The sequence below is a fragment of the Pseudorca crassidens genome, chromosome 8, assembly GCF_039906515.1.
Source record: "Pseudorca crassidens isolate mPseCra1 chromosome 8, mPseCra1.hap1, whole genome shotgun sequence".
NCBI classification, from domain to species: Eukaryota; Metazoa; Chordata; class Mammalia; order Artiodactyla; family Delphinidae; genus Pseudorca; species Pseudorca crassidens.
In genome coordinates this window covers 95566908-95705682 of record NC_090303.1, presented here as the reverse complement: position 1 = coordinate 95705682, position 138775 = coordinate 95566908, and the positions used below count along the sequence as shown (strand labels likewise).

Below are 138775 nucleotides of genomic sequence, written 5' to 3'. Positions count from 1 at the left end.
TATTAAAAAAAAAAAAGAAGAAGTCATACATACGCACAAGTCTTGGAAACACTAAGAAAAGGCTCCCTTTCCCTTCTAGTGGCTGCTCAGGCTGCCTAAAATTTCACTGGCAGGCTCCATACTGGAGTTCAAGGAGTCTCCACTTAAAAAGTGAGTTTCCCGAATGTGTTAACATCAAATCTGTTAGCCATTAACACTTTAGTTTCAATGTGCTTAGAAAACCAAAATTAATCATTTCCCAAGAAGCCTCTGAGGAAATGAGAGAGAGTAGATACGTCATAACGAGAAGAAGGGAAAGACAGAGAATGGAAATAGGCAGATCAGATCCAGAGTGGACATCACAATAAGAGCCAGAGGAAGCAAGAGTTGGTGGGACGATAAGAGGAGCTAAGAATAAAGCTCAGAACAAGCCCCCAGGGAGGGACTATTGTCTGTGGGATGAACCACTTCCTATAATAATGCTTAAGGTAATAACAACCACCTGTTAGAGCATCACCTTGCCATTTATAAAGTGATTTCACACGTTACATTTTGCCTCCACTGCCCACCATGCAAAGGGACACTGGTTCAGATCAGCCAACCCAGGCTCAGGTAGCCACTAAGAAAGATCCAACTAAAGTGGGTTGTAAAAGGCAGGAATGCCTGTGAACGTGAAAACAGACCAAAAAGGGGAACAACGAAAAGAGAGAGGAGGGTATAAGAAAGCAGAGGTAAAGGTGGTGAAGCAAGGAAGATCCCGGAGTCAGGGTCCTCCCCCATGACCACTCACAGATAACAGCCTTGCTTCCCACTTCACACAGTCTCACTCAAGATTCCAAAGGTGAGAGGTCTATATGCAAAAGATTTAAAATAAATAAAACCAAGGTTAACTATTTACAGTGGAGACCTCAGGAGAAAGAGCTTATGCCGCTTGCTTGAAGAGCTGCTTTATTTTTCTCAAAAGGTTATCGAAGAGCAGATAATCCAATCTGACCAATGGTTTTGCAACAAAGCTTCAGTGATGTGATTTAGTTCTTTGCCGGTTTTCTCTGGCTTCTCAAAGACAGCAGCAATGCGTGGTTTCTGCAGGTTTCACAACATTTTGGCTCTTCTCAGAATCCTTCGGTGAAAAGCCAGCTTCATGATGTCATCAAGAAGCAAGTTGAGGCCATGGTACACACGCCCTGTTGTGGTCATATGTAACCAAGTGTTCCCTGTGTGTTCACAGGCAACTTTCATGTGACTTGCACAGTCATCAAAACATATGCTTTCCCAGAAACAGTCTTTCCCAAGACTTCCTTTTCTACAGTTAACAGCTCTACAAAGTGCATGTTTTCTCCCATTTTGATACTCTTCTATAAAAAAGTTGAAAGAGTACCGTTCCTCAGGTACCTGTTCATCCGTCTCTCAGCGCTCCACTAGACCTGTCTTAGAGAGGTCCCATGTCCCTGATAAATGGAATATTGCCTGCCATAACAGTAAACAAAGGATGTCACAGTCATCAGCAGTTGCAGCTCACTAGGCTGTGCTGGTGATCCCTGAGGGGACTCAGGAAGGAAAGAATACCTGCTATCTAGCAGCCATCAAACTGCAGCCATTCCCCATGGTGAGCCCTGAGGAAACTCAGGATATGAAAACACAGGATACTGGCCCCAGATAGCTGAGGTGCATTTCAAAGGAATGATTTCAGTGAGCCCAGACTCCTGCATCTTCCCATACACAGAAAAGCGCTAAATTCCTTAACTTGGGATATCTGGTTTTCTTTCATTAATAATAATTTTTGACTTTCAGACTACCTGCCCTTTGTTGCAAAGTTCCTATATATCCTAGCTCCCCCCCTGCCTCCTTGGAGCAGTTCTCTCAGGGTTCCTTGAGATGCTGCCTCCTGGGCTTGAAGACCTAAAAATTCCCTCCAAATAAAACATAACCCTCAACCTTTAGGCTGTGAATAGCTTTAGTCAACATCCCATTCATCATCTGCCTCCAAAAGAGGCCACAGGCAGAGCAACCCTTTGAGCTGTTGCTAAGAGCCCTTTCAATACACAAAAGCAATCAAAAATACCAGGTGATTCTCACAAGAGTTTGGGTCGTGTTTCTCCTTTCTAAAGGTGTCTCATACTTGCAAATGAAACATACAAAATCCTTTTCTGTAGCACAATTGGCAATATTTTTTTAAGATGATGCCTGAGTCTTCTATGAAATGATGCTAGTGTCAAACACATAACAGATTCCAAGTGTATAATTCCAAAAAGATCTATTTGTACTCCCTTCATTTTGGTGCTCTACACTTGTAAAGGAGGTTTTTGGTTTCTGTTCATTAGTTTGCTTCTTTGTCTTGTTTTATTTTTTCTTATTACGTTCAAAAACTCACTGAGTCATCTTAAAAACATGTGAAAATACACATTTTATTTGGCAAGGTTTGTAAATCTTGGTGTCCATTCCCCACTGGACCTTTGAGTGACCTGCAGTGTGCAAATACTTCCACATTCTTCCATGGTTTCATCAGGTAACTGATGGTCTGTGCCACAGAAAGGTGGAGAAGGAAGGAAATAACAACGTTTTTAATGGAGAGACTGTACATAAATATGAAGCTAAATCATGCACAGTTTCGATGATGCTCATACAGAATGAGTTCTAAATAATATTTTGGCCCTACAGACTTCCTCTCACTCTTCTATTTAAGTAAATAATTTTGGATAAAACATTGGATCTGATAGCAATCCAAAATAAAACAGCATTTTAGCTCTCTAAAATTAAATTGGGAATTTCCAACATCCTCAATTATCAAAATGTATAAGCAAGTTAAACATTTTTTAATATTCAGGTAAATTTATACAGTTTCTTTTCAAATAAAAATAGCATTTTTATGATGATAAGGTTAGCCTGCAAGGAGGTCCAGATTCCAATTTTATTTCAAATCAAAATTTTTTTGAATAGTTCTTTCTCTGTCTTGCACCATTTAAACAAATTGGAAGCAATACAATTAATCTCTTAAAGAATAAATCAATGCTCCTTCCATACTGCCATAAAGTTCACTCTAATATCTACTGGAGAGAGAAATCACGTTCAACAACTTCTAAATCTGTGCTTTAGAAGCCATGCCTTCCAGGGGCTCCTTCTAGTAGTGAAGGGGCAAAGGAAAACTGAGAAAGTAGAACCACAGCTTCTCATCTTCTCTTCACACAAAGCAGCTCTGTTTATATCTACTTTCTAGACTAAGCTTCTGCATAAGATCTAAGTTAAAGACAGAACTCCACTGAAAAAACAAATTTGAAACTACTGTCCTAGATCAAAAGTTATCAAGAGGGAAAAAGACAGGTTGAGTCAATGCATCTTCTTTCACTCCCTTCCAAAACTCTTCTAAATAGACTGTAAAGGAATTTTTTAAAAATTATTTTCAAGGCACCAATTCACAATGACAGCACAAACATTTGGGAGACTGGAAAGTATGTAGATGGAAGAGTGATAAAAACAGAGCAGAGCTGAGGAGACTGAACTCTGTGCAGGCAGAAGGAAAAATCAAAAAATAACCTTTTACTCAGGATTTGTGGTACCAGGTACCATCAAAGAAAAAATGGTAAAAATTAACAAAAAGTCAGTTTAAGGTTCAGATTCCCAGATCACTTCTCCCCTTTTGCATAACTGAGCAACCACTCCTGCCTACCCCAGGAAAAGACTGGAGGTGTATCCTCTGGAGAGGGTTAAACAGGATCTCTGAGCTGGGTGCATATTAAATCCATCTGAGGCAAAGGTATATTGAAAACAGTGAAATTAGGTGGACAAACGCTTTCCCCTCACTTGGAGTCCAGAACATTGGCACCCAGGCCTTCACCCTCCAGGCAGGAGGTAAGAATAGCCTTTTTCCAAGAATTTGAACTTTCCCAGAGGAAGATATCAGAGAGTCCTCAAACAACTGGCCCAGTCAATCACTCTACAGTGAAGCCTATGTTCAACAAGTCCCATTCATGAGCTTGGTTTCCAACCAGCCTTCCCATCCCTCACTCAACAGAGCAGACAACAAGGAGTTTGGGACATCTGAGAAAAGATGGAAGATAAAACCAAAACAAAGAAGTAAAATAGCTACTTGGAGGAAAAAACAAAGGAAGATAAAGAAATCTTCCCCCCACCCCCCAATATCAATATTCCCAGAGAATTAAGAGAAAATGACAAAACTATATAAAGTAAGAGAATGTTGTTTAAAAGCAACACTCAAAAATTTCAAAAGGGGAGCTCTTTGTAAATAAAAGCACATCTGAAATTTAAAACTCAGTAGAAGAGTTGGAAGATAAAATTTATGAAGTCTCTCAGAAAATACAGCCAAAAAAAAAAAATGTACTGAAGAAACAGAGAACACCAGCCCACAATATCCAACACCCAAGTAACAGAAATTCTAAAAAGAGAGATATAATAAACAGAGGGCAGAAAAGCATCAACAAAATAAATGAAGAAAATTCCCAGAACTAAAGGATATGGATTTTCATATTAAAAGGATCTACCAAGTATCTGGCACATCATCATAAAATTTCAGAATACTGAGCATAAAGAGACCATCCTACAAGCTTCTACAGAGGGAAAAGAGGGAGGATACCAAATTCAAAATATTAGAAATTGAGTGGTTCTAGTCTTCTTGAAAGTAATTCTGGAAGCTAAAAGGCAATGTAACAATTATCTCTAAACTAGGTCCTCTATCTGGATACTCAAGTGCAAGGTGGAAATAAAGAATATTCAGACAAGCCAAGCCAAGTCTCAATAAGAGACTTTCTATATACTTTACTTTCCATACACTTCTATGTACTTTACTTTCTATACACTTTCTCTGGGAACTACCCCTCCAAAGCTGGCGAGTACACCATGATAAAGGAAGACACAGGGCACAGACAATACAAGATCCAAGAGAGACGCAAACAAGTCACTAGGATGACTGACAAGGCAGATCTCTAAATGAAGGCAGGTACACCAAGCATGGGGACACGTCCATTTAGAAGCAGGACAAGAGGCTCCAGGAGAGACTTTCTCAGACAAATAAAATCTTTGAATACCTGATGAGACCAAAATTGTTGAGAAAGATTTAAACCACTGATAAAGAGCTTGAGGGACTTCCCTGGTGGTCCAGTGGTTAAGAATCCGGAAGTTCACAGATTTCCTCTTAAACTCAGTGGGCAAGAGAAGGAGTTAAAAAAGAGCATAGCCAAGATATGGGAGCAACCAAGGTACGCATCAAAGGATGAATAAAGAAGATGTGATATATATAATGGGATATTTCTCCACCATTAAAAAGAATGTTGCCGTCTGCAACAACATGGATGGGCCTACAGGGCATTATGCTAAGTGAAATAACTCAGTCAGAGAAAGACAAATATTGTATGATTTCACTTGTATATAAAATCTAAAAACAAATGAACAAACATAACAAAACAGAAACAAAGTCATAGATACAGAGAACAAACAGGTGATTGCCAGGGGAAGCGGGGCAGGGCGGGGAGGACAGGTGAGGAAGATTAAGAGGTACAAACTTCCAATTACAAAATAAATGAGTCACAGGTATGAAATGTACAGTGTGGGGAATATAGTCAATAATTATATATTATCTTTGTGTGGTGACACATGGTAACTAGACTTATCATGGTGATCATTGTGAAATGTATAGAAATACTGAATCACTATGTTGTGTACCAGGAACTAACTGTTATAAGTCAATTATACTTCAAAAACAAACTCATAGAAAAAGAGATAGGATTTGTAGTTACCAGAAGCAGTCAAAAGGTACAAAGTTCCACTTATAAGATAAACAAGTGCTAGGGATGTAAAGTACAACACAATAAATACAATTAACACTGTGGTATGTTATATAGGAAAGTTGAGAGCAAATCCTAAGAGTTCTCATCACAAGGAAAAAATTTTTTTCTATTTCTTTAATTTTGTATCTATATGAAATGATGGATGTTTACTAAACTACCTGTGATAACCATTTCATGACATATGTATGTCTAGTCATTATGCTATATACCCTAAACTTATATAGTGCTGTGCATCAATTGTATCTCAATAAACCGGGAAGAAAAAAAAAAGCATTCCCAACTTTCCAGCTCCTCCTGACAATCCCGATAGAAAACTCCCATCATTTTGTCTGCATCTCCAGAAATGAAGGAAATAGAGGGATTTCAGTTGGCTGCAGTGGTAGTTCCAACTGGGTAAACATAGGGAAGGATGGCAGAATGGTGGCAGGAACACTGGGTGAGTGTGGAACCAGTAGGGAATGGGCACTGGCCTCCCAGGCAGGTAGGCTGGCGGAGTAGTTAGTTTTTGTCCATCAGACCGTGGCAATAAAAGTAAGAGGAAAAGGAATCCCCTGGCAGTCCAGTGGTTAGGAAGTTTGGGACATCTGAGAAAAGATGGAAAAGATGCGCTTTCATTGCCAAGGGCATGGGTTCAATCCCTGGTCTGGGAACTAAGATCCTGCAAGCCATGCGGGCAGAAAAAAAAAAAAGTAAGAGGCGAGAAATAATTTTTAAAATCACAAGTTATTAAGTAGAAAGTTCTAGGAAAGAAATACAATCTCAAATTGAACCATCATTCACTGAAAACCTAATTTGTGGCTGGCATTAAGCTAAGCACGTTTGCATATAGCATTTTCTCATCTAATCTTATTTAACGATGCCATATGTGCTCCAGATTTTACTCTTTATTATTAGATACACTGTCTATGCCTTTGTTTTTGTTCTGCAGGAAAATATCAAGAAGCTCCTGCAACTCTGCCTTTACCCTTGATGGAAAACCAGGAAGCCACGTGGCTTGACAGGGTTTTCCATTGCCCAGTGGGGCCAGAAGAAACCAGCTCTACCTAACCTGCGATTTTTCAGTGTCTGAATCTCAAATTTCTGAACCAAGATGGCTGTTTGGAATAACTAACAAGTGTTTTGTCATCTCCCTGTTTCTCCTCTTCCCCATAATATTTCTTATTTACCACCAGGTGGCAATGAATAAATATGCCCACGCAGGCAAACATTAGGGAGAATCTAAGAAAATATGACATTCCAAAGCAATTTACAAAAATAAATGCTCATCTTAACATTCTACAAGTTTAAATTAGCTTAGAGCCAGTTTGTTGTAAAGGGCATATAACTAAGTTTCAGAAGACTTGGACTTGGTTTTATTTCTGTCATTTTCTCAACATGTAACCTAGGACTAAATCTCCTCTTTTTCAACCTCGGTGTGTACAACTTAACAATAAAAACTTGGCAAGTTTGTGAACTGTCACCAAGCAATATATATATATAAATATTTTGTCCATTGCTGAGGCCTGTATATTAGTCATTTAGCAAAACAGGCACAACCCACAAAAGATGGTACCAACAAAGCAAAAGAAGCAAACTCAAGTTTTCTGTCTATTGTTTTCCTTTTCTGAAGGGAAACTTATTCCCACAACATTCCTGCTCCAATACCTTTCCTCATTTAAAAACCAAAATGCCTTTTGTGTCTTACTGATGAATAACTCTCAAATCTTGTAACAGCTTCTTTGTAAAGTTCTGAAATTCTGTTTCTTTCTCTCAGAACACTCAGTAGCACCTGCTTCATCCAACGCTTTCTAAAGGGGTCTCTCTTGTGGAATGGGCATCAAAGACTCAGACTAAATGTCCTCAAAGTTCTCTGACAGCCTGAGAGTCCCTGTTTCTGACTCCTCTCTTTCCCAGTCACTGTGGGAGAACTTTTTACCTCTTTCTTTTTCATCAGTCTCTCTGGGAAAATGTCCAACTTCACCATCTCTCCAATGCCTTAAAGCTACTCATAATTTTCAATATGCACAATTAAGATACCTCATTAATCCAAAAATCAGTCTAATAACAATTCTAATTATTTTGCCCTGTTCTGAACCTGATATGTGGGAAGAGTGGGGTGAGCTCTTGGAAATCATGAATGTGCCACCTCCATTAGAAGGACAGGTAAGAGCAGCTGACCCAGAGCACGGCTGCCTGCCTGGAGATGGAGGGGAGACCATGGCTCTGAATTTTCCCAGTGAACCAGAAGCAGCTCTGATCCAGGTCTGGGAGCTAACTGGGAAAGAGAAAAAAGTGGAACAGAAAGAGCCGTCCTCCAGAGAGGTCATACTTCACACCCCAGCCAACCTGTGAGGACAACTCAGTTGAAATCGCTTGGGGATCTATCTTGCCCCCAAGACCTGTTCTGACATGCATGTAAAAAGGCAAATATAAAGATAGTCTTTGCTACTTTGTTTATAATAGCAAAAAATCTAGAGAAAAAAATAAAAGCATAAATGTCCTCATTAAATCATTAGTTCTCAGTGCCACCCCCCAAGAGATACCTAGGAAATTTATGCAGGTGTTGATTGTCATGATCTTTGGGGTTACCACTGGTATTTATTGGTTGGTAGCCATGATGTATCTCATGCAAGGAAGAATTTTCCCCATCCAGCAAGGACTCTTGGTGTCCTGCCACATTACTGTTGGTGAAAAACATCTAAGCCAAGAACTTAACTCCACTATATATAAACACAAAGCAAATTTTGCACAGTTTTAATATATGTTGATTTCTAAGAATAGAACCACCAAATAAACTGGGGCACATTGGAACTTTGTTTAGTTTGAATCTTTACCACGAGTTGTTCATCATCTCAGAAAAATCATGCAGTCCATGGCAATGTCATCCAGGGTATTTAATTCAGCAACAAATCACACCCAGATCTGTCTGCATTTGGGAATGTAGCACTCACTTGAGTCTATATTGGTACAAGCATCTGTCTACTTGATGATGTCATCTGCTGCAGTGTGCCCAAGTCATTTATATATCAAAGTACATGTTAATTTATTATAAATGTTTTTTCTTTATATTCTTATATTACAATTAGAACATTATATTGATTTTTAATCATATTTTAAGTAACTTGTATTGTTTATGAATTTCATTTCAGGACAGTATGGGGGTATTCTCCGATGTTTTTATAACAAAGAGTCATTGGTCCAGACAGAGTATCTTGAATAAAATATGATACATTATATTATGGAAAACTCCGCAACACTTAGAGGAATTAGCTAAATCTGCATATATTGATATGGAAAAATCGTTAAGACAGATAGTTGAGTGAAGAAAGGTGTTTCAGAGACATTGATACGGTATATGTACAGCTAATACCAATTAAACAAAAATACATGCACACAAAACCACACTATGTATGATGACACGTATATACAGAGAAAAACTACATGGAGGAAACATCTGAAAGTCTGTAAAATAAACTTATATTTTATTCAGCCACGGGGATGGAATCAGGAATGGCAGTCAAAGTGGACTCCCACTTTATTTGTAATGCTTGAATGTGCACAGAGAATATATGCAGGTGTTCATTACATAATTAAAAACTGCTAAAATGAAAATTTTGAAAAGAATTGCTGGGGAAAAAAGCTAAGCTTGAGTTCTCACAGTTGTCACTCCCTATTCTTGGCTTGAACCTCAGGGAGGCCGTCTGCACAAGCAGCCTGGGTATAGCGAGGCCACTGCCCCTGGAGCCAGCTCTCCTGCGGGAGGAACTTCACCGGCGCCAGGCAACCCGAAGGCTCTCTGAGCCCCACCTGCAGTCCCCCAGCAACAGTCAGCCACGTCTGGATTCCTGCATCCTGCACAGGAGACTGGAATAGAAAACACTTTGACCCGGGTCTCCACTGAGCCCAGGTGGAGCCCTCCACTGAGCGTGACACCCTGGGAAATGGGCTTTCCAATTCAAAGGTCTGCCACTCCAGGGAACAGCCCTGCATTTTCACCATCAGCCGTAAAGGCGGCCCTTACGTAAGCCTCCTTGCTTTGGGGCTTTACACGCAGGAGAGGAGGGCCAATTTCATGCAGCCGTCAAGACGGGACTGCGCCAAACTGGGCTTCCTCCCTCTGTTTCAGACCAAGACTCAGTGAAGCATCAGGATACCCCAGTCCCATAACAGGAAGGAGACAGGAGCATCAGAGAAGGGTTACAGTGAACCCCTGGGCCTTCTGCCATCACCATAGGATCAAGGGCTCAATGTACTCTGAGAAAGAAAGTGGGTACCTGATCCCACAGTGCCATGTGACTAAGTCGTAATGATTCGTGGTTATGGTCAGCACGAAGGGCCCCCTCTCTGAAGTTCACTGGGCTTACTGTCCATATTAAATACAACAGAAAACTTGGAACTCACCTTTTGGAAAGGCAGCTATAGCAGTAGAAGAGTACATTTAGACAGCCTAGTTTGGAGGAAGACGTTCTAAACATAACAGATCCATCTACATGCATGGTAACAGTCATTTCCCCAAGTCCCAGCAGCCTGGAGGACAGGTGACGCATCACAGTGGCACTAGGCTCCGTGTGCCCCAGCCTGCTCTGAGGATCTCCACACCCGGCCCCCCGGGCCTCCACACCCCCACACAGCTGTGCAGGGCTCTGCTCCCACGGCTGTCAGGCTCCCCACTGTTGCTGTCCATCCAGTCGCTGCTCTGCCTGCCCATGTCCTCACGTCACCACCACGCCCTGCGGTTCCCAGAGGAATGTTCCTGCCTCAGAGGAACATGCTCTTTCCTTCAACCTTCAACCTTAGACACACCTTAGACAGATAGGTCAGGACCAGAACACCTGAGAAAACTTCCCTGATGGCAAGACCCGAGTGCTATGAGAGGTCACACACCTTCACTCTCTCCAAACCCCAATGGGAGTTCCCTGCCTTCCAGGCATCCAGTTAGGTGACATTCTTTACTGCTTTATTTTTTACCCTCAAGTCCCCAGAACCTAGCCATCACTAACAAACTCTTCACAGACATAAGATTCCTGGTGTCTACACAGGCAAGCATTAAATGTGATTTAGAGTGTGAGTTCTGGCGTCAGGCCCACTAGGTTTGAAGGTCACCTTTACCATCACTTAGCTTGAGCTAGTTAACTTCCTGGATTTCAGCTTCGTCATCTATAAATGAGCGCACCACACATGTTTCTTCCAAACGTTAAATGGCAATATACGCGAAGTGCCCAGCACAGTCCTGGTTCACATAAGACTCCAAAAGAGCATCAATGCTCTGTCCCGGGGCCACCTGGAAAGAGTGCAGATGAAACCCCCACTACAACTTCCCGACGCAGAGATGCACATTTTAGAGAACTGTATTCTGATGTATATACTATCTCCTTTCTTTAGCACTGTTTTCTTATCTCATAATGCTTCTGTGGAGAGTGGGAATTCTAAAATTATGCTGGATTGTGACTTTGTTTGGGGGACTTCTGAATAAAGAATATTCATAGGATTGTAGCTCTTAGTACCCAGGGGCCTTCAGAGATGATGTGGTCCTGCCCCTGACTTCAGGTAAGATCTTATTAGCCCCAGTGGAAGCCAAGAGAGCTCAAGAGACCTGGCTAGGGTCTCACAGTAAAGGATGAGGGATCAAAGGCAGAAAGAAGTTAGAATCAATCCAATAAAATTAGGATATTTGGTCACTTCCATTGTATGTGAGTGTCCATGGTTCTTGGTGTCAAACCCTCAACTTCCTAAGAACCAAGGGCATTTCTGTACAAAAACTATGCTTGTTCACTGCTGTCCCCAAAGGCCAGTTACAATTAGATGCTTCCTCCAGACTTTGCTATAAAAGGAACAATAATTATGACAATATTAGGTTAATGCCATTTTTCTATTTTCCTACTGGTTTTCTTTCCAGTTCTGAGAATTGCAAAATGACAGCGAGGGATGTATTTCAAGCTGGAAAAGTGACAAAGGAAGAGGGAACAGAAACAAACCCTCACCAGGAAATAAAAGACAAGTAAAGGGGCTTCTCTGGTGGCGCAGTGGTTAAGAATCTGCCTGCCACTGCAAGGGATACGGGTTCGAGCCCTGGTCCGGGAAGATCCCACATGCCGCGGAGCAACTAAGCCCATGCGCCACAACTACTGAACCTGCGCTCTAGAGCCCGCGAGCCGCAACTACTGAAGCCCGCGTGCCTAGAGCCTGTGCTCCGCAACAAAAGAAGCCACCGCAATGAGAAGCCCGCACACCACGAAGCCCACGCACCGCAACGAAGAGTAGCCCCCGTTCGCCGCAACTAGAGAAAGCCCGCGCGCAGCAAAGAAGACCCAACGCAGCCAAAAATAAAAACAAATTTTTTTAAAAAAACACAAGTAAAGAACAAAGTAAGCTTTGGTGCCTCTCGGGACAAATCCCCGCTCGGGGCAGAAGACCCGGCCCACGGGGAGGATGCTGAAGACCCGGCCCGACGGAGCGAGCTGGAGGGCAAAGGGGCGGCAAAGAGTGACCTTCATTTTCAATCCAGCTGGGCTGCTGGGAGACAGAAGCAAAACCTCCGCCGCAGAGCAGCAGCAGGAACAGGACACATTAGACAGAGAACATATCATCGTGTGCTTGGAATTTCCACTCGCTTCATTCTCCTACCAGGCGCCCAGCAACACGGCAAACAAGACTGGCCTGCTCACGGGTAGGTGTCCTCGGCACCGGCACCCGCTCCTCCCAAGAAAACCGAGGTCTGACTCCAGAGCCCCACAGCATGACTTCGTTTGGACAGAGCCTCTCTGGGGAGGCAGAGGCGGCGGCTACATCCCCCATCACACCTCACTGCACAGCGTCACAAATGTCCCCTTGAAGTATCTGGGCCGTTTTTAACCAATGTTCTGCCCCAGAAGTGTCACGTTAAGCTCATTTACTATTTCCTGGCAATAAAAATAAAATCTGGGTAATAAAATAAAGCCTCACCTTTTTTTTTTTTCCTTTGTGCTTGGTCGGGTTTCACTTGCTCACAGGGGACTACGTGCTGAGGCCTCGCACCCAGCCCTGCGGAATGACTGCCGCCGGCACCTCGCCTCAGGCGGGCGTGTGCAGAAGTGAGGCGAACGACACTGCATCCAAGATGGCGCCCGGGGCCGTGTGCAGAGAGGCTGCACGTGACGGTGCCATCCAAGATGGCGCCCGGGGCCGTGTGCAGAGAGGCTGCACGTGACGGTGTCATCCAAGATGGCGACCGGGGGCCGTGTGTAGAGAGGCTGCATGTGACGGTGTCATCCAAGATGGCGGCCGGGGGCCGTGTGTAGAGAGGCTGCACGTGACGGTGTCATCCAAGATGGCGGCCGGGGACGTGTGCAGAGAGGCTGCGCCTGGAGCTGATATCTGGAGCCGTGAGCATCAGTGCTGCGCTGGAAGGGGGAGAAGTCTGTCCCGTCCCCTCTCCTCCCCGCTGAGGACATCCCTATAAAGCAGCCCCACCCACGGCCTAGGTGGGGAACACTGTGCTCTAAAGCAGAGCTTGCATCTCTCCATTTTTTGACCAGATAATAAAGCTTTCCTTTGTTTCTGAACCAAACTTGGTCTCATTCTATGGGCTCGAGCGACACCAGGCAGGAGGACCCTTGTTGGGTCCTGACTCGAAAGGGTCAGTAACAGAAGGCACCTGCTGCACGTCCGCCAACTCTCTTGTTCTCTCTCGAGCCACCTTCTTCCAAGGCCTCTCTGGTTCTCTGCCTCTCCGTCGCCACCACCAATCCCGTTTCTCAGTTTCCCCAGCCCGCACGCCCCACTCAGCCAAACAAAATCCTCATTAATGATTCTGATTCCAACTACGGTCCTGTTCCCAATTCCTATGTTTTTTGCCACAGCACCAAACAATTCCTCAACACTGGCTGAGCATCCTACAATTCAACAGAATTCTGACATTATCTACCCCAGGTTAAGGGCTCATTCCCACCAGACTGCCCCCACTTCCAACACCAACAGCAAGTCTATAGATCAGAGGCTCCCATGACCCCCTCCTCGGGTTGGATTAATCTGCTAGAGCGGCTCACAGAACTCAGGAAAACAGTTTACTTATTAGATTACTGTTTTATTATAAAAGGATATAATTCAGGAACTGCCAGATGGAAGAGATGCACGAGGTAAGGCAGGGGGATGGAGGATGAAGCTTCCTCTCCAGGCACCAGTCTCCCAGAATCTTCATGTGTTCACCAACTCAGGAGCGCTCCAGATGCTGTCCTTTTGGGGTTTTACGGAGACTTCATTATGTAGTCATGATTGGTTACATTGCGGCCCATTAGTGATTGATGGAGCCCCTCTCTTCTCCCAAGAGATTGGGGTGGGACTGAAAGTTCCAACCCTCTAATCACATGATAGGTTCTCCTGGCAACCAGGCCCCCTATCCTTAGGCTACTGAGGGGCTTTCCACAAGTTGCCTCATTAACATAAAAAAAGACACTTTTTATCATTCTCATCAGAAGAAATTCCAAGAGTTTTAGGTGCTGGTCAGAAACAGGGACAAAGACCAAATATATATTTATTAAATTACAATATCACATTGATTCATCACCATTATCTCTAAAGCATTTAACCCAGGGGGAGGGGGAGGAGAAGAGCAGACATTCATTCCAGAACACCTACTTCCACAATGAGATATGTCTTTTAAAAATCAAAAATATGGGACTTCCCTGGTGGTGCAGTGGTTAAGAATCTGCCTGCCAATGCAGGGAACTCGGGTTTGAGCCCTGGTCCGGGAAGATCCCACATGCCGCAGGGCAACTAAGCCCGTGCACCACAACTACTGAGCCTGTGCTCTAGAGGCCGCGAGCCACAAGTACTGAAGCCCACGTGCTGCAAATACTGAAGCCCGCACCCCTAGAGCCCGTGCTCGGCAACAAGAGAAGCCACCACAGTGAGCAGCCCGCGCACCGCAACGAAGAGTAGCCCCCGCTCGCCACAACTAGAGAAAGCCCACGCACAGCAACGAAGACACAACACAGCCAAAAATAAATAAATAAATATATACATATATATATATTTTTTAATTCAAAAATATGCCTCGGGCTTCCCTGGTGGCGCAGTGGTTGAGAGTCCGCCTGCCGATGCAGGGGACACGGGTTCGTGCCCTGGTCCGGGAAGATCCCACATGCCGCGGAGCGGCTGGGCCCGTGAGCCATGGCCGCTGAGCCTGTGCGTCCGGAGTCTGTGCCCCGCAACGGGAGAGGCCGCAACAGTGAGAGGCCCGCGTACCGCAAAAAAAAAAAAAAAAAAAAAAAAAAAAAAAAAAAGAAGGGAAGGAAGGAGGAGTGGGAGAAAGAAAGAAAAAGAAAAGAAACAGTGCTGCCACCTTTGCTTAGTCGGTGCTCTGTCCAGATGATGGGCAGCTTGTCAACAAGAAGGCTTAAGCAGAGTGAAGCCTCTCTCTCTAGCTTGTATCAAGAGACACTTTCAAATAATGGTCATTCTTTTTTCCCAGCCAGCACCTCCTAGACGATTTGGTTTCTGCTTTTCTGTCTGTGTCTAGAACTGAAGCCAGAAGGTAAGGCAAACCCTTCATCATACCACTATGAGCCCCTCCGTCTCTTCCTTTCCCCCCAGGGTCTTACCTTCCCTCCTCTCAGAGGCTGTCATTACTGGGATGACACCGACAAGCTAAGAGAGCTACTTTCTAGCCTAAAGCCTACCCATTATCATTATCATAATAATTAGAATTTTTAAAAAATCACTGTCACCTTCACATCATGCTGATGAATATCCCCAGGACATTCTAAAATTTTATAAACAGTAATTATCTGCTGATAGCATACCTGGAATTTGAGGATACAGATGCAGCTACCCACTTTCCTCACCAGGTGGCGCTCACACTTTATGACCTGTGGCCTGGGTACCTTCTAAACCCAGGGCTGTATTTGGAGAAGTGTACATTAACGTTTTAACAAAGGTGGTTGGTATCTACCGTTCAAACATGTATGTTTCTGTGTGTATACATTTATAACAGTAATCTCCTAACTAGAACTTGCTGGAAGAAGTTATAGATTGTCCTATTCGAATCCCTTTATTAAAAACTTCAGGGTTTCCCTGGTGGCGCAGTGGTTGAGAGTCTGCCTGCCGATACAGGGGACACGGGTTCGTGCGCCGGTCCTCGAAGATCGCACGTGCCGCGGAGCGGCTGGGCCCGTGAGCCATGGCCGCTGAGCCTGCGCGTCCGGAGCCTGTGCTCCGTAACGGGAGGGGCCACAATGGTGAGAAACTTCTTCAAAGCAAAATTTAAAAGGAATCAAATTTATGCTCAATTAAATAGGCCCCATACTTATCTAATACTTCTTTTATAAGACAACAATAACTATTGCCTTCAGACCATAGGACCAGTAAATGAAAACTGTAAGTGTGGGTTATAACCAGCTACATCTCAGCCCTCTCTAGAGGTTAGTTCCCCAGAACTCCCAGCCTAGACTAGCAATAAAATTGGAAGCTTTACAAATAATCTTGGTTAACCAAAGCTGATGGTTTATTTCGACCTTCTCTTCTCTCATACTAGCTAAACTAAAAATGACTTGGAAACATAGCCACTTTACCTCTTTCGCTTCTCTTCCATCGGTCTAATCCGCAAACTTTTTTTTTTTTTTTTTTTTGCGGTACGCGGGCCTCTCACGGTTGTGGCCTCTCCCGTTGCGGAGTACAGGCTCCGGAAGCACAGGCTCAGCAGCCATGGCTCACGGGCCCAGCCGCTCCGCGGCATGTGGGATCCTCCCGGACCGGGGCACGAACCCGCGTCCCCTGCATCAGCAGGCAGACTCTCAACCACTGCGCCACCAGGGAAGCCCCCGCAAACGTTTTTTGATGAGGACAAAGCTATCTCTCTTCACCCAAGGAATTCTGGTTTAACAGTTGTCTCAACTTGTTCTTATTAAATTTCTGACATGCCTCAGTTCACTGAGACTCATTTGTTCTCTTCCTTCTTTTCCTCCCTCCTACCTGCCCAAGCATTTATGCAGCGTATTAATTTCTCAGGTCAGCAAAAGCAAACAGGTTAAGGTAGAAACACAACAATTTCTCATGAGACACACACAAATATCAGTATAAGGAATTCTGAGTCTTCATGTGACTGACCCTTCCACAATTTCATGTCACTGCTCCAGAAACCAAAGGAAATAACAGGATGGTTGTGAATTGGTTTTATTTTTACTTTTGAGTGAGATCAGTTAAGAATGGGAATGAGGAAGGTGTGGTCAAGCTTGTACCTAAATGCGTGCTTGGATGTAATGCATAACCCCAAGAGAATTCCCATTTCACCCCCTTTGTCTCTCCCATCAGCACCAGAAACAATCTGACTTCCTTCTCTGTGTCTGCTACTACCCATTCTTCAACTCAAGTTTCCACTTCTCTGTGGCCCGTGCTGCAATGCAATGGAGGCTTACAGCTTCTCTGCCACCTTCTTGCCTCTAAGACAAACAGAATGCTTTGGAGGATGTTAATATTGCAAAGAGAGACAGGATTTTTTTAAGTGCAGGGAGAATTGCAATATGACCTGACAGTGTTAGAGTGGTTTTATTCCCATAGTGCCTCACAGTCTAAGTGGCTCCAGAGCGATTTCTCCCAGCTCTTTCTTTACTCTTCTCTTGCTTCTTCTTGAGATCTGAACTTCCACATAACATCCCTTTTAATTCAGGGGCTGATGCTACTCAGACTCCGCCATCCTTCAGCAGACTTTTCCTTTGATTCTCCCAAATCTGTCTTGCAAATAACACTGTGTAGGAGGACACGAAAATGAAAAGGAAGTGGCATTAAGTTATGTGGGCTACCAGGAATATCTGTTTGCACACTTGATCATGTTTATACTCTCATTTACCGTGAGGTAGGTGTTTAGGACCAACATCATTCTCACCATTTCCCCCATTTTGTAGATGAGGAAGCTGAGGCTCAGGAAAATTAGATGATTTGCCCAAGCTCGCACGGCTATGAAGTGACAATATTAGAGCTTTCTAATAGCCAGCTTTGCTCCTAACATCTCAGAGAAAACTTCAAACTGCCTTTATCTCAAAACAGTCCTACTTCTGGTATGAAGAGTTGCAGCTACTTAAACATCAGGTGTTTTCCTCTTGGCAAAGTGACAAGGAAGAGGGGAGGCACATGGTGGGGGGGAGGGAGGTAACCAGGTCGGCAGCATTGCTCACAGGCCACCTCTGCACGTATTTAATTAAGGAGCCATGGGGCTAGCAAAAAGTCTCCTTAAAAAACGGACATACCGGGCTTCCCTGGTGGCGCAGTGGTTGAGAGTCCACCTGCTGATGCAAGGGACGCCGGTTCGTGCCCCGATCCGGGAAGATCCCACATGCCGCGGAGCGGCTGGGCCCGTGAGCCACGGCCGCTGAGCCTGTGTGTCCGGAGCCTGTGCTCCGCAGCGGGAGAGGTCACAACCGTGAGAGGCCCGCGTACCGGAAAAAAAAAAAAAAAAACCGGACATACCTTCTGGGCAGGTTAAGCAGCTTTCAGAGACATCCAGACAAGCCCGATCAACTTCGGGGGGTGCCCAGTAGATAATTCAAGGGCAGTACTTTAACCACCAATCAAGAGGTCTTTAAAAATAAGGTGTTCTTTATACAATGGAATACCACACAGTGATAGGAATGAATCAGTACACAACTACGTGAATAAATCTCACAAACAGCAGAGGAAATGAAAGAACTCAGACACCAAAGAACACATATCAGGTGATTCCATTTTATGAAGCTGGAAAAAGGCAAACCTAATCCATGGTGTTTTAAGGGGTGGCGTGGGGAGTAGGGGGGTAATAAAATAAAATGTAGGTGTCCCTTACCTTCTTTGCTTCTGGAAACCCTGAGTAGAGGCCACGGGCCCCCGAGTCAGACAGACCTGGGATCAAATCCTAGTTCTGCAACTGAGTGATTTTAAACAAGTAACTTAAATCCCTGTGCCTCAGGTTTTTGCATCTATAAAACGGGACTAATAATACCTTCCTCAAAGGGTTGGTGTGAGAAGTAAATGAAATAATGTATGTGAAATGCCATGGCAGCGTGCGTAGGTGCTGTAATTAATGGTAACGATGAAGATCCTGCCCCTGTCACCTGATGGTAAAGCAGGATCAGAGAACAGATGGGTAAGAGCACAGACAGAAGGAAAGGGATCAAAGATGTGCAGAATCCACTCGAACGCCACATGGACAGTGCTGTTTCTTCTCTTCCCACTGCCCACACAGTCTCCTGGATAGGGCTGCCCGCAAGTGCAGGCCAGCCGGATGCAGCCAAAAGAAAGCTGCTTTGGTCCCATCCATGCTGGCCCTTGCTAGGGACCTGATACTAATCTGATAAACCGAATTGTATTGATGCTCTCATAGTGGTCGCTGGCAGCTCACTGGGTTACCCTCCTGGTTAAGCTGCATGTTATCCAGCGACTTATGGATGTACAAGGCCCTGACCTAGGCTGGGTGGATCTCATCTTATGCCAGGTCAGCAAGGAACCAGGTGTGATGGGGTGCAGTGGACAATTTCAACAGGGTAGTACTAAGGTTGGTGCTGCAGGAGAGGAGCCAGAGCCCAGAAGCTCCAGGATGTAGGGATGTGCAGGCTTCCCTTCCTGACTACAGAATGAGAACAGAGCCAGAGAACTTGGGTTCCCTCCACCTGAGAGGGGAGACAGCTGTCCCTCTGGGAAGGCCTATCAGCTAAAAGATCTATGGCTCCTGGGAGAATAGAGCTGGGGAAAACTCTTTGATTTGCATTTTGTATTGTCAACTGACATCCAAGGGCATCCCTACAGGAGAAGCAAACCGCAGTCGCCCACAACGTAGATGGACTTGGGGGCGTCACGCTGAAGGGGGAAAGCCAGACTCAGGAGACTGCATGAAGTTCTGAACCAGGCAAAACAGAAAGCCTGGGGCCAGAGGTGGGATTGACAGCAAAGGGCACGAACGTTTTTGGGTGGTGACAGTGTTCTGTTACTTCACTGAGCCAGTGGTTACCAGGGTGTATGCATTTGTCAGAACCCACTGAACTGTACACCTGGGATGGGTGCGATTTATGCAAATTATCCCACAATAAAGTTGCCTTTTTTTAAAATACATTTATTTATTTATTTATGGCTGTGTTGGGTCTTCGTTGATGCACGCGGGCTCTAGGCACGCGGGCTTCAGTAGTTGTGGCATGTGGGCTCAATAGTTGTGGCACGCAGGCTTCAGTAGTTGTGGCGCATGGGCTTTGTTGCTCTGTGGCATGTGGGATCTTCCCGGACCAGGGATCAAACCCGTGTCCCCCGCATTGGCAGGCAGATATTTAACCACTGTGCCACCAGGGAAGTCTCTAAAGTTGCTTTTAAAAGAAAAAAAAAATTGATATCTTAGTCCTCGTGGTTGTTCCACTCTGGGAGTAACTGGGGAAGCCTGTAGGAGAAGGTCAGGAAAGTCCTGGCCTCTATCATTCTTCCAGCACATTAATGTTTGCTGTTTGTTCAGTACCTTACAGTTAGCAAAGCACTTTCTCCTCTTTTGACCGTCACACTCTCCCTATGAGGTGGGCGTGATGATTAACCCCATTTTGTAGCTAGGGAAACAGAGACACACACATGCTAAAAGGGCTGGCCTACGTCTTCTAACTCCATATCCCAACATCTTTCCTGGAAATGGCCTCGGAGATCACCTAGCTCCAAGAAAACTAAGGTTCAGAGAGTGGAAATAACTCTACAAAGCTGCACTCTTCGTTAAGGAGAGAGGCCAAAATTGAAGGCGTGCCCCCTCCTACAACAAAGGGAATGAGGAATTGTCCAGTTGGGCTCATCCTGAATACAGGTGGCCCTTTCCTTCCCCTTCTGCAACACTTCCAGACCCAGCACAAAGAGACAGACGGAAAACAAGAGCCAGGCTCCTCTGGGCTCCACCTCTCCCTGCATGGGGCTGCCCCCGCCCTACCCCCTTGAGTCCCAAGGGTCTTGTTACTGTAACGAAGCACAGCACCGAGCCCATGCATTACCTCACCACAGTCTGGCTTATTTCCTAGCACGATTGTCCAGAGCTTGCTCCATTTCCCCCCTCTGTTGGCTGGGCACCCTTAGCCCATTCCTCCCTGCTGAAATCACAAAGCTCTGCCCCAAGTGAGCCTGCAGGAGCCTCCCCCTCCTTCCCGAAGTCCTTTACTTTAGAAAGAGGCCCATGGGGCAGAGCCTGAGTATCCTACCGCCCCTCTGTATATACATTCTAAAAGCATGCGTGTGTGTTGGGCGGGGGGAGAGGGGGTTAGAGCGAGACATATATGATGGTGTGTCCATAGGGGAAAACATCCTGGGTGAATCACGATAGACGATTGATGGTGTGTAACTTTGGGGACAGGAATTGGAGGGTGGGAGGAGGGAGGATTCTACTTTCCATTTTGTTTCTTTGCTGTTCAATGTGAATTTTCCAACTAATGTACTTGGATTACATTTATTTATTTATGCCAGTGAGGCTAGTCTGGGCCGGGAAACTATGAGCCATTTTCTTCTTATACTTATCTGTATATAAAAAAAGAAACACGAGAAGGATTAATTTTTGAAAATAAAATAAGCACCTAAAACGCATCACCTCCCTTCCTCCAGGGTGACCAAAACATGCAACAATTTAAATGATAGAAAAACTATGAATAATTCACCCAAATGAGATGGAGCCAGAGAGGGCTGTAGGAAGGAGAGGCCCCAGGAGTGGAGCTGGCCGCCGTTCCTCAGTGGACGACCACTCCCCTTGGAGCCACTGTCACCCCTGATTTGCACCTCTGCTGGGGTCCTCTCCTACCTGTCATTTTAGCCATCTGTGTGCTTGCCTTACGCCCTGGCCCCCGACACTCCTCAGACAACAATTCGTTTAGGGCCAAGACTGTCGTACTCTTCTCTGAAGCTTTCAAAGCTTGCTGCACGCAGGGTAGAAACTGAAGAAACATGTATCGAATATACTGGAAGCCAGTCTCCAACAGGTGGGAGGGCCGTGGGGTCTACACCACTAGCTTCTCTACCACTCGCGCTCGGAAGCCCTCACCCGTTTCTCATGTTGCTTCGTAAAGGGCATGGTAACGTTCAAACTCCTTAACATGTTTACCGAGACCTTCCCTGCCCCGGCCCACACCTGTCTTTCTGCCTGGTTCCCAAGACAATCCTGAGCCCCAGCAGTCAAACTGGGCCCTTCACTCCCGGAGGCCCCTTGAGGCTCCCTGGCTTCAGGCCCTTGCTCGCGTGCTGCCCAATGTCTACCACCGAAACCCGGCTCACACAGTCTACTCCCTGGAGACTCAGTGTGCGCCCGGCTGGGCCTGCTTCCTCTGCCAACAAACCTCGCCTTGCATTATGGTCATCCAAGCCTCCCCGACGGGAGCATCAAGATGTGTCTCTTACCCGGCCTTCCCCTGAGTCTATTACAGTGCTGGGCCCTGAAGAAAGGGAGAGGGAGGAATACAAATTCGAGGTGGAATTAGGCGAAAGGCTGGATCGAGACAGGGTTGGGTTTAGGGTTAGAATTAGCACTGGGTGAGTCAGTTCCCGATCCCACCCACTAGGCGGCGCCCGCAGTCTCATTCCGGTCAAGACGCCTCCACTTTTTGAAGTTTATTACCTGTTTTACAGGTTTCCTTCCTGCCCTACTGTCCCTTTAAGAAGGTGATCCAGGTGAGGCCTGGACTCCGCCCCGGGCTCTGGCCCCGCCCCCCGCCCCTGTCCGGCCGGCCCCGCTCGCCCAGTCCTCGCACCCAGGCCCAGCCGTCCAGGCCTCGGTCCCAGGTCCCGACCCCGTGCCATGGAGCGGCGCTGGCCCCTGGGGCTCGGGCTGCTGCTGCTTCTCTGCGCCCCGGCGCCCCCGGGGGCGCGCGCCATGGAAGGTACCGACCCCCGCCCCGCCCCTCCCCCTCCTCCTGGAGTCGGCATTCCTGAGGAGGCCCTCTCCAAGAGCCCCTCTCCAGCGCTCTTGTTTTGCCCGGCTGCCAGGCGATCGACTGGCCAGGCCAGTCTTTGGTCTTTAACCCCAAACAGCTGCTTTCCCGGGTCAGTCACCCCCGCCCCTGCTGGCCAGCAGTTTTCTCCTGGGGGTGGGGAGTGAGTTTCTGGCGGAAGCAGCGTCCAGACCTCCTACCCCAGCAATGGTGAGGACCCCTCATTTCCAGGCAGCCCCGGCCTCAGGCGCCCAACCCAGAGATCTGAACCCTCTGAAGTCAGAAATGGAAGTCGCTTTATGCCAACCTAGGCTGGGGGACAGAGGGACCTGCCGCTGGGGGATGGGCTAGGACTCGGGAGGCAGGGGCTCCGGAAGGCAGGGGTCAAGCCTTCCATGTGGACACTTGCATGCTCTCTGACCCTACTACCCCCGCTTCCTGGACTCTCCGCTGTGTCTCTACCCCCGGTCCACACCCCCAATCAGGGGCAAGGCAGGCCCTTTGCCAGGGGGAGGGAGCCCCTGCACCCAGGACCCCCTTCCCAAGTCCCCTGTCCACACCCAGCCCACTCATGACCCCCAGAGGCTGAGCTCCTCTCTCGCCCATCCGCCCTTCCAGTTCTGCGGCTGATGGGTCCCCCAGGCTGCACCAGCCTCGCCGAGTGAGAGGCTGCCCGTCCTCTCTGGGGCTGCTCTTCCTAACGCTTCCTGCGTTGACTTTGGTCAAAGGTCCAGCGCTCCAACCCTTGCCCCACTCTGCTTTCCTCCCTTCACACTCGGGAGAAAGACAGACTAATCATCGTAGCCCTTCACTCCTCCTTCCTGGGCCGGTTTCCTCCCCTAAATCTCAGGAACTCACAGCTGTTAACGGGATGCTGAAGGCTTGGGGCTGGGGGGGCCCAGGAAGAGGAATGTGGGTTGCACGTGTGCGGGGGGCCTTCTCCCCCAGAGATGACAGGCTCCCTTTCTCTCCACCTTCAGTCACGCTGATGGATACTAGCAAGGCACAGGGAGAGCTGGGCTGGCTGCTGGATCCCCCAGAGGATGGGGTAAGTGTCAGGGGAGGGAAGGACCTAGGGTGGCTCAAGGCTGAAGGCCAGTGTGAAATGGGGCGGTGAGGTGGGTGGAGGAACGTAGAAAAGAGCAGGAAAAACTGGAAGTGTCTCCTCTGGGAGGGGGAGGGGAGGGGAGGTGAATCAGAGCCTCCTGAATGTGTGGAGCCTTGGGGGGGGGGGGGTCAGGCTTCACCCCCTGGGGACCGATTCAAAGCCTGGCTCCTCCTCTCCCTGTCCCAGCGAGGGAGGGCTGAATACTTGTGAGGACCTGGGGGAAGATGAGAGTGACAACTCCTGGGAAGAGAATGGACCATCCCTGGGATGGTTGAGAGCTGAGACCCAAGCATAGAAGAGTGTCCTCAATCTGGGGTCCGTCCATCCCAGTGGAGTTGCATAGACAGGTTTCAGGGGGTCTGGGAGCCCCATAAAAGAGTATTCGAAGTTGTGTGGCTGTATGTGGACTTTTTTTTTTTTTTTCTGGAGAAGAGAGCCAGAGTTTTCATCAAATTCTTCAAAGGGTCTTTGACTCTCCCTGAGTTAAAAGCTGCCCCATTAGAGGTCCCTCAGCCCTTGACACCTCCCCCGCCTTCCCCAGCCCAGGCACACCATGCGTTTCAAGCCCCTTCCCTCCTTGGATATTCCGAAGACCCAGTGAGCAGAGGTAGGATCTTGTGAGTCCCATAGAGCACCTTTCTGTCACTCAGCAGAGCTGGCCCTGGAAACACCGGAGCCTCCGCAGGTGCTGCAGCCTCCAGGATTCTGGCCTTAGGCCTCTTCCCTCTGGTCCTAGACCCTGTCCTCTGGGGGTTCCCTTTTCTCTTTCCTACTCCAGGAGGAATCCAGCCTGTATTTCTGGGGTTGGAGTTACTTGCTTTCTTTCCCTCAGAGTCCCAGGGCCCTGGCTCCACTCTCGGCTCTCCCATGGAGTGGCCTGTCATTAGAATGAATAGACTAAACCATAATGTATCCCACAGGAGGGGCTGCTCAGAAAATCCTGGATTAGGCCAGCTCTGACAGGCACCTCGTCTCATAAAGCAGCTGATCACTCCACAGTGAGGGCTGCAGGTCCGTCTGCTGGCTCCCGCAGGCCTCCCCTGCCACCCCACCCACATAGCTCTTCCCTAATTGGGCTGCAGTGGAAGCAAGGCCCCTTTTGCAGCTCAGGCTCAACAGCTTTGTACTAGGAAGGCGAGGAGACAGCAGCAGTCACATTCCCACTGTCTGCCTTGTCCCCCCCTCCCCCTCCCCATCTTTTCAAAACACACACACACACACACACACACACACATTCAGATTCACGCTCCCCAGAATGTATCTATGTAGCAACCAGAGCCGTAAGTGAAAGGATCCTTGTTGCTGATCCTGAGCAGCTGCTTCTCCCCCATCTGTCACTGCTGGAACTGGGGGAGGCGAGTCATAGCTGGGAACATCTGCTGCCCCTGGTCCAGCTGCAGCCCTGGTGGTCTAGCTAATGAGCTGCGCATGAAACCCCCACCACCTTTCCACCTGACCTTCACCCCAAGCCTTCCATTCCGGCTTCCCCATCCCAGCTTCTTCCTAAGAAGAGGCTCTAGGTGCCTTCTATCACTGCAGCCTGGACACCCCTTGTCTGATCTTTGAACTTCCTAACGTAGTACAAAAATACGTGCCTCACAGCAACATATACTTCTGCCCCTGCCCCCATGCCACCCCAGACTTTAGTTAAGGGTGCTTTTTCTCGCCTTTTCCCAAAGCTGCGAGTAGCAATGAAAACCCTTGGGAAAGCGAACTTTCTATGGGCCTCAGTCTCTTCTTTATAAAATAAGGGGGTTGCAACCAAAATATCAATGGAATATTTTATAGAATTTGAGAGCTTCTTAAGTTCATCTGGCAGAGAATATACTTAAGAATGTCTGAGAATTCTTTTGAAAAAAGAAGAAGAATGAAATAGGAAACTTGTCCTACCAGATATCAGAACGTACCATACAGTACATCAATTATAATTAAAACATTTGGCATTGCACGAGAATATTCAGGTCAATGGAACAGAATAGAAAGTCCCCAAACAAATCCGCATATTAGAGATTTTAGTATGTGATAACACTGGAATTGCAAATCAATGTGGAAAGTATAGAGTAGTCAATAAACTGACAATTTGGTGTCCATAATTTTTTTTTTAAAAAAGGAAGAAGGTAAAGTTATATCTTCACACTCTACAGACAACAAAATTAATTCTAGGAAGATTAAAGTCTAAACCTAAAAACCAAACCTAAAAGAATGTTAGGAGAAATATAGAAGATCTTTATAAGTTTGGGATGGGAGAGCTTCCCAAGCAAAATACACAACACAAAAAGGAAAGAAGATAAATGGTATTATGTAAAAATTTTTAAAGTATGTCAACATCACAGACATCATTAGCAAAATTAAATGGCATGACGGAGAAAATATATGAAATATGCATTTCGAGCAAATGATTAATGTCTATAATGTAAAAAAAAAAAACGATCCAAATGAACACTCAGAAGATAGCAGTAGAATATCAGGCAAAGTTATAAATACATAACTGCATAAAAATACAAATAGATAATGAACAAAAGAGAAACGCACAACCTCCTCCTCAAAGAAAGGTACATTAAAATGGCCAGAAGCTGTTCTGTCCATAAGATTGCCAAAAGTAAAAAGCTCATTAATATCCCCTGTTGATGAGGTTTTGAGAAAATGCGCCCTCCTGCATTGTGAAAGTGTAAATTGATAAAGCCTTTGTGGAGGACAGTCTGGCAGTATCTTCTGATAAAATTTGTACTATATTTACCCTTTGATACAGCAGGTCTATAGAAATCGTACAGGAATCTACATGTTTACTTAAAAAGTAAACAATCACTAGAAGTTACTTAAATGTCCAACAATAGATGAATGATTAAATTAATTATGGTACATCCGTACAGTGGGATACTAGTTTATGGATTGCTAAAAAAATTAGGTAGAGCCATATACTCTTGTGGACATCTTTCAAAGACTTTTTATTCGTTAAAAAAAAAAAAAGTTATAGAAGAACACGTATATTTTTTAAAATTATGTTAAAAACACACGCACACGAAAAAATATTCAAATGTTTCTCTAGAGGCACTGAAAATGATCTGGAAAGTTTTACTCCAAGTTGTTAAGAATGGGTGGATGGATGGGAGGACTTTCACTTCTTGTTATATGTAAGTTTTTGTTCTTTGACTTTTTGTAATAAGCACATAGAGGCATAATGATTAAGAGCATAAACTCTGGAACTTAGAGTGTCTGGGTGCACCTCCCAGCTCCTCCTCTTAATAGCTGGTGCCTTGGGCAATGTGTCCTTTAACCTCACTGTGACTCAGTTTCCTCATCGAAAGTGCTTAGAATAGTGACTGGCCCATGGTAAGCGCTACGTTAGTGCTGACCGTTATTATTATTAAGATTAAATGTAAAAGAAGTTAAGGATGGTCTGGATGGTATCTAGGGGTCCAACCAACTCTTTCCGTTGTTGATTTTTAAAATTTTTTTATTTATTTTTATTTATTTATTTATTTTTTGCGGTACGTGGGCCTCTCACTGTTGTGGCCTCTCCCGTTGCGGAGCACAGGCTCCGGACGCGCAGGCTCAGCGGCCATGGCTCACGGGCCCAGCCGCTCCGCGGCACGTGGGATCCTCCCAGACCAGGGCACGAACGCGCGTCCCCTGCAACGGCAGGCGGACTCTCAACCACTGCGCCACCAGGGAAGCCCCCGTTGTTGCTTTTGATAGTGGCTGTAACTGGAAGGAATTTTGTAGAGAGTGAGATTCCCTCCTACAGAAGAGTTTTATGCTTGTTCTCACCCTCCAAAGGTCACAGGCCTTAATATTAAACGCAGTCTCCTCGTCTCTGAACAAATAGGCAGAAAGTTTTTGTGCATGAGCTTTTGCTACAAAAATCTGCCTTTGGGGTACCTGACAGCCCTGCTGAGGGTAAAAATGGTGTTCATATTCTTGCAGTTGGAGGGGCTCATTGAAGGGTCCAGAGCTGGCCAGGGTTGTCAAGCGGGTGTTGTCTTGCCCATGCTATATCCGAAGAAATCTCCGACCCTAAACATTTAACCGACTATCCTGGGGCCGTGGGGTGGGGAGAGGGCAGGGCAAGTAGCGTGAACGTGGGCATCTCTGACACCAGCTTCCTCGCCATCCATTCTAGAAATTGAGCATTTGGGAAACAGGTGATGATGGCTTGGAGGCTGACGCTCGTTTTCCTCTCACAGTGGAGTGAGGTGCAGCAGATACTGAACGGGACACCACTGTACATGTACCAGGACTGCCCAGTGCAAGAAAGCAGAGACACTGACCACTGGCTTCGCTCCAATTGGATCTACCGGGGGGAGGAGGCCTCGCGTGTCCACGTGGAGCTGCAGTTCACTGTGCGGGACTGCAAGAGTTTCCCCGGGGAAGCTGAGCCTCTGGGCTGCAAAGAGACCTTCAACCTCCTGTACATGGAGAGTGACCAGGATGTGGGCATTCAGCTCCGGCGGCCCCTGTTCCAGAAGGTGCTTCTACCCCTCGGGGCCATTTCAGCCCTGACACTGATCCTTGCCCCACTCCCTTCCATGACCCCACTCCACTCAGAAAAAGAGAAGGTGGCAGAAACAGGAAGAGAGCGTAGGTGTGGAATAGTGGAAAGAATGTGGGACTAGAAACCAGAAGGTCTGGATTTGAGCACCTTTTCAGCTGCGTCCTGACATGGGGTGTGTCACTTAACCTCTCTGGGCTGTTTTTCCTTGTCTTAAAGGAGTGATAATAATATTTTATTATTAACAGTATGACTGTCAGCCTCATCTACTCCAGAGGCTTTTACAAGCATCCACTGAGATAAGAGCAGGGCATGGTGGAGGCAGGGGAGAGGTATTTGGACTTTTCCCGTCCATGCTCACTACATTCGTGTGTGACACACGCCCATAAGTATCCCTAGAGTTGTGTAGGAAGACAGTTCTCTGCAGGCTACTTTTTAATCCCTTCCCTCTCTTTCCTACTCAAGAAAACATACTGGAATGCAAAAGAGAAGGGAACATATTATTATAGGACGGACTCTTATTTTTTTCCAAAGAGCAGCTGTTGTGAAGTTTGTTATTAGTCATAAATGAATGATGACACACTTTATAACTGATCACCTCGTTGGCACTGAGGTTGGGAACACCTTTGAAGAGTGGAAATTATCTGGGCTGTAGCATCCCACAGCTGGGCTCCAATCCCAGCCCCACCATGTAGTAGCTGTATCGTCTTGTTCGAGGTCTTCAACTTCTCTTAGCCTTAGTTTCTTTATCTGTCAAATGAGGAAGGTGATGCATCCCACCTTGTAGGATTATTGCACGGACTCGACAGTGTAATGCACGTAAAAATGCTTGGCTCGGTAACTCCCGTGTAATCAGCCCTCTGTTTATGCCCGTGTAAACTGCAAAGTATTAAGCAAACAGTCGTTTCTGTTACGTGGGAAGGAAGCACGACTCTGCCATTTTCCCTCTTCCCCACCCTTCTTCCCAGGTAACCACAGTGGCTGCAGACCAGAGCTTCACCATTCGAGACCTTGCGTCTGGAGCCGTGAAACTGAACGTGGAGCGCTGCTCCTTGGGCCACCTGACCCGCCGAGGCCTCTACCTCGCTTTCCACAACCCGGGTGCCTGTGTGGCCCTGGTGTCTGTCCGGGTCTTCTACCAGCGCTGCCCTGAGACTGTGCACGGCTTGGCCCAATTCCCCGACACTCTCCCTGGACCAGGCGGGTTGGCCGAAGTGGCAGGGACCTGCTTGCCCCACGCCCACGTCACCCCTGGACCCTCGGGTGTACCCCGCATGCACTGCAGCCCCGACGGCCAGTGGTTGGTGCCAGTGGGGCGGTGCCACTGTGAGCCTGGCTACGAGGAAGGCGGCAGCGGCGGTGTCGAGGGCTGCCTCGGTAAGGAGACTCAAGAGGTGGTAAGAACTTGGAGGGACCACTCGGGGGAGGGTCTACCGGGTGCCAAGGGAAGGAAGGAAGCCGACGCTCCATCTCAGTTTTTTTGTTTTTTTTTTTTTGCGGTACGTGGGCCTCTCACTGTTGTGACCTCTCCCGTTGCGGAGCACAGGCTCCGGACGCGCAGGCGCAGCGGCCATGGCTCACGGGCCCAGCCGCTCCGCGGCATGTGGGATCTTCCTGGACCGGGGCACGAACCCGTGTCCCCTGCATTGGCAGGCGGACTCTCAACCACTGTGCCACCAGGGAAGCCCATCTCAGTGATTTTTAAACGGAGTGTCCCAAGGCCCTAGGGAGACACACGCGGGGGTGTTCCCAGCACAAGCGATTTGCGGGAGGGGTGTGATTCTCCCAGTAAAACACTGGACAACCTTGGCTCTGTGTCATTCTCTCTCCAGCCTGCCCGAAAGGCTCCTACAGGGCGGACGTGGACACACCCAGTTGTCTCAAGTGCCCCCAACACAGCACATCCGAGTCTGAAGGGGCCACCGTGTGCACCTGCGAGAGCGGGCACTACCGCGTTCCTGGGGAGGGCCCCGCCAAAGCATGCACGCGTGAGTCCGGGGCCGGGACCTGGCCGCCCGTGACGAGGTGCAGGACCTTGGCTAAACCTGTGTTGGGGTCCGAACTTTCCAGAGCTTATCAGATATCGGGGACCATCCAAGGTGCCGGCCACTTAAAGGCCCCAAACACGCACCACTGCTCTCCCTGGAGGAACGCAGAGATGCGGTTAAGCTACCTTTTCCCCACTAGGAATCGAATCTCCGGGCAAAGGCCGCGGAGGACTTGGAGAATCGGGGTTGGGAGAAGGCTAGGGGCCAGCAGCTCCGGTGAGGGCCGTGCTGCTTCCTACTGATGGCCTGTCTTCTCCCACAGGCCCCCCCTCAGTCCCCCGAAACCTGAGCTTCTCTATTTCGGGGACTCAGCTCTCCCTGCGCTGGGAGCCCCCAGTAGACCTGGGGGGACGCGAGGATGTCAGATACGATGTGGAGTGTTCTCAGTGTCGGGAAGCAGCGCCGGACGGGGAGCCCTGCCAGCCCTGCGGGGAAAGCGTGCGCTTCTCCCCGGGGCCCAGCGGGCTCACCACGGCCGCCGTGTGCGTGGATGGCCTCGAGCCCGACGCCAACTACACCTTTAACGTTGAAGCCCAGAACGGAGTGTCGGAGCTGGGTACCTCCAAGCCTGCCAGCGCCTCACTCAGCATCAGCATGGGGCGTGCAGGTGAGGGGTCTGGGGGGCCAGCAGGGCCTGGAGGAGGCCGGAGGGCATAGGACCCCAGGGACACACTGACCAGCAGGAAGCAACGAGAGGCTTCTTAAGTGATTTCCTCCCTCTGGACTCGTAGTGACCCTGTCAGGCTTGTCCCTGAGGCTGGTGAAGAAGGCGCCACGGCAGCTGGAGCTGACCTGGGCGGCGTCCCGGCCTCGCAGCCCCGGGGGGAACCTCAGCTACGAGCTGCACGTGCTGAACCAGGTGAGCTCACGGCGGAGCACCTCCAGCGTTCTTCTCCTGGGGCGCCGGATGGGAGAAAGCTGCCCGCAGTGAACCCTGTGGCTTTCTCAGGACAGAGCCCTCTGAGGAGCCCTACCCCGATCACTCTGGAGCCCTACCCCGATCACTCCGGAGCCCTACCCCGATCACTCCGGAGCCCTACCCCGATCACGCCGCAGCCCACCCCGATCACTCCGCAACCCACCCCGATCACTCCGCAGCCCACCCCGATCACTCCGCAGCCCACCCCTCCCACGTGTTCCCAGGGCTGCCCTTCTCCTCCACCGGGTCTGGTTTGGCACGGCCCAGGTAACACGAGTCCCCATCCACAGGATGAAGAACGGTACCAGATGGTTCTAGAGCCCCGGGTCTTGCTGACTGAACTGCAGCCGGACACCACGTACACCGTCAGAGTCCGGATGCTGACCCCTCTGGGCCCTGGCCCCTTCTCCCCTGACCATGAGTTTCGGACCAGCCCACCAGGTGGGTGGGTTACTCTGTGTTCTGTCGCAAACACACATGCGACTGTCATCCCCCTGAGGTTTCTCAGACCCTGTTCCAGTCAGTGATCTTCCTTCCTCGTCCACGCACACACACACGCACACACACGCACACGCACACGCACACACAGGCACGCAGGCACACACACACGTAGACGCTGCCTGGGCGGATGGCCCCGTGCGGAGTCACACCACACCTCCTCCCCAGACGCACATTCTGATGCCTATACCGCCAGCCAGCATCCTGTCCCATCTCCTAACCCCTCAGGTTAGTGTCCATTGACAGACAGAGCAGGTTGGTGCTCCCTGGGTGGGGCCCTTTCCACGGGCTCTCTCACCCACGCTCACACCCATCTCCCCGGTTGGGGAATGCACACCCAAAGCCACCGAGAGACCGCCTCACACACACACACACACACACCGTGTGCCCTGCCAGCCTCCATCATCCCTGGGGGCTCTGAGCACCCCCAGACTTCTTCACCCCACGTGCCTATAGTTTCCAGGGTCGTGACTGGAGGAGAGATCGTGGCCATCATCTTTGGGCTGCTGCTGGGTGTAGCTCTGCTTCTCGGAATGCTTGTCTTCCGTTCCAGGTGCTGTTCCTGTGCCCCCCACCCACCCCCCCACTTCCACCACCCTGGGTCCCTTTGCCCTGGCAGAAGCTGCTGAATGCCGCCCAGCAGCCCTCCCACCCCCTGGTACCAAAGTGTCCCCGCACCACCCGCTCCCCACCCCCTGCCGTTTCTGGGGAAATCTCAGCTGCAGCACGTCTGGGCCCCGGAGGTGGTCCTGGGCCCCTGAAGAACCTGGTCCCCAACCCTCACAGGAAAGCTCAGTGGCGACGGCACCAGAGGCGGCAGAGGCAGCGCGATTGTGTCGCTGATGGGGACAGAGGTGAGCCAGGAGCACCTGTGTGTGCACACGTGTGTGTGTTGGGAGGCGCCACTGGGACGGGACCAAGGGCCCCACATTTGCTAGGACAACTCTGGGGGCACAGGTGGGCTCTCTCGTCCCCAGGGCTCTTGTGTTTTGCTACTTAATTAACTTTGGTTAATTAACCTCGTACTGACAGTCCCCCGGAGGCTCTGTGCAATCGCCCGTTAGCTGTTGGTGCCACTGCACCGGCACCCGGGCTCCGGGCAAACCTTCCTCATCCTCCCTGGCTGGGTCTGTGGGCTGAGGCTGGCTGGGAGGGTGACTGCCCGCAGGCTCCCTGAAGCCCTCCCAGGCATGTGGGCTTCCTGGTCACCTCATTAGGTGCCCCACAAAAGGGGGAGTCTAGGGGCCGTCCAAGTAACAGAGCGGGAGCGAGGCTTGTCTGGAATGTGAACGAGCTGTGAGTGACTGAGCTGTGAGTGACCGGAGGGAGTGACCGGAGGAGTACGGTGAGCAGCGGGGGGAGGGAGGCGAGGAATTAGGGTCAATGAGCCATGGGACGATTGGGTAACTTGAGGCCGTGAACACGCTTTCGGGTCTGGGTTCCGGGCCCCAGCTCTGGGCCCTGGATGGTGAGGACACACGAGCTTTGCATGTAGACGGCAGGAGGAATGGCTGCGCTATGCAGACGTCGTTGCTGAGGATAGAGACTGTCTTTCACTTCAGCCAGGACAGGACTCCTCGGGGAACAGAAGAATGAGCACCGGGGTCTGCCGGCCCCTCCCTCTCCCTCCCCCCAGTACTCCTGAGCCCTGGAGTTGGGCTGAGCCCTCTCTGTTCTCCCCGCAGAGGACAAGCTGTGGCTGAAGCCTTACGTGGACCTCCAGGCATATGAGGACCCTGCCCAGGGAGCCCTGGACTTCACCCAGGAGCTCAACCCGGCCTGGCTGGTTGTGGACACCGTCATAGGGGAAGGTGAGCCCTGTGGTCCCCTCTGCCTGTGTGGCAGCACAGAGCGGCCAGCAGGCCCCTTCCTTCCGGCCCTTCCCAGTGGACCCCAGCCGGCCTCTCCTCTGGCCCAAGAGCTCCCAGATGAGTTTCCTCCCTGCTCTACCCTGTGTCCTGCAACCACTGTGTTCATGTTTTAACCCCCTTATCAGGTGTCCTGGAGCAGCTCCCGCCTCCTGCACCATCTGCTTTTGTGGTTATGGAATTTCTGATAAAGAGCGTTAAACACATCATCTTTGTCAGGAGGGGGGGTCGCTGTGCCCAGGCTCAGGCTGTTCTCAGATGGTTCCCAAACATGGGAGGGACTCAGAGCCTTCCTAGCCCCACATTCCACCCCACCAGGGGCCCAGTGTCCTTGGGCTGCCCCGATCCCTTGGGTCACCAGGGAAAATGGATCTGAACAGAGAACAAAGCTCAGCAGTGTCTTTGCCGATTGTGTGGCCAAGTGACCGGAGGAGCTTGCGGAAGAGAGGCGGCAGTGGTCAGCCTCCCCGGCCACTTGTGTACTGGCCCTGACCAGCCTGCCCTTCGTGAACAGAACCCAGCCCCACTGCATGACCCCCACTCACCCAGCACCTCCTGAGTATCAGGGCTCTGCTAACTGGGGAGACAGTGCCGAACAGTTTGCAAAGCTGCACTCCTGTTCCAGACTCCCGGCCCCTGGCCCTGGGAAGTACAGCCAAGCCCTTGTCTCAGGGAGGAAGGTACACCATGTTTCTGATCCTCTGGTCCAGAGAAGAAAAGGGAACTGGAGGACTGGAGATATCGCTGCCTGTCCCCCTGGGGAGCCTGACCATGCATCTGGCCATGACCCTGTTTTCTTTCCACCCAGGAGAGTTTGGGGAAGTATATCGAGGGTTCCTGAGAACGCCCAGCCAGGGTGCCAAGACTGTGGCCATTAAGACCTTGAAAGACACATCTCCCGACGGCCAGTGGTGGAACTTCCTTCGAGAGGCAACTATCATGGGCCAGTTCAACCACCCGCACATTCTGCACCTGGAAGGCGTTGTCACAAAGAGTACGAGGAGGGGTGGTGTCCAAGAGCGTGCCGGGAGGGAGTGGTAGAGGAGGGGTGAGGCCACCGGAAGTGGAGGGAGATGTGCTGTCAGAGGCAGGAAGTGTGGTTCTGGGTGGAGACGGGGTGGAGGCCGCCGTGTGATATGTGCTTTGTGTCTCAGGAAAGCCCATCATGATCATCACGGAGTTTATGCAGAACGGAGCCCTGGATGCCTTCCTGAGGGTAAGGAGGGCGGAGGACCAGCTTGGAAGGGGGATGAGCCACGGAGCCCTGGGCATTGGCTCTGGGTCCAGGAAGAGGAGACCCAGCCCATCCCCTCACTTGCCCACTCCCTGCTGCAGGAACGGGAGGACCAGCTGGTCCCTGGGCAGCTGGTGGCCATGCTGCAGGGCATAGCATCTGGCATGAACTACCTCAGTGACCACAGTTATGTCCACCGGGACCTGGCCGCCAGGAACATCTTGGTGAGTCAGAACCTGTGCTGCAAGGTGTCTGACTTTGGCCTGACCCGCCTCCTGGACAACTTTGACGGCACCTATGAAACCCAGGTTAGAGCCTTGTACTAATCACATACACACTCACACACACTCACACACACACACACACACACACACACACACTTACATGCCGTACATACAGTCAGTATGTGCACAGCACACGATGCATGCTCATGTGGACACAATAACTTCCCATGCCCTTCTGTGCCCCGAAACACATCAGCCTTCTGCCCCACGTGCCCTGTTAGGGAGGGAAGATCCCCATCCGTTGGACAGCCCCCGAAGCCATTGCCCACCGGATCTTCACCGCGGCCAGCGACGTGTGGAGCTTTGGAATCGTTATGTGGGAGGTGCTCAGCTTTGGGGACAAGCCCTACGGGGAGATGAGCAATCAGGAGGTGAGCCCAGGTGTTTCCCTCCCCAAATCCTCCACGGCCCTTTCCTGCCAATGGCCTCATTTCTTCTTTCTGACCCACAGTCTGTCTGCATTCCTATCCACTTTCGTCCCCTTCACCTCATGCCCTGTTGTCTTGACTATGGCCATCCTGGTCAGGGGGTCTAGAGGCTCCACTACGATGATCTCGTGTGAACAGAGCTTCCTCGTGGCCTGCTGGGTTAGCTTCTAACCCTCTTCCTCGCTGCAGGTAATGAAGAGCATTGAGGATGGGTACCGGCTGCCCCCGCCCGTGGACTGCCCTGCCCGCCTCTATGAACTCATGAAGGACTGCTGGGCCCATGACTGTGCCCATCGGCCCCCCTTCCACCAGCTGAAGGCACAGCTGGAGCATCTGCATGCCAACCCCCACTCCCTGCGAACCATTGCCAACTTCGATCCCAGGTAACCACCCCGGGGAGGGCAGATCTAGGAGAACGGAAATGGACATTTGGCCACATCCACCGAGCGCTGGGCCTGTGGAGCTCCCAACAGAGTCAGGCATAGGAGGCAGCCCCAAATCTGCACCTTTGGGAAGACAGCGCTCTGCTGGAGGAGACGCGGCGTCTCGCCCTCCATAGCTCTGGTTTGATGGAAGATGGGAAGCAAACACGCTAAGATGCAAAGTACATATAAGAGCTACCAACCTGATACCCGCTCCAGTGAGCTTGGCCACTTAGAATGGGGTGGGGAAGACAGAGAAACCAACAGGAGGCAGACGGGGGGTGCGCGTCGTGACTGAGAAAGGGCAACCTTGTGGGATCTGGGAAGGCGCCCAGATCCCGTAGCCATCAAGGGTTGGGGAACTGAGGGCATGCCAATTGCAAATAGCGCAGGGTGCAGAGAAGTCTGGACTTTATCCTGAGCCTAGAGAACTACTGACCAATGTTTTAAAACTGTCCATGGGAGGGACATGATCATTGTGTTTTACCAAAAACATTGCCAGAATATGGAGAATCAACTGTTTGCGGGGGGGGGGGGGGTAAGATGGGAGAGACGGGCAAGGCTTCAAATGCTTTATCGGGTAAAGCAGCCCTGGCGTGCTGGCCTCTGTATCAAACCACCATATATAACCTTGTTTCTGGGAGAAAATGTGCTCTGAGTTCCAACTTTTGGAACTATCTTTTGGAGCACAACTCCCTTATACACTGGAGACCGCATGTGCTAATCTTTCTGGAATGCTGGATATTTTCCCCCAGCAGATTTACTTTACTAATGGTTTCTGGCTCTGGCTGGCTTTAGGACAGGAACACTCATTGTATTGTCGGTGTCAGAGTGCAAGAATAACAGCCAGGGTTGGAGGTGGCGAGCAGGGGGCTGCTCCCAGAACTCGGGGGGCCACCCTGAAAAAAGCCGAGACCACGCTGGCCTTCCAGGGCCTCTGCTCACCTCGTCTCCCTGCTTCCTCTCAGCTGGGATAGTCGATACTTCATGTCTTTACTGGCCCCCATCGGTTGCCCAAAGCTGGCCACTGCAGTGCACGTGGGCTGGTGGTACCTTCCGTTTGGACCTGCGAGGCTGCCGCTTGCCCCAGGTCTGTCAGCGCAGCGGGACTGTCAGCCTGCCCGTTGCTGTTGCCAGGAAACCGGCCAGGAAGTGGGTTCACTGACAATGGCCGGGCTAATCCACAAAGTCTAGATAATCTCTGTGCTCAGACAGCCAACTTGAATGCTGCCTGCAGATGCACAGAGGCAGAGCCCCGGGTTCAGGAAAGCCCTGCATCCCCCTGCATGGGACTGAGGCAGCCCATGTCCCACAGGGTGACCCTTCGCTTGCCCAGCTTGAGTGGCTCAGATGGGATCCCCTACCGGAGCGTGGCTGAATGGCTGGAGTCCATCCGAATGAAACGCTACATCCTGCACTTCCACTCCGCCGGGCTGGACACCATGCAGTGTGTGCTGGATCTGACGGCCGAGTGAGGACCCTGGGGGCCCGGGCGGGGGACGCCTGCTGGGGCTTGAGGCCCAAGACTCACCGATTCCCCCTCCTTGCCCACAGGGACCTGGCGCAGATGGGGATCACACAGCCCGCACACCAGAAGCGCATTCTCTGCAGTATTCAGGGGTTCAAGGACTGAGCCTTCCCCTCACCCACCCTGTCCTCAGGGAGCACGGAGGGACCCTCGACCTGTAGGACTTTGGTGCCGCTGCTGTCCACCCTTCCCTGAGGAACTGCCTCTGGAGCCAGGAAGCCTATTGTTTTAAAAAGGCTGGGGTGGGGGGGCGGGTAGAAGTAAAAAGATAATTGTGGGAGCTGGGGGAGGGTTTAATATATATTATATACATATACATATATATTTTTGTAAATAAACAGAAGCTGAATTTTCAACTTTACCCCAGGGTTTTTATCCCTCTCTCTCCTCCATCTCACCCTCAAGGGCTGTAGGCACAAAAGAGTCAACTGCTAAGAATTCTGGAAAACACCTTTTATTTGTAGCTGTAGCCACAACCTGGCAGCACAGGGGTGGGTGGGAACGTCCAGGCTGGTGAGCCCAGCCCAGCCTCCCAGCAGGTCAGGGCGTTTCCTGGCCCTCAGCAAGCAGAGTAAGAAGCTGCTGGAGGGCCAGCTGAGGGCATCGGTGCAGCAGTGAAAGCAGCAGCGCTCAGTCTGGTGCCCCCTCAGGTGGGGTACCTAGACGATGGTGGGTGGTCCCTGCAGGATCGGGGAGGACTGGACCCCAGGGCTGGGACTCTGCAGCCCTAGGCCATGTTGGGTGGGGCCCTGGATCAGGGCACAAGGGATACTAGGGTGGGGTCCGGCATGGAGGGAGGGGCTCGACATCAAAAATTAATTGTGGGGAGGGTGAAGGGGGGAGGTGTTCTCATTGTGGGTGGTCTGCTAATGGGGAATGGATTTGCAGTCAAGAAGGGAGCCAGTCCTCACTCAGGTCTGGGCTCTGGTGGTGTGGCATTTCCGGCAGAGCACGTGGCCATCCAAGGGGAAGCAGCCGTTGTCGTCCGCCTCGATGGACAGTGGCTTCCCACAGTCCTGGGAGAAGGAAAAAGAGTGCACTGGCGGGGAGGCCCCCTAAGCACCCCACCTCCCCTCTTTAAATTAGGAAGGCCGGATGCTTCATGGCTCAGCCATGCCCTCGTTGTCTGTGTCCCCCAGATCACAGCCGCCTCCACTCCTATCCCCGCCTCCATCACCACACTTTCACTGTTGTCCCCTAGGACTCTCCCCAGGAGGACGGGCAGTGGGTAGAGCCGCTTCCGAGGCGCCCGCCCCAATAAAGGATGTGCGGCCTCTCCCACCTGTCTCACCTCTATTCTGACTCTCCTTTAACCTCACTGAGACCCCCAGCCCTACCAAAACAAAACAACACGCTTCCCTCCCATCGGTCTGTCCCCTTTCTTAGTTTATCAGCAACTCAGTGACCTCACAGAGGACCCACACCCTGCAGTCCTGGAGTGACAGGGAAGCATCTCTGCTGGGCGGGCGTGGATGCCGTCTCTGTCCACCCTCAAAACTGCAGCACTGATTTACTCCAGGGCCCGGCGCTGTCCATCGCTCATTGGTGAGCAGCGTCCCACCACCTCCCATCCCCAGGGGGCCGGGGTGATGGCCGACCTCACACTTGTAGCACTTCATATGGAAGTTCTTGTCCAGAGCGACCACACGCACGGTCTCCTCTCGGCCAGGCTCGGGCATGATGGGCTCTGTGCAGACGGAGCACCTGGGGGCATACTGCCTGCGGGGCAGAGAGCCGGGTGCGAGTCAGAATGGGGGCGAGGGGCACCGGCGCTGACCCCAAGAGTGCAGGGAAATGAGATGGCAGACTGGTCCTTACCTCCTGCCACACCCACCCTGCAGCTCCTGCAGAAAGCACCCCCAGAGGACCCCATACCTGGGACCCCACACCTGGAACCCTGCCCGTCGCCTACCCCGCACCACGTGGCTGCCTCTGCCCAACTGCTGAGGGGCACAAGGGGTGTGACGTGCTGGCCACCCAAGGTGGAGCCCGGAAACGTACACCTCCCACACACTCAGAGGTGGGAATCCGAGTCTGCGGCGTCCCTGCTCCCACCTTTTAGCTACGTCACGGGATCCTGCCAGTGGCCTGAGCAAGTCGCCACCTTGTAAACACCGTTTCTAAGGGGAAACCGAGTTCCAAACAGCTGATCTCCAAAGGAACTTTTAGAATCCAGCCTGTGTGCGAGGTGAAGTCACTGCAGCACACAGTGCTGAATGCAAGACCACACCCAACATAAAGAGCTGGGCCGGGGGAAGGGGACGAGCCGGGGGAAGGGGACGAGCCAGCTGCAAGGCTCGCCATCCAGGCCAAAGGCCGCCGGACAGCTCAGTCCAAAAGAACTGGTGTCTGCTGTCTACAGACAGGACGTGGGGACAGAAAGCAAGTCCAGGCGTTTGGAGCCGTCTTGGGGGCAGGGGGCAGCCTGGCTCCCAGAAATATGGGAGCTGGCGCCCAGAGAAGAGCCCGGCGGGGGGCGGAGGATCCCCACCTGTGGTAGTCGGGGACGCAGTGGGGCCGGCTGGCCGGGTCCACGATGAAGGCCGTGCCCTCGAGGGGGCAGGCGCAGACGACACAGGTGAAGCACTGCGGGTGGTAGGCCCTGCCCGTGGCCCTCAGCATGCGGTCAGTGATGGGCTGCCCGCAGGCGTTGCACTTCTCCAGGGTGTCCTGAGGAGGCAGCAGCAGGAGGCTGGCCGGGAGCCGGCACCCACGGGCCGGCTGCCAGGGCACGGCTGCCCCAAGCTCGCCCCCCACCCCACCCCCACCCCCACCCCGGGCTGAGCCCCAGGGGTCCCCAGCCCGACCCTGACTCACAGTATAGCAGCCCTCACAGTACGGCGCCCCCTCCAGGCTGTAGAACTGCTGTCCCTGCAGCCGCTGCTCACACTGATGGCAGGTAAAGCAGGCGATGTGGAACAGCTGCCCCAGAGCGCGCACCGCGGGTTGAGCACGTGCCAGGGGCTGGTGACACCGGCCACAGGACTCTGGGAAAGCCGCAGAGACGGAAGTGAACGGGACGAAGGGCGTGAAGCTTGCAGGGGCTGAGCTGGCCTGGGCAGGGAGTGGAACCACAGACAGCGGAAAGCACGGGAACGGAGGAGATGTCCCTGCGGGCGGGCGGGGGCTCACCGCTGGCGGCCACGTTCTGCCTCTGAGGATGCTCCATGTCCTGCATCAGCTGCTGCGTCAGCTGCTCCAGCTCCTCTACCTCTTTCAGAGTCAAGGCTCCTGGGGCCCCAGAGGAGCGCACCTGCAACCCCAACACTTTCCTCACACTCTCTGACGGGTCACGCCCTCCAGGGACCCACCCCAGCGCCTTACCCACTTCCTTCCAAAAAGGACCAGCTCCCCTCCCGTTTCCCAGATACTCAAGTTGGCTGGACCCAAAAGGCTGCTCGTCCTCCCTCCCCAAGGCCCAGCACCACACAAGGAAGGGGAAGAGGACGAGACTTCCACCCGCTTTGCCCGGAGCCCCTGGGCAGTCACAGGCAGGCCAGAAGGACGGAGCGGACGCAGGCCACGCACACAGCAGCGCAGGTCACCGAAGCACTGAACACACCAGGCCACGCGTCAACTCCACAGAGCATGCTGGGACATGGCCCCCGTGAAGAGACCGGCACGCGAGGGCGTGTGCACCCACACGCGCGCACACACCTACCCGTCCCACCGGCTGCCGAGCAGCCCCTGTCAGCGTGAGGATACAACACAGGCGGGAGTCAGGTTAAACCGCAGGGCTGTCTGCAGGAGCCCAGCCCGCAGCTCCCACGAAGAGGTCCTGGGGTCCCTCCTTAGAGGGGGTCCCTCCCCAGTAGGCCTCAGAGAAGGGCCACTCTCTAGGCCAGCCTAGCCCTCCTGTTAGGGGATCCTGAGACAGCTGGAGACTGGGGGTGGGGGTGAGGTTAGGGGGGCAGTGCCAGGAACCCTGAGATCTCCCGGGAGGAGGCGCTGCAGGGGCTGTCCGGCCTGTAGCAGCATTTCCAGGACATGGTCCCACGGGAATGCTGGGTGGGTCTCCATTACTAAGTCCACCCGGGACCGAGGCCCCCGATACTGAATGCCCTACTTGCCCATGCCTTCACCCCCCTAACACCCGGAACTCAAAGCCTCCCAGCCCCCTCCTCCCGTGGCCACCTTCCCCTCAGCCCTGGCTCTACCACCCTCACACCTGTCTGCGTGGAGAGTTGCATCCGCCCGGGGAAGCACAGATCCATCGATGCTCCGGCTCTCAGCCATTTGCCCCGCGGACTCCTGCTACCTCCTGCCTGTAGCTGACTGTGTAAGTCCCCTGTAAGCCCCCGCTTCTATGTAAGCTTCCCCTTTTCCTCTCCCGGTCATCCCTTCTCGGGGACAGACAAAGAGGACACAGCCAGCCCTTTCTCTCTGGTGCCACTTAAATGCCTCTTCCATTCTTTGGAAGTATGAACCATTCAAGCATCAGCCCTCCTTGGGTACCCACGCTCCCCCACGACACACCAGTCTGGCCACTGTTTTCCCTCTCTGCCTGCGAGCACCGGTGTCCCAGCTTCAACATGCATGGCACTCAGACCTCTGCAACTCCAACAGCTCCCAACGTCCCTCCAGCTCAGGCACCTTCCACCATGGGACACCCTGGACCTGAGATTTCTTGGTCTCTGCCTCCAAGACCCTGGGCGTGACCTCCCAACCATCACCTCCTCCCCCTTTTCCCATCCACATCTACTGAACGAACCTGCTCAGAAAGGCTTTGGTCCCTCTGCCTCGCAACCCTCTCCACGCGCCTTCTACATCCAGCCATTCTGGCTTGCCTCCCCTGAAGCCCAGCCCCTCGACAATCGACTCCTACAAGGCTCTCGTGGCCACTCTTGCCACCTTCAGCCACCACCACTTATCTGATCCAATCTCAACCCTGGGTCACGCCACCACCCGCTTCCTGCTTCTGCCTCCCAACTGCAGAAAGTAGGTGGAGAGATCCCTGAATGCTGCAGAGGGAGTTCACCAAACACGGCAGCGCCCTCCGGCCCTCCAGCCTCAGCTCGGCTGTCTGGTATCTGGCTCCTATGGGTTCCCAGTCGCCTTCCCCATGGCAGCTGTTCCAAACCCTTGCATCTCCTCCAGCCCCCAACTGCGTCGTCGCGCCCTGGCTCTCACGGATGACCTCACCTCCTACGTGAGCGAGGAACTGGGAGCTGGCCGGCCCGAGCTCCCTCTCGCTCCTCTCTGCCCAAGACTGCGGCCACACAGTCCAGGGTCTCTGGGCTGGGAAAGCCCTGGGGGCGGGGCGGTCACCAGCAGCGCTCTGCTCCCCGCTCTCAGGCAGAAGAACCCCTCTTCCACGGGCTTCTTCCCCCTGGTTCCCCCCCCCCCCCACACACACACACACACGCCTTCCCCTCCCTGCCAACCTCTGAGAACAGGCCACTCTATCTCCGGCCTTATTTTAGTCATCATGCTTCTCAGACCCCCACTGAAGAGCTCCTCGGCCATCATCCTCTTCTCTGAGATGCCACCCTGATCTGTGACTCTCCTCCTCCTGCCATTCTTCCCCCTGGTCCAAGGTTCTTCCCAGGGACCCGGCCCCTCCTGTGTAAGTGTCCCCGGGCCTTCAGTATCACCACATACAACCAACGCACATATGCGCACCTCAAGCCCAGGCCCTCTCCTGCCACCCATCCCCCATTGCTAACTGAATGACAGTTCCAGCTGAAAGGAGGTCCTCCTGGAACCTGTTGCTCAACATGCTGACAGCTGGACCCACCTCTTCCGGTCCACACCATTTCCCCTTCTGGACTTCTCTATTTTGTCAGCAACACTGTCATTCCCCAAAACACCAGGGCTTTTTTTTTTAACCCCTCCCCCTCCTCTGCAACTGTGTCAGTTACTGAGCCTGGAGGCTCTTCCTCCTCTCCGGGCCTTATTTTTCATTTCCACTAATGTTACTGCTGCCCAGGAGTGAATCCCCACACGTCGCTGACCTCCTGCGTCTAGGCCACACCTCTGCTGGAAAAACTTTTCCAAAAGCACGGCTGTCACCAGACCTCCCCACCCAGACACACACCACCTCAAAAATCATTACTGCCTCTCCAGGACCCACAGGCTCCCTGGGTGCGCTATTTCATCTCCTTCCCACTAAGCGCCCTCCCACCTCTCTAAGCATGGCTCTGTAATTTCCCCACAGGGACCTTCCACTTTCTATCCTCCAGACACCCCTGGTGTATCTGTGCCCTTGAGTTTTGTTCATGCTGCTCCCACCCGAATGCCTGTCCCTCTCCTCTCTGGATTCTTAAGTCCCACCAGCCTTCGAGGCACAGTAGCACCATGATGCCTCTTCCTAACTTCCCAGCCTCAACAGTGGCTCCCTGTGTGGAGTTCCTGTAACGTAGGATTCTGCACAACTCATTGGCACTTAGCATCTCTTCCTACCCTGTGCCTGTACACACACAGACATCCATGCGGTCAGTTAACTCCGTGGCTGGCTGGACTAGATAGATGACTGGCAGGGTCCCTTCAACCCAGAAGATCAGCCTCCTGAACTGGAAGGCAGGAATGGTCAGGCAGGAGTGATAACTGTTCTGCGCTGGGCGTTCCTGTGCTGGATACAGACCCACAGCACTTTCCACACTTTAGCTCACTTAACCTTCCCAACCATCGTAAGGATGGATAGTGAACTGAGGCTCAAAGTTCACCTAACTTGCCTGGGGTCTTGGGAGCCACAATTCTATTCCAGGTCCACTGACGCCCTCGGGCTCAACCTCTTTGCGATCTCTTCCCTCCGGAGTACAGAGCACAGTGCCTGGCACTGAGCAGAAGCTGGCTGGCTCAGCCAGTGTTTACCAGTGGCTCTTATCACCAGATGGGCCCTCAGGCAGTGAAAGCACTCAGAGGAGCAGAGATTAACTCAAGACTCCAAGAAGGGGGAAGATCTGAAGTTGGACTGCTGATGATCTCATCCCTCCTCTTCAACTTTCTGGGGCAGGGCGCAAGGGAAGGTCGACCAAATCCTCCTCCTAACTCAGAGCCTGTGTGCTCCCCCTGACTCCCAGTCGGGCCCCACCCAGCCCCAGACCCTGCCAGGCTCTCCTCCAGAAGCGCTTTCTCTTGCCATTGTCCCACCATTCCAACCGCAGAGGCTGAAAACTCCTATCCCACCACCCCACATCCACCCCACTTTCCGGGACCACCTCCCTCCTCATTCTCGGGCTCCTGGCTTAGCCATGCCCCCAGCCCCCTGGTGTCAGCCTGGTCTTCCCACCCTCCCTCACCTGGTTTTGGTTTTGAGCCGGTGGGGGCACTGCGTGCTGCTTCTCCTGCACTTGGGGCTTCTCCTTCTGCTGAGCATAGGTGAAGCTGGGGGGCTGAGGGGAGCCTGTTCCAGTGGAAGAGGGAGTTTCAGGGGGCCCCAACTTCTGAGTGGGCTGTGACCCGGGTCCACCTGGAGCTCCAGCGCTGAACTTGGAAGCCACAGGAGTAAACTTGGGAGTCACTGGAGAAAACTTAGGGGTTGGAGATGGGGCAGGGGGACCTCGGGGCTGGGTGTTAGCCAAAGGCACAGGCTGCGGCTGGGGCTGGACATGCATCTGGACCTGAGGCTGGGCCTGGGCCTGGGCCTGGGCCTGGGGCTGGGACTGCACGTGAATATGTGTCTGGCTCTGAGGCTGAGCCTGCGACAGAGGCTGGGAGCTAGCAGGGGACTTCCAGGGAGGCAGGGGTGCTGTGCCCCCAGTTGCAGGCTTAGAACTGGACTTGGAAACGAATGGAGTGGTGACCGGTGGGAGTACATATCCAGATGACACCTGCAAGGGAAGGCAGAGGGGAGAGAGGAGTGCCTTAGAGAGGCTTCTGCCCTCCATAACTCCATCCCCATGCCCTTCCTCCCTGCCCTGCCTTTCCTACTCTCCTGCCCCTTACCCGGGCTTTGAAGGGATCATTCTTGGTCATGTCATCCAGCAATGAAGACAGAGAGTCGATCTCCAGATCAATACTGCTCACCTTCTCCCTGGGCTAGAGGGTCAGGGGTCAGAGCACCCATCCCAGTTCTCCACTGCCACCCCACCCCCCATGAGGGCAGAGATGCGGGGAGGTCAGCGGAGAGGATCCTCCTCTCCTTTCCTTGGGGTGTCCACTGTAGCTGCCTCTCCCAGGCCTCCATACCTGTGGTGGGAGCTGTATGGGGGCCTCAGGCCCTCCCTCCTCCACTAGCGGAGGCGGTGGGGAAGGGAAGATCTCCTCCTCCAAAGGCGCAGGGGGAAACGGTTCCTCGATCGGGGGAGGGGGAGGGGGGAAGGCACCTCCCAGAGCGCCCTCGGCGTCGTCGGCCTCCCCAAGCACAGGAGGAGGCGGTAAGGGAAAGTCTGGTGTTGGAAGGAGAGAGAGGACAGTCAGCAGGGACCCCTCTACGCTTCCTTCAAGTTCCCTTCCTTGAAGTAGCAGCTCTAACCCCCAACCCAATAACTCTCTCGAGGGTCCTGGAGCGTACGGGAAGTTAACGGGGTGGGGGGCTGGGCGCAGGACGCCCTGGGAGCACTGGGTCAGGAAAGGTCGGGGCTCAGCCGAGGAGTGGTACATCTCCCATTACACTTCGGAAAACGGACCCAGAGGGGAAGATTCGTGCCCCACATTCCCGCCTCCCACCCCCAGGCGGGGGACCTGGAACAGTCCCAGGAGCCCTGGCCCCCAGCCATGAGCTCCACGATGAGGTAAGAACATCTGCTCGGGACTCGGTGGCTGCGCCCAGCCCCCTCCGCTGCGACCTCTCCAGACATCCCCAAATTCCCGAAACCACTCCCCCCAGGCCGGCGCCCGCCGAGGTCCAGCCCCCAAGCTCCACCACATACCTTCCGGGGGCGGCGGGGGAATCTCGCCCACGCGGCCCATCTGTGCGCGTTGGGCCCCAGCGGCCGAGGAAGGCTCGCCGTCCCCGGGCCGGAAAGGATTCACTTTGGGCTTTGGGGCCACCACCGGGCCGAACTTCTTCTGCGGGGCGTAAAAAACTGGAGCCGAGACGGAGATCGCGCGAGGCGGGCGGGGGGCCGCCATGGCCAGGCCGTGCTGCGGGGGGTGGGTGGCCGGGTTACGCAGCGCCGAGCCGGGCAGAGGACCCCCTCGCCGGCCCGGCTCCCCTCTGCTCCCCCGTCTCCCGACCCCGTGGGCGGCCGCGGAGCGGCTCCCCGCGCCTCACCGCGGGTCGGAGCGTGCGCGCCGCGTCTCGGGTGGCCGCCTCGCAGCCGGGTCCGCGGACTCTGCGTCCCGGTCCCGAGCCGCCTCCAGCCCGGCGGGGAGGGACGCGGGAAGAGGGAGGGAGGGAGAGGGCGGGGAGAGAGCGGCGCCGAGACCATACAAGGAGCGGCCCGGGGAGGGGGCGGGGAGAGGCGGGGAGGGCGGACGGGGCAGGAAACTCCCCCAGGAAGGGGCCCTGATCCTGCCCCGGGGCCGGAGGCTTCAGCAAGGTCCTCCCGCCCCCGCCACCCCCCCCGCCCCCGCCGCCCCGGCCGGGCACGGACCGCCCCTCCCCAAACACAGGCCTCTGATGTCATTTCCTGACTTGACCCCCTCCACACTCCCGCGGGTGCCCGAGATCTGACTCACTGTCCCCACTCCGGGCTACGCCGGCGGAGGTCGGGCGGGGGCCCCAGAGGTGCCCAAGCAGCCCGGTGGCGCCTCCGCCCCGGCCCAGCCCCCTCCTCTCCGGGCCTGCAGTTACCTGCCTCCGCCACCTCCAGCGGCTCCTCCGCCTTCCCAGCCAGCGGCCAGCCCCGCGCCCCAAATCCCCTCCGGGTCAGCCCAGACAGGCGGGACTGGGATGGAACTGGGCTCCTAGGTGGACGGGGATGGTGAGTGGGGGGCGTCCTCCCCGCCCACGGCCCCCTAGGCCCTCTGTGCCCTGGGGCAGGGGTGGGCGGTGTGGGCACGAACCTCAAGGATCCTTTGGGGGATCCTAACCAAATCCTGGGCAGCTACTTAAGGCTTCGAGGAATTCGCATCACCCGCGACCCGCCTGCGGATCGGTTAAACATTGCAGGAGGGAGAGTCGCGGCGGGTGGGGCCGGGCAATGGAGGTGGGAGGGCGGGGCGGAGGCGAGCGCGGCCAGCGCGCTTGGGGCGGGGGAGAACCGACGTGGGCGCGGGCTGCAAGTCTGCGCCCGTCCTTTTTCGCCCACCGTGACCCACCCCTCGAGGAGGCGGTGCGCGGCCGGGCGGCCCTCGGGGGATTCGGAGACTGCGCTCGGTGGAGCCCCCCATTGGTCCGACCGGATTCCTCAGCCTTCTTGTGCCCTAGGTCACAGGAAAGGGACAAACCTGGGTTCGTTCTTTCTTTCTCTTGTCTTTTTTTTAATTGAACATGGAAACTTACCGAATTGCCTCCTGAATCCTTCCACACTCACTACCTACAAACTATGAATTCACATGGCCTTTTGGCTTGTAAGTCCAGCGTATCACCCTCAGACGCTTCCTTTTCTCTCACTCTGTACTGCCAGACTGCACTGCCATCTAAGGCAGTCCCCTCGTGCACACTCTACTCAGTGTTTCCTTCCAAATTGGCTACACCCTACGGTCAACGAGCATCTGTGCTACGCTCTAGAGATTGTCCAGACTCACTCCTTACATTTCCCATGAGAAAACAGGCTGGGAACTTAAGAGGTGGGCCCAGGGTCACGCCCAGTAAGCTGCAGGATCTAGACTAGAACTGTGTCTCTTTGAGGGCTCTGATGTCAGAGCTCATTCCTCTCCACCCTGGTGTCAGGTGAAGCAACCCTGGGTACAGGAGAGCAACGTGAGGCAGCCGGAGTGCCCAAACTAAGGGACAAGTCTCTTTGTTCTCTCCACATCATTTTCTCCATGGATAAAAGAGTGATGATATTTAATCCACGTACCTTATTGAATTATATAAAGAAATAAATGCAATATCATATCTGAAAATGCTGTGTAATACCCAGTATTATTATTCAATTCGCAGTTCTGACAGGTTAACCTAAGGCCATTTTCCCCATATGTCCCCTTCCAGGTTTCCAGGCACGTCTCTCATGGGCCCTGGTTTATGCATGCCGTCTCCTTCCTTCAACTTGATCAAATATTTAATCACACCTAAGACTACCTCTTTGTCTCCTTCTCAGACCCCACCGATCTTTCTTTTCTCTGGTGTCTTATTGCCTTTGTCACCGGTATTTCTCACAGCCACAAGCATGTGTAGCCATGTATAACATGAAGCATGCAGTGCAGACCTTCTCTGACACGTATAAGCTGGTCCTGGGCCTGTCCCTGTGAAGATCTGCTAGAAATTCGATACTAGATTTCCTGTGAGACCAAAAGTCTCATCGCCAATCCTTCAAAACATACCCACTTAGGAAAGTTAGGAAGATGGTTTCCAGTAAAGCATCACAACAGTAAAAGCCATCTGCCCTCTCAATGTCTCCTTAAGGAATGTGCATGTGCAAAATATAGTATGTTTAATTGTTAGGCAGCTGAACCTATTTATAAATCAAGAATAGACGAGTGCATAGGCAAGCGCAGTTTGACTGACAACTAAGAGCATTCGGGACGCAGAATGCTATTCGGGAAGCTAAGAGTTTTAAGCCAGGCATTCTAAATACAGGTAGAAACACACAGAGTATCCCAGAAGGACAGATTCACTAGGCCAGGATGTCTCAAGTGGAGTTGCAAGGTCAATGCTTTTAAAATGCACACAACCAAAATAAATTAATTAATTTAATTAAGTGCACACAATGAATAAGAGCAGTCCTAATGATTTTCAGTTATTTTTCTTAAGTAAGCAACTCTAATTGATCTCCTCAGGTAGTGTGTGTAAAGTGTAGTGCAGAAGTACACGTTCCGCCTAATCGTTTCCAACAGCTTGAGGCCAGACAAGAGAGAGGAAGAAAATGGGCAGTGACCTTTGCTACTTAAAACATCTCTACACACCTCCAAGGATTTATATCCACCAGGTGCCAGAAAGTCTCCTTCAAGGGCGCACAACATAAAGTAAGAAGTTAGAAAGTAGTAAAGAAAAAGAAGAAAGAAAAAAAAAAAAGGAAGGAACAAGGGCAATGGCAAAAAAATAAATTCTGAAATGAGAAGAGGGATGCGATCACGAGGTTCTTTCCATATGCTGGCTGCAGACGGACTGAGGGTCAATTATGTGCCAGGTGCTGCGCTAGGCGCACAAACAACAGCAAGGACAGCAACCACCGTAACAACCACAACAATAACAGCACGCACTTAGATAAAGCTCAGCATGGGGTGCTAAGCACAATACCTATTACCCCACTTAATCTTCACAATAAACCTGTGAGGAATGTACATTATTATCCCATTTTTCAGTTAAGAAAACTGAGGCCAACTGGATGTTAGATTTTCCACCTCCTAAACTGCAGAAAGTTTCTTGCAATGCAAGTATTTTATTATTTGAATACAGCCCTGCCCCCTACTTACGTCCTTGCAGTGCATCACTTGCTCCCTCAGGAGCGCCCGCTTGGTGCATCTACAGCCTCTTCAGGTCAGCCTCCAGCTCCATCCCCCACTTTAAGTCCTTGGGCCACCATTTTCTTCTTCCATTACATCGTATCATCAAATTCTGTCTGTCTGTCTGTCCATCTGCATATGTGTATACACACACACGTTTTGTGTATGTGAGATATATATATGTATTATATATTTGTGTAATAGAACATTTCCAGAGCCTTCTCAAAGAATTGTTAACAGTGTTAGGTGTTAGGACATAGAATTGGGGGAATGCGGAGGTCTTTTATAACTGTCTTTTTCTCCATGAATATGTATTACTCTTATCATTTAAAAAAAAGGAAAAGAAAGGAGAGAAATGACAGAGACATCATCTCTTTTTCCTTATATCAGAGTGTTTTCTTGCACTGAATACTGGGTGCAAGTGGTCTACAGCTCTCCCAGATTTACTCCTCTCTTAGTCCCACTTGCATCTGCTTGTCAGGACAAAAGAATCTCTCATCCGTGGGACTGCAGGCATGATGGAAGGTAGGGTGGGAATGGAGGTGGGGGTGGGTGAAGTCCCAGCAAGGCCCAGGGATGTTTGTGGCAAAGCCAAGGAAGAGCAGCTCCCTGCTCTGCCCAGGGGCACCCACACCCCGCGCCCCACCCCTCCAGTCTACCCCTCATCCCCCTCCCTACGCCCACCTCCACAATGGAAGGGATGAACTTAAAGCCACAAATAACCCCCCTTTTCCTCCTTTCTTCCTGACATCAGAACGTCATCGTCTGTGCACTTTCTCTTCCATTCCCCAACCTCAGTTTAACCAATATTTACCAATAACATCTATGTTATAGGCACCCGGGATATAAAGATAAATAAGCCCAGTTCTTTCCTTCAAGGTACTCGATCTAGAGTAAAAACACTTAAGTAGGTATTTTTAGTATAATCAAGTAAGTGCTAAGATGAGATAACAAAGTTTTCACCCACCCAGTAGTGCTGGCTTGGTGTGGCTACACTAATTACAATAGCTGGGTGGACTTCTCATTATTTAAACCTCATTATTATATCTCACCAGGTCTGAAGCAGCAGTGAGGATTCCAGGACTAGGGGAGCAAAGCCTGCATAGGGCGTTTAGGGAACAGAGGTCCAAAGAGACACGGAGGCTACCCTGGTGGCGCAGTGGTTAAGAATCCGCCTGCCGATGCAGGGGACACGGGTTCGACCCCTGGTCCGGGAAGATCGCACATGCTGTGGAGCAACTAAGCCCACGGGCCACAACTACTGAGGCTGCATGCTACAACTACTGAAGCCCGCGTGCCTAGAGCCCGTGCTCCACAACAAGAGAAGACACTGCAAAGAGAAGCCCGCGCACCGCAAGGAAGAGTAGCCCCCGCTTGCCGCAACTAGAGAAAGCCCGCGCGCAGCAACGAAGACCCAACGCAGCCAAAAATAAATAAAGAAAATACATTTTTAAAAAGAGAAGAAGAGGCACGGAAGTCTCCATACACCCCAAGGTCTGAGCCAGATGGGCACCCAAAGAGCCTGCCAGCATCAGTCAGGCAGAGATGTGTGGTGGTTACAGGGGCAGAACGAGGCAGATGGTCAGATGGCAAAGAGTCAGCAGCCAGGGGAGCTGGGAAGGGCAGACAGGAAAAGAGGCCCAGGGTACCAACAGTAGCACAGGCAGGTTGCTGGCGCTGAGGCCACCGCTAGCGGAGCATCTGCTGCTTCCCTTCCCCCTGAACCCAGGGGAAGCCAAAAAATCAGAGAGCCAGGGCTAGAAGCTAGATTGTTTGTCACTGAAAATAGCCGACTAAGTCACTACAGGAAGTAGACATGTCAGGGAGTGGGGACGTTAAATACAGATAAATAACCTAGTTGCCTCCCCACCCCAGTCCCTTTAATAAGGTGGTCCTCATGTAAAGAAACCCACCAGGCTAGCCTGACGCAGGAAGTGAGTGCCCCTGAGCCAACCCTCAGAGCTCACTCAAGGTTCCTCAAGCGCCTTCCTGCCACCCATTTAGTTCTTGTTGACCTTGCCATCCAGATATATGCTGCTTCAGAACGTGGCCAATGGGCGCCCAGTCTCAGATAAAGGGACGGGGACCCACCCCGAACAGCGGGTGGCTTCATACCGAGGCTTCTCAGCATGCTTGAGAGAGTTGGAGACAGGCCTTCTGTTCCCATGTGTGAGATGCTCCCGGAGGACACTTAGGCCACAGAGCAACCTACCCATTTCCAGCACAGCAGAGGAGGCCTAGCACAGTGTCTGCCACCAAGCCAGGACCTCAGATACACTTACTGACTGAAATAGAGTTCCAGAACCACTGAAATCTCGTACTAGATCAAGGGAGATCCTGCGTTTGAGGAAGCTTAAAGGCTTTCTATAACATCTTGGATCATTCGTTTGTTTACTCCACAAGTATTTATTGAGGATCTACTAGGTGTGGGACACTTTGGTAGGTGCTGGAAATGTAATATTGAGCAAAACCAGACGTGATCTCAAGCTCTCAGGGAGGGTCCATGCCCTCAGGGAGTCAGCCAGGGGAGATATTAATCAAATAATCACAAACAAAATGTAAAACTGCCACTGTTACCAGAACCTCAGCAGAAAGATTGATGATGCAAGTGCTTGAGCACATAACTAACTGGGAGATGTGTCCTGGCTGGGGAGCTCCAGGGAGGGATGTGCAAGCTGAGATCTGAAAGATTAGGAGGCCTTAACCAGGCAAAGTGGGAGGGGAAGCATTCCACGCAGAGGGAGCAGCATTTGCAAAGCCCTGGGATGGCGATGAGCACAGCCTGTCCCTTGCTTGCACTGAAGGAGGCAGGCATGACTGGGGTGTCCGAGAGCGAGGTGTAGACACAGGCTGCAGCAGAGCTGGACAGGTGGTTGTGCAGATGCTGATCGCGTTAAAGCATTTTGACTTTGTCCTGAGAACAGGGAGGAGTTGCTGCAGAGTTTCAGGTTGAAAAGAATGGCATGAAAAGGCTTGAGAGCTTTGAAAATCTCCCAGGATTTCCAATCTTGGGACAGTGTGGAGAATAACAGAAAGGTCCAGTACAGATGTGGACAGACCAGTTCAGAGGCGATGGTAGAGCTCTAGGTGCAATGGGGAGGCTTGTGGAGGTGGATAGATTAGAGGGCTATAGAGGACATGAAATCGTCGACGGGACCGAGTGATGGATTGAGTTCGGGGCTGGGGGTTGGTAGGCGGGGAGAAAGAGACGTCAGGGATCCAGCGCAGCTGCTGGCTCAGAAGGTGGTGCTCTCTGCTGAGAGGAGCAGGTCTGGGAGGAAGACTGTGTGTTTGGCTGTGGACGTGCTGAGAAAAAGAGGGTGTATGGTAAGCAGTGGGATATCCAGGTCTAGAGCAGAGAAAACAGGACTGTGCTGAGAATCCACATTTATGAGTCATTGGCCTCCAAGTAGTCATTCGAATCTGTTATTGGATGACAAAGTCGCCTAGCGAGTATTACCTGCGAAGCTGAGAAAGCTTAGGATGGGCTCTGATGGATGATAGTGTTTGATGGGTAGCTGGAAGAGGTAGGCCTGACTCTCACAGTAAGGAAGCCCTTCCGCAGACTCCACAGACTACACTCTCCAAGCCTCCATGTCTCCTCCAACAGGAGTGAAGAAAGGACCCCTCTTTCCCTCTAATCCTCTTACACTCACTGCCTTGCCTCCATGTGCCCTGCTCCGAGACCACCAGAACTAATTACATTAAGCCCCTTAACCCCGATTTGTCGGTCAGCCTTTCCCTCTCTACTTGGTCCTTCTCAGCAGTATACTGATAGGCTATTGTTTGCCCCACCTTAAAAAAAAATTGTTCCCCTCCCTGCCACTCCATTTCTCTGCTCATTTTTGCACAAAACTTGAGTTTTCTACACTCGCTATCTCTGGTTTCTCTTCTCTCATTTTCTCTTAACTTGCTGCAATTATCTTTTTTTATATAAATTTATTCATTTTTGGCTGTGTTGGGTCTTCGTTGCTGTGCATGGGCTTTCTCTAGTTGCGGCGACTGGGGGCTACTCTTTGTTGCGGTGTGCAGGCTTCTCATAGCAGTGGTTTCTCTTGTTGCGGAGCACAGGCTCTAGGCTTGCGGGCTTCAGTGGTTGTGGTGTGCAGGCTCAGTAGCTGTGGCGCATGGGCTTAGTCGCTCTGCGGCATGTGGGATCTTCCTGAACCAGGGCTCAAACCCGTGTCCCCTGCATTGGCAGGTGGATTCTTAACCACTGTGCCACCAGGGAAGTCCTGCAATTATCTTTTACCCCTACCACTTCACTGAAATTACTCTTCTCAAGATCAGCAATGACCTCCATGTTGCTAAACACAATAAACGCTTGGTTCCCACTTTTCTTGACATATCAGCTATATTTGATTCAGTTGTTTGCTCTCTCCTTTGTGAAACAGTCATTGGTTGCCTCACTTTCTGCACATCACATACTCCTACTTTTCCGTCAACCTCACTGGTCCATGTTTCTCAGTCTCCTTGTTTGTCCACAACTTCTCTGCTAAGCCTCTAAATGTTGGGGTGCCCCAGGGTTGAGTCCTGGTACCTCTTCTCTTCTTTTACTCTTTCTTTGCTGATTATACCCAGTCTTAAGCCCCTAAATGCCATCTATATGCTAATAATTCCCAAATTTATATCTCTGTGTTGGACCTTTCCTATGACCTAACAACACATATATCCAAACTCTTACTCACAATTCCCACTTGATTATTTTTTTTAATATTTATTTAATTTATTTATTTGGTTGCACCGGGTCTCATTTGTGGCTTACTGGCTCCTTAGTTGCGGCTCACTGGCTCCTTAGTTGTGGCACACGGGCTCCTTATTTGTGGCATGCAAACTCTTAGTTGTGGCATGCATGTGGGATCTAGTTCCCTGACCAGGGATCGAACCCGGGCCCCCTGCATTGGGAGCATGGAGTCTTAAACAACTGCTCCACCAGGGAAGTCCCTCCCACTTGATTACTGAATAGACATTTCAAATGAAATATGTCCAAAACTTAATTCCTACTCTTTCCCCCTAAAACTTGTTCTACCCATAATCTTCTTCATGTCACTACTAGAAATTCTATTCTTTGGCTCAGGCCAAAAACTTTGGAGTCATCACCAACATTGCTCTTTCTTTGGCGCTCCAAATCCATCACATCTTGTAGATTCTGTCTTCAAAACATTTCCAGAAACTGACCACTTCTCACCATTTCCACCACTGCCTTTTTGGTCAAAGACTCCATCATTTCTTCTGATTTACTGCAATAGCTCACATCCCTACAATCTACTCTCAATATAGCAGCCAGTGTTATCCTTTCATCTTACTTAAGAGCATGTTATTCTGATCAAAACTCTTCTTCCCTATTTCACTCAGAATGAAAACCACAGTTTTTTTTTAATATCATGTCTTTTTTCATTTTCATTATTTTGGAAATAATAGGTATGCATAAGTGCTTTGATGTATATTTTCTATAATATACCTATGTCATATATATTAGCATATATATAAACATATATATGTGTGTATATATATGAAGTAAATATTTTAAGTATGATTCAAATTTTCAATGTCTGTTTTAAATTGACTGCAATTTTTTTTTTTTTGACTGCAATTTTTTTCTTTGCCTTTTGACCTCCTTCACCCTTTTCTCCCACTCCTTACCCCCCACCTCTGGCAACCACCAATCTGTTCTCTGCATCTGTGAGCTTGTTTTTTGTTTTGGGTTTTTCTTTTTAGAGTCCACATATAAGAGAGTTCATATGGTGTTTGTCTTTCTCTGTCTGACAAATTTCACTTAGCATAACGCCCTCAAGATCCACCTATGTTTCCACAAATGGCAAGATTTCCTTTTTTTTGGCTGAATAATATTCCATTATATATATATATATACCACAATTCTTTATCCAGTTATCTATTGATGGACACTTAGGTTGTTTCCATATCTTGGCAATTGTAAATAATGCTGCAATGAATATGGGGGTGCAGATATCTTTTTGAGCTAGTGTTTTCATTTTCTTAGGATAAACACCCCAAAGTGGAATTGCTGGGTCATATGGTTGTTCCATTTTGAATTTTTTGAGGAATCTCCATACTGTTTTCCATGGTGGTTACACCAGTTTACATTCTCACCAACAGTGCTCAGGGGTTTCCTTTTATCCACATGCTTGCCAACACTTGTTATTTCTTATCTTTTTGATAATAGCCATTCTAACAGGTATAAGGTGATATTTCATTGTGGTTTGGATTTGCATTTCCCTGGTAATTAATAACGTTGATCATCTGTTCATGTACCTATTGGCCATCTGTATGTCTTCTTTGGAAAAATCTCTATTCAGATCTTCTGCCCATTTTTCAATCGAGTTTTTTGTTTTCTTTGCTATTGAGTTGTAGCAGTTCTTTATATATTCTGGGTATTAGACCTTAACAGATATATGATTTTCAGATATTCTCTCCCATTCCAGAGGTTGCCTTTTCATTTTGCTGTCTGTTTCCTTTGCTGTGCAGAAGATTTTCAGTTTGATGTAATCCCACTTATTTATTTTTGCTTTTGTTGCTTTTGCTTTTGGTGTCAGATTCAAAAAATCATCTCCAAGACCAATGTCAAGGAACTTAAGACCTGTGTTTTCTTCAAGGAGTTTTATGGTTTTAGCTCTTACATTCAAGTCTTTAATCCATTTTGAGTTAACTTTTGTGTATGGTGTAAGACAGTGGTCGAGTTTCATACTTTTGCATGTCACTGCTCGGTTTTCTCACCACTATTTATTGAAGACTGTCCTTTCCCCACTGTATATTCTTAGCTCCTTTGTCAGGGAGCAAAGTTACAGCAGAGTACAAGGCTCTCCCCACACTGGCCCCACCTATTCTCTGAGCTCATCTCCTATGACTCATTCTGCTTCAGCCACATTGTTCTCTCTGCTCTCCTTCCAATGTGCAAAGCACACTCCCACCTCTGAGCTTTGCACTTGCTGTTCCCTCTGCTTGGAAGGCTCTTCCCCAGACACCTGCCTTGATCACTCTAGTATCTCCTTGATCACTCTATTATCTCCTTCTTGTCTTTCTTCAAATGCCACCTTCTCGGTGAGGCCATCCCTGACCACTGTATTTAGAACTACATATACCAACACGCTTTACTGGTTATCCTCCTTTCCTTCACTTTTCTTCATATCATTTATCACCTTAAATATATTATTCAGTCCTGGGTTTCAGCACCAAAACCCACTACATCACTTATCTAATTCGTTTATTGCTGTCTCCTTTCCACTACTTCTCACTAGACCCTAAGCCCCATAAAGGTATGAGTTTCAGCCTCCACCACCTAGAATAGTCCTGATATATAGTAGAAGTTCAATAAATACCTGTAATATAGAACGAATGAATGGATGGAATGAACTAATGAGCAGTCAGAAAGGCAGGTAGAAAACCAGGAAAGAGTGGGGACAAGGGAGTGTGGACTGCTCCTGGTGTGCAAAGATTAGAAATGAGCAAAATCGACTGACATAGAGGATAGAGCAGACCCCTGTGCGAGCTGTTTCAGGAGAGTGAAGACGCCAGACTGGAGTGGGATGAGGACTGAATGCAGGTGAGGAATTGAAGATGAATGTCAGCAGCTCTTTCAAGAACGTTGGCTGTGGAGGAAACTTGAGAGATACAGGGAGAGAAAGATCAAGTGGCAAATTCCAGCTCTTACCTCAGAATGCATAAATTACTCCTACTCCTTCCCTAAACCCAGTTTTCTGGTCACGGTGGCTAGAAGAAGCGACTGCCTGATGTCACCTATTTGATTCTTCCTTGCTCTGTCAGTGGCTCTGGGATTTACGAGTGCTGAGAACTCACTTGATCTCCAAAGATCCCATCTGGTCCAGCTCTCTGGGATTGATGAACTCCAGTGTTGATTGCCTACCTGGCCTCTGACTTATGGTTGCCCAAACTCTAGGCCTGCTTCCTTGGTCCTGGCATCCTGCCTGGTCTGCTGCTGCCTGTGACCAGGACATGATGATTGTACCCTGAGCCCCTGCATATGCTTTGGGGCAGGAAGCAGTAAAGCACTGACACTGTTCCAGGTCCTCTGGGTTAAACCCTCCCCTTCTCTGAGAGAGACGTAGGAGCCCATCAGCCCAGAGCCCAGGCTTTTCTCATCAGAATGTTTGGATAATACCCCCAAATCTGAAGTGATTCTGTTCCAGACTTTCCCACAGTCCTGTTTCTCCAAGAAAAGACAGGGCAAATGCATTCCCTTGATAATCTAAAGAATAGACTATTAGAGTCACCAGGGAAACATTTGTTCAAGCATTCTTCTCTGCTGAATGGGAACCTTAAGATCCTTCCTGCGAAATGTGTACTCAGGCATGCTGACCCGCCCATGGAAGCTTTAGCTCATGCGTGGAGGTGTGTATCTGGGGACAGAACCAAGGTGGGCAGGGGTGAGTGGGGAGCCACCACTGCCCACGTTACTAAGCTTCCTTTTCGTACTCCACACTGGAATGAGCTCACCTTAAATCCCTAATATTTTGCAAAGGTTTCAAACCTCATCTAAAAACTCAAACGCACAATAACCTGTGCTGGTGTAAAAGGTTTTATCTTCCTTGGTGTTCAACAGAACAGAGATTGGTCAAAGGAGACCTTTAGGCTCATTTGAAACCAGAGAATTTCTCCTATGGAACATGTCATTCTGCATAACTAGCTGCCCTGAGAAGTCCTTCCTTCCTCAGTAAACTTGTTCTGCTCAGGAAACCCCCTGCCCCAGCATAACAGCCAGGAACCTCATCTACTAATTACATTGGAAATCCAGAGGACGGTGGGTGTGGGAAAGAGAGCTCCACAGACCACCAGCACAGCTTCTGTGGCCACTTCCTACTCTGTGGAAATACAACTTACACACTACCAACATTCCCACCGTGGACCCATCCGTGACTTAAGTCTGAGTCTTCCTTGATGTGTCAGCAACCCAACCCCCAAGCCCCATTCTTCGTCTTCCTGTTCACTGGGTATTGAGGAAATTAATCCCTTTTAAAAGAATACAGACTTCCATCACCTTTCTCAGACTCTTCTGATTTCCACCCAGACCCCATGCTATTCCAGGCAACTCAGTGCCAAACAATCTACCCCAGCCCTGTTACAGAGCTCCTCTAGTATCAGCACACCCACTTCTGGTGCCTTAAGCAAATAGGGCCTCCCATGAGCCACCAAGGGCTTCCCACAAGCTGACTAAATTTGGAAGCAGCCTGAATCACCTACTTGTTGCGTCGAGATACAGACCCAGATACGATACACAGATGTTTCTGTGATAGTACAGGTCTTTGCTGTCATGTTTTAGAGCTGCCTCTCCAGTTTTGGGGGGCAGGCCTGCCTTTGGTGTGTCTCTTTCAGTCCTGCAGATAAAAAGGGACATATCTTTGTTCTTGGGGACCCAGTCTTCAAAATGGGATGATGAGTATCTTGCTTGGTCCTTTAAGTTGGTACTATTAACCAGACTATTAAGCTCTTGCAGAATTAGAGACTTCCACCACCACTATCACCACCAAATATGTACTTAGAGGCCAGGGGTTCTTAAATTTTTTGTGCCCTGGATCCCTTGTCAATCTGGAAAATCCATGGTTTCCCTCTCAGAATAATATTAAATGCATAAAACAAAATACAGATTACAAAGGGTACCAATTATATAAAAATAGTTATAAAATTGTGGTATAGTAGTATATCTGCTTCTTTATAAAAGCATTAAATAAGTAAACGTAGAGGCAGGTTCAATACTACTATAATTTCAAAGTAGTGATGAACATAAAGAATGTTGTAAAAAATCTGCCACAACTGTTGTATAATAGAAACATCTGCAATTTTCATGGCTGATAAAGACACAGTACAATACCTCTGATACAACTATGGTTTGCTGCCTACATGCCTAATTTAAGTGGATGGGGAATTTCGGTTACAAGTTAGTGAACGTAATTTTTTTTCCCATCCAAGGTTATGGATTCTGGATTCCGTCCATGAATCCTGGGACAAGAGTCCCCATTTTAGGCAGTACTGGCTCTCAGCTTGGTTTGTCCTTCTGTCCAAGACCTGTCCACAGGAGATTAGGAGCACGAAGCAGCAACCACAGAGAGGATGGAAGCATAATTTCACCTTGGTGTTGTGTCCCAAAGAGAGCCAATAAGGAAGATGCCAGTGTCATGCTGGGGCATTCTGCCAAAGTCCTATATTTTTAGACTTTGGAAATGGACTGATTAATATTGTAATTTCATTGAGAGTCAATCTGTAACTGATGAGTGGAACTGGACGTTTGTAAAATATAAGCTTTCTTCAAGGAATCCCATAAATTATTTGGGATGGAAAGCCTGACAAAAGGCAGGAGAAGAATCTATGTGTGTGTGTTTGTGTGTGTGTGATTTTTAAACAAAAATTGATACACTGTAATCCTTATAGCCTGCTTTTTTATAATATCGCAATGTATCATGAATAATTTTCAACAAATAGTTATAAGATAGTATTAATGGCTGCATAATATTCTATTATAGGCATATAGCATAATTTATTTAATTAAGCCCCAGGTTTGAACATGTGGGCTGTGTACAATCTTTATAATTATTATGAAATTGTACTCTGATGGATGCTGTAGACTTCATCTTCGTCCACATTCTATTTTTATTTTCTTAGACTATTTCTATAAATGGAATTGCTGTGTCACAATTTAGTAACAATAGTAATGCATGTTTTGAAGATTTTTTGATCTGTACTGTCCTCCAGAAAGGTTGTTCCTGTTCATAACAGAACTAGAATCTTTGACCTTGGCTCAGAACACAGCAAAGAGACTGGAAGAATGTCTCTAAATGGTGAGAAGTAAGAAGATTCAAGAAGCAGGAAGGAAGCATGCCAGTGTTGTGCCTATGATAGTCTCCTTTTCTCTGATGCTGGAAATACCTTTAAGACAGAATATGGGATGGGACTGAGTCTTCTAGACCTGGGATCCCTTGTGTTGACTTGATTTAAACCATTTGGATAAATCCAGCCTTATACAGCTGTGCTAAGGGGACCCAAGGAAGGGTTTGTATCCATGTTTGGACCAGATTAATACTGAGAATAGTGGAATCAGAAAGCACCCCAAGGGCTTCCCTGGTAGCGCAGTAGTTGAGAGTCCGCCTGCCGATGCAGGGGACACGGGTTCGTGCCCCGGTCTGGGAAGATCCCACATGCCGCGGAGCGGCTGGGCCTGTGAGCCATGGCCGCTGAGCCTGCGCGTCCGGAGCCTGTGCTCCGCAACGGGAGAGGCCACAACAGTGAGAGGCCCGCGTACCGCAAAAAAAAAAAAAAAGAAAGAAAGAAAGAAAGCACCCCAAGGGAAGAGCAGTTTCAGGTGAGAAGGCACGAGCAGAGCTGGCCACCTGGTCCATTACTGCTGACCTGGAGAGTCAGCGCCTTCTCTGCTCACACAGTAGGGGTTTGGGAGCATTACTATAGTAATGGAGGCTGTTTCTTCCTTTTATCTTTTTTTTTTTTAACCAACTTTCCATTTTCTTTCTTTTGCAGCTAGACGCTATATTCCAGGAGGGCAGAAACCACTTAGTACCTCTTTTGTATAACCAACAAAAGCTGACCTGGGGGGTGGAAAATACTTTCTAATTCCCTCCACTGTCAAAATAAGAGAGCAGATCCTGCCACAAAGTATACTGGACAATTAAAATCTAAGCCCACCCACCACTGACCTTTCTCTCTTCTCTCTCATGGTTCTATAGATGTAGACTTGGTTTGTTTCTTCATGCACAGAGACCAAAGATTAGTTCCCTTTCCATCATCCTATCTCCTAGATCTGCAATTAAATTATTAGTATCTTCCCCTACATCTCTCATCTGGGATTCCACAGAAGGCAGTGGTTACCACCCTAAAGTTTAGCTTCCTATTCGTAATCTAAAGATCAAAAAATTGCATCCGTTAAGACTTGGTCTCTCTCCCTGTTCCAGGTCCTCACCAGGGCCCCCTGGCCCATTGCCCTACTACTCCCTGTCCAACCTCAGGAGGGACATAAGATCAGGTGGGCAGCAAACAGATCCTAGATTAGCACTTGCTTCTGACATTGGTGCTCACCAGGTCGGCTCCCTCGAACTTTGGGGTACTGCTTAGATAAAAGGGTCTCCTTTTCTCATGCGACTTCTCTGGATTCCACTTCTTGCCTGCTGTTAACTGTAGTGCCCACCTAACCCTTGCCACTTAGATGTCTCTCCGTCTCTTACCCAAGAGGCCCTTGGTACCTACCCCATCCGACCCCACTAGCCCGAGGGCAATCCACCCCGCTCTTGCCCGCCTCTGACATCCTTGCGCTCATTTGTCAGAGAAGGCCAATGCTCAGAAAAGTTACACTGGATATAAAACTGTCTCGTAGCCAGCCTCGGGTCCTGACATTTTTATTTCCCTCGAGATGGGATCGAATTATCTTCTATCCCCCTCCCCGATCAGAACTGGAGTAAGATTATCTGCACCATCCCCACACCCATGCCCGATTTTCCCGCGAGCGCCGAGCACCGGCAAGTCTAAAACACGATCCACTTGCGAAGACTTCGCGATCTGTTTGGGTGGATAAAACAGCGCACAGGAAACGCAGAGCAACCGGAGCTGCATCCAATCACGCTCCCGTTTGTGTCCCAGATGCAGCCCCAGGAAGAAAACAAGTGTTTGCGGAATTTAGCGGCCAAGGCCCTTCATCCAGGCTTTATTCTCACTCCCGCCCCACTTTCTCTCTAGACATCCCCAACCCCGAGCCTCAAAATCAATCCCCCAGATCCGAAGGGTGGGCCCGGGGTTCTTTACCCGGCTCCTGAGACCCAAGGCGGGCATCCTCCGGGTCTCCAGCAGCCCCCGGGCGCGAGCCCAGCGGGGACCCGGCGAGCAGCCCCCGAGTGGCTCTGGGGAAGGGCGAGAGAGGCAAGCGGCGTCAAGGCCCCCAGACAGCCCGGCTCCCCGAGGGAGCGCCGCGGCGGGGTCAGGGGCAGGGCGGGGAGGCGCCGGCGCAACCAATCCCCGGGCCGCCCCCTCCACGCCGCCGCGAGCCGAGCCGGGGCGGGGGAGCCAGGCGGCGGCGGCGGCGGCGGCGGCGACGACGGAGGCTGCCGTGGGGAGGGATGGAGAGGGGAGGGGGGAGCGGAGCCGAGCGGAGACAGCCGCGGCGCTGCAGAGCGGCTGGGGCGGCGGCGCGGCTCCCGGTGCTCCCCCCGGCGCCCGCCCCGCGTCGGTGAGGGCCCGGCCTGGAGGCCCGGAGCCATGGGCTGCATCGGCTCCCGGACCGTGGGTGGGTACCGCGGCGGCACGGGCGCGGGCGGCGGCAGGACTCGGCGGGGTCCGGTCCTCCGGCCCCTCCCCCACCAATCCCCGCGCCCCTCCGGGTCCCTCTCTCCGCACCGCCCGGCCCCGCCGCGCTCCCTCACTTTCCCTCTGTGCCCTCGCGGTCCCTGCCTTCCTCTCTCCTCCCCGTTCTCCCCTCGCGCCTCCGGGCCTCGCATCCCTCTGGACTCAGTTCTCTCCGTCTCCCTCCGGCTTCCTTCCATTGCCCTTGCCCAGGCGCGGTCCCTCTCCATCATCTCCCCGCCAACCTTCTCTCTCCTCCGTCGCCCTCCCCGACTCTCCCGTTCCCACACCCTCCATCTCCAGGCCATCGGCCTCGACTCTGCCTTCCCCAGCGCCTCCTCGCCCCCCCTCCATTTCTGGAGCAGCCCCCCGTTTTAAGGACCCCCAGTCTCAGTCTCAGCCCCGAGTCCCTTTCGCACGCCCCCGCCCCCGCTCCGCCTCCATCTGGCTTGGGTGTTTTGCCCCCATCTCTTTCCCTCTCTGTTGCCTTTTTCGGTCGTTTCTGCCTCCCCCGATTTGCTTTGTTCACGTGCATTTTCCCTCCGGGGCGGGGGCGGGGTGAGCCTGGTGCCTCGGGGAGGGGAATGGGTTCCACGGCCGGAGGCAATGGGGCCGGGCTGGGTTGGGGTGGAAGAGCCGGGGACGCCGGGGGGAGGCCGGGGGTTCGAGGGCTGGAGAGGGGTCGGGAGCCAGCTCCCAGGAGGGTGGGGCTGGCCGAGCGAGGGAACCCGGGGACCTGGCTGCACCTGTCGGCGGGGGCTGGCGGGGCGGGGCCAGCTCTTTATTTACCTTTGACCGGGGGAAGGAAGAGAGGCGCCTCGGAATTCTTCTCCCCTCAGCATTTGCCTTGCTACCCAGTGCCTTCTCCTGCACCCCGTACACCCACTCCGCTCTCACAGCTCAGCAGATTGATTCAACCCTCTCCCAAAACCCCCAATTTTTCCCATTCCGACTCCCAATTTCTCCCGCCTACATGCCCCAGTGACCTCAGGCGGAGAGAATAATTCGTATTATTATCACAAACAAACTCACTCTCCGGAAGCCTGATGTCTCTGAGACCCGATTTATTTCCATGGATACCCCCACTTCCTCCTCTGCTTTCACCTCTTCTCTGGGTTCTTTCCCTCCCCCTCCCTGCCCCCCATGGCTCTGACTCAGCTCTCCCTCTTCTACAAAGGCCACCTCCCCTCACCCCTCTCTCCCACTCTGCCCTCGCCATCTCCCTTCCCCTCAGAGGTTGTCCTCTGCCTGCCCATTCCTGCTCTGTCCGCCCAGATGTCCATCTTTCCTCTTCCCTTCCAGCCACTGGTCTGACCCATCTCACCATTCCCCTGTAGCCCCAAGGGAGAGTGTGCCCGCTTCGGAGGGGCCTTACCTCTCTCAGACCTGTCAAGCACAACCCCTTCCTCTTGCAGCAGCTATGCTGTTGCCTGCCGAATGCCTCCTGGTGCCCAAGACCCCATTCACTTCACCCCTCCTCAAGAGTGGACGCCTAATCCTAAATTCAGAATCAAAAAACTTTATGTGTAGAAAAGATCTATAAGGTCAGGTGGTTCACTTGGGTCTACCACCCAAGTGATTCTTCCCCAAGGCTTCCAGCTGGCATACCCACCCCTCACGGCAGCAGTCCCCCTTTATGAGGAGCTGTGGCCTCGGCTGCAGAATTACCATCTTCCTAGGTCCTCCAGTTTGCCAGTCAGCCCTCAAACCCTGTCCACCCTCTCCCATTGTCTTTTGTCTTCTCTCTGACTCGAATTCCTATTCTTTTAGTTCCTATTTTAAAAAGTCCCCTGCTCTCCTCCTGCTGTCCCCCTTCTCTCCTCTTTAATCCATCACTTGTCTCCCAAGAGTCAGGTAAAATGATTCCATCTCACTCTTTGCTTTCTCTGCTTTCATTGCTTCTAGGTGTACACACCCAGCTCTTGCCTCTATCCCCACCAAACCTCCTTCCTGTCAGACGAATCCACCAACTCCTCTGGGGGATCCACTAGGGAAGATGCAATCCTTGCACCTCACAAATAATAAGGCCAACACTTAGGGAAGCTTGCCCCTGGAAAAGTTCTGCCCTTATTTGTAGGAACATAATAGAGGAAAAGCACAGCTCCCGTGCACTCCCATACAGAAAGCCTCAGAGATTCCTCAGGATAGAATGGAGACCTGTTTTCCTTCTAAAACCCAGCCACTGACCCTTCCATTTAAACAACAACAAATGAGGCCATAGAACACTTTTTCCGAGTGTGCTATTCCTGACTGAGCTCAGCATTATTATCTCTCCTAACAAAAATTTGGGGCGAGTGGGGATGTAAATGAAAATAGGCAATCAGAAGAGGGAGTGGTAGTGCGAGGGCAGGGAGGGGTCTGGAGGGCCTGGCCCCCATCTGTGGCCTCAGCGTTCTGAAGGAAAAGGACGAGGACGGGCCTTCGGGTTGGGCATAGGGAGGTGAAAGGGAAGCAGCTAACCATCTGTCCATCTCAGGAAATGAAGTGATAGCCGTGGACTGGAAGGGCCTGAAGGATGTGGACCAAATCAACATGGACAGCACCAGCTCGCTGCACGGGAGCAGCCTCCACCGGCCATCCACTGAGGTGAGGCCCTCCGTGCTCAGCCCCCCTCCCAGAGGACCTCGAAAACACCCCCAGAACCACCATGCATAAGCCTAGTCCTTCGGCCACCTTCCTAAATTCCAGGACAACCTCCCAGACACACCTTCAGACTGACGCCCTCACAGAACATTTCTCCTCCTTTCCTCAAACACAAGCCAAACGCTCCACGCGGAGATCCCAGTTCCCTGTGTTAATCTCAGGAAAGCCCTCTCTACCTCACGCTCTTCTGGAAGCCCCTCTGAGGAAGTGCCCCGGGTACCCACTCCCTCTCCTCTTTCCTCACAGCAAACCCGGACTGACTTCTCCTGGGATGGCATCAATGTGAGTGCAGCTCCCCCCAGGCCTCTGCAGCCCACCCTACCTCCTCTTCCTTGGCCTCTCCCACCTGCTGCCGTAGCACACAGCGCCCCCTTCCTCCAGCGGGCACTGGGAGCCCTCACATTCTTTAGCCACCCCCAAACTCTCAAGGGTGGTTGGGGGATAGGCCTCCTAGGGACCCCCCGGGTACAATGGTAGCCTGATCGCCCGCCCTGGCTCATATCCTTACTCCTGGAAACCGTGGACTGTCCTCCACATATAAAGCACCTCATAGCCTCTTATTCCTCTGCCCCTCCTCCCACATTCCCTATCCCAGCTCTCCATGGAGGACACCACTTCCATTCTTCCGAAGCTTAAGCGAAACTCTAACGCCTATGGCATTGGGGCCCTGGCCAAGTCATCGTTCTCAGGTGAGACTCCGACCTGGGGATGCGTGCAGACAGGAGACTCCCTAGGGGCTCATGCTTTCAGTGTCCCTGCCCCTTCAGGCCTGAAGAAGACCCTCATCCCCAGACCCCGGACCTATTTGCCCTTTCTGTCAAGCCTCTCCCATCCTCCAGGCGGCCCCTCATAGACAGAGCCTTAGGGCATACCTGTCCCCTTCATGGGATGGAGTCCCACGGGGACTAGGGTGGGGGTGATGGCGGGGGCGGGGGAGGGACGGATCTGGTGCGGGTATTGTGTGATGTTCTGGAGCACCTGGGGAATGTCTGGCCCCTCAGGGATTTCGCGAAGCATGAAGGACCATGTGACAAAGCCCACAGCCATGGGGCAGGGCCGGGTGGCTCACATGATTGAGTGGCAGGGCTGGGGGAAGGCTCCAGCCATTCAGCCGCAACACAGCCACGAGGCCGTGCGCAGGGATACAGACGCCTACTCCGACCTCAGCGATGGCGAGAAGGAGGCACGTTTCCTAGCAGGTACTTGTTCCCCAGCCCCTCAAGAGACACATGTTCAGGATGGCCAGAGACCGACCCTTCAGCCTGATCCCCTATGGCAGGACTGGCTCTGTTCATGTGATACCATCAGACTTAATTTCCCAACTAGCTCTAATTTCAAGGACTCTGACTTGTTTATTCTAAGTACCCTCAAACTTATTTTTATTATCGCCTCAGAAGTTGAGGGGAGTTAACATGGGATTGTGGGTCCACCTGATGCCTTCTCTCCTACATGGTGGGACTGTCCAAACCCTGGGTTCCCTCAGTACAGGAGGAAAAAAAAAAAAAGGCAGGTATCTTAGGCTTCAAAAGTCTGTGCTTCTACTCATGTTTTATGATGAAAATGAAAGAAAAGCCTTGGGGTTCTCTTCTCGCCTTTGCCCATCAGCACACTGCAGTCATGAATGCAATTACAGGTCACATTACTCGTGACAACCACCAGATCAAGGGACCTGGGTGAGGAGAGGGTGTGTACAGAAGAGCTTTTAAAATTCAGTATAGGTACGAGGCAGGCATACGGTGTACCTACAACCCTGCCCGAGCCCTAGTGGCAGATCTCGATAAGATACCTAGGAAAAATGATAGATCTGGAATAGACAAGAGGGTTCTTTGGTTGGTGGTGTGGGTGGTGGAAGAAATATCAGTGGGGAGGGGAGACAAACATGTAGTGGGTAGTGTAGGGCAGCTAGCAATGTAAGCTTCAACTTACTCATGGCTTTGACCAACACGGGAACCCCAAGTCTACCCATCTTCATTATTCTATCCTTCCTCCCTTGTCCTTCCCAGACCTTGAACTTGATACCACTGTGGACCTACAATCCCTCCCATTTAGACTCCTCTGGCCTTGACTCCCTAGCACTAGCTACCATTCCTAAAAAAATTCCAAAGCTAAACTTCTGGAAATCCCCAATTTCAATCCCTTAGGATATCTCACCAGAAGACCCCCCCCAACTCTTTCCCCTAGGAATCCTAAATCTGACCTTCTGGGAAGTCCCCCACGATTTTGCCTTGTTTCGGGGCATATACCAAGGCTGTGCTGTCCAATACAGTAGCCACTGGCCACATGTGGCCATTGAGAACTTGAAATGTGGCTAGTCCGAATGGAGATGTGCTGTAAGTGTAAAATATCAACTGGATTTCAAAGATTTCGTATGAATAAAAGAATGTAAAATACCTCAATAGTTTTATATGGATTCTACATTGAAATGATAATGTTTTATATAGATTAGGTTAAATAAGATGTATTATTAAAATTAATTTCACCTATGTCTTTTCATTTTTTTTTAATACGGCTACTAGAAAATTTAAAATTGCATAAGTAGCTTGTGTTATATCTCTATTGAACAGCGCTGCACTGACGTCCCCCTGCCCCATGCATGTGTCTCAGGCTTCCCCGAGGTATCTCGTGCTAACTACGTTTCTTCTCCCAGGTGTCATGGAACAGTTTGCTATCTCCGAGGCCACTCTCATGGCCTGGTCCTCCATGGATGGTGAGGACATGAGTGTCAACTCCGCCCAGGAGCCATTGGGCTGCAATTACAGTGACAACTACCAGGAATTGATGGAGAGTCAGGGTGAGGGATGGTTCCAGAATCCGACCCCAGAGGCCTAAGAGGCCTCCTCAACTATCCAGGCTACCTCCATGCACCTCTGTTCTAAGACTTTCTGTTCATATAGGCTTTCCTACTCCCCCCCTCACCCACCGCCCCGCATCTCACCCTCAATTCTCTGTGCTGTTGTTACTGCCTTTGATATTTGTGACCCCACCAACCGCCGTGATTCTCTTTACAGATGCCCTTGCTCAAGCCCCAATGGATGGATGGCCTCACTCCTACGTGTCCCAGGGCATGTACTGTCTGGGGTCATCGGATGCCTGGGAAGCAAGCGACCAGTCCCTCATTGCCTCTCCGGCCACAGGATCCTATCTCGGCCCCGCATTTGATGACTCACAGCCTAGCTTGCACGAAATGGGACCTTCCCAACCTGCTTCGGGATACGCTGCTCAGGAGCCTCCAGCCTTGCTGGGGGGAGACACTGACTGGGCTCCAGGGGTGGGCGGGGTGGACCTGGCCAGGGGCCCCGCCGAGGAGGAGAAGAGGCCATTGGCGCCCGAGGAGGAAGAGGATGCGGGATGCCGGGACCTGGAGTCGCTTTCCCCACGAGAAGACCCTGAGATGCCCACCGCTCTCAGTCGGAAGGTATCTGACGTCACATCCTCAGGCGTGCAGTCCTTTGATGAGGAGGAGGGAGAGGCCAACAACTAGCTTCCTCCCACTGAATGCCCCACCTTCCACTCCCACCTGAGGGGCACGGCTGCAACCACACCCTCCCTTCCCCCAGCAGTACGGCGGAAACCTGGGCAGAAGACTCTCACGAGCCCAGGAGTCCTGGCCAGCAAAACGGAGGGCCGGGGTAGGATTTTATCCAGGCTTGCACTGTAGAGACCCCAGGTCCAGGAACTGAGGCCCAGGCAAGCAGATGGCCATGAACTTCGCTTGGCTGCGGGCTTCTGGGTCTGTGGTGGTGGAGCTCCGGTGTGTGTCCTGAGCACAGGAGCGCAGAGCGGCCCGTGGCCGGCCCCTGGATCTCAGTTCTTTGCTCCCTGATCTCGTCTTCCAGGAGCCTTGACTGTAGCTGCCTGAAGGCCTCCTTTGTCCACGTCACTCTTGCTTTTCCCAACTCTGTTTTCTTGGCTGTGGCCCAAGCTCATCCCTCCTATGAGGAACAGACCTCAGGGGCTGTGGGACATGGTTCGATGGGCACAGGGGAAGCAACGTACAGACCCCGTCTCCTCGGAGTGAGCTGGCTCTGCCCTCAGAGGTAACTTGGCTTCTGAAATCAGGAGTCACGGAGGAGGTGGACGTGGCCGCCGGGATGCACAGGGGCACAAGGCCTGTCCAGAGACCAGGCGGTCACTGGTGAGACCGAGGACAAACATGGCCACTTGTTCTGGGATCTTGACTATCCTGTGGCTGGAAGGAGGACCCTAAGGATATGGGAAAGGACCCCGCCAGGGCTGGCGACTCCAGCTCTTGCTTCCCTTTTCTGCCTTCTTCTGTCTCCTGCTCTGGGAACCTCGGGGCCCCGAGGCGGTGGGGGGGGAGGGGGGTGACACAGGATGCAGGTGTCTTGGCTAGACGGGGAAGCATGAGGCTGTGTCTCCCTCCATCTACCCCTAATTCTCTGGAGCTGTTTACACTTTTCTCTCTGCCTTTTCTACATTTTTATAACTTCTTGGGGACTCAGGGGTGAGTAGGGTGGAGGGAGGGGTCCGGTGCTGTCAGGCCCCCAGCCGGGGCAGGGTGTCTGCCAAGGAGGAGCGTGGGCTCTGGGCTCCCTTGGCCCCTCTTCACCGACTCCCAGGAGGGCCTCACAGGTGTCCCCCCACCCCCCGCCCTCCTGAGGAGAAGGAGAGGAGGATCTGGGTATTCTTCCTTCCAGGATGTTTTACAATGAGGCATAAGCCCCTGAAACTGCTTGCCCTCTGCACCCACTCTCCATTCTGGTGGGGACTTCTGCACAGCCCTGGAGCCCCAGCACTCCTGTAAGACGTCCTGAGGGCAGAGGACAGGGTCGAAGGGTAGAGTGAAGAGACGGCAGCACACTGCCCCTCCCCTGCTGCAGCGGTGTCCCAGAATGAGGAGGTTGAGAGTTGGGGTGCTTCTGTCCATCTGTGACCCTGCCTCCGTCAAGCCCACAGTGTCATACACTTGTGCCCCTGAAACGCAACCGAGGCCAGGTCCACATCTTCTGGGGAGGGGGAGGATGGCTACCTGAAGTTGGTTCTTGGAGGAAACAGGACTAGGCATGGCGAGCACAGGTAGCTGAAGTCACCTCATCTAAAACTGTTAAAGGGTTGTGCGTGCTCACGTGGCCTCACTCAGGCCCTCGCTGCTGGCCTCGCCCTGCACTCCTGCTGCAGGTCCTTGGGGTTTTGCATGTCACAGTTCCCTCCTCTCACGGGGTCCCCGTTTTCTTATCTTGTGCAAACTGCCCTCTCTAAGGCATCATCCTTTTCTCTTAATCTCACCCCCCTCGTGTCCCATATTCCGCCCCCGGACCACAGCGGACATCCAGTCCAGGGAGCGGGTTCACGCAGCACGGTTCCTTTTTCGCTCAGGGCTCTGTGGAGTTAGGAAAGGTCATCTAAAGCAGTGTTCTTTCCTCCCACCTTCACTGAGGAAGCCAAACGGTCCCTGCTGGTCCCTGCCAAAAGACGACTAAAACTCAAGGGTTCTAGCAGAGTTCGGACGTGAGCGTGAGCGTGGCCCAGCATCCCTGGGTGCTGGCATCGCTGCTGCCCAGAGGTCGGGCGGGGTGGGGGGGGAGGCGTCTCCACTCTGAAGAGGGAGAAAACCTGAGGAGCTGGCCTGAGACCCTCTCAGGACTCTTCTGGAGGGAGGAACTGCCTCTCTGGTGCTGGGGGGGGCCAGGGTGCATGGGGTTTGCTTATAGCCTATTTTAGGGGGAGGGGAGGGGCATGTGCAGGAAGAGGCTGTTGGGGGATGGGGGAGGGTTGCTTTTCCCTTGGGGTTAAAGGCTGTGCCGCACGTTTTACAGCAGTCCCAGAATGGGGCTGTTTTCATATCATGGTGAATGAAACTTCTCTTGCTAAATGATTTTCTTCTGGTGTGGGGGGGTGCCCTTTCATTGTGAGTTCACTTTATTAAAGGAAAATCCAAATCTTCCATCCCTCCCCTCCCCCCACCCCCGCCCCGCCCCCCCCCCCCCACACCTTCCTTCTTATCCTTGTGTCAAGGAGGGAATCTTGGTGAATGAGTTTATTACCTCTTCTCACCCCAACCTGTACATCCCATACTCCGTCTTCCAGGTCTAGGGAATATCCATTTTTATGGCCAGTCTTAGCATGTTTTCTTAATGTGACATTTCCACCCCAAGCCCAAGAGAGATTCTATGACATATATTACAGAGAGAATTATATATAAATATATATATAAATATTATAGATTATATACACATGGGCTTGGGCTCGAAGGCCCACAGCCAGCCCCCCTCCCCAGGCTACAGCCTCTCTCTCTTGGCCTGGGGAGGCGGAAGGGCTGTATCGCTGGAGAGGGCTCCAGGCTCTGTTCAATGGCACTAAACGACGTGGTGGCACCTTCGGCTATGAGTGTCTTATTTGGGGGATGATGGAGGCCGGGCACAGGGTGGGGAAGGAGGAGAATGCTGGGGAGGGGGCACAACTGCAGAACTAAACGAGGCATAAAAGAAGGGATGGACAAAAGCCCTGGGGGTGGGAGCAAGGGTCTCTGGCCGCTCAGAGCACCTGGGACCACTTATAGAAAAGGCAGGGTGATGGCAGTCTCCCTGTCGCTGGTTTGGGGACGATAAGGATCTGACTTCCCAGGTGTGGGAAGCATGAAAAAGGTCTGCCATCTTGACGCTGAACCCCTAGAAGAGAAACACAAAGAACCAGTCCCTAAGAAGGTATAGTCTCTGGGTGAACCAGCGGCCCAGCTGCCCTGAGCTCCCACTCTTGGAAGGAGAAGCCCCAGCTAGAGCACCTCAAGGGCAGAGCTGACCCTTGGGCAGGACAGATCAAGGACTACAGCGGAGAGGGAGTGACCTGGAAACTGGAAGATGTGATGTGAGATGGGAGGAATTTCTGCCAGAGGGAGTTAAGTAAATCCATTGGCCGCAGGACTGTTGGGTACTGCCCCTTTCACACAGAGCCTTCCTGCGACCTTTCCTCTTCCAGGCTGTCCCCCACAGGCTCTTTATCCATGCCTCACTGCTTAAATGGAGGACAAAGGAGGGGGAAGTGGGATTGGCCTTTCCCCGCCCTAGTAATGGCTCTGCCCCGGGACAGATAGTGGGAGCCAGGATGGAGTCTGGAGGCAAATTTCAGGGAATGGCTGTGGGCAAGTGGAGGACGGGGTAGGGGGCTCTGAGAGAAGGGGCTGTGGACAGTTCGCAGGTACACTCTGGTGTCATCAGTCCATGAGGCCATGAGGTGACCCCGTCTCCTCCTCCCACCAGTCATCCTGGGCCTGCCTTAACCCCACCCGCCCCCCGGGAAACTGACGGGGGATGGGCAAGGCCAGGAAGACACTGGGACAAGAACACTGGGGAGTGTGGGGGAGTGAGGGGGGCCAGGCAGAGGCAGGCATTCCCCACCCGCACACAGGCAAACTCAAGAAGCCCGTGGACTACCAGGGGCCCTTCGCAGGGGTTACAACCACCGCCTGTCTGGGGACGGGGGGACACGCCCAAATGATTGACCAAGGCTACTCCTGCCCAGATCCTGGCTCCTTCTCCAACACGATCAGGATGACATTTAAAAATTCCTAGCAAAGGCCGGATATTGGTGCGATCTCTCCGGCTTCAGGAAATACCCTCTTCCACACAGGTCCACCCTCTAGCCTGGGTCTCTGGCTGGTCTTTATGCGGCGGTCTGGGAGGCGCTCAGAGGACCATTTCATCTTCATCCTCATCATCGGTGGATCGCAGACTGGGGCCCTGCAGGATGTCGGCCAGCTCCCCCTCCGGCCCCGGAGCCCCCGCCAGCTCCAGTTCCTCCAGCTCACTCTCTGCCTTGGCCGGAGCCCAGGAGAGAGGGGGCTCTGGGGAGGCGGATGGCACAGGGGTCTCTGGGGAGGCAGGGGCCACATCCCCTGCCCCAGTGGCCCCACTTCCATCCTGAGGCAGGCTCCAGGCCTCTGCAGCAGGGAGTGGGCCCCCAGGAGTCTTTCGAGTCGAAGTTGCACTCCGGAAGCTGGCAAGGGGAGGGCGGAGCTGCACCCCAGACTTGGTGTGCCCCTCAATGGCCTTCTGCAGCTGCGGGGCAGAGGGAAGGGGAGAGAGGGTACAACATGGGGAGGAAAAGAAGAAAGGGGCAGTGAGAGAAACAGACACGAGAGAGGAGCAGACGATAAAAGGAAAAAGCATGGGAAAGCAAGGTGCACGGCGAGGATGGATCAAAAGGAGACAGAAAAAGGAAAAAAGGGGCATGATGGACAAAAAGCCCCACCTACAGAGCAGTGAATCTCAAGACCCCTGACACAGGACCTCCTTCGGCCCCTTCCTAGCAACGCTCAGGCCTTCTTCAGCCACTTCCCATCTCCTCCTCCTTCCATGCACCACCACAGCGCACCCCTATGAAACCATGACTCGGGCCCTGAACCCCCATCCCAAGCCCATGCCGTCCTTAGAAGGGCACAGGGCTGCACTTCCGCCCCCCTCCAGTCTCTGCATGAAAAACAGGAGGGGAATCTGGAGGAACTTCCCGGATGTTAAGGCCACCCCTGCCCCCCCCCCACCCTGTATCCTGTGCCCCACTCTTCCTCACTGCTCAAATGGGACCATCGCTCTTACCTCCTCCAAGGCCAGCACCCCCGTGAGCTTCCCCATGCTGGTCACATACGCAAGGTGGAGGCCGAGCAGGGAGAAGAGCGTGTGAGTCTGCGAGGAAAGGGCGGCAGGTCAGCACGCAGAGGCCCCGCACGTCCCGGCCCTCCCAGCAGCCCTGCTCGGCGGGCGGTGGGCATCGGGCAAGGACTCGCCTTGTGCAGCGACGTCTGCTCCACCAGCTGGAAGGGGGACTGGTCAATACAGCAAGAGTCAAAACAGACAGGCTGGCTCAGCTGCTCTCGTTCCCAGGCCTCAATCTGCCGGAGAGGAGGGCCGTCACCCAGTATCAGAGCCCCCTCAAACCTCAGATCTTGACCCCAAACAGCCCTCCTCGCCCTGGCCCAGAAGCCTGAAATATACAGTGAACCGTCACAGCTCCTCCAGACCACTAGCCCTCTTCCCTTTCCCCCAGGGAGCCGCACCGCTCTCTTCCCTCCTCCAGCCCCAAATCAACCTTCACCCTCAAGGTGCTCAGAACACGCTCCTTCTTCCTGGTGCCCCAAACACTTATTTCCAACCCATCTTTCCAGCCTTATTTTCCACTACTCCTGTAACACCCACAGCTCCAGTGAAGCCAGATGTGCTTCCGCTTCTGCGACTGCTGTTCTGGGTTTCCCCAAGAACCCCACCCTGCGCCCATACCCTACGCCTGACACTCCGGGTCAGACGTGCTCTGCCAGGCTCTCCTTTTCATCTTAGGCTGGCGTTTGTCTTAATTCTGCCCCCTGGGCGGAACTCCTGTGTGCTGTGTGCTATCAGTTGCTGTGTGTCATGGAGAAACCAGCACACTGACCTTTTACACAGCAGATCATGGCAAAGATTTGTTGGATTGGAAGAGCTGTCCTGGGTCACGTGGCACTTTGTTGACTCAAACAAGCCGTTTCTGTGTGTTTGGTTTGGTTTACATTGTTTTGTCTATGACCGAAGCGTTAAGGCAAAAGTTGAACTTTCCTCTGGATTTTAGGTGTGCACGTCGAAAATCCCCAAGGTTCTAAATAATCCAGTATCGCTCTGGTTCTCATAAATCACTTTTAAATTTTCCGTAATCTCTTTTCAGGCAGTCCCTTCCGAATGAGGTACTACTTTGTTTTCCTGTTTGCCCAAATCTATACGTTTCAAGCTTCAGAGGACGTCACCGAAGGCCATCCCCTAGTTCTCGTGTCCCGTGTTTGGTCCACAGTGCTGTGCTTTCCATCTGTCCTGTCCTGCTCTTTCTGGACTGCAATCACACCTCCTCTAAACTCTCACCTTCCCTGACTATAGGTTCACACAAAATTCTCACAGGATGGATGACCACTTAGCAGGTATGTTGCAGAAAGGATTTACTTATAGGACGGGGGGCAGCCCCTTGCCAACCCGGGTTTGGCTTGTCCTGTCTTCCTGGAGCATTCTATGATCATTTCTGGCCTCCCTGGTTCCTTTTTTGCCTGCCCTTAGGGAACAACACTAACAGAACCATTTCCAGTGCATATGCACCAAGCCCTTCCTCGGTGCCGAGCATTATTCTAATTGCTTCACTCATTGAATCCTCTGCAACAACCCTATCATTATCCCCATTCTACAGATGAGAAAACAGAGGCATGGAGTGCTTAAGTGTCTGCCCAAGATTACACAGAGGTGGGCTTCTGACCTTGACTGCTGATCGTGTTCCTGGGACCCCCAGCTGTTTTCTGCTCTTTGTCTGATGTGTTCCATGACTTGAAAACTCTCAGCATCAAATACAAACCAGGGCTCTAACTGTGTGTATCCCTAACAGAGCAGCAGAATTAAACAAGACAGAGGACTTCCCTGGTGGCTCAGTAGTTAAGAATCTGCCTGCCAATGCAGGGGCCACGGGTTCGAGCCCTGGTCTGAGAAGATCCCACATGCCGCGGAGCAACTAAGCCCGTGTGCCACAGCTACTGAGCCTGCATGCCGCAACTACTGAAGCCCGGGCGCCTAGAGCCTGTGCTCTGCAACAAGAGAAACCACCGCGATGAGAAGCCCACGCACCACAACGAAGAGTAGACCCCACTCGCCGCAACTGGAGAACACCCGCGTGCAGCAACGAAGACCCAACACAACCAAAAATAAATTAAAAAGAAAAAAAAGCCATAGCAAGGACTTCTGGCAACCTAGAACGGAATTCTTTGACTATTCCCCAAGGTATCATCTTGATGTTGTCAAGGGTGTCATCTTGATCTAGCCTGAAAACTGTGTTAAAATATCCTGAAGTTTGACTCCTACTGAATCTTATCCTTTCAAAAAGTCTTGGTGGTTCCCATGGGAGTTGAGAGCTGCTTAAAATCTTCCTTGAGAAAGATATCACCTAAAAATGTATGATCTATCTTCTTTTGATCCCTAGTTGCATTTTATTTCCAGCGGTCATTAAATAAGCTCACTGATCAGCTAGTTGGCTTTCTTCAGTGTATTAAAAATAAAAAGTATTGGGCTTCCCTGGTGGCACAGTGGTTGACAGTCCGCCTGCTGATGCAGGGGACACGGGTTCGTGCCCCGGTCTGGGAAGATCCCACATGCCGCGGAGCGGCTGGGCCCGTGAGCCATGGCCGCTGAGCCTGCGCGTCCGGAGCCTGTGCTCCGCAACGGGAGAGGCCACAACAGTGAGAGACCCGCGTACCGCAAAAAAAAAAAGTATTATTGGTTTGAGCACCCTAGTAAGGCACTCCTTATTTGTAGTTATGGCCTATCTGATTCCTGCTTGTGGGCAGAAGGAATAGTTCGATTTTTTCCTTCTGTGATCATCCATTTGATTTTTTAGGTCATTTATCAAAAATGTGTGTGTGTCGAGGGGTGTCAAGGGGAGAAGGGGAAGACTGCCTTTCTCTCTTGTCACTCACCACCCCCTCCTCCAACCCTGAGTACTTTTAATTCTTAGCACATATATATTCTGGATATCCAGTGGATGTTTATTTAAAGATAATACACATTATGGTATTTTGTCAGCTACATACTTTTTTTCTTTTTTTGCAGTACGCGGGCCTCTCACTGCTGCGGCCTCTCCCACTGCGGAGCACAGGCTCCGGACGCGCAGGCTCAGCGGCCATGGCTCACGGGCCCAGCCGCTCTGCAGCATGCGGGATCTTCCCGGACCGGGGCACGAACCCGTGTCCCCTGCATTGGCAGGCGGACTCTCAACCACTGCGCCACCAGGAAAGCTCAGCTACATACTTTTAAAGCTCTACCTTTCAGCCTTCGAAGCAAGCTGCATTCTTTTACTAAGTGGAATGGTTGCTAATGGATGCTGTCGGTGTCTCTCCACACGCCGGGTTAGTTCTGATGGGCACAGCTCAGCCACCTGCTCCCACTCACTGTGCCACGTTCTGTTCACTCGGCACAACCAAACCCACTCAGTGCTTGATTTTCCCTCTCATGAATTCTATAGGGGATAGTGATTTGTCCCAATGAGGCGCCACTGTCAAAATCTGCCCTCAGTTTGTGGTTCTTCCCAGTCTCGCTTCCTGGAATCTTCTCATTGTCCACTGTCTCAGGACCCTGGTCAATCCAGCAGAGTAACCTCACCAGACACGGAATGCCCCACCTTAGTTTCAATGCTGTTCTTCCACATTGGTTTGCGTAAGTGCCGGCAGCCAGGCGCCATTTTCCTGCAGGTAAATCTCACCCATCCCGCATAGCCTCTGCCTGGTCTAGAACTTCCCTAATGTCTAAAAGCTCTAAGGGTCATCCTAGCACCACGGGCGCATCTACACACAGAGGTTCAAAACCTCCCTCTCCTGAAATGACGCCGGTCCCCATGAGGACACCGCCATGTTCCCCTACCTCCGAGCAACGTGCTCAGTACTGTCTCCATGGTCACACCTCATTTCCAACCTCTCAGAACGCTTTCCTGCCTAGACTCACATGTTACTCTTACAACAACACAATGAAGAAGGTCGAAAAAAGTGAGCAATATGTTCATGTGACAAAACAACCCACCCCAGGTTCCTGTTTCCTTTACTTACCTCTTCAGGTGACATGTTATCCACTAAATCCTCTGAATCCTAGAGAAGAAAGACATAGGTCCAAGTTCCTTCCCTTTTCTTCCAAGTGGAACCACAGCCATCTCTCCCTGGCCAAGCCACAGATGCCTCTTTCCAACCCATCATCCCTTCCATATGATGAAGCTTCTTCTTGGTGGGACCTCTTCTCTCCTGATTTAAGGATCATGGGTTTCTTGCTCCTCAAAGACAAGCTCCCTGTCCCATGTCCCCCGCCCCCAACACATCTCCTCTCACCTGGGTCATTTTCTTTGTGGGGCGAGCTCTGCCCAGCAAGCAGCGTAGCAGGGACTGAAAGATGGAGGGTCTTTGACCTGAGAGGAGTGGTGAGTGAATGGAAATGGAAAGAAAGCAATATCCATCCTGGGAGGAAATGGTCAGGGGCTTCAAGTGGTCCTGACACTTCACCACAAAAGGTCCATACTTCTAGGTGCTTCACCTCCACAGGAACTCTCCCCTTCCATCCTCCTAATCCAGCCCTTGCCCCCATGCCTTGGGATGGTAACACGGAGACTCGAAGAATAGAAACCCCCTCCCACCATCCTCAGGCCTCACCCCTCCTCATAGTAGGAGCCCTTAGGTTGAGGAGTGCCCAGACACAACCACAAGGCATGAGGCAAGGGTGAGGTGCATGATGGGAGAATCTTTACCTGCAGTCTCAAGGGTGAGGTGCATGATGGGAGAATCTTTACCTGCAGTCTCAAGGGTGAGGTGCATGATGGGAGAATCTTTACCTTCAAGCTCCGGTGCTTCCAACTGCTGTTTGTGGCCGGGCAGGGGCCCGTTGGGCTCTTCGGGGGGCAGTGGAGCAGTAGGAAAGGAGTGAGGAAGAGGAAGAGGAGGCAGCTGTAAAGAATAGAAAAAGTTCTCAGTCCCAGAGAAGAGGCTACCTTTTCCTGTCTTTACCAGGTGGTGTCCTGGGAAACCCATCTACCTCTATTCAGTTCAGAAGTCCTTATAGCACTTTGAATTCTCACGGTACCATCAGTTGCAAACTTATCTCCTTCAGTCCCTGGACCCAGGGGCACTTGTCTCTTTGACTTTGTCAATAATCAGCATCTTCCCTCTCTCTTCCTATTTTCCCTTTGCCCCATCTATCCTGTTCACCCGGCCCCTCCCAGCCCACTCACCTCGGGCTTCCCATAGAGGTCCTCATCTTCATCCTCATCCACAAAGGCAAAAGACTCAGGTCGACCCTGGACGCCACGGCGCCCCTCCCCAGCCTGCCGCACCTTCCCGTCGAAGGGCAGCTCTGACAACTTCCTTGCCATGTCCTGGGCTAACTGCAGCCTCCGTTCAGGACACAGGTGATGCTGCAGAAGGGACTGCAGTTCTGAACGCTCCACGGAGCCCAGCAGGATCATCGAATCTGGGGGAGATCCAAGCTCAGCCTGAGGGCCCGCTCAATTACCCTCCACCCCCACCCTGCTCGGCAGGATGGAGTCAGGGACAGAAGCCCAGCACCAATCTTTTTTCAGCTCTTACCCTCTCTTCCTAAAAACTCATTTCAAAAGTCTTCCAGGATTGATCTCACTCAATCCCTATTATTTCACCCATTTAGCACTTAGAGCCCCAACTGGTAGTACACTAATTGGTGCTAATTTGTACTTATTTTGATGCAGCCCTTACACAGATTGTTTGTAAACAGGTGAACCTGGTATTAAAATAGGCTAATCAACACTGTCTCCAAAAGAAGACACATTAAAAGCCATTCATACTGAGATGAACGAATATACTTTGAAGGAAGTCTACAAGGATATCTGATGTTTAATCACTTAAAGACTCTGGGTCCTTGTAGGTATAAACAGAATGCCTACTTTTCCTGGGAAGGTCTTTTATGTATTTATCAGAATTCTGCTACTATAATTAACATTTTCATTAAGTTTTGAGGCCATAAGATCGCAGCAGTGTTACTGAGACAAATCTTACCATGAGGTCTTAGTCGTTATTATGAAAACCCTGCAGCCCGTCGGCTGTACCCCTATTCCAGTGAGAAACCACTGCGTTAGAGGCCACTGAAAGGTGTTTGGGATTTGGGAAAATATTAAAACTAAGCTAATTTGAGTAGTTTGGATACTCTGATGATCTGAACTTAGAGCTAACAAGTTAAATGGCTCCAAATATCCCTAAATGATTCTATTACACTAATACAATCATTAGACACGTATTTATTTAATATCCAGTAAATACCTATAAGGAGACAGTCTGAGTGAGACAGGTGTTATAGTCTCTGCCCTCAAGGGATACACAATCTACTGAGGAAGATAAGACACAGATATAGAAACCACAATAAGAAATAATACAAAGCAAGATTAAGTGCCAAAGGTGGGCAGAAAGGATGGTGAAGGAGGTGAAATCACTGCTCATTAAACACGTTCACTCCTTCATATGGAACATCTGCTCCTCAAATTGGGCATTAAAGAACAGCTATCACTTAGCTAGGTAGCAATGAGAACCACATAAGGGGCCGTAAGATTTCTAGCCAAGCCTCATTATTCTCGGATTCCCTGTTTGTGAATTCACCTACGGGCTTAAATATCTTTGTAACCCAAAATCAATATTTGCAGTACTTTTCCCATCATTCATAGACATGTGCAGAGCAGCAAAAATTTGAGTTACCCCACGCACACATTCCAAGCTGAGTCTGAACAAAGTGATGCTCTGCCCTTTTTTTTTCCAGCTTTCATATTGTAAAAAATGTTCTTTCGTGGTCCATTGAATGCCATGTTTTTTGCATTTTTTGTGTTGGTGATTTTGCTGTTTTTTAAGGGTTTTTGTTTTTTAAATTTATTTATTTTATTTATTTATTTTTGGCTGCATTGGGTCTTCGTTGCGGTGCGCAGGCTTCTCATTGTGGTGTTGCGGAGCATGGGCTCTAGAGTGCAGGCTCAGTAGTTGTGGCACATGGGCTCAGTAGTTGTGGCTCATGGGCTCTAGAGTACAGGCTCAGTAGTTGGGGCACATGGGCTTTGTTGCCCAGCGGCATGTGGGATCTTCCCGGACCAGGGCTCGAACCCGTGTCTCCTGCATTGGCAGGCAGATTCTTAATGACTGCGCCACCAGGGAAGCCCAATTTGGCTGTTTAAAATAGCCCCTAAGCAGGAAGGCTGTGCTGTGCCTTATGGAGAAAAGAAGTGTGTTAGATAAAAGCTTTGTTCAGCCATGAGCTAACCTTCTGTTGGTCATGGTGAGTTCAATGCTGATGAATTAAATAAGGTGTCTTTAAGGAGAAACACACCTAAGACAAGTGTATGCTTTGATTACTTGAAGAAAGTGTTGTGACCAGAGGCTTGCAGGAACCTCACCCTCAATTTTCTCTAGGAGCAACGGTTCAGTATAGTGTCCCTAATTCAGTGTTCTTGGAAACTTTATAGAACATAACTACAAGGACTAATGAGAATCAACTGTATTTCTTTCATTGGCTTTTTTAACTGTCTTCTTGTGCTTGTGTTATGGCTGTGTTTTTCCTTCCTTGAAGATGACCATGTTCCCTAAGGCTGAGCGTTCTGCAGCAGCCTGGGTGGCCCCTTAGACAAGCCCACACCACAGTGCCGCCTCCACTTCTGTGGAGCCCTTGTTCAGGTCACTAGCTCAGGAATCTGCTTCCTTCCCTCCCACTGACCTTTTGAATCGACCAGTGGTAAAGTCTTGACTGTGGTGGTCTGGAGCAAGTTTCGCAACTCCCCATAAGTGCAAGAAGCTGAAACAAACTTCACGTCCCGTACCATGATGTCCTCAACAAAGACTGTAAATTTGCTGCAGAGGGAGAAAGCACAGGCAGGGTTAGCCTTACCCCATGCCTGTCCCTTCCACTCCTCCCGCCAGGCCTGCCATGCATCTGATCACTCATAATATTTATGAAGTGCGTGGGAATATAAAAATAAGTAAAAAGCAGTGCTTCCAGACGTTGACCTTAACCTCATGCTCAATCTCAGAACCTCCCACACCAACCCCATCAAATCTGAACTAATTCCAGCTGGTGCCTCTGACCTGAGCTGGTTCCAACCAAGGTCAGGCAAGTAGGGTAGCTTCTTGACCTGGATGATGCTGTCATAAAGGGAGGGCTGCAGGCTCTGAGCCACCATGTTGGCCAAGATAACAGCCACCATCATGGGTAGGATGTGAGCGATCTGACCCGTTAGTTCGAAGCAAATCACGGCTGTGGAGACTGTGTGGGATACTGCACCAGTCAGCGCTGCTGCTCCTAGAATGAGACACAGGAGCGTACCGGTGGGTTAGGGCTCCCTTTCTTGTCATGGGGGCTACATGGGGATGCGACGGGAGTGACACAGGGTGGGGACACATGATCCTGGGCAGTGCCAACACTCCTGAGATAACCATTTGTCAGGAGTAAAGGGTTAGAATGCTGAACTGTTAGAAACTCGTCGTTTTGATCTCATTCTATGACCTTCGGCAATTTACAAAAATTTTGTGTGTGGCCAAAGTTTCATTTATAAAATAAAGATGGTGATGTGGCATCTATTCCTTGCTTTGAAAAGTTTGGATCACTCTTAACTGAGCATTTAAAAACCCATTTACAGTGTTTTCCCTTGGACCTCAGGTTTTGTTCTGTTTTGTTTATAAGTTTATTTATTTATTTTGGCTGCGTTGGGCCTTTGTTGCTGCGCGGGCTTTCTCTAGTTGTGGCGAGAGAGCTACTCTTCGCTGTGATTCGCGGGCATCTCACTGCGGTGGCTTCTCTTGTTGCGGAGCATGGGCTCTAGGCGTACAGGCTTCAGTAGCTGTGGCACGCGGCGGGCTTAGTTGCTCTGCGGCACGTGGGATCTTCCCGGACCAGGGGTCGAACCCGTGTCCCCTGCGTTGGCAGGCAGGTTCTTAACCACTGCACCACCAGGGAAGCCCAGACCTCAGGTTTTGATGCCAACAATTTATGAGTGGATAGAGTCAAAATTCAGGAATCATGCTGTAGACTTGGATCAATGAGATCCTGATTCTACTATTTCTCAACTGTATGAATAGAACTTAATTCTTCTGGAATCCTATGCTCTCATCTCTAAGGTGAAAGGCGTCATTAGATAAGTTCTAAGGCCCTTGCAGATCTAAATCATTATGATTCCATAAGCTCTTAGACAATAGAATCTGTCTTACTTGTTTTTGGTTATGTTTTCCCACCAACCAAAATAGTCCCTAGTGTATTAACTATATTTGTTATTTAAATATGGGAAGAGGGCTTCCCTAGTGGCACAGTGGTTGACAGTCCGCCTGCCGATGCAGGGGACGCGGGTTCGTGCCTCGGTCTGGGAAGATCCCACATGCAGCGGAGCGGCTGGGCCCGTGAGCCATGGCCGCTGAGCCTGCGCGTCCGGAGCCTGTGCTCCGCAACGGGAGAGGCCACAACAGTGAGAGCCCCGCGTACCGCAAAAAAAATAAAATAAAATAAAAAAATAAACATGGGAAGATATTCTATGAGAAAAGATGCTGGGGAAGCCATACATCAAAATGGAACAAGAAAAAGTCACAAAAGGGAAATATTGGGAGGAATGATTCTCCTGGATGGTATACCCAGTATCCTTCAGAACATAAACTAACACAGGAGCTATACTGGCAAAGGTCCACCAGGGAGATTGGGGGGATACCTGAGAGGCATGAAGATGGGGAATAAGAGCAGATGACTCTTATTGATGAAGGAGGTTTTTGTAAAGAACTATGACGGGGGAGTAAGGTCCCTGTATGCACTATAAAGCTGGTTAGTTCTAAATCAAAGGGAGGCATGGCCGAAGATGTTACGGGATTTCAGTGAGGAGGGGAGGGAGGGAGGAAGCATAATAATTCTGGGGCATACACTGGTCATTTTGTTAGACATGGCTTTTGGTTGGAAGGGACTATAGATTTAACGGAAAAAGATTATCTCAGACTCTCAAAATGTTAGGGCTGTAAGACACCTCAGAAGTCATTTTAGAATAAAGAAACTAAGGTGCAGAAAGGCCACTAACTTGCCCCATGGTTATCCAGTGACAAAAGACAGGGATGAGTCCAGAGCCCATGTTTCTTAGCTCTTAGTCATGTGCTCTTAAGTCCCATTAACAAGAGCACATCTGCAGGTTAAGAGTATTCAAGCCAGTCACCTGCACTGTTGTTTCCACGATTCTTTGGGAAAAAAAAAAAACCCTTACCAAGCATTCAGAGGTGGTCCTAGGTGCTCTCATCCTTGTTATCTCATTTATTCCCCATAATCCCTTTTCTACATGAAGAAACTAAGGCTCTCGGGCTTCCCTGGTGGCGCAGTGGTTGGGAGTCCACCTGCCGATGCGGGGGACACGGGTTCGTGCCCCGGTCCGGGAAGATCCCACATGCCGCGGAGCGGCTGGGCCCGTGAGCCATGGCCACTGAGCCTGCGCGTCCGGAGCCTGTGCTCCGCAATGGGAGAGGCCACAACAGTGAGAGACCCGCGTACTGAAAAAAAAAAAAAAGCAAAAAAAACAAAAAACTAAGGCTCAGAGATGTTTAATAAGAGCTAATGAGAGTCAGAGCCAAGGGTTGATTATGTGAATAAAAGTTGAATTAAACAACATTACATTAAAACCATATTGTGTAGCCTGGAATACAGATATCATGGGGGAGTTCGAGTGTGGGTATTTGGGGTGACAGGAGGGTGGAATGTGTCTCACCAATTACTGCATAGCCCCCAGGTAGGATCTTGTAGATGATGTCATCAAATAAGATACCATCTGGGAAAAGAATGGCCATGATCTCTCCTACCAGCCTTCCAAATGCAGCTCCTAGGGAGAGACAAAAGGAAGGAAGGCGTTGAGAGATTCAAGGTCTTTATCCTCTTTTTTCAGAGCCATACCTCCTTGGGCGTTAAGACTAAATACAAACCCCCAGCCTTCCAGGCCTTTTCTTATTTTCTCAGTACACTAGATTGCAGCCATCAGTAAGATCCCAGGCTTCCCATCAGAACTTACCGAGCACAAACACAGGCATGAAGCCTCCGCAGGGTATGGGCATAGTGGTGGCCACGATGGACATCCAGAACTGGGGTAAAAAGAGGCGTCAGGACACCCTCTCAACTCTGCCCAATACACACACACACACACACACACACACACACACACACTCTCAACTTCCTTCCCACTATCCTCCTCCTTCTTGCTTCAAGAGTTACAGACATCCTGGGATAGCTAATCCTTCTGGAAGCCATCCTGTCTGTCACCCTTCCTCCAGAACCAAAACCACATGGGGCACTCAGGCTAAGAGCTCACCAAAGACAACACTATAAGAAGGTTCAACCCAAATTGTTCCTACCTGGAGTGATAATATTTGCCTTTAGGCAATAAAAACAAGGAGTGAGGCCCCAGAGGACTCCTCTGTCACTGCCCCCAAAAGGGCCCTAGCCTACTGTATCCTCTTAGCCCACAAAGGTCACCTCAGCTAAGCAGCCTGAGCTCTTGAACGTGGAGGATACCTTTTCCTGGCCAGACTGTTTCTGAAAAAAAAGCCCCAGCTCTAAGTGGCAGACACCTTAAAGTCATAGTGACTTACTGCATGATTGCTTTAGCTTCACTACGATCATTTATTTACAAAGCCATCTATATGGCAAGCCTCACAAGGGAACCCGGAGTGAAGAGAGTCCTGCCTCAGCCATTTCCTTTAACATCAAATCACCTTCAACAAAGGATCAGAAAATCAGATCTGTCCTGACCAACCTGCAAGAGCCCATTGAGAGAGCCAGCTAAACCAGCCAGCGTGATAGAAAGGACCTCCAAGGCCAAGGTAGTATTCCAACAGGAATTGGGATGATTTGAGCAAAAGCAATATGTACATTCTGCAGCAAAGAACGCAAAGGAACTGAGAAACCGAATGGAAAAAGGAGGAGTGGTTGACCTTTTGAAATATCTGTAAAAGAAATAAACATATGAGACATGATATGAAAATTAAGCAACAGGTTTATGTATCATTTCCCAAATAAGTAAGCCGATCTTAGAAAATGATCTCAAACTAATCTGGTGAAAGATGACAACAGCTGAAGGTCAAAAAAAAATTCCCAGGCTCAAAATATTTACAATTTAAACACTGCACGAACTTTATTGTAAACTAATGAGAAATAAGTTTCCTAATTTTCTGAACCTTAGAGAGAGAGTCTTTTGAGCCAGGGCTGTCCTCAAGAGACAACCTCTGAGAAGAGGCAAAATACATATGTCGCCATTTCAGAATAGGACTGTTTAAAACAGTGGAGAGCAGCAAAGTTAAACGTACAATTGAAGAGGATACAGATTGCAAATTCTTCGAGTGTGTAACAAGAGTGTATCTTGTTGTGTTTGCCTTCTCTCAGCACTGGCACAGTGCTCAGTAAATGCAGGCAGGATGTAGGTAGGTAAGTTAAGTAAGTAGGTAGGAAGGAAGGAAGGATGGAAGGAAAGAAGAGAGTTTGGTCAAACAGTATTCATGCAAAGCAGAAACACGTAGAGCTAATATTTGCTTAAAACATCCAACAGTAATGCTTTCAGGGGAACTTGTTTAAACTGCGGATGACCAGACACCACTGGAAGCTACCCCATCAGACTGTCTGGAGACAGAGTTCTAGGTGCTTGTAGGCGTTTCTTAAGTGATCCTGACATACAACATTTTGAGACCCCTTGAACGATTCTGTACTGTCTCTTAGGAATAAGTACATGAAAGCCATAGGGTTTTTGTAGGCTCAGGTTAATCTGAAAGCTCCAGTAATAAAGATAATAGGTGGCTGACTGGTCTGATTTCAGAGGATGAACTTCAGATTATCTTCCAAGATAAGTGTAAGAATAGCAACAGGATCAGGGGACACTGAAGTTATCAACTCCTATAGCACAGAGAATGACCCGAGACTAGCATTCTTTTTGAGCTGTTAGCACATGAAAGGGAAGATCCAGAAGCAGGGTAAGTGATCTGGAATACCAATAATTCCCAAGATTTTAGACAGCCAGTTCTAGAGAACTGGGAAACCAGAGACCCCTTATCACAGATTCTACTTTATTTAAACCCTTCACAGGAAGGAACCATAGGAAGATTAGGCAAGAATGCTACAGAGCCTCAGGCAGTACTGAGAACTCAGGGATCTAGGTAATAATGTTAGACTTATTAAAAAGGAAACTGAGATGTTGTAATTATATTCATACTCATTATAAACACTCCAGAGTTACAACATGGTGATGCCTTCCATGTCTTAAAATTGAGAAGATGGAAGTTCCCTTCATCAATGTTATAAAGAGCTGAACTGAGAATCTTATCTGTGAGCACTGAGACTGCCAGAAGACCACATAAGCTAAATTTCAAATCAAACTGTGGACAAATAGTTCTAAGTCACTTGTATGTTTTAATGTGCCTACGCACCCTATTGTCCGCACTTTGGAAATAACAAGGGTATGGTTATGCATCCAATGATAAGACAGTGAAAATGCTGGAAGCAGTGATTACTAGGTAATATCATGGATTTATAGCAGTGAATGGTTTTACATTTAAAATATTATAGAATAGCATAGGCCTGCTTCAATCTGTTGGGCTTGAAATACAGCCCAAGAAATGTGAGTTTCTTCTCGATTCACTTATTATGTAGACATTGTTGAGGATGTGATTCAGTGAGAAATTAATAAGAATGACATAGAGTTGAGTCCTGCTATATAATCCAAGTAGGCTTCTCAGAATAAATTTTAATCTGTAAGGTGAAATCCAGAGATATACTTGGGAATCTGAGGAAATGAGGTCAGGTGGGAAGGAAATGTTGAAAATACATACAGAATTTTGTTTCTCCAAAAATTTTCAAACGCTTAACATTTCAAAAGTATATATGATCCCGAAGTTACCGTACAGCTCAGTCTAGAGGAGTATCAGAAAAACACCATTGTTATCATTGAACAAGAAATCCTGAGATGCCATCAAAACTTGGACTTGGTTACCGCACATGGGTTTGTATGCTCAACAACCAATTACAGGAAGCCGGGGTTTATAAATTAGAGAAGATAAGCTCTATAACGAAAGTCCCCAAATCAGACCCCTAACAAGACACGGAGAACTTCTTTATGATAAAAATATCAAATCTTTTGAAGGAAGAAATGAAAATGATCTAATTAATAAAGTGGGTGTGCAAAATATGGAAGCCACAGACCCAATTAATCCCCCTGGAATGGAATGAAGAAGAACATACATAAATACAGCCTCCAGAAACCCCACAGCAAATCCTGAGAACGTAAGTGACAGAATTGGAACCTGGTATGTCAAGCACCTGGTATCTCTAAGGATAAGACCATTGGCAAGCACATTAAATGAGCAGCAAAAAACCATGAAGGAAATTTTAAAATAATTTTTTTCAACCATAAGCGTTAGATTCACCAAAGATCAATAATCAAGTATTACATATTTGGCACACAGTAGCTGCATGAGAACATTTATTGAATAAATGAACCCACTACAGCTATTACAATATAAATATAACTTAGTGACTCATATCCTGGGGAAATATAGATTCACAATAAATATCAAGAATAAGTTAATAGCAAGGTACGAAAAAACATGAAAGATTAATATGGACAGACTGTCAAATGAAGGCCCTAATATATAGAGGAAAATGTTGGGTTATTCAAGCAAGACATACTATTAATAATCAGGCAATCATCAAAAAAGAGAAAAAAAAGGCAGCAATTATAACAGATGTCACAATCAGTGATGGAAATAAAAATATACTTGTATAAGGCAGTAATTGAGAAGTCTATAAACACGTGATCCTTAATGGGCCAATATAAAAAAGAACTGTTATAAAAGAGATCAGCTTTTGTTTCCTAATTGAAGTTAGAAGAAAATGGTTTAAGAATGGCAAAATCCTCACAGCCTCACTACCTAAATAGAGAATGATAACATTTATAAAAATTATTTATAGTCACTAATAAAGTGGATTTAAATATTTTATCCCTTTTGTAATTCTAGAAAAGAGATCATCCACTAGACTGGGGAAAAAATGGATATGCAAATCATCTGAAAATGGATAATCAGATGCATGGAGAATGAAGTACCTAATTATCTACCATGTGGGGTGATTTGGTTAATTTATCTGAGGTCTTTACACAGTTATCTGTATTGCTAAGCTCTGTATTGCTAAGCTCTTGTCCTTACTTACTTGGCTGCTGTCTCAATAATTTAGCAAGCGGAACCTTTAGAAGGGTTATAATAATTATGGCAACATCACTAAGCTGACATAAATGGAACATTAACCCAGATATTGGTTCACTTCTCTAGATGAGCAACTTACTTACATTCTGGTTTCCAAACTGTTTTTTTTTTATTAGGTTGGACGAAGACCAAATGAAGTTTTACCGTTCCCTACCCTATGCACACCCTGTTTCTGTTGAAAACAGAAGCCCAGGGAGCCAGGAATGTAGGGAGAGGTACCTTCATGATGAAGAAGAGGATGATGATGACAACGACATTGACTTTTGGGTGGATCCACACAGCTGACTGGCCCAGGCTTTCAGGGTCCCCTTCATGCTTTACCCACGTGTTGTTGTCAAACAGGGTACTGATGGCTTCGCGAGGCATTAACTGTGAGAGGAGGAAGCAAAAGGGAGCAGTTCTCCAGGGATGTTCGGTACTTCCATTTTTTTAAGAGAACCAATTCCCCAGTTTCATTTTTCACGGGACCCTTTTGCTTTTTTCTCAGGGAGAGAGTCTATCCTTGGGCAAAAGCACATATGCTCAGAAGCCTGAGGGAGACCTGTGCTCTTTCCTCCTTTCCATGTGGCCCTGTCCTGGCTTTGTCCCAGTCATGTGCTCAGTGACCTGACTCCCACCCTCAGAGGTCACCCTTGGAGCTGACCTCTCCAGCCATGAATTGTCCCATTCCTGGTGGGAAGGTGAAGGAGGCGATGACAAAGGTAACAATTCCAGGATAGAGCAGGCGGCTGAAAAAGAAACAATTAATCCTCACCCTAATTTAGTCAGGCCATAGTGGACAACTCTCTGGACTCTGGTAAGCCAAAGTTTTACTGTCGTCTACTACAGTAAAACTGGAGTCTACTGTAGTCTCAGGCCATTAGACAGAGAATTCTCTCCACCAACAAGCAATCTTTAAAGGGGAAACTACACCGTTCATCCTTGTACAGTATCAGGGCTTCTATATTTTATCACAAGCCACCTGAAGGCATTTAACGCCTTCCACAAAGATTAAAAGGGAGGAACTCTTGGAGAAAGCACAAGGTAAACAGGTAGGGCAGAAGACGGGCGGTGACTCACTGCTTCGCCAGAAACTGGCTGAGGGCCTTGTGCTTTCGGACACCGAGCATGACTTGGCGATGCAGGTACACAAATACAGCTCCCAGGAAACCACAGCAAATCCTGAGGGTGTAGGTTATGCAGAAATGATACCGTCATCCCTCGGACCCGGCTACCGCAGGGAAACAAATACCAGGCACACACCTTCCCTTTCTACCCGCCTCCCCCAACGGTTTGCACTTCACCCACACCAACCCCACCTTCCCGACTTGGGTCGCTTCCAGTGCAAAGCCACGCCCCAGCCCTGGTTCCCCACTGTCCTCCGAGCAGACAAACCCACTGACCCGATGGCTGCAAAGGCTGGGAGCTCCTGCAGGTCAAAGGGGAAATCCATTCGGAAATTGGTTCTGAAGAGAGCTGTGATGGTGACTATAGGATGGAAAGGCCAAGGATTATGGTGGGAGCATCACAGAAACGCACCGAGAAGGAACCAGGGTCACAGGTTTTAAGGATTAAAGCTTCCTCCCATCCCAATGTCTCCTCTTCTATTTGATTTCCTTTTTCTAACACTCCTGGCTGAGACACTCTCCCCTATTCCATGACCTGTATCCTTGCCCTATATATACGCTTGGGCCTTGGTCTCTCTTCCCAGATGATGCCATCCACTCTTTTTCTGCACTGCCCCACAGAACTTCCCTCCACGCCCCATTACCAGCCTCCCTATTTCACTCCGCCTCCACCCCAGGGCTCCCCTGTTACCAGCATCCTTGTTCCACACGGCTAGCACTCGGAAAACAAAGGCGCTGAACGTGGCTGCAAAGAATCCTCGCCAGTAGTTCCTCACGGCGAAGTAGGTAGAGGTGACCTCGATGCTAAACAGCACTCCTGTAGGGGCCAGGAAGTAGGGTCAGGTGCAGACAAAAGTGCGAGGCTCTCTCCCGCACTCCCACCCCGTGGACCCAAGGAGCTTTTGCTGAAACTTCAATGACAGGGGGAGCAGAACTGGGAAGTGATGATCTCTTAGACTGCGCCATGCTCTAAACCATATACCTGCTCATGCTAGCAGTTTTCTGCAGGCCAGGGATGTGGTTCAACAAGATACAGAGAGGATGGGAAAGGAGGGGGTTTAACCCACGAAACCTGAGGGTCAGGTGGTCGTGCCCTTTCCATCCCTTAGAAAGCAAGGTTGGGTGGGATTCACAGTTGTCTGGTATCCACAGGGATTTGAAAAATTTCTGCAAGAAAAGTTACAGAAGAGAAAGCTTCCAGAGCAGGTGCTCACCGGAGTGCCAAGCAGAGCTCAAGATTTACAGGGACTCTCCTTAACACCCCCCTCAATCTCTCCTCCCTTCTCCCATGCACCACGTACCATGCAACTTTTAGGGAAGAAATAAGAAAAATGAATAAGAAAGGGCTTTGTGAGAGCTGACAATACTCAATATTGCAAGAAAGGAAGGAGGATTCATCCACATTTTTAAAAAAATTAATATTAAAAACCTGACTGAAAAGGACCAAATCCAGGGGGAAAACCAAGAGGCCAGAAGAAGCTATAAACAATTATGCTTAAGAAAGGTGGGTGATGATCCCTGGTCAGGGAACTAGATCCCACGTACGTGCCACAACTAAGAGTTCGCGGGCCGCAACTAAGACCTGATGCAACCAAATAAATAAATTTTTTTTTTTTTAAAAAAAAAGAAAGGTGGGTGAGGTAGAAGGAAACCTAATTAAGAGTCCTAAGTTGTACTGTTTCTGAGAGCAGTTGCTGGAACACAAATGAGAAGGTAAATAGATAGAAAACTAGCAAGAGTTGGTGGAGACAAAGTAAGGAAGCTAATAAGGGTATAAAAGATAGACTTAAAACATGCAAAGAGGGCTTCCCTGGTGGCACAGTGGTTAAGAATCCGCCTGCCAATGCAGGGGACACAGGTTCGAGCCCTGGTCCAGGAAGATCCCACATGCCGTGAAGCAACGAAGCCCGTGCGCCACAACTACTGAGCCTGTGCTCTACAGCCCATGAGCCACAACTACTGAGTCCACATGCCACAACTACTGAAGCCCGCGGGCCTAGAGCCCATGCTCCGCAACAAGAGAAGCCACCACAATGAGAAACCCGCACACTGCAATGAAGAGTAGCCCCTGCTCGCCGCAACTAGAGAAAGCCCGCGTGCAGCAACGAAGACACAAAGCAGCCAAAAATAAATAAAGGGAAAAAAAAGATGCAAAGAAAATAGTCTTTAAACATACCAAGAATCAGGGAATAGACTGTGATTAGATGCAAAGAAAAAACTTACAAGAGAATTACCTAACACCTGGCTAAGCCTCATTTTTATCGGAAATGAAGAAGGAAAACAAGGAAATGCAGCCCATAATTAGATGAATGGAGAAGAGGCCCAGACCTAGGAAAGCCCGTGAACTAGATAAGGTTCGTCTCCCCTTGCTCTCTGCGAGAACGGCTGCTGGCCAGCCCAAGCCCCCCAGCCCTCTCCTCCATAGGTGACAGTCAGCGATGACAGGAAGTCATTTATGCCAAGGGAGTGTGGTTACTTCCTCGTGGAGGAGCTGCTGCATCTGGACAGGGGATTCCTCATGGTTAGCTCAACGGCGCCTTCTCTGGGAAGGTATCCCCGATCCCCCTCCGCGGGTAAAAACAGTCCTTCCCTTCCCTTGTTCTCTCGGAATTCTGGACTATCAGAGCACTTAGCACTTTCAGGTACAGTTATTTTTTTACATATCTGCGTTCCCCCAGGATTGAAAGTTCCTTGGAACCCAACCCCTAACACAGTGCCTGGTACATAATCAGGGCTCGGGGCCTGTTCTACGGATGCACAGAAAGGAGAGGGGAGAGGGGGACGGGAAAGGAAGAAAGAGAGCAGAAGAGAATAGATGGGGGGCATTTCAGAAAGTAGGGAATCTGAGGGACAGAGCTTTGCTAACCACCTCTTGCCCCTGCTCCCCAAATCTTATCCAGTAAGGCAGCTGTTTCCTTGGCCTAAAAGGACTTGACACAGTGGGGAGTCAGGTAGAGCAAGTCTCTCCTTTTCTTTTCTTTTCTTTTTTTTTTTTTGTGGTACGCGGGCCTCTCACTGCTGTGGCCTCTCCCGTTGTGGAGCACAGGCTCCGGACGCGCAGGCTCAGCGGCCATGGCTCACGGGCCCAGCCGCTCCGCGGCATGTGGGATCCTCCCGGACCGGGGCACGAACCCACGTCCCCTGCATCGGCAGGCGGACTCCCAACCACTGCGCCACCAGGAAAGCCCCTCTCCTTTTCTTTACCAGTAACAAAACCAAAGTCGGCTTTGATTTGTCGGATGTAAACTATCCAACTCATGAATGGTTTACGACCAGTTTTTGAAATCCTAGGCTAGATTTTCTTTCCTGCGATGTGGTTCTGGGACACCTTCTCTAACAGTCTGTCACTGTGTACTTCGGAACGAGAGCTCATTTTCATATTCGCCTGAGCCAGACAGAAAATGTGCTGCTAAGAGGAAACAAAGCATTAAAAACACAAACAGCATTTGGAAACTCTCTGGTCTCCTAGGTTCTGTAATATTGCTCTCTTTCCCACCCTGAAGGCTCCTCTCTGCCTTCTCCCTGGCACCTTTGCCTCTGCCCAGCCAGCGCCTTGTCCTTGGTCTCCAACAATTGCTACTCATAGACACACTTTCTCGATTTCATTCATGCCCATGGCTTCAACTACCACCTCCATGCTAACCTACTGGTTAACAAAGCAATGCTTTCAGCTCAGTTCCTGAACCTCAGACTCACCAAGCCAGCTGCCTATTTGGTATCACTTGGAGACGCCACAGGAACTTCAAATCCAACGTATTCAAAGTGAAATGTATCAGCTCCCCCAGACCTGTTTCACTTCCTATATTCCCTACCTTTTTTTTTTTTTGCGGTACGCGGGCCTCTCACTGTTGTGGCCTCTCCCGTTGCGGAGCACAGGCTCCGGACGCGCAGGCTCAGCGGCCATGGCCCACGGGCCCAGCCACTCCGCGGCATGTGGGATCTTCCCGGACCGGGGCTCGAACCTGTGTCCCCTGCATCGGCAGGCGGACTCTCAACCACTGCGCCACTAGGGAAGCCCCCTATATTCCCTATCTTGCTTGCAGCATCACTATCCACGCCATTTCCCTCGTTGTAAAATTGGAAGTTAGCGTAGATTCCTCCTCCTTTCTTACCTTTCACATCCTCACATAAATCAGCCACCAGGTCCCATCGATTTTATTTTCTATCACCCATATATATCATCCTGTTCTCTGTCTCTTCTGCCTCTGCCCAGTTCGGTCTCTCATTATCTAGCATCAGGACTATGACAATAGTCTTCTTGTTAATCTTGGATAAATCCTGTTCATCCACAGGCCAGTTCTATCCTGCACAGATCTGCCAGAGTTGGCCATGTCACTTCCTTACTTGAAATTCTTCCATGGCTCCCCTTCACCTGTGACAGCGTTCCCCAAAGTCAGGTCCATGAGATACTATGAGTTCCATAAGAAGGTCCTTGCAAAAATGCTACACTTGGGACATTCACAATACATGTCAGCATATCAAACGTTCTGATAACTCTTCCAGTTTAAAAAACTACCTTTTGGGGCTTCCCTGGTGGCACAGTGGTTGGGAGTCCGCCTGCCGATGCAGGGGGCGCAGGTTCGTTTCCCGGTCCAGGAAGATCCCACATGCCGCGGAGCGGCTGGGCCCGTGAGCCATGGCCGCTGAGCCTGCGTGTCTGGAGCCTGTGCTCCGCAATGGGAGAGGCCACAACAGTGAGAGGCCCGCGTACCGCAAAAAAACAAAAACAAAAAAACTACCTTTTGAACCCAGTATTTTTCAACTTATCTTATCTTGGAACACTGTTTAAGGGTTATGTCTGTTAACACCATGAACTCTGTTCCATAAAACACATTTGGGCTAATTCTAGCCTAGAGAATGAAATTGACATTCTTGTGCATTTCCTAGGAGGACCTTCAGGCTTCAGCCCCCAGGTACCTATCCAGACTCATTTCCTGTCATTCCTTCCCCTGTATCCTCTAGAAATGCACATATATGTTAATTTTAGTCCCTTACATCTTGACTTTGCAATGCTGTCTCCTCTCTCTCCAGAATATCTTCCTTGCACTTTGCCCAGGCTGCCACTGGGACGCTTCTTGAGTGAATTGTGATGGTCTGCTTGCCTTCCTGTCCACCCTTTCAGCCGTGGGTACCTGAGAGCACAGGAACCAGCACAGCGCCCAGAGGGCTCACGGCAGAGGGCACATATGGAAGCAAAAACATATTTGCCATTTTAGCCAAACAGTGAAGCAAATTTCTTTCATCGGTGTAAGGAATTAAGAGTTGACCATATAGTGAATAAATTATTCTAATTTTTTAATTTTAGAATTAGTCTATGTTCATAAAATAAAGGCAATCAAGTAATGTTATCTGCAAATTCATTTAATATTTGCCACTTATTACAAACATCCTGAAAACAGCATTTTGACTTTTCAATGCTTCACATTTTCTCAGGAGCCACGTTTTATCTGTTAACTTTTCTATTTGCCTCTCCCGTTCTCTACACGGGATCATGAAGAACCTTCCTCATTCACCCCAGAAATTCTAGTTTTATGCAAACAATTCATATTCTCTTCACTTTAAAAGAATCTGATTAGAAACAAAAACAAAAAAAAATGCTACCTTTCTAAAAACGTTCTTCAGACCTTCTGGATTTGTAAGACAAAAGACCAAATAAAGGTGAAAGCGGGTATAAATGCAAGTGTGAACATTTAATGTGTGCAGAAATTCAAACACACGACCCTTCACTGGCTGATGACTATGACTTTAATGACAAGAGCTGACAACAAAAGTGCAAACAGGATGCCAGCTGACGTGTTCGCTGACATTGGTTCAGTGTCAGTTCAAGTGAGCATGGTGCGTTTTCATTAACTGTACACGTTTATCCATATATCGTTCCTGAGCCAAGTCATCTTAGTTTCCTGAAGACTCCTCTGTGCAAGGACTGATTACATGTTCATAATTGAAAGACACCTCTAACAGCTGGTGCGTTTAAGAAGCATATGCCTTTCCTGCAGTTTTGCTTCTCAGATTGTCAACATGGTGTCTTTTTTATCACCAATGAATCCAATGAATGATCTTTATAATCCTTGCTCTGTTAATCTGGTTATAACTGTTATCAATGAGTAAATAAACAGATACAACAGCTTTCTCTGACCATGCCCACTTATTAGTTATTCAGGACAAGGAAAATAATCTGAAAGGTTACCCTATGTCTAACATTAGTAGAAAGAGCTAAACTCAATCTTAAATTGCTGGCAAGGAAAAACGACACTTTACTTCCACCTGTAGTCCTCATTTAAAGTTGATTATTGGGACTTCCCTGGCGGTCCAGTGGTTAAGACTCCACGTTCCCAATGAAGGGGGCACAGGTTTGATCCCTGGTCGGGGGACTAAGATCCCGCATGCCCCAAAGCGCGGCCAAAAAATAAAAATAAAGCTGACCATTAATCTAAGTAAGGTCCGCCTAAACTTCTGTGTCATTAACAACATACAACCAAAGGTAAGTCTTCCCTTGGAGAAGAAAATACACAGAGGTGTCAATTATACTTCAATTAAAAACAATGACAAAAATGAATTATTCAAGAGCAAAAAACCAAGAGGAACATCCACAGGAGTCCCCTGTTAGAAGATGTAATAAGTGAAAAGCAAAAATATCCAACAATACGACGGGTTTTAATATAAGTACGGGACCCATAAAGGCTGCCTCGGTTTTCCTTCCTGGCTCTACCACTTATTAACAGGATGACCTTGCTCAAGTCACTAACTCTCCCTCTCTTCCTTAATGTAGATCTCATCCAGCTTTGGACAGGAAGGGATGTAAAGTCCTTAGAACACTGCCCGCGCATAGTAAATGCTCACTAAAAGCTATTCTTGCTTTACTCTTGTTTTCACTGCTCATAATGGAACTTGGGGATGCTGGCGAAAACTGTTTTGGGAGTAAGACCAGGCAAGTGGACAGACGCAGGCGGGGGTAAATCACTTGCCTCCAAGCGGTGTCCCAAAGCAACAGCCGACTCCTACTGCACAGCCCACGGTCAGCATGTCAGTGTAATAGTATGGCTGCTACTGGGGGAGACACAGACAAAGAGCCAGATGGGAAGGATGGGCAGGGGGGCAGAAGAGGAAAGGACAACAGGCAAGGGTGGGGAATAAAGAAGGAGCGGCTTAAGTCACAGGGAATCACAGTGGCCCCGTCTCCCCCCTGCGATCCCAGGCCAAGAGAAACTCAAGTTAGTTTGGCAAACAGGAAGTGATCTCCTAGCACAAGGTCAAACATAGAAAATGAAATAAATGTTAGGCAAATATATGGAAGGAAGGTCAGCCAATCAATGGTCACCAGAGGGGCGCTGGAGATGGGGACAATCACGGCAAGAAGTGTCAATAGCAAGAGAGACAGGAAAGGACTTCAGACAAACAGCACCAATAAGGCCGGCAAGAAACAGCCACCAGCCTCAAAAGAACAGACAGCTCCCTGGTAAAAAAAAAAAAAAAAAAAGCGCGGGTGCCTGGAGTCCAGGGCCTGTGATCCAGGGTCACACCCTGAAGGCCCACCCACCAGTCCCTTCCGCGAGCACCCCTCTCCACCCCAAAGCTTGTGGCAACCGCTCCAACCCCTCGGGCCACCGGGGTAGGGAGGAAGTGGGACTTGCCTCCGACAGGGGCTGCAAAGCAGCATCCCACGCCCACCGCGCAGGCCGACACCAGGAGATCAAGCTGCCCAGGCACAGTCTGCAACAGAGAAGCTCGCGGCCAGGGCGGGGGAGCGCGCACGAGACGGGGTGGAGGGGCAGAAACAACAAAGGGACGGGGCGGCACCGGAGGGGAACTGACACCCGGGCGGCTGAGGAGCGGACCACGTGCCGAGCCCCGATGCGGTGGCAGGGATCGGGGTGGGGGTGGGGGGCGTCAAGGAACGGGTACAGGCTAAACAGCGGCATCGCGTGGCTGCAGTAGGCAGGTGGCGCCACGTGTGTGGGGACGAGGGAGCGTGGGTTAGCGCAGTGCCCGGCTCAGCATCACGGCCAAGGCAGCCCTGCCCCACCCGCCAGCGCGCACAGCCCCAGTTCCTTTTGCCTTCTCAGCCTTACCTCGTACACCCCACAGAGCACGGACATGAACTTGCTGAGGACAGCGGCGCAGATGCTGGCAATGTGGACAAAAGGGCCCTGGGAGAGAGGAGGGGGACGAGGGGTCAGGGGCAGGGGGCCGGATGGGGGGCTTGGCGGCATTCTTGGACAGACATTGGTTGCTCCAGGCACTGTACCAGGGGCTGGAAATACAGACGTGAGCAAGATAGAGGTTCTGCCTTCGCAGAGCTTCATCCCAGGGAGGAAGGGGGGTGATACACCAGCATATTATCATTTCAGAAGATGTCCCCCGCTCGCCACGAGAGAAAGCCCCCGCTCAGCAACGAAGACCCAACGCAGCCATAAATACATACATACATACATACATACATTTGTTTCAAAAAAAAAAGGGAGAAAAAGGAAATGCTAGGGGCTAAGAAGAAATTGAGGGAGGGTCAGAGGAGAGAGAGACAGGAAAACTGAGGGTGGGATGGGGAAGGTCACAACTGAGTAAGGCCTTGATGGAAATGAGGCGTGAGCCGCTTGGGCACCGGGAAGGAGAATGTTCCAGGCTGAGGGGACAGCAAGTGCAGGAGCCCCACGGGGGGGGGGGGGGCAGGCTCGAGCAGTTGAGTGGCAGGAAGTGCCTGTCACTCAAGCTCGGGGGAGGAGGGGCAGCCTGATCCCCACAGCCCCCCTAGGCCCCAGGAATAAGTGTGGACCTCATTTGAAGAGGAATGGAAAGCCATTCAAGTTCCTGACCAGAGGGCAGACATTCCTGATTCCATTTTGAAAAGATAACTCTGGCTGCAGGGGGGGGCGAGAAGGTACAGGAGCATAACCTTGAAAAAAAACAGCCTCTTTTAGGTCTCAGTTTTCACAGAATGTGTCTGGATTGTCTCTAAGGCAGTGGTTCTCAACTGGGGGAGATTTTGCCCCCAGGGGACCTTTGGCAATGTCTGGAGACATTCTGATTGTCACAGCGGGGGTTGGGGGCGGGGAGAGGACGGCTGCTGGCATGTAGGGGGTAGAGGCCAGGGAGGCTGCTAGTCGTCCTACAATGTACGGGACGGCCCCCCAGAACCAAGACTTACTCAGCCCCAAATGCCCACTGTGCCCAGGATGCGAGATTCTGCTCTAAGGTGCTCCCAGCGCTGATGAGGACCTTCCCATGTATCTCTCCTCCGGAATCCCCATGGTCCACGGCTGCCCCCGGAGCTCCCTCTAGACTCAGTGCCGCCCTCTGCCTGAGGACCTGCCTAGCTCACCCCACAGTAACTGGAGTCCTACCTCTTTCCCCACAGGGATGCCACTGCCCAGCCCCGCAGTCAGGGCCACAACCTTGGCCACGAAGGCCTTGAGGGTGAGATATTCCTTCAGGACAACCCCGCGAAGTATTGTCTTCATTTCAGGGATTCCAGAGCCTAAAAGGGTTTTTAAAAAAACGATTGTGTGCAGGTTCAAGCTGGAGGTTAAAGGTAGACGGACATCCAGATAGTGGACATGGGGGTGGGGCGAGAGGTCTATGGGGGGAGGACAGTAGCAAAGCGGCAAAAGGACTGTCAGGGGGGTGGGGGAGGGAGGGAGGGGAGCGCGAGGTCTACAGGTCAATGAGATTCTGCTGGATTATGTTGATGGCATGATGGGGAAGTTCTCACCGACAGCCTGGGGAGAGATGAGGTGGCAGAAGAGGGCACTGAAGAGGATGAGGATGAGTGGGAAGCTGACCCAGACCAGGAACTGCAGAGGCAGGTTGGGCTGCATCTGGTAGTAGGTCCACTTGTAGGCTGCAGAGACAGGCGTCTGGGCTTAGTCCTATGTGGATGGCATGTTGCTGCCATCCCACACTCGCGGCATGGAACAGCGTGCTAGGAGCGTGCTCCCACCATGGCTGTCCCGTTTGACCTCAGAGATGGCACTGTTCTCATTTGACACAGTGGGGGGGGTCTAAGCTGGGGGATGAGACGTGACCCGTTCAAGTTCCCACCACTTGTAGGAGGTCAAGTGGGCGCCAGTGCAGCAAACCACACTCTGTGGGCACGTCATTGGAGGCTGTGGCTCACCCAACCACCCCGGTTAACCTGGCACTGAGGGGCTCCTGGGACTCCAGGTGTTTCCAGTTGCCTGAACTGAAAAGTCCTAGGAGAGCTAGGACAAGTTGGTCACCCTGTGAGAGGGGTCCCCACAGCTTGGCTGGTAGCAGGTGGGAGGGGCAGAAAAAATGGATCTGGGTCTGGGTCTGGTCTCATCCTGGGCCAGAGCTACACCTGATCTCCTCTGTGCCCCATCCTCCTCCCAAAGCCCCCCCAGCTTACCCTAGGTCGAAACTCTAGAACAACTGCAGTATGGGGAGGGCTGAGGGCAAAAGGCCAGGTTAAACCTACCCTGAAGGGTTTTGGCACTGACATAATCCATGCACCAGCTAACCAGAGCCATAAGCAGCCCCAGAAGCAGCAGAAAGATCCAGTCTTCCCCTAATTTTCTTCTCATCACGAGTCCCAGACGGTGGATACAACCTAGGAAAAGAAAGTAAAGGGGAGCAGGTAACCAGTCATTACTGTGTGTGTGTGGCTGAGGACGGGACGTGCAGGGCCCTCGGGGTCTTGTCTCTATGTCTCATTCCCTGAGTTTCTTCTCACTGCTCTGCCCTTCAGAAGGCACCAAAGTCCAATTCCCCATTGGCTACTTGATTCCTTTCTAAACCCTAGGAAGGGATAGTAGGAAGGCAGAGTGAGAAGGACATGGGAGCCATGTCTTCTCCTTAATACCTGGAGGAGGGCTTTGGTGTGCGTGTGGGGATGGCGAGCCAGAAATATGCAGCACGTCTTCTGAGCTAGTGTCCTAATCCCTGTACCTCCTTGCATTGCACGTTCCTTTATCCCCCGGTCCCCATCACCTTGACATTTAGAATAGTGATCCTCTTCCGTGCTGTCCATGGAAGCACTGGAGTCCATCGTCTTGGGCATCCCCGTGTCCTGCTCGTTGTCTGAGAACTGCGCTTTGTGATGGCCATAGATCTGGACAGAGGGAGATGGGAAAGGTCTGTCTTGTTGAAGAGTTAAAAGAAATAGAGGGAAGCATATAGATCCATAGATAAAACAAACAAACAGCTTTTAAAAATCCTGGGTGTTGGGCTTCCCTGGTGGCACAGTGGTTGAGAGTCCACCTGCCGATGCGGGGGACACGGGTTCGAGCCCCGGTCTGGGAAGATAACACATGCCGCAGAGCGGCTGGGCCCGTGAGCCATGGCCGCTGAGCCTGAGCGTCCGGAGCCTGTGCTCCGCAACGGGAGAGGCCACAACAGTGAGAGGCCGGCGTACCGCAAAAAAAATAAATAAATAAAAATAAAATAAAATAAAATCCTGGGTGTTGAGGGCCTTGGGCAGGGTCACTTTGTGGTCATCCGTGCCCTCCACTCCCCACTCTCCGTCTGCACTTTTCCTACTCCTCACCCTTGTCTATCCATCCACACCTTTGCATATCTGTAGTCATCTTGGTCAACAGCAGCCTTCATCAAGGGGACCAATTTCTACTCTGAAGTAGGGATACAAAAACTGTGCTAAGGGCTTTCCTGGTGGCGCAGTGGTTAAGAATCCACCTGCCAGGGCTTCCCTGGTGGCACAGTGGCTGAGAGTCTGCCTGCCGATGCAGGGGACACGGGTTCAATCCCTGGTCCTGGAAGATCCCACATGCCGCGGAGCAACTAAGCCCGGGAGCCACAACTACTGAGCCTGCGCTCTACAGCCCGCGAGCCACAACTACTGAAGCCCGCGCGCCTAGAGCCCGTGCTCCACAACAAGAGAAGCCACCGCAATGAGAAGTCGGCACCACGACGAAGAGTAGCCCCTGCTCGCCACAACTGGAGAAAGCCCGTGCACAGCAATGAACACCCGATGTAGCCATAAATACATACACACATACATATATACATAAATGTATTTTTAAAAAAAACTGCTGATACTGGGCATCTGCATCAATTACATGTTTTTGTGTCACTGCTTCCTGTGTCTCAGCCTCTCTCTTGTTTCCCCAGACCCCTCACACTGATGTGGACGGGGTAAGGAAAGACCAGCAGGTGACTCTTCGTTGCTCTTGGCCTTGGTGTGTCTAGCTTCAATGAGGCCCCTCAGTTGCCCTGCCAGGCTTAGAGAAAGCCCGTCCACCTCCCCTTCCTGTGCTCAAATGCACAAACTGGACCCAGCCCGGATAAAGCAAGGCAGTCCGCTTCCTCCTGAAGTAGAGCTTGCGTGTTTGGGGTGTGTGTGTGTGTGTGTGTGTGTGTGTGTATGTGTGCAAGGTCTCTAACTGCCCCACCTCCACTGCACTAACTACGTCCTCTGGAGCCAGGGTCAGGCCAGGCCATGTTGCTGGTTCTGGGAGAGCCTGGGTAGAAGAGATCTGATTTCACAATACAAGAAGTAGAGTTTATGCCCGAGTCCTGGACAGGCACGCACTAATACCCTGCTCCTGGCTCTTTCGTCTTCTGGGATGTGACTGAGAGAAGCCGTGTTTCCCTCTGTGCCCTACTTGGCCCCCGAGAGAAGACGTTACCCACGGGGGGCCAGCACACGGGCTGCCTCAGTCCCCTTGGTTCCCAGGCTGGTGGAGACGAGAAGAGGGTGCTCCATGCCAAACTGGGCTGGGAAACACTGAAAGAGCCGGATCTGTGCTGGCTGGACCAGTGTGCACCAGTCGAGCAGGGCTGGGGGGGCAGGGAGAAGGCAAGCCTGAAAGCATTCGCAGCGTCCAGATTCCTTAACAAAAACACCCGTGTGTGGGGGGCTGGGGCTGGGGCTGGGAGGATGGGTGAAGCGATGCTGACAAAATACTGATGACTGACCATCGGGCAAGGGGTACTTGGGCATTCATTACACTGCTCTTTCTGTTTTTGTATGAGTGTGAAATTTCCATAATAAAATTTAAACAGAGGAAAACTTAAGTCCAAACTCCCCTTCTTTGCTTTCAGGGCCCTTTGGAACCCTACTTCCCAAGTCACCTGAGCATTCCGTTGCAACAGGAAGCTTCACGCTAGTGTACCTGGCTTCATCACTGTCACCAGAAGATGCCATAACTGCACCTTTACGCAAGTTGTCATCCCACCCAGACCACCTACACGGTGACAGTGAGCCCAGGGCCATGAGCAGAGGTCTTTCTGTCCAACCCCACACAGTGTTCCAGGGTCCCCTCCTCCAGGAAGCCCTCTCTGACTCACCATTGGAGCCTCTGCTGGCTTTTGTGTCCCGGTCCCCACCTGATTCTCCGGGGCTGCCCTTACCCACCACCCTCGGGATGGATCCGGACTGAGACGCGGGTCCTCTTGACCCCCGGCGCTGAGATCACCAGCCCAGGCCAGCCCTCAGTTTCCCCGTCCTGTCTAGACCCCGTGAACTAGAGGAACCACAGTCCACCCCCTCGTTGGCTAAAACACTGTTAAATCTTGATTTCCTGGTCCTCCTGACAGGTTCCATCCTGTCCTCTCTGCAGGCACATTCACTCGCTAATCCTAACCTGTGTATTTATCTGCGACAAGCTCCCAGCCTGTCTTTCAGCGGTGCTCATCCCATTGCCCATTCCTAGATGTCTAGAAGCCCTAGAGGATATTTATCCCTGGACATCCCTAATTAGTTCACAAGCCCCTCTCTCTGGGTACAGATCTCTGTACCTGTCCAGGTGCCTGCCATTTCATCGGTGCTTAATTAATCCTCCCACCTGAAAGTTTGATTATATTTCTTCTGCTCATTTGACACTGGTCTACCTTGGATCACTGATATGCAATTCAGTCCATTTTCTCCACTCATCCCAACTCTTCTGCCTTCTGCAGAAGTGCTGATTTGTGTGTGTCCTGCCGAGGGTGGGGAGGGAGAAATCCGGTGGTGTCTGCGCGCGGGTGAGGGTGTAAGGACAGCTCACGCACACAGAGGTGTGGTCCCCTCTGCCACTCACCTCGTGTGGGTTACGTAAGCACGAGCTCGTCATGCATGTGTGGCTCTGCCCTCTCCCCCCAGGATTCGGGGGTTCTGTTAGTAAAACTTGTGTTAAAGTACCCGTGGATCTCTGTATAAGGAGCTCACAAGGCTGAACCCAGACCTTTGAAGAATGTTCATATTTTGAACACATGACTGCATACTTTTTCAAGTTAAAAAGATCACAGTGCTCCCTCTTTTCACCTGATTCCTCTTTGCCCCCAATCCATGGTACCACCGTCTCCTCGAATCCACCGCCCCCTCCCCTTAGGACGTTACCTGTGTGGGGCGGGCGTTGGGACGGGAGCCTGCATCCCTCCGGAGCCTGTGCTGCAGGCCGCCACTCTTGGAGGGCAGTCCGTAGCTGGTGCAGTGTTCAAAGGGCATGTACTGGTACTGGGGGGCGCTACCCCACCAGCTGGGCTCGGCCCCATGCCTCTGGGACCCAGATGGCTCCATGCTCCCTCCCGCAGCCAGGCCTCGGCCTGCTTGTCCCTGCCCTCCCCCCAGTACAGCTCCTTAAGCCTGCCCTCCTGCCTGTCCCCAAGGCGTCTGGGGCAGCGTGCCCACCCCCAGCTATTTATAGCCATCTCTCCGTCACATGACACCCCCCAACCCAGCCACATTTGATCTGCTTGGGGTCGAAGCAGGTGTGAGAGCCGTGTGGGGGAGGGGTTGGGATGAGAACCTGTGGGACAGCCCCGCAGGGAATTCCCTCAGCAGGGCCAGCACTGTCCCCCTCCTTAGTCACTAGGAGGCTCCCAGCCCCAAGCCACTGGTCCGGCTGTAAACATTGCCCAGACCAGGATGGAAAACAGCTTCGCATGCTCTCAGACCTGTGTGCTGCCCCGGGTCTGCCTCCTCTAAGCAACCCACCTCTTTTCTTCAGTCTGTGGGGACATGAGGGCTGAGGAGCTGGATGGAGTGGTCCTAGGGTCCCGAAGCACCGGGGGACAGCTCACCTAGCAGAGTAACCGGCGCCTCTCTGCCATCTTTCCCTGCAGGCTTGTTCCCGGCTCTGTGTCTTCCTGAGGTTTAGTTCTCATCTGTGGAACCAGCTCTCCCCCAACCCAGCCAGTGTTCGGCTTTCTCCTCCAGCTCTGCCTTTTCTGTCTGCCAGAGGCTGCTGGTGATGCTTTGGGGTCATCCCCTTGACCACACCTTCATCACCCCCTGGGTGTGGGACACAGGGGTAATAGCCTCGCGTTCTGGCATTTCTCCCACGTCCCAGACTGGTACACGTCAGCCACACCAGCAGCCTGGATGTACAGGGAGGGACTGAGCCTCCCTTTAGACCGTGGAGCATCCCTCGGAGGTCTATCAGGGCAGGTTAGATAACGGGGGAGAAGGGGAAGTGGGCCAGGGGAACGAGGGAGGCCGAGGAGGGAAGGGAAAGGGCGTTTCTCGTGATGAGCCCGACACACGTAAAAGATGACAGGGAAGTACTCTGATATTCTTCCCTTTTCAGGTCAATAAATAATTTTTGGCCAAGGCCAAACTACTCTATCTGGCATCACACTTCTTTTTAAACCAGTTTTCCTAGTACAGTCCTTCCCCTCTGAGCTCTTCACTATAGAAAAAAATTGATAAACGTGAGCCAATGTGTGGTTTAGGATCCATCCCCAAGTGAGGTCTGTCCCAGGACAGCCAACGTTCAGGGGTTGCAGGGTAGGGACACCAAGCATCTGGTCTACAATTACATTTTGTTCTAGGCTAAAGGGGACTGTCCAAAGCAGGTGAGAAAATGAATTCCATTAAAAGTACCTTTTCTAACATAAATCTGAAGGCCTATAATCTACCCACGAAGATTAAAAATGTGTGATTTGAGGGCCTGGAGGTTCTGTAATATCTCACTCCTCTGCAGGCAGAATGTAAGAAAAGAGATCTAAGGGGATGGCGTGAGATGAAAGAAATACTTTCTTCATAAAGAAGATAGAATGCCAAAGTGCAATTATATTCTTTGCGGGGGGCTTCAGAAACAGAAAAGGTTTCCACGCCTTTGTGGAGTATGGCTCCCCTGAAGGTAGCCAGTTTCTGTAGGCGCGTCATAATCCTAAGAAACAAGTATCTAGGGCAATTGCAATTTCTTCACCGTTCCTGAGAAAATCAGGTCCTGGTTGTGGATTCCAAAATTTGAAGGCAGAGTTTGTTGGCACTGAGAAAACCCTCATACTCCACCAAGCCACCTAGAAGAACGAGCAGCAATTCTAAAAACCAGATTCTGAAATCACGAGGGTCGAGGAAGTCTATAGCCGCTCGTGCTGGAGGGCAAGGATTTGAGAGGAATGATCTTGAGTCTGAGATTAGAGCTAGTTAAAATCTCATGGGCTATCAGCCTGCAAGAGAGGAAAATAAAATGTAAACGGTGCCCCCCTCCATGCCAACACCCCATGGGTGACAGCGCTTAGGCTCTTAGTTGGAAGGCCAAAGATGGGTTTCTGGGGAGTTCTTTGAAAAGCTCCTAAATTTGGAAACAAATTCATAAGCATGCATTTATCTATGAGATACGTATACCGTATATGTATTCTTTTGGGGTTTTAAGTAGACTTTCTTGAGGTCCACGAGACTAGAAGGTTAAAACCTATAGGCTTATAGAATTTCTATTTGAAGAAATGTTGTTGAAATGACCATCTGGGTCACAGGTGCAAGGTAACGTGTGTTAGGGTATAGGTGGTCATGAACAAGCCAGCCCCTTGGCATCCCCACATCAATTTAAGCAGGAACTTTCTCCCTGGGTTAAACCCTTGTTTTCAGACTCCCACCTCTTCAAGTCTGGCCTCTCCAACCATTGCATGATACACCATTACATTCTCTCTAAGGCGCTTTCGGTCATGACTTCCCCTCTGCACATCCAGTCTAGCATGGAACCCATGACCACCTACTTGCTGAAACTTCACCTAGGCAACTGCAACTTCCTCTGAACACACTTTCCCTTTACAGTTGTCCTCACTGGCAGTCATTTCTCCTCTACTGCTTCTTGGACCTTGCCTTCCAGATCCTTCAAAAATCCCTGGTCCCTTCCCATACCTTGCATATGAGGCCTTCCCGAGAGCGCTGGACAGGGCTCTTTCTTTCTCCCCTTCTGTATTTTTGAACACGATACAGTACACTTTTTCCCTATTCTCTACCCCAAAAGGGCTAAGATGGAATAAAGTCTTTGGTCTCAGGCTCCTTCTCCCAGCTCAGTGGGAAAAATCTCTGGCCCCAAAAAGTGAGGAGGGAGAAAATCTCATGCTAAGAAAAAAGTCACAGAAGCAATATTGTTAGCTGAGAGCATGAACTCAAGTTGCCAGATTGTTTCCCATCCTGGCCTCCGTTTCCTCAGAAAGGCAGTGACTTAACGGGGTTACAGAGAGAAAAGAACGCACGTGAAAGTCATAGTGCCTGCCCCAAAGTGAGCTCTGAATGTTAACTTGTGTCATTAAACTGAAGTTTATTCTGTGAGATGGTTAACAGCCATCTCAGATGTCCAGAGAGGTAGGTGTACACATGCAGGTGGGCTATGGGGTTAACAGATGGTTAACAGATGTGTAATGTGTTAACCCTGTGGGATCCACCATGCATCCTCATAGGGTAGCATCCTTCATCCTTTTAAGGTAGCAATGATTTCCCTGTGTTTAGATAAGGGTGAGATTAGGTACCTTAGCCACGGTCTCTGATACCTTAAAAGGCCAAGCCACCATTTGCCATCTATTTAATTCTAGAGTCCATGTCCTTAAAGCTACATCTTTTTTTTTTTTTTTTTGGATAATTGAAGTCTCTGAGCTTCATTTTCCACTTCTGAAAAAGAACCAGGGAGATGACGCCCTCCTGGCCTGTGGGAGGATGGTGTAGAGCTGCACAGCGCCTGGGAGATGCACTGAGCACTCGGGCAACTAGAGCTGTTAGGAACCTCTTCGCCTCAGACCACTTTCCCCCTCTGCTCATATCCCATCTGCCCCATTTCTTCCTGTTTTCCTCTTCCCTATTACAGGAAACAGGATGGGGGAGGGCAGCAAACGGCCACCCTCAGCTCAGGGATGGGGTATAATTTTAGAAAATCCCCTGGCAGAGGGGACAGAGCTCTGAAATTCAACCTGATACCCTTATTCAAGGGTGGGGCAGGACGGACGTGGAATCCGGCTCAGCATATGCTGCTCTCTAATCCCCAACACACCGGCCTCCCAAACTCTTTCCTCCCACTATTCCAGTGCCCCTCCCTGGGGCTGTGTCTCCACCTCCCACCCCTGGAGAAGGTCCCCGGGTCCAGCCCGCTCCGCAGGTCAGTGCCCCTCCTGCACCCAGTGGTGTTTCAGCTCAGCTTCATCCCTGTTAACCCTTCCTCCTCTGGATTCCTGGACAAGCTTCCTTTCCCCAAGGTCCACGGCAGCTTCCTACCACAATGCTCCAACAGGACGTGTTAGCCCCCCCGTAGCCCATCTGCATGAGTACACCCACCTCTCTGGGCGTAGACACACCACACACCAAGAACTCCCAGGTTACACAGCCCACTACTTAGACCTCTTCCATGCTGCCCGAGAATTCTCTTACGACCTATGCCCACCCTGGAAAACCTTAAATCCAAATCGGATCACGTGAGATCGGAAATTCTAGGATCCTCATCCTATTCTAGCTCAACCTGTTTCTCCAGCCTCCATCCCATAATCTAAGCAATCCAGAACTAACACTGCTTGCCAGTGACTCTTCCATCTCTTCTGACCATGAGGAGTCCCAGTGCTGGTAGCCATATTTTGGGGTTGCCTGTGGCCATGACAATGGAGATGGGCTCATCCAAGGTGTGGATCTGCTTGTATAAAAAAGATCTGGCAGGGCTTCCCTGGTGGCGCAGTGGTTGAGAGTCCGCCTGCCAATGCAGGGGACACGGGTTCGTGCCCCGGTCCGGGAGGATCCCGCATGCCGCGGAGCGGCTGGGCCCGTGAGCCATGACCGCTGAGCCTGCGCGTCCGGAGCCTGTGCTCCGCAACGGGAGAGGCCACAACAGTGAGAGGCCCGTGTACAGCAAAAAAATAAAAATAAAAAAGATCTGGCAGCAAAACAAGAGGTGTTCGGCTCTGGGTATGCCTTGTGAGGTGGTGAGGAACGCTGTAAGCTAAGGCAATGGAAGTAAGTGGGCTTTAGACACAGATTATCCACAGCTACAGAGACGTCAGGCACACATCGGTAATAAACATGAGCGTTTATTTGGCACCAGATGGCAATACAAAATCCTGGCAGTGGGAAGAGGAAAGGTTCTGTCACCCAAACACTTCCATACGATACCGAGCCCAGGGCAGCACTTGGCAACAAGTCTCCGACGCCCTGCAGAACAAGTATTCACCGAGCACCTGAACCACGAGAGGCTGAGCAGTGTGCCCGGAACCACACGAGGTGTGGAAAAGGTTGTCCTACGTGCGACTTCTGTCTTCAGGAGCTAATAATACGAGTGGAGGAAACAAAACATGTGGGGAAATACAGAGTACAAGTACTAAACTGGGTATTTTGCCAAAAGGGAAATTTTGTCAAAAAGTAGGAGTCTAGCTAGGGTCGCTTCCTTCCTTCCGCAAACATTTATTGAAGATCCAAGACATGTCAGGCACTGGGTACATGTTAGTGAACAAAAGAGACAAGGTTTCTGCTCTCATGGAGCTTAAAGTGGAGACGGGAATGAACAAGTGAAGCACGCTAATTGATGATTACGCACTGTGATAAGTGCAATAAGGGGGATTAAACAGGACACAGTAATAAAGAAACATGATTCTTAGAGACAGAATGGCCTGGGAAGGCCTCCACAACAAGGTGGCATTTAAGCTCAGACTTGAAGGATAAAGAAAGAAGCCACCAGAGACAAGAGTGGACTCAGTGGACCCAGGAGTGTCTGATGGCCTTGGGCAGGAAAGGCCTCAGAATGTCTGAGAAACTGAGGACAGCAGTGGGTTACGGGGAAATCAGCACTTAGTGAGGCCCTGCAGGCCAAGGTAAAGAGTCTGGATTTTATTTGAGGTGTGATAGGAAACCAGAGGATTCCAAGCAGGGGAGTAACAGCATCAGATTTATACTTAAAAACCCAAACCAATGGGCTTCCCTGGTGGCGCAGTGGTTGAGAGTCCGCCTGCCGATGCGGGGGACACGGGTTCGTGCCCCGGTCCGGGAAGATCCCACATGCTGCGGAGCGGCTGGGCCCGTGAGCCATGGCTGCTGAGCCTGCGCGTCCGGAGCCTGTGCTCCACAATGGGAGAGGCCACAGCAGTGAGAGGCTCACATACCGCAAAAAAAAAAAAAAAAGAATAGGGAAGTTTCATAAAAGCACAGATAAAGATGGCTTCTAGGGTGAACAAATAACATATACAGCAGTGGTCTCCCTGAAATGGAAAGTCATAACAGGAAGGGGAAATTGGCCACATAAAATCAAGAAGGGATTTAATACTGAAGCAGAAAGAGGGAACAAGGTACTACATCACATCCTTGAGCAGCCAAATGATCCAATTAAGCAGTATTTTAGACAGAGCTGGTGGCAGCAGTAAACAGGATGAGACGAAGGTGAAGAGGGGAGAAACAGGAAGCAGGGAGATAACTAGGAAGCTTTTATAGAGGGGACACTTCATAAGAAGAAAAACGAGGATAAGGTGACAGATTACAGAGTATGAACAAGCGTACCACTCTTATCTGCCTCTGCTGACACTCCCTGCAGGGCTCATTTCAGGTACAAAGCTCGGAGAAAGGACAACCAATTAAAAGATCTTTGAAACTTCCGTGGGCAAAGATCAACAGGCAACAGATACAAGGCATCCAAACCCTAACCTCTGCTGAACGCTGGATTCCCTGAGCCCCAAGGAGCCAAGAGTGGAGTTGAGAAGACAGTCCTTCCGGGGGGTAACATTCTGGAACCGAAGGGAATGAATGCACAGGTACGGGCCCACCCACAGCAGCAGAGAGTGACTCCTGTCCTGCTTGGCCTTTTGAAACCAAATGAAAAAGGTCTATGTTAAACCAGGACACCTTCCAAACTCACTCTGAGACAAATGGGGCTGGGATGTGACAGAGAAGATGGGAGATGACCTCTGAGACATCTCAACTAAAGTAATAAAAGCAATCACCAAACGCTTCCTACAAGAGCCCTGGGGGCAGAAACTGAACACGAACATGGAGGAAACCCACATGCCCTCTCCCCACCCATCGAGACACTATGTTCGTAACATCACTTGCCAGGTCCCTCAACTGAGGCCAAACGCTCCAGGCAACAAGTCCAGCCGGAGCTGGTTCCACAGGGAGAGAGCCTCCCATGGGAGTAGCCGGCCTGTAGTCCGAGGTCAAAGATGGAGACGATGGGCGTGTGAAATGAGCCTGGGATATTCCCAATCCCTGAGGGGGAGGGACAGAAACCATGCGTCCTGGAGACAGGAGGCTCTATCACACCTCCCGTGGTCCAGCGGCCTCCATGTGGCCCAGGTGATGGGAGGTGGCATCACGTGGGAGGGTGTCCCGGGAAGAGATAGAGGTGGCGGCACAGAGTGCTACAGTACTCGGACATCTCCTTGCATCGGTGGAACTCCGTGCCCGGGGCGTAGCCTTCACGCTCCTTGATGAGCGCGTTCACCTGCAAAGGCAGAAACCCAGGGCCCATGGTTTGAGAGTCAGGTGTTTCCATGATCCCAGAAGAGGAAGGGTAGGGAGACTGTGAAAAACAGGGCAAGGGCGGAGGAAGGTAGGTTCCTGGCACCACTGAGCCGACTTACCTCCACGAGCATGTCGGCCACATGCTTGTCACAGGCCCTCTCACAGAACACCTGAGTGAGGGCCTCCACGTACCAGGAGCCCCGCTTGGTGTTGCGCATGGCAGCGGTCCCTGCAACCAGGACAGCAGTGAGCACACAGGGAAGGTCCCGGGCACCCTCACACAGCTGGACGGACCTCGCCGACACCCGCTCCCTCCGCAGTCAGAGAGAGACACCACCTTTGGGATCTCTCCTTTGGAACTCACGATACCTCTGAGGCAGGCGTAGCCACAAATCATGTCCGAGCGAGTGGGCAGTCGCATCTTCAGCCCCTCCTCTTTACTGGCATCGCTCTCCTCGCACTCGGGGGATCGCTCATGGTTCTTCCCGTCTTGCTGGTCCACCCCACGATCCGTCTCATCTGTACAAAGGCAGACAGAGTGGACAGAGGTGTTATTTCCTCTCTTGGGCCTGTCACAGGCAAGCCCGAGTTCCCTGCAACCTTGACTGGGAAGAACCATTTCCAGCTGTTGCCTCCAACCTGTGGCTGATGAATTAAAAAACAAACAAACAAACAAACGAACACCATTACTCCCATTCCTCCGCCAGAGTACACCGATCACACAGAGGGTGCCCATGACAGGCCAGACACCGCGCCCAAGCACACGCACATACACACAGTCCGAGCTCTGTCCACGCTGTGTAAGACAGGGCAAGTGCTGAACCAAATACTCCTTGTAAACAGAATGAAAAGCCATCTGTGTCCATGATTCACTTGTTCAATTGTCAATATTCCTGGAAGTCAAAGTGCTCCTTATTGCAATACACAATAAAATACTGATATATTTCGTTTTATTATGTAAAAAAAAAAGAAACCAAAAATATGATTACTACATTTATGCCATATGAAAACTACAACCTCAAATCTATCAATAAACAAATTATAAAACTAAGCATGATCAGCTGTTTTCAGGGTGTTCTGGGTATTTTTAAATCATTTATTGTTTATTAATTTCATAAGCCAAGTTGTAGCTGGCGTGCAAAATTTGAGAAATTTAAAGAAACTTAAAATTGGGATAATTTGACTATTTTCTCCTACACAATGTAAAAAGAACACTATTATTCAATATTAGCAGTAGATTCTCAACATACCCTGAGCACATGTCCAACCTCCTGACCTAGGCCTTATCTACCCCAAGACATGTCCTCTTTCTGATGCTGTTGTCGTGGGGGTCATAGGAGAGACACAGGACACACGGCTGTCACGCCGAAGCTGAAGGAGTAAGTATGCTTTCTTACACCTCCCTCTCCATAGGACCCCCAAGACAGCCTGAAATGGGAGTGAGGCTTGAAGGTCTGTGCAGAAAATGACCAAGGTTCACTGATCCAATAAAAATTTACTGAGCAACTTCCATATGCCAGGCACTGTTTTTGTTTGAGGCCCTAGGGATATAGTGAAAAGTCCCTGCTGTTCTGGAGCTTACACTCCAGTTTAGGAGCCAGTCATCCGGGGTGGGGTGGTCCTTCTAACAGGCATCAATTATGTTAACTGAATAGAGCGGAAGACAGTTGAGCTCAGGCTTTCAAAGGAAGAGCTGGCTACTGGTCATGCCTTGAAGGATTTAATTGTAGAGAGAAGATTCACGTTAGCCCAGAAGAGCGCAATTCTTCCCTATCCAGGTCTATTATTTGTATATAATCTCTGAACACAGGAGGAGAAAATGATCATGAACATGTTTATTTCCTTTTACTTTGCTAGTGACACCTCCTAAGGGAAATAGGCCAAGCTGAATGTGTCCCTCAAGAGAAAGGAGCCTCCTCCCTTGTCTTTGTGTCTCAGATCTGTTAATCAATCAATGTTTTTTTTCACAGTATCCCCATATATGTTTTTTATATTATTGCTACGCTTTTTAGGCAGGTTAATTTCCATCCATTCATTCAATATTTATGAAGTGCTACTACATATCAGGTAGTGCTCTGAGACTGGGGATACAGCAGGTGCATAAAAAAGTAAGCTCTTGCCTGCACATACTGTTTTCTTAGCACTTTTCCCTGCCATGGTAATCGTCCTGAAAAAAAATTTATCGCATTATTTCTTACTTAAGCTCCCAATAGCTCTGTACTATTATCTGTCAAAGTCCGAAGTCCAAAATCTAAGCTGTAGCTAAAGGTCTATGATCACGTGGTCAGCCGCATCCCATTACACACGACTGATGCAGATGCGGTTTTTAAATTAGATTCGGGCATACTTCTGGCTCAGCACACCTTTTCTTTAGCGGGGGGAAGGGGATATCTTTTTAATCTTGGTATGCTTGTCACTGCATTCCCCCCTTTTCCCTGAAAGGATCTATCTGTTACTCCACACCCATGTAAAAAATGTATTATTTGAATGCTTGGACAAAGTGACCTTTAAATCAAACTACAAGCCCCTTAGGGGCACGGATCATGTCCTAACAGTCAGAGCAGGTACTTTCCGCGGATCTCCTATGGGCCAGGTACTGTGCTAAGTAAGTCCTTCATACGAACCATTTCACTTAAGCATCACAACAGCCTGACCTTATGAAGTAGGTCTGATGATTATCTACATTTTATACTGAGGAAACTCAGGTGCAGGGACATCGAGCAACTTCTCTAACCTGACATAACTAGTCAGTGGTAGAGGCAGAATTGGACTCCACATTTAGAGCTTTTAGTTATTACTGTTTTCCTCCAAGATGAGAGGCAGGCCTCCATGTCTTCTGAGCCTAGTCGGGGAGTCCTGGCTCTTCAAGGGGTAAAAGAGACTGCGTGCAAGAAAGAAGAGGGGCGGCAGCAGCTCACGGAAGAGCACGAGCCAGAGGCTGACACGGGGCTTCTGCGCTGCTTTCCTGTGTGACACGTGAGTGACACAGAGAAGGGAGAAGACGAGAACGCAGTGTAGCTGAGACGAGAAGTAAAAGGAGAAGGTGGAAAGGGGGAGGAGAGGTGGAGAAAAAAAAGAGGAAGAGCATAAAGTGAGAGGGCTAGGAAGCAGAGACAGCCGGAAAATCCTTAACTGGAATAAGTAACCAAAAAAGCGCATCAGCGTTAATAAGCACAGAAAGAAGGAAGCGTCCTCAGGAAAGAAGGCGAAGACACTGGCAGAGGGCGTCTGGCAGGACAGGATGTGGCAGGTGCACAGGGCTGACCAACCTGAGAGCCAGGGGCTGCCCAAGTCCCAGCACACCCCATGCATTGGGAGACACTTACAGAGCAAGAGAGGCGGTGGCAGCAGTGAACAGAAGGAGGTGCCCAAGGGATCCGATAGCACCTGAGAGGAGCAAACAGGAAAGTGAGAGCTGGTGGGAGGCTGCCCAGGAGCCACACCCAGGTGCTGGTCTGCCAGGGCACTCACCTCCACGGCAGGCCTGGATGAAGAACATTTTCGGTTTGTTCTGTAGGCTCGGGCAGTTGGCATTGTCAAACAGCCGGAAAACCTCTTGTAGCTGCCAGAAACAAACAAGGGAGAAGGGAGGTTGGTGGTCAGTGGGACCTCCTGAGTCCTACACGCAACAGCAGCCGTCACTGGAGAGAGGGGCAGGCGGGAGGTGAAGCGGCCCAGCTTGCAGAGCTGCGGCCACGGGACGGCACGCACCTGAAGCAGCGTGCCGTCCACGCCATAGACACCGCCCTCCATGCCGTGGGAGAGGAGCGCCACTATGCAGGAGTCCATGACACGGTGAGCGGGTAGCTGGGCAAAATCCCGGAGCTTCTCTTGCATTTCCTAGAAGAAAGACACCTTTCAGCGTTGTTCACTAGTCAGCACCAATGTAAGCTTTTCTTCAGTGTCTGAAACCCTAAGCTATTAGAAGGTACAGTGTGTTCCCTACATTCCTGTGGTTGATGGTAAGTGAAGTCAGAGATGCACCAGAAAACGGCATGACTTCAGACAAAATTCTGAATATAATTTTACAATTCACAGGCTCACTGAGGTATGTTAAGAACTCCTGGATTAAAGCAAGTTATTAATGAAGGAGCTAGCTAACTTTATCCATTCTCCAATCATCAACCCGATCCTTCTTCAGAGCATATGCCCTTGTATATAAATGGCACAAGGGGGACCGCCGGGTAAACCGTAACAGCTTCAAGAACTGCTGTGTGACAGAGGGCTCACAGGATCGTGAGAGTAGAGAACAGCAGTACTCCTTTGCTGTTGTCTGTCCGAGAATTTAAGTTCCCGGAGACAGTGATGATGTCTGTATAAAACGCTTTGTCCATGGAAGAACACACTCTATGGAGGATTCTGTACAGGGTCATGACTACATATATGGGCCAAGGGATCAGAGAGACCTCAGCTGGATCCCTAGGTTCATAAATTAGAACAAGTTATTTAGCCCCTCAAAGCTCTAGTACCCATTTTGTAAGACAATTAAGCGTACATTTCCTCCAAGTTTGTACAGATTAAATGAGATATGGCACAGAAAGGACTTATCACTGTGTCTGGCACATACTGCAAAGATCTGCCATTGCAATGTACTTGTCTAATGAAGGGTAACAATATTATTTTTTCAAAGAAACCGTGTAGTCTAACTTAAGAATCTTTTTGATCTTGCACTAGACTGACATATATGAATAACACTCTAACTGAAGCATTATACCTAACAGTACAATAATATGATACCAACTTTTAAACCTATGTCTCCCTCTACAACTCTAGATGTCTGGATTGTCTCTGAGATGAGCAGAGAGAAAACAGGCTCATTTTACTATGAACTTGATCAAAATATAATGAAGAATATGCTATCTAGGCAGAACAGTTACAGTACACATATATCTAACAGTCCATACACAGCCCCCAGTAAAACACACACTTGTGTAATACATTGCGGTGGTTCTCCAAGTGCGGCCCCTAAAACAGCAGCATCAGCGTCACAGGGGAACCTGTAAGAACTGCAGAGTCTTGGCCCCCAGCAAACTGTTTTCACAAGCCCTCCAGGTAATTCTGATGTGCTAACGTTTGAGAACTGCTTATCTGTTTGGAATAGTTCTGTTTGCACATAATTGAGACTTAATAAGAGACTTGAAAGTCTGCAGTTTCACTGGGAATGGAGAAACTGGCTGTGCTGAAAGAGCATGTGTATTTTCTGAGCAAACAGAACCCAACCATAATACTGGCGATCTTAAGGTAATAAAAGATATCCAAAATTCATTCATTTTAAGAATATATCATCTCAAGAGCCTACTGCCCCTCTGGAGTTGACTGTAACAGAATTTAACATGTAATAGGTGAAGTTCATTTTGCTCCAAGGAGGGAATATACAGGTTAGGCACTCAGGAGCATTTTGCACTTAAGTGAGATTACTAGGTCAGTAAATAGAAGACAACAAAGCCCGAAGTTAAGAACACATGGGCTTTGTAACTGAATTTAATAAGATTAAACCATTCAATCAATGGGGGTTAGTCATTTGGGGAAATTTTTCCGAAAGTAGCGTAGCTTAAAATAGGATCTCTAGATCTATTTCTGATAAAATTACAGAACTTCTATAAATAGCAGGGCTCTTAACACTTCCAAGTGTTTTTGGCTGGGGGACACAGAAGAAAAGAATAACCTGTGAACTCCCTGAAATGATACCCCAAATTTTACTGGCAGCTGTATTTTCCAGAGATGACCCACAGCTTGCCCCTATACCCTCAAATCCGCCTGTGACCAAATGTAAGTTACAAACCAATACCACGACATGGTGAGAGGAAACCTGCCACTTTAAAGTGTGTCTCATTTCCTAATATACAATAAACTGTAATTCTAGAACTAGTAAAACTCATGAGGTAGTGCAAGAAGAAAAGACTCTGACGATGAACAGAAGCACTGAACACCTACATGAGCGGTGAGGATAATAGCGTGCTCTCCAGCACTGTCAGGCGAAATGGTTCTCTGAGACTACACTGTCTCCAATTTTTCAATGGAATTATCTCTAAAGCAAAAAGGAATAATATGGGGAGAAAAAGAGGATCTAAATTTTCTTGGTTCTTTCTCTTTGCTCACCAAATAATTATATAAAAGACTTGAGGGACTTTCCCTGAGGTCCAGTGGTTAAGACTCAACGCTTCCACTGCAGGGAGCACAGGTTCAATCCCTGGTCGGGGAACTAAGATCCTGCATGCCTTGTGGCATGGCCAAAAAGTTTAAAAAAAAAAAAAAGAATTGAGCCCCTTGAGATGTTCTATCAGAAAGATAGTATCCTGTACAGATGCCTAGCGCACCAAATTATCACACCCACTGTCGCTACCTGGTTTTAACTGCATCTGAAAGTTCGATTGGCCACTGTCAGAAATTGGTCCTGCAATGTCCTCCTCCTGCTTCTGAATCTCCAGAGCTGAGGACTAGCGTACATGGAGGGTGATATCCCGAAGGTTCAGTCCTAGCCCTTTTGCTTTTTCTCAAGGATCATGATCTCTCATTACTTGAAGTCTTTTTCCTACACAAGTAGTTCCCAAATTTACATCTTTGGCCCTGACTTCCTCTGAGGCCCTCAATTCCTTACGTTCTCCATCTTCTTCCATAGGTAGTTATTTAATCACAAAGCACTGGCAGTACAATCATGCCATTATACTATTTTTCACATATATTCTTTTCCTTTTGGTCCACTATCCCGTCCAGGCCCCCACCATCTCATATTGGCATTATGATATTAACTCCAAACTGTATTCCCTGCCACTGGTCTCTACCTCATTCATTACTGTCATATTAATCTTCCTGAATCATCACTGTGAATGCGTCACCTTTCTATTCAAAAACCACTAACGATGTGCTAATGTCAACACAAGGAAGTCCAATTCCTTTGGGAAGACATTCAAGGCCCTGTGCATTCTGGTCCCTTTTTCCCCAATCTTGTTGTTGGAACTCCTGTGCCCTAGACATTTGGTTCACCCACAAGGTCCCTAACACACACATTTCTAATCTGTATGCTGCTCTCCTTCTGTAGGACCCCTTCACTCCTCCTCTCTTGCCTCAGTAGCTTCCATCCTTCGCGGGCAGCTTAAGTCTCACATCCTCCACTTATCCTTCTGACCACATCTACCCAGGTGATGGTTTCTTCCTCTTAACTACTGTAGAAGACACTGTCTCTAGTCTTTTGTTGTCCTTTAAGGGGATGTGCCTCTTTTTTTTTTTTTAAACTGATGTCAAGACTCCCTCATCTAAATGAGGTCCCTTGAACTCAAGGTCCACATTAAAAAAAATCTCTGGCAGCTAACATAGTTGCCCCCTGTTATAAGGTGCTCAAAATTGAACGCCACTGCGATTCAAGTTATAGAACAACGTAACCAGAGAATCAGAATCCAACAGGTCCTGGAATCTGCATCAGGGAATGGCATTTGTGAAGTGGGCCCGTAGGCCCATCAAAGCTACTGTCTCTAAGATAAGAATCAGTAGTACACAGTTGACCCGGTGCTTAGTGATGTATCTTTAACTATCAAGCACATAAAATCCCTTATCAACTGCATAAAATTTGGAAAACCGTGACATAATAAATTCCTAGTAAAAAAAATGACTAGACCAAAAGCTGTAAAGAAATGTAAATCGCATTCATTTTGTTAAGTGACCTTCTAATAGGATTCCCTCTGTAAGAATTACAGCTGTTGTCCCACCTTTATTCCCTTCATGCCCAGCAGATCTCTCAGGAAAGCATATAACCTACGTGAATACTTGATGTAGAAAGGAGCTGTTCCAGCCATGGCTTTGAAGCAAGGGTGGGTTTACTTCTTTGCCTGAGCTATTATTGGGAAGCTGGTAATAGCATGTAAAGAACAACATTCAGGTCCCTACCAATGAATCTGGCCTTACCCCAAATTTAGCAAATACACAATTATTCTCACAGAAGCAAGACAGCTGAGAAATAGAAATGAAGACCACAGACAATGCTGACCACCCTACCTCAACAGACCAAAGAGAATCTTCTAGAAACCTTAATTTTACCATGGATATTCCCAAAGGCAAGTTTAGGAAAGCACTATTATTCTGAATCAAAATAAAGAATTAGTATTAATTTACCAATGGACTATTTTCAATTTCAAAACAGAACTACCTAAAGGTAACAAAGTCAGTGGTACAGCCCGGTAACTGAGGCTGAAGGGGACTAAATCCTAACAAGAATGCTTAGGACCTGCAGGAACCTAGCTCAGAAGTAATCTACGCTAAGATCTGTCTTGTGGCCACAAAACTGATAAGAATAGGTTATGTTAGGGACTTCCCTGGTGGCGTAGTGGTTAAGAATCCGCCTGCCAATGCAGGGGACATGGGTTTGAGCCCTGGTCTGGGAAGACCCCACGTGCCGTGGAGCAACTAAGCCCGTGAGCCACAACTACCGAATCCCGCGCACCTAGAGCCCGTGCTCTGCAGCAAGAGAAGCCACCGCAATGAGAAGCCCACGCACCGCAACGAAGAGTAGCTCCCGCTCGCTGCAACTAGAGAAAGCCCGCGCGCAGCAACAAAGACCCAACACAGCCCAAAGAAAAAAAAAGAATAGGTTAATTCATGAAATGACCACAAAACAGTATTTACAAGGACAATTCTAGCAAACTTTCATTTGTAAGAATTTTATCTGCCAACGTAATCTTGAGAACTGGACTCCTAGGCAGCAACGTCAACCAAGAAGTCACTGTCCTGTGTAACCCTGACTTATAAATATCTTTTCTTAGTTGGTTGGGTGCATATCAGTATCTCACCTCCTGAGGGACTGGGAATCAAGTTGCTGAGCATGTAAAAGTGAGAACCCGACCCTGGACTATTCTTACTCAGGGAGCGCACAGCCACCCTGAGAAGTCAACACCCAGGCAGCTGGCTGGCCTGAATCCTTTCTCTCTTTTCTTTTGTTTTCTTTTTATTATTTATTTTTTGGCTGTGTTGGGTCTTCGTTGCTGCGCATGGGGTTTCTCTAGCTGCGGCGAGTGGGGGCTACTCTTCGTTGCGGTATGCGGGCTTCTCATTGCAGTGGCTTCTCTTGTTGCGGAGCATGGGCTCTAGGCACAGAGGCTTCAGTAGTTGTGGCAGGCGGGCTCAGTAGTTGTGGCTCGTGGGCTCTAGAGCACAGGCTCAGTAGCTGTGGCGCATGGGCTCAGTTGCTCCACTGCATGTGGGATGTCCCCTGCACTGGCAGGCGGATTCTCAACCATTGCGCCACCAGGGAAACCCTTTTTTTTTTTTTTTTTTTTTTTTAAAAAAAAACTAGATTGCAAGATGGGCGGCAGAACACAGCAAGTAAAAGGTAGGGAGAGAACATAACTCTAGTAAGGCACAACCCAGCAGGCAGAGGAGCATGGACGTTTCTGGCCCCCAAGTGTTGTCCCGTTCTCTAATGCACACGTCAGCATGTCCTGCCTCGGGTACCTGTGCAGTCTGGTCAAGAAGAACATGAACTTTGTAGCCCAAGAGCTTGAAGAGGGTGACTAGAGTGCTGTGGTCCACATCCCCTCCAGAGCGGAATTCCAAGTCTTTCTCGCCAGTGAAGTGCACGTTGCTCAGCACCAGTGCCAGGCCACGAGGCCGAGACTGCAACCTATAGGCCTGGGGAGGGGAGGCCGATTAGACCGTGAGCTTCTTGAGGACAGAAACTATGCCTCCCCCACTAGACGAGGCATTTCAAGAAAACACAGACATCACGTTCTTCTTCTTAATCCCACCAGGTCAAGTATAGAAATACCCACAAAACACAATCAGCAATTATTTTCTGACTAATAAAGGCAGGAAAGAAATGTATATACACAAACTAAGTTCAGATGCCCAGGAAGGGTATCTCATTTCCCAACGCTTTTCCTCTTGCCATTTTGCAAGACTTACCAGCTGGTAGTGCGCTTGATAAAACTCAGGAGTGCAAGACTTCACCTGAAGGCTGGGAGGCCCATCTCCATGGTCTAGGGAGTGTTCCACTGTATCTGCGGCATAGAGAGCAGAAAAGCTAGCACACAACCTACACAGCAATCCTAGTGCTTCACTGTAACTTCAGGCACCCTTTTCGTAATTACTGGTCTGGCTCACGTCCCTTGTCTGTAAGCTCTATGGGGGCAGAGACCCTGTTTGCTTTTGTTCACCACTGGATCCTCTGCACTTAGCCTGCGTATAGTAGTAGGTGCTCAACTCAGTAAATGACTGAATGGGGTATATGATAAAACCCTTGTTCTAATCACTAGAATACTCAATCAGCAGGGTAGAGGCCCATGATGTAGTCTTTCCTCATCGTAAAATAACTAAGCTTTACAGAGGAGATAGGCCAATTATGTGCAGGAACTTCCTACCTGCACAAGTTGCTCCAAGGGCCGATCACCATTAAAAAACCATCTATGACGGAAGAAGAAAAACAGGCCCAACCCAGAGCCCATCTGAACTGTCCTGCTGGTCCCTAACAAATTCACTGAGGAAACCGTTCCAATATGAACGAAAATAGGTTTCACACTGGGGCAAAGTCAGATGCCAGTCAAGGAAGCGGAAGTCGATCTGCGGGACCCATTTTACGCCATCAGTTCTCACCTGGGGACAGGCGGCGCTGCTTGCGGGGGGGGCAGGACTCACACACCGGGAAAGGGAGACGCAAGTGGTAGTCGCAGCGCAACTGTAAGAAAGCAGGACCCCCCGTACCAGGCCTCAGGGAGCTGGTCCAGCCCAAATAATACAGAAATCTAGTCCCGTTCCCCACTTCACCAGTCTCAAAAATGCCCTTCCTACCAAACCAACCCTTCCTAACATACCACGTGTCTAGGGCTCCATACCGGTGGGGGTATGTGCTGAAGACCAGCCAGGGTTGTGAGCAACAGGTCCTCCAGGTGACCCTGCTTGGTCTCCCTCAGGGCCACACAGAAGGCATCAAAAGCCTGGGGGCCCCTCTTGGGCAGCAAGTTGAGGAGTTCCACATTCTGGCTGAAACTGCACACCTTGGCCTACAATACAAGAATAAAACATGACATCACATTTACTTATCCAGCTGTAATTCTGTTTCTCCAGATGAGCTTCCTAGTAACAGCATCATCCATCTCAAGAACTCCTTTTACAGAAAAATATGTACGTGGGAAGCCCTTCCCCCACTATTCTTGAATTATATGTCTTTTCTGTTAAATGCTCTAGGGTAGAAGAGCATTTTCATTTCCTTAGTAAAGCACTACATCTTTTTCACACTTTACTATGCTCTGTTCCTCTTCCTACCGCTAATATATTCACTTGGCTTTTCTCTTTTGCCTTCAGATACCTGAATGTGCTCCCTCATTTCCAAGGTGATAATGTCCTTCTCCAGGAGATGTTCTAACAGTTCGCTCAGCAACAGCTGTTTGGCCAGCACCACTCGGTTCTTTTTGAGAGCTTCCTGATGGTCAGGATGCATGCCATACACTCCCAGTATCCTACAGATAAAAGACAGAAAAGCTGTCAAGTACAAGATCTGGCAGAGAAGTGGAACAGAAGAGGTGTGGGTAGGAGAAATATAAAGAACAGGACTTACGATAACTAAAATGAGACATATTTTATTGAATGTGCTTAAAATCATAGAAGTGCGAAGCAGTAACACACTGATCATAAGGAAATGATATACAATCCTTTATGGAGGATGTTCAACTGAGACCATCTTCTGAGATGAATGGTCTGACGAGGGGAAATATCTATCGTGACAAAAATAATACACACACGAGTAGACATACTCACAAGAAGGAACATTCCTCCATCTGACCGACCAATTTTCATTAAGGAGTATTCCAGAAAACATTTCACACTACTTATCTAAGCTGCTGACAGTGATATGAGTCTAAAATAATCCTTTTTATATATATATATAAATTTATTTTATTTATCTATTTATTTTTGGCTGTGTTGGGTCTTCGTTGCTGCGTGCGGGCTTTCTCTAGTTGCAGTGAGCGGGGGTTACTCTTTGCTGCAGTGCGCGGGCTTCTCATTGCGGTGGCTTCTCTCGTTGTGGAGCACGGGCTCTAGGGGCTTCATTAGTTGTGGCATGCGGGCTTCATTAGTTGTGGCTCGCGGGCTCTAGAGCACAGGCTCAGTAGTTGTGGTACACGGGCTTAGCTGTTCCGCGGCATGTGGGATCTTCCCAGACCAGGGCTCGAACCCATGTCCCCTACACTGGCAGGCGGATTCTCAACCACTGCGCCACCAGGGAAACCCCACAACTATGGTTTTTAAAACGGTAAGTTCCTGTGACAAAATAACACTAGAAATGACAAGGATCCTATAAGAACCGAATTAAGTAAAAAATCTGACGGAAAGTCACAGTAGATAAATGCCAATGATGAAAACAATCAACATAACCTGAAATCACTCAAAGAGTTAAAGCATGTAAAGGCGAAATTATTTTGGGAATTTAGTTTACGAGGGATGTCTTCATTTCAAGGATTCCTTAGTTTTGCTATGCGTTTGGAAAGAGTTCAGCTTCTGTTGATGAACTCAAAGAATCCCATGTCCAGGTGAGAGGGAGACACAAGAGGGAGGAGATATGGGGATATATGTATACGTATAGCTGATTCACTTTGTTATAAAGCAGAAACTAACACACTATTGTAAAGAAATTATACTCCAATAAAGATGTTATAAAGAAAATAAAAGAATCCCATTTCCAGTGTGTAACATCTATGTGCCTAATTTATATAAATCCAGGGTGTGCCAGCCTGCTTAGTCACAGTTTCCAAGTACATGACAACAGTAAAGACCTGATGGCAGTGAGAAAGGAATATGGTACCAGCTTCAGATTATAACTTAAAAAACCTATTTTAAAATGCATTCCGGGGGTTTCCCTGGTGGCGCAGTAGTTAAGAATCCGCCTGCCAATGCAGGGTACACGGGTTCGAGCCCCGGTCTGGGAAGATCCCACATGCCGCGGAGCAACTAAGTCCCTGCACCACAACTACTGAGCCCGTGCTCTAGAGCCTGCGAGACACAACTACTGAGCCCATGTGCCACAACCACTGAAGCCCGCACGCCTAGAGCCCGTGCTCCGCAAAGAGAAGCCATGGCGAGAAGCCCGTGCACCGCAACGATGAGTAGACCCCGCTCGCCGCAACTAGAGAAAGCCTGCATAGCAACAAAGACCCAACGCAGCCAAAAATAAATAAATTAATTAATTAAAACAAAAACAAAAAGAATCACCTTGGAACATACCAAAGCAGTTAACAATGACAACGTGTATGAACTCTGGTAAAAATAAGTGTTGGGCTTCCCGGGTGGCGCAGTGGTTGAGAGTCCACCTGCCGAGGCGGGGGACACAGGTTCGTGCCCCGGTCTGGGAAGATCCCACATGCCGCGGAGCGGCGGGGCCCGTGAGCCATGGCCGCTGAGCCTGCGCGTCCGGAGCCTGTGCTCTGCAGCGGGAGAGGCCACAACAGTGAGAGGCCCACGTACCGCAAAAAAAAAAAAAAAAAAAAAAGTGTTAATAGTTCAATCGCAAAATAACATCGTAGCTGGATTCTGGGTATTTCCTCAGGATACACACCAATGGTGGGGTGGGTTTACTCGACTTTTTTCCCTTAATTTACCAGTGGCATTTTCTCCTTAAAACTTTCTCCTCCCTTGGTTTCCATGACACCATTCTCTGCAGTTTCCCTCTCTGCTTACTAGGTCCCCGTTTCCTTCACAGGACCTTTGGCCTGCCCTTAAATGTTGACATTCCGTTAGGAAGCCCCCTCAAAAAGCCTCTCCCTACTCAGTATCATCCACACAATTCACTAATCGACTCCCCGTTCTTAACTCTAAGTTGTAGACTTGAATTTTCAATCAATAACTTATTAGGTTTAATCTGAAGCAGTATCCATTCTACACACACCTGCTCCTTGCAGGATTCCATACTACGGGGAGTCTCAAAGGTGGACTTTCCAAAAGTAACCACAATCACCTAGAACTTTAGAACACATCGGGAAAGGGGGGAGCGGGTGGAGGAAAGGACACAAAGACGATTCTTAAGTCTTGATTCTGTGTCCTTCTGCAGGTTCTGGTTCCAAAGTCCTCAATTCATCACCTGGGTCTGGACCGGGAGGCATTAAAATATGTTATCCTGGGCGATGTCTGCCATGATACGATTTAACTGGGGCAGAGGCTGAGACACTCGGAGCCTCGGGAACTTCCTTGTCTCAGAGTACACCCAAACCCCAAAATCTGTGTTGACTGCTGTGAAAATCTGGTCATTACACCCAACGCAATACGGATCATGATATATTCAATCCGAAACAAATGCACATCAGGCAGAATTCCGAGATCTGCAGGTCTCATCGGTGTTTATGAGTACAGAGTTTAGTTCCTCAAAAGGGAACCGAGGAAAAGAAAGAATCAAGAATCTTTTAAGAGAAACCGAGATTTGACAGGACTGGAAAGAGCTCGCCTGGTTCAGAGCCTCCGGGATTGGAAGAATGGAGGCTGGGGAATCTTTGCTCGAGAGGGACGAGGCCCAGAAGAGATTCGCCCGCCCGCGCTCCCCTCGGGGGCTCAGCCGGCCTCCCACCCTTGGCTGGAAGCTTGGACACCGCGGCTTCCAGGGGCTCCGAGGGGAGGGGCGCCAGGGCCATACGCCTGAAACCCGCGTCTCCCTCCCTGGGTCCCACTACGGACCCCTGGGACCCTCCCCACTCACCTGCGCCCCCTATCAGCGGTCATCAGCCCCTTTTGCGGGAGGGCGGACCGGGGGCCTGCGCTCGGCGCCGCCATTTCCCGCTTTTCCCGGGCTGTGCGCGCACCGCCCACAACCCAAACAAACCGCGAGCCCTCCGGTCCCCCGCATCCCTCCCACGTCCGCCGGCGCGCAAAGCGCCTGCGCGCTGCTATCCCAGCTCCGCCCCCACGCGAGGCCGGCCGCGCCGTCGCCGGAGCGCGCGCAGGCGCAGAACCCACGCGGCGGACTCGCTGTCCAATGGGATGAGCGAGCGCGCTCGGCGGAAGGGGAAGCGAGGAGCCGCCCCGCCCTACTTGGCCATCCGATTGGTCGTCGGTTCCCGCGGAAATCACAGCTCCCTCCCCGGAACCGCCCACCTCTCCTCACCCGCCTGTTGCAAGAACTGTATGGAGATGGGTGTGGCCGGGCTTTTCACTTTATTAAAGTTAACTGTTGGGACCAGGGTAAGGAGGACAAGGACAGAACTAGAAGGCGCTAGACAGATACCCGCGTAAAGAATGAGCGTGGGTCAGCGATGGTTGGCTCAAACCTGCATCACAGGCACAGCACATGATTAGAGAAGCTGGTGTTCTGTTTGGATCTGAGGAAACAGGGCAGGGGGTCCTCGGGTAAAACCCAGCGGGGTCAGGCGCAGGGGTGAGGCTGAAGCTATTGCAGACAGTGCAAGTGTTTCCAGTGCTTCATAATAGATGATGCAAGAGGGATCCTTAGATGCTCCACCACCCCTCGCAAAGGACCTCGGGTTTTCTCTTTTCTGACCATCATATCCACCCATCCTCAGAATCAGATGTCCCTACCCCTGGGGCAGTTTACTCCACTGCTTCTAGATAGGATGGGATCCTGCACTGGGGACTGCTGTCTAGCCCCCCGGGGCAGGAATTTCCCATCTGGAGCAGGGGCCATCACAGTTTTGATCAGCTCTGCTCCTCTAGGAGGCTGGGCACACTCCTGGTCCCACTCAGCACTCCCTGTCTGCAGACACAGCTGGTCCCCCATTCTGTCTACACGAAGTCTTCTACCCCTCACCAGCCATTGACCAAGACAGAAATTGAGAGATATGTGCATGAACTGGCTTCTGTTGCCTTGTATTGAAAACACAAGGGCTATGGGATCAGAAGAGCAGAATTTAAGACATTTGTGTGTTATTTACTAGCAGTGTGCCCCTGTGCAAATTATCAATTTTTTCTGACCCTTAGGATCCTCGTTTTTCAAATGAGGACAATAATACCTCATTTTTGTGATCTAATAGAGGCAAAGCACCTGGAACAGAAGCAACAGAGCTGTCACTCAGATATTGTTTCTTTTCTTCCTTCACTAGATTCTCTGGAATCTCCTCATCTCACCCTCAGTCTAACTCTGGAAATACCAGGTATGGGGTAGGTCACTGAATATTGCCTGAAGACTCAAATTGTGCCGCCTACATCCCTGGGATGTGCCACTGTAAAACTGGGAAGGGCTCACCATAGCCTCACTCCCCTCTGGGTTAAAGTCATCATTTGTGACATCCAGGTGGAGACGCAGTTCCTGACACATAACAGGCACTGGGAAGCACTGTTCGAATGAATGACTGGGTCTGGTGCAGAAGGACGACATATCCTGGGAAAGTCCTTTAGTGGGGTGTCCAGTTGTTTCCATAGAAAACATCATCATCGAGGTGACCAAAGCTGACATCGTAGGCAGGGGGTGGAGTAAGAGGTTCCAATTTGGGGGGCGCCCACAAGCTCTGCAGATCAGGAACAGTGGACGCAACTCGTGGTCCCCGAAGCCGCAGGCTGACTGGAGGTCTTCCAGGGCTTCCTGAGATCACAGACCCCTCTGAGCCCACTCGCCTGTCCAGTCTGGCTCTCCTGGGCTCCTCTGGATGGCTAGGCTGTCTCACCTCAAGTTCTGGGGGGATTACAACACTGGTGTAGGAGGGTGGTTGATCCGCCCCTGGGGGGTGGCACTGTGATTCCAACACTGTGGCCTCTTCGTAGGTTGGCACCTCAAAGGCTTCATTGTCCCTGAAGGGGGGGGGGGGAGAAATAAGGTCATTAGTGGCTTCCTGAAAGAAGCCTGTTTTCCCTTTTCTATCTTCTACCAGCAAAAGACCCCTCCACTAGCCCCTGACCCTGATACCAGTGACAGGGGGAAAGCAGAGGCTGTCCGCCTAAAGTCTAGAGGGACACAGGGAGAATGGGTCCACATGTAATCCTCCAATCCTGCCCACCCCTTAACTCACCGTGCATTGCTTGAGGCCCCTGGGCTCTCGGTCTGCACTGATCGAGACCCCCATTCCAAAACACAGGCCAGGAGGCAGGCCAACAAAAAGAAGCCACCCAAGGTGAGAAAGAAATAAGCAACAGGGGCGATGTCCGGCCGTATCCCCAGGAAAGCCAGCCCCAGGAGGAAGGAGGTGCAACACAGGAAGAGAAGCGGCTTCTCCAGAGTCCCCCAGAATTGGCTTGGCACCATGGCCCCTCCCCAGGCTCCTGCAAAAAGACACACAGCTGTTGTGTCTAAACTAGCAATTGGCATCACCGCTAGGTTAGATTTCAAAGTAAGCATATCAGACACCTTTGTTTGGGTTTGTTTCTTCTATCTCAAATCAAATAAAGGGCCCAAAGAAGTGATCTGCAGGGTCCCCTTCAGCTCTGGGATTCTCTCTAGGATCACACTGTTGTCCCAGGGTATCAGTATGTGTGGAATAGCCAGGAACCAGCCCGGAAGTTCTGACTCCCAGCCCTCATGTGAGTTTACCATGTCAGAGCCCTACGTTCCTTACTTTTAACTTCTTCCCTATGGTCTCCCTTCCGTCTCTGTATTTCTACCCATTCCAGGATCCAGTCCTAGGCAGGCCCTGCCTGGGGCCTCAGGACTCACGGCATCTCTGGAATCCAGGTGATAAGCGGGCCCCACCCTTTATTATTGCTTGCAACGAACGTCCACCCCCCACCTGCCCAGTCTGAGTCCCTCAGTCTGACCTTGTAGGGCGCCACTTACCCTGTTTGACCCCGTCTTCCCATTTGCTCCCGTCAGCCCCACGCTCCAGTTGGAGGGAGAAAGTGCACATAGACACAACAAAGCCACAGGACACAACTACCTGAGAATCTTACAGACAGAGGTCTAAGGCGATAGAGGTCTAGGGCAATGGACAGAGGCCCAGATGATTCTTGACCTCTCCGTGCCCCATGGCTGTCACGGTCCCCCGCTCTCTACCGGCCCTCACTCGGTAAACTCGGATTTCAAGTTTCCTGCCTGGAGTTATTAGCACAGGGGCTGGGAGGCTGGTGGGGCGAAGCCTTTTCATCCCCCTGCAACATAACAGCAGCACCTAGGCAGCCACTACCCCCAGCCAGCCTGTCAGGAGTTCCCTGAGCTCTGCAGAGGAAGGAGTCGCCGATTCTACAAAGGGGCCAGACCGCCTCCTTACATGCCAGCCCCAAAGCCACGACCCTCCTGCCCCTCTTACCAGCGTTAGGAGTTCCTCCCTCACCTGTCTCACCAGACTGCAAGGTAGGTAGGTTGTAGGGGGGGTTTGGGAGGAGGAGACGGGGTGGCGCCCACTGGTTCCACCCACTTTTCTGCCCCAATCCTGCGCGAGATTCCTCCTCCCCCTTTCTGCTGAAGGCTGAACTCCTACTACTGCCCCACCTTGATTTTTCTGCCTCTTATTTACTCCACCCATCCCCTACAGCACCCTAAAGAGAGTCCTCCCCAAACTCACCCCCAGTGATGTTTGTACTTCGGCCCAGAGTGAAATTTACATTTCTTCTCCCTTCTCAATGCGCTTGGTATTCCGAGCAGATTGCATTATATTTAGGTAATACGTTTTGTGCCTGGGAGCAGAGGCCACGGTTTATTTGATCTCTGCGGATCACGCAGTGCTTTGCACACCGTAAGCACTACCGTGGACATGGAATGATGTGTCCTACTTCTGCTGCCAAAGTACCATTTCTGTAAGTTCCTTGTTTTCTGCAGACCTGTAAGACGTGTTGTGTATGCTTCTTGGCCCAGTTAACTCTTGATTCTTCACGGGCCACCTCCGAGGTGACGCCTGCTGCAGAGACTGTCTCCACTGCGTCTGCACGGCGTTCCTTCCTCCCCTGCCCACACCTTTTCCTGCTATATAGTGACGTTCTGTTTACACACCTTCCTTCTGAAACTGAGCAGGACCCTGAGGAGCCCTCCTGGGTACAAAAGCCTTTCTGGGTCCCCTGTTTCTTGTTGGTAGGAAAAAGCCTTTAGCCTCCGAGACTTTCCCTGAGTTTCAAAGGGCAGATTTAAACAGTTTCTAATTACGGAGGGAAGGCAATGTAGACACCGTGGAGGAGCAGTCAGGAAACAATAGTTCTGCGATAAAGCCAAGTCCCGGTTCCTCCTCAAGGGATATAGTGACAACATACCCTTGAGTTCTTCTACCGGAGCTAAGGCCTCCTCCCAGGTGGAGGATGGTAACTTCAGGCTGTGCACAGAATTCCTGGAGCACTGCCCTGTTACCTTACCACCAACCAATCAGAGGAAGGTCGCACACCTCACAGCCCTCACCTCATATTTTGCCTTTGAAAACTCTTCCCCCAAACCATCGGGGAGTTCAGGTCTTTTGAGCAAGTGCTGCTCTTTCTTCTTGCACAGCCCTGGCAATAACTTTTCTCTGCCCCAAACGCTGACGTTTGGGCTTCTTGGGCCTCACTGTGGAGCCGACAAGCGAACCTGTGTTGGGCAACACTTCTGTTGTGAGCTTCTCAAGGTGAGTAGTGTCAACCATCCTGAATCTTTGAAGCTAACACAGTTCCTGACACGTGGTAGGTGCTCCCTGAACACAGCTGAGTGCTCTCATTGGAAGGCTCCCGTTCCACCTGGGCTCACCACACACTGGGGATCTGGAACCCACTCTTTTCAGTTATGGATCTAGTAGTAAGTCTGGGTGAGGCAGGTGCTGGAGGCGTACTTTGTTCTTGAGACGGGGCTGGACTCTGTGCCTTCAGAATGTTACTAGTGGACAAACCGAAGGGGTAGCAGTCCTGGGGCACAGCCAGGGCTACTGCAGCGGAGGATGTGTGGAGTTGGGGGGGTGCGGAAGAGAGAGGAGGAGAACAGAAATGACATGGATGAGAGTGAGTGTGCCTGGGGTTGTGTGTGTAAGTAATGGTGGGGTGTCAGTGTCGATTCTCTGCCCCAGACTGACAACGGAGAGGGAGGTGATCGACGTAACAGGAAGGCTATGATAGTCTAAATGAGCCGTGTCTCTCTAGGAAGTGGGAATGCAGGGTGGGAGTGTAACAGGGAAGAGAGCCAATTTTGACTCCGTGTGGGATCTGTTTCTTTGACTTTAGCCTTTCTCATTGCTTTTGTTATTATAATCATACATAATGGCCTGCCTCTGGGAACCCTACCCACCTGTGAATAGCTGCGAGAGAGAAGAAATCAACACATCCCCTCCCCGAGGCTGGCCATTCCAAGCGATGTTTTGCGAGACTGATAGTCCTTTTTACTTTACTTCCTCCCCGCCTTTCTCTCTCTATTCTACCTTTTTACTTTACTTCCCTCTCTGATTCTACAAAAGAAACTCGCATCCAGACCCCAATAAGATGTTTTTTGGGGGGACCCTAGTCCGCCATCTTCTCGGTCTACCGGCTTTCCGAATAAAGTCGTGTTCCTTGCCTCAACACCTTGCCTCCCGATTTGTTGGCCCATCGTGTGGCGAGCACAGGGAGCTTGGACTTAGTAAGAGGAGGAGAGCTGGTTGTTATGAAACCGGAGGGAAGGGGTCAGGGCACAACCTTTGAAAGCATGACGTAGCCCGAGGACGTGACATAGACTGATTAGAACCAAATGGGTCCAAGATGGCGGACAAGTCAACTTCCACTAGACCTGAGCCTCACGATACACTCACTGTAACACATCAGCAAGCTAAATGACACCACCCACAGGCGCCATGACAGTTCCGAGACCCACCGTAAGGATCAAAAAGTGGGCGGTGGCCCAATGCCTGGAAATCCCCGCCCCTTCCCAAAATAGCTGGAATACTCCTCCCACTCATTAGCCTAGGAAATTACCCACCCCTACAAAAACTGACAACCCCATACCCTGGTGCCTTTCTCACCTCTGAGATGGCCCACAGTCTATGGAGTGTGTTTCTCTCTAAATAAATCCACTTCTTATCTATCCGTTTGTCTCTCACTGAATTCTTTCTGCGATGAGACATCAAGAACGGAGCTTCATTAAGTCCTGAAACCAGGTGTGTGATCTCAGTTGGAAGACTGTGGGTTCTGGCCGGGTTTGAGTCCCAGCTGCATGGGTTCGAATCCCAGTCTGAGGGGCATGGTTTCAGTTGCAGCTGGCCCTTTAAATCTGCGGGTTCCGCATTGACTCACATTCATCCCACCTCACATAGGAAATATTCATAAAAAAAAAATCTAGAAAGTTCCAACAAGCGAAACTTGAATTTGCTGAGTGCTGGCAACTGTTTATATAACATTTATATTGTATTTACAGCTATTACAAATCATTTACATTGTTGGGTATTATAAGTAACATAGAGATGGTTTGTTTTTTTTTTTGAAGATGTGGGGGGTAGGAGTTTATTCATTAATTAATTTATTTTTGCTGTGTTGGGTCTTCGTTTCTGTGCGAGGGCTTTCTCTAGTTGTGGCAAGTGGGGACCACTCTTCATCGCGGTGCGCGGGCCTCTCACTATCGCGGCCTCTCTTGTTGCGGAGCACAGGCCCCAGACGCGCAGGCTCAGTAGTTGTGGCTCACGGGCCTAGTTGCTCCGCGGCATGTGGGATCCTCCCAGACCAGGGCTCGAACCCATGTTCCCTGCATTGGCAGGCAGACACTCAACCGTTGCGCCACGAGGGAAGCCCCATAGAGATGGTTTTAAAGTGTACAGGAGGATGTGCTGGGTTGTATGCAAATACTACACCATTTTATATAAGGGACTTGAGCATCCTCAGATTTTGAGCATTTGTAGGGTTTCACTCCAGTGTGTACTCTATGATATCCAATGAGATGTGAGCTTTGAATGAAGGCTTTTCCACATTCATCGCATTTGGGGGTCCTGGAACCAATCCCTTATCAATACTGAGGGATGAATATCTTGTTTCCACCAATTTTCTTACTATTCAGCTCATAAGGAGAAAGTATGGCTGGGATCAGAAGGACCTACAGTGAATATATTAATAGAAGGAAATTGGCCAAGAGTCACTGGTATGCAATGATAGGCTTAGTTAAGGAGTGAGCTCTGGGGGGTTTGGGGAGTGTCGGCTGAGAGGTAAGAGGGCCAAAGGGTGAAGGCCTGAAAGTCTACAGTGTGAAAAGTCATGCAGCCTGGGTGAGGTGGGACCTTTGTAGCTTAAGGCTCTTGGTTGCTAGAAGGAGTCTGCACTAGAGAGATTTGTTAAGTAAGAACTGGATCCAAATCATAGGGGCTGGACTGCTGTCTGGCTGTGCCCTACAATATATTCTCTATTTCAATAATTTTAAATAGATTTTCTAAAAATTCCATTTTTTAAAAAATATAAAATGTTAAAAAATATTTAAAGGCTAAAGAAAAAAGTGTCCACAATCTCATTACCCTAACATGGCCACTTAAAATTTCTATACATTTCTTCCAGTCTGTTCACACACAAACCAGAATATACTCTAGTTGAGATCAGAGTATGTTCACCATTTTGTTATCTTTAAAAAAACTTTTAACATTGTAACAGAATTGCCTTTTGATATAGTTTTTCTTGTAGTAATTTCTAACAGCCAATAAGATAATATTTTATTGAATGGATATACCATAATTTAACAGACCTTTATATTATGTTATTCAATAACATTGAGTTTATTTTATTCAATTTTTCTTTTTTTTTCCTCTTGGTCATCAAAATTAATGCTTTAAGAGACAAAAAAATAGATTAGTGGTTGCTAAGGGCTGGAGAGAGAGAGGAATAGGAAGTAACTGTGAATGGATTTATTGCTTTGGGTTAATGAAAATGTTTTCTAATTAGGTAGTAATGATGCTTGTACAACTCTGTGAATATACCAAAAATACCCCACAACGCATTGAATTTTACACTTTAAAGGGGTGAATTGTACCTCTATAAAGCTGTTTAAAAAATATAATTCTGAAAAAAGAAAAAAAAAAACGCACAACAAAAAATATAATTCTGGGCTTCCCTGGTGGCACAGTGGTTAAGAATCCACCTACCAATGCAGGGGACACGTGTTCGAGCCCTGGTCTGGGAAGATCCCACGTGCCACGGAGCAACTAAGCCCATGAGCCACAACTACTGAAGCCCGTGTGCCACAACTACTGAGCCCGCGTGCCTAGAGCTCATGGTGCTCCACAACAAGAGAAGCCACCGCAGTGAGAAGCCTGCGCACCACAGCGGAAGAGTATCCCCCACTCGCCACAACTAGAGAAAAGCCCGTGCGCAGCAAAGAAGACCCAAAGCAGCCAAAAAAAAAAAAAAAAAATTTATATATATATATATATATATATAATTCTATCTTCTTGGGTGTAGTTTTTCCTTCTTTTGGGGTTATTTCCTCCAGCTGAATTCTAAAGGATGTCATTACTGAGACAAGCATGGTGAAAGTTTTTATTGCCCTGAATGCATGTGGCCAAACTCCTTCCCCAAGTTTTTACTTTCCTTTTTTCTTTATCAACTTAGTATCCTTAGCAGAATATGAATTCACCACTTAATTCAATTGTCTTTCCGCTTTCTACTTGCCAGCTTCCCACAAAGCACCTGGCTAGAGGTTGGAACTCTCCTCTTGGCTGGTCTACCACACTGCCTCATCTTGGAGGATAATGGTGCAGGGAAGTGGGTGGTCAGGGGAAAAGGGAGAAGTGCAGATAATCCACAGACTTCCTGGGAAGGGTCACGGGTGTCTACCGCTGTGTGCTGCTGTGTCTCCAGATTTCTGTGGTTTTGTGTTTCTGACTCTGGATCTGTTTTATACTTACAGCCAACATGTGTGGAGTGTTTTGTACGTACTGCTCATTGTGCTAAATGCTTTACACAAATTAGGTAACTTAAAATATAATGTAATAAGGGGTAGTTATTATAACATTTTGTAGGTGAGGTCAGAGACTTGAGAAAAATACATAGCTAATCGAGGGTGGGTCAAGATTTGAACCCACAGTCCCAGTCCAGAGCACTGGCTCTTAACCACTATGTCATCCAACTCTTAACACTTTTTTTTTTGGCTGCCTAATTTAACACAACACCTATGACATTCTAAGATTGTTGCCCTGGTCTTCCCTGGAGGAGTGGTTAGATGCCATTTCCCCCATTGTTTGTCGTCTTAAGAAAAAACTGATTTTCAGGTAGCAAAAGAGAATATCAGAAGATAAAATAAGGTTATTGGCCTATAAAGCAAGATTAGGAAATTAAGATTGTAGTCTCTATCAGGATGCTCATCTTTTATGAGCTAATTAAGACTGATTATAAAAAGTAACATTTTAACTGAACAGCTCTTAGAAGCCTCATGTGCACGTGACTTCTTCTAACACAGTGTTGGTGGTAGAAACAATTTGGTCCACATCCACAATCTCATTTGATCCTTAATAACAATCGTGGGGTAAATCTGATTATCATTTTCATGTTACAGAGGAGGAAACCAGCTCAGAGAAAGCCCATGATTTGTTTAGTTAGAATCAAACTCAGAATCTTGATCTTTGAACTCTGTTGAGGGTTTTTTCTTCTGTGTTAGTTGCCTTACAGCTCCTCCAAATGGGTAGGGAAGGTGGTTAAATGATATAACAGGAAGTAAATCAGAAACATTGCTATTTTGGGGACGGAAATGCTTTCAAAGAATCCTCAAGTATGTAAGGATAAATATTACCCTCACCAGCTAGTTGTAACATTGTACAAAGCTCTCTGGGAATGAACTGAGTGAACAATGGTGTTCAGTGCTGTCAGGTATTCAGCACTATGCCACAAAAAGCAACCCTGAAATTTAAGAAACTGAGTGTGGTTTTTGCCAAGTAACAAAAAGCATTGTTTTTATTAGAAAATTCTACAGGTAGTGGCAACAGTGTCCCACATAACTGTGTCCCCATACATGAGATAATAGGGCTGTATTGTGGTTAATCACATATTTTTTGGAGATGGCCAAGCCAGGTTTCAAATCTCAGCTCTACCACTTAACTGTGTGACCTTGGGTAAGTACTTAACCTTTCTGGGCTTCAGTTTCTAATTTGTAAATTGGTGAAAATAAGCCCAAGCTTATCACCCCTTTCCCACCCCGCTCCTGCAGCCCGGCTATGACCCAGGAGCTACAGCCAAAGTCTGAGTGTAATGGCCACACCAGGGACCCACCAACAGGGCCACCATCCTGTCACAGGGACTGGATTTCACTGTGGAGCACTTGTTTGTAACTTACATTGTACATCGTCCTCTGCTAATCTCTAGTTATCTATGCAGGAAATGTAACACTTTTGATCTTGGTCTCCAGGATTTTCTGAGGTGGATAGAAAGATGACAGCCTGACACGCTGTATGAAAGAGTTAATGATTTAGTTTAGCTTAGTTTAGTTTTGTTTTGCGGTACGGGGGCCTCTCACTGTTGTGGCCTCTCCCGTGGCGGAGCACAGGCTCCGGACGCGCAGGCTCAGCGGCCATGGCTCACAGGCCCAGCCGCTCCGCGGCATGTGGGATCTTCCTGGACCGGGGTACGAACCCGTGTCCCCTGCATCGGCAGGCAGACTCTCAACCACTGCGCCGCCAGGGAAGCCCAAGAGTTAATGATTAAACACAGTATCTGAGATAGTATCAATGTGTGAAAGTATCAATGTGTGGATATTAACACTTTTTTTTTTTTTTTTTTTTTTTGCTGTACGCGGTCCTCTCACTGTTGTGGCCTCTCCCGTTGCAGAGCACAGGCTCTGGACGCGCAGGCCCAGCGGCCATGGCTCACGGGCCCAGCTGCTCTGCGGCACACGGGATCCTCCCGGACCGGGGCACGAACCCGCGTCCCCTGCATCGGCAGGCGGACTCTCAACCACTGCGCCACCAGGGAAGCCCATATTAACAAATTTTTTTAAACATAAAACTTAAAGATATAGATTACTAAAGATAATTATTTTAGTTAAAAAAATAATCTATACTCATAGTATACATTTCAACAGTTAAAAAGGATTAGAGGGGCTTCTAATTTCATTATACTTTATTACATATCTATCCATCACTTTATCCATCAATATATCTTATTTTTTGATACATTTCAAAGTAGGCTGCAGACATCAGCACACTTCCACCTAGCTACTTCAGCGTGCATAAAAGTAACAAGAATTAAATACTAGTTTACAGTTAACTTTTTTTTTTAAAGTAATATTTGCATGCAGTGAATTGCACAGATTTTAACTGGACCATTCCATGAGTTTTGATAAAATTTACATTGGTGTAACCCAAACTCCAATCAAGATAGGAAACATTACTATCACCCAGAAAGTTCCATCATTCCCCTTCCCACTCAACCCCATAGGCAAAAAGATGTTCAACATTATTAGGGAAATGGAAATTCAAATCACAATGAGATACCACTACACACCAATCAGAAAAGGTAAAATAAGAAATTGTAATAACACCAAATGCTGGTGAGGATGTGGAAAAATTGGATCACTCATGAATTGCCAGTGTGAAGGGAAAATGGTATGGCTACTCCGGAAAAGTAGAGCACTTTCTTTACAACACTAAACATTCGCTTACCACATGACTCAGCAACTACTCCTGGGCATCTACCCCAGAGAAATGAAAATTCATGTGCACACACAAACCTGTACATGCATGTTCATGGCAGCT

The 138775-nt window shown here is 49.9% G+C and overlaps 6 protein-coding genes across 24 annotated transcripts; 2 read left to right on the top strand and 4 right to left on the bottom strand.

Annotated features, from left to right (window-relative positions):
- Positions 1–22441: 22441 nt before the first annotated feature.
- Positions 22442–37795, top strand: EPHA1 (EPH receptor A1). Of its 5 annotated transcripts, none has more exons than XM_067747264.1 (18): positions 22442–22576; positions 23608–23675; positions 27920–28201; positions 29193–29601; positions 30057–30212; positions 30805–30879; positions 31004–31131; positions 31482–31632; positions 32146–32242; positions 32476–32543; positions 33375–33500; positions 34366–34551; positions 34712–34773; positions 34893–35099; positions 35297–35446; positions 35693–35886; positions 37241–37396; positions 37480–37795. In XM_067747264.1, the coding sequence occupies exons 1-18, from the start codon at positions 22495–22497 to the stop codon at positions 37556–37558; spliced, it is 2676 nt and encodes an 891-aa protein (XP_067603365.1). In that variant the 5' UTR covers positions 22442–22494; the 3' UTR covers positions 37559–37795. The 5 variants fall into 5 exon arrangements, with proteins under 5 accessions (XP_067603365.1, XP_067603362.1, XP_067603364.1 ...); XM_067747261.1 differs by having other exon boundaries at positions 30535–30879; XM_067747263.1 differs by lacking the exon at positions 37241–37396 and having other exon boundaries at positions 30535–30879.
- Positions 37796–37891: 96 nt separating this feature from the next.
- ZYX (zyxin) lies at positions 37892–47150 on the bottom strand. 4 transcript variants are annotated; one of them, XM_067747267.1, is made up of 10 exons: positions 47133–47150; positions 46267–46480; positions 45584–45783; positions 45341–45433; positions 44695–45225; positions 40586–40706; positions 40271–40440; positions 39945–40123; positions 39052–39172; positions 37892–38469 (listed from the first exon to the last, which is right to left on the bottom strand). In XM_067747267.1, the coding sequence occupies exons 2-10, from the start codon at positions 46466–46468 to the stop codon at positions 38365–38367; spliced, it is 1722 nt and encodes a 573-aa protein (XP_067603368.1). In that variant the 5' UTR covers positions 46469–46480; positions 47133–47150; the 3' UTR covers positions 37892–38364. The 4 variants fall into 4 exon arrangements, with proteins under 4 accessions (XP_067603368.1, XP_067603367.1, XP_067603369.1 ...); XM_067747266.1 differs by lacking the exon at positions 47133–47150 and adding an exon at positions 46611–46819; XM_067747268.1 differs by lacking the exons at positions 45341–45433; positions 47133–47150 and adding an exon at positions 46611–46828.
- A 15811-nt stretch (positions 47151–62961) lies between these two features.
- FAM131B (family with sequence similarity 131 member B) lies at positions 62962–72182 on the top strand. 2 transcript variants are annotated; one of them, XM_067747270.1, is made up of 7 exons: positions 62964–63143; positions 65676–65785; positions 66089–66124; positions 66438–66531; positions 66844–67041; positions 68490–68633; positions 68851–72182. In XM_067747270.1, the coding sequence occupies exons 1-7, from the start codon at positions 63116–63118 to the stop codon at positions 69321–69323; spliced, it is 1083 nt and encodes a 360-aa protein (XP_067603371.1). In that variant the 5' UTR covers positions 62964–63115; the 3' UTR covers positions 69324–72182. The 2 variants fall into 2 exon arrangements, with proteins under 2 accessions (XP_067603372.1, XP_067603371.1); XM_067747271.1 differs by lacking the exon at positions 66089–66124 and having other exon boundaries at positions 62962–63143.
- On the bottom strand, positions 71826–105238 carry CLCN1 (chloride voltage-gated channel 1). 4 transcript variants are annotated; one of them, XR_010945671.1, is made up of 24 exons: positions 104979–105238; positions 101633–101753; positions 101121–101252; positions 100395–100523; positions 100027–100160; positions 98758–98835; positions 97654–97732; positions 91380–91505; positions 90965–91049; positions 90642–90743; positions 90226–90310; positions 89802–89951; positions 85352–85421; positions 85055–85165; positions 82416–82629; positions 82048–82181; positions 79556–79794; positions 79160–79271; positions 78663–78739; positions 78390–78428; positions 74583–74687; positions 74395–74481; positions 73303–73857; positions 71826–72471 (listed from the first exon to the last, which is right to left on the bottom strand). XR_010945671.1 is itself a non-coding variant. In XM_067747258.1 (23 exons), the coding sequence occupies exons 1-23, from the start codon at positions 105156–105158 to the stop codon at positions 73486–73488; spliced, it is 2961 nt and encodes a 986-aa protein (XP_067603359.1). In that variant the 5' UTR covers positions 105159–105238; the 3' UTR covers positions 71826–73485. The 4 variants fall into 4 exon arrangements, 3 of the variants coding, with proteins under 3 accessions (XP_067603359.1, XP_067603360.1, XP_067603361.1); XM_067747258.1 differs by having other exon boundaries at positions 71826–73857; XM_067747259.1 differs by lacking the exons at positions 97654–97732; positions 100027–100160 and having other exon boundaries at positions 71826–73857.
- A 4618-nt stretch (positions 105239–109856) lies between these two features.
- Positions 109857–127147, bottom strand: CASP2 (caspase 2). Of its 6 annotated transcripts, none has more exons than XM_067747252.1 (11): positions 126958–127146; positions 123583–123733; positions 123089–123277; positions 122871–122952; positions 122184–122278; positions 121734–121910; positions 116004–116132; positions 115764–115854; positions 112662–112811; positions 112412–112521; positions 109857–112272 (listed from the first exon to the last, which is right to left on the bottom strand). In XM_067747252.1, exons 1-11 carry the CDS (start codon positions 127029–127031, stop codon positions 112141–112143), a joined length of 1380 nt encoding a protein of 459 aa, XP_067603353.1. In that variant the 5' UTR covers positions 127032–127146; the 3' UTR covers positions 109857–112140. The 6 variants fall into 6 exon arrangements, with proteins under 6 accessions (XP_067603353.1, XP_067603354.1, XP_067603355.1 ...); XM_067747253.1 differs by having other exon boundaries at positions 123110–123277; XM_067747254.1 differs by lacking the exon at positions 126958–127146 and adding an exon at positions 125496–126838.
- A 255-nt stretch (positions 127148–127402) lies between these two features.
- Positions 127403–130509, bottom strand: TMEM139 (transmembrane protein 139). Of its 3 annotated transcripts, XM_067745576.1 has the most exons (3): positions 130448–130471; positions 129218–129467; positions 127403–128999 (listed from the first exon to the last, which is right to left on the bottom strand). In XM_067745576.1, exons 2-3 carry the CDS (start codon positions 129448–129450, stop codon positions 128606–128608), a joined length of 627 nt encoding a protein of 208 aa, XP_067601677.1. In that variant the 5' UTR covers positions 129451–129467; positions 130448–130471; the 3' UTR covers positions 127403–128605. The 3 variants fall into 3 exon arrangements, 2 of the variants coding, with proteins under 2 accessions (XP_067601677.1, XP_067601675.1); XM_067745574.1 differs by lacking the exon at positions 130448–130471 and having other exon boundaries at positions 129218–129887; XR_010945330.1 differs by lacking the exon at positions 129218–129467 and having other exon boundaries at positions 128859–128999; positions 130448–130509.
- Positions 130510–138775: the final 8266 nt, after the last annotated feature.

What these genes read in the sequence shown, in the direction of transcription:
- EPHA1 (XM_067747261.1), top strand. Translation starts at nt 22,495, where the DNA reads ATGGAGCGGCGCTGGCCCCTGGGGCTCGGGCTGCTGCTGCTTCTCTGC. An exon ending in TGGATCCCCCAGAGGATGGG is followed by an intron (nt 23,676 to 27,919) that starts GTAAGTGTCAGG and finishes TTCCTCTCACAG; the next exon opens with TGGAGTGAGGTGCAGCAGAT. An exon ending in TGTCGCTGATGGGGACAGAG is followed by an intron (nt 32,544 to 33,374) that starts GTGAGCCAGGAG and finishes TTCTCCCCGCAG; the next exon opens with AGGACAAGCTGTGGCTGAAG.
- ZYX (XM_067747267.1), bottom strand. Translation starts at nt 46,468, where the DNA reads ATGGCGGCCCCCCGCCCGCCTCGCGCGATCTCCGTCTCGGCTCCAGTT. An exon ending in ATGATCCCTTCAAAGCCCGG is followed by an intron (nt 45,226 to 45,340) that starts GTAAGGGGCAGG and finishes CTTCCCTTGCAG; the next exon opens with GTGTCATCTGGATATGTACT. An exon ending in GCAGAACGTGGCCGCCAGCG is followed by an intron (nt 40,441 to 40,585) that starts GTGAGCCCCCGC and finishes CGGCTTTCCCAG; the next exon opens with AGTCCTGTGGCCGGTGTCAC.
- FAM131B (XM_067747270.1), top strand. Translation starts at nt 63,116, where the DNA reads ATGGGCTGCATCGGCTCCCGGACCGTGG. An exon ending in CATCGGCTCCCGGACCGTGG is followed by an intron (nt 63,144 to 65,675) that starts GTGGGTACCGCG and finishes TGTCCATCTCAG; the next exon opens with GAAATGAAGTGATAGCCGTG. An exon ending in GGAATTGATGGAGAGTCAGG is followed by an intron (nt 68,634 to 68,850) that starts GTGAGGGATGGT and finishes TTCTCTTTACAG; the next exon opens with ATGCCCTTGCTCAAGCCCCA.
- CLCN1 (XM_067747258.1), bottom strand. Translation starts at nt 105,158, where the DNA reads ATGGAGCCATCTGGGTCCCAGAGGCATGGGGCCGAGCCCAGCTGGTGG. An exon ending in CTTTGGGACACCGCTTGGAG is followed by an intron (nt 91,506 to 97,653) that starts GCAAGTGATTTA and finishes TGGCCCCTACAG; the next exon opens with GAGTGCTGTTTAGCATCGAG. An exon ending in AGCAGACGTCGCTGCACAAG is followed by an intron (nt 74,482 to 74,582) that starts GCGAGTCCTTGC and finishes CTTTCCTCGCAG; the next exon opens with ACTCACACGCTCTTCTCCCT.
- CASP2 (XM_067747252.1), bottom strand. Translation starts at nt 127,031, where the DNA reads ATGGCGGCGCCGAGCGCAGGCCCCCGGTCCGCCCTCCCGCAAAAGGGG. An exon ending in ACCGCTGATAGGGGGCGCAG is followed by an intron (nt 123,734 to 126,957) that starts GTGAGTGGGGAG and finishes TTTTATCTGTAG; the next exon opens with GATACTGGGAGTGTATGGCA. An exon ending in ATCAAGCGCACTACCAGCTG is followed by an intron (nt 121,911 to 122,183) that starts GTAAGTCTTGCA and finishes TCCCCTCCCCAG; the next exon opens with GCCTATAGGTTGCAGTCTCG.
- TMEM139 (XM_067745574.1), bottom strand. Translation starts at nt 129,543, where the DNA reads ATGCTTACTTTGAAATCTAACCTAGCGGTGATGCCAATTGCTAGTTTA. An exon ending in GGGGCCTCAAGCAATGCACG is followed by an intron (nt 129,000 to 129,217) that starts GTGAGTTAAGGG and finishes CCCCCCCTTCAG; the next exon opens with GGACAATGAAGCCTTTGAGG.